Source organism: Carcharodon carcharias, chromosome 23 (genome assembly GCF_017639515.1).
Source record: "Carcharodon carcharias isolate sCarCar2 chromosome 23, sCarCar2.pri, whole genome shotgun sequence".
Lineage (NCBI taxonomy): Eukaryota > Metazoa > Chordata > Chondrichthyes > Lamniformes > Lamnidae > Carcharodon > Carcharodon carcharias.
Window position 1 is genome coordinate 21,723,639 of NC_054489.1, and position 123,684 is coordinate 21,847,322.

The 123,684-nt window shown below is 41.5% G+C and overlaps 1 protein-coding gene across 1 annotated transcript; it reads left to right on the plus strand.

Moving 5' to 3' along the window:
- Nucleotides 1–18,061: 18,061 nt before the first annotated feature.
- On the plus strand, nt 18,062–103,265 carry LOC121269218 (protein HEG-like). The gene is made up of 12 exons (XM_041173760.1): nt 18,062–18,599; nt 64,186–64,914; nt 66,819–66,932; nt 69,555–69,664; nt 70,596–70,654; nt 76,817–76,959; nt 83,694–83,822; nt 85,734–85,776; nt 87,668–87,705; nt 91,873–91,960; nt 93,379–93,556; nt 99,471–103,265. Exons 1-12 carry the CDS (start codon nt 18,506–18,508, stop codon nt 99,591–99,593), a joined length of 1,848 nt encoding a protein of 615 aa, XP_041029694.1. The 5' UTR covers nt 18,062–18,505; the 3' UTR covers nt 99,594–103,265.
- The last annotated feature ends 20,419 nt before the right edge of the window (nt 103,266–123,684 follow it).

Here is a 123,684-nt window from a genome sequence, read left to right on the forward strand (position 1 = left end):
AGTGTTAGAATGCACATACTATGAAAGCAGCAAAGGACATTCAGTATACAAATGTTGTAGTAAAGATAGAAAACAATAAGAATTATTGAAATCCCAGTGAAGATATGGGACAAATAAAGAGGCCTATTATTTCTGCTGTTTTACTAAGTCTAACGAAAAAGTTCCTGCGTAAACAGTTGTCATGACGAGTTCAATTTAAATGCCAACAGAATAGACTGATTTTGTACTTTTCTTGGTTCCCTACCCTTCCAAATATTGTAAAGGAATGTTAGTGAAAGGTTTGTAAAACAAAAAGTCAATTTGTGCCTGTTTAAAACACTGGAAAATAATGACAGATTTTGCTGCCAAATTAACAGCAAGTTTAATGGTGCTCATCCATGTGTAAATCAGTCAGCAATGTGTGGTGAGGAAGAGCTACCTGGTGAATTGAGATTCGCTACAAGTTGCAGGATTGATTTGAATTTGGCCTGTCCAAATGTAGGAAAAGAAAAGCTTGCATTTATTTTTTTTTATTCTTTCATGAGACATAGACATTCCTGACTGCCATTGAACTGAGGACAGTTAAGAGTCAACCACATCGCTGTGGATCTGGAGTCACATGTAGGCCAGACTGGGGTAAGGATGGCAGATTTCCTCTGCTAAAGGACATTAGAGAACTGGATGTGTTTTTACTGAGACTAGCTTTATATTCCAGATTTATTAGATGAATTCAAATTCCACCAGCTGCTGTAGGTCGGACTTGAACCCACATCCCCAGGGAATTAGACTGGGCCTCTGGATTGCTAGTAATATTACCACAATGCCACCATCTCCCCCTAATGTAGCATCTTTCACAACATCTGGATATTCCAAAAAGCTTCACAGCCAATGAAGTAGGAAAACATAAGAGACAATTTCACAAAAGCAAGAGTCCACAATATCAAACAAAATTTGCAATTTTGTTTCCAATAATATTTGAAACTTCCTAGCATGAAAATTCACATAAAATCATTTGGAAGTTCTTTAACAGATAAGTGACCTTAAAAATAATTCCTTTAATTTTTTTTTACTTGAATGCAAAACATTTAAACTTTCATGGCCTGTGGCGATGGAATCTTCAACACCAGAGTTGTAGCTTGAGAAAATGATGACCTTTTTGTGATCTTCAAAATAATGGATTACTCTTCAGGAAACAGAACATGAGTTACTTTCAGGTGAAGCATAGCGTCAGCTAAATAAAGGACTCTTTACATTTTCCTATCAGTGTATTTCAACCTCAACCTCCAACTGCACAAATGTGACCTATTAATTTCCAGTCTTGTCCGTCACTGTGGTCTTCGGGTAACATTGCAGAATGAGTATTAATTGAAGTGAATTCAAGGGCAATTTTGTGGTGTGGAGAATTGTTCATTAGGGACCACACAGACTGCCCAAATACAATAAATTACGAGCCTTAATAGTTCCTTTAGACACCCCCTTAATCACTCTGCATTTTTATGAAGGTTGCAAATGAATTCTAAGGTCTGAATAAAGGTCGGCCGTGAAAGGCTGGTTCCATAAGTAGAAATATGCCTCATTCATTGAAAGAAACCTTCTTTGCATTGCTTCTAAAGTGGTTGTAACTTGTGTTTAGAATATGCACACTAAGAAACACATTTTGGTTGTGCATGTTGGTCAGTCTGAATTGCTTCATGACTCTGATCAGCAATCTCAGATTGTCATAAGACAAGTTTAGTTGCATGTATATGTCACTTGGCATGTGGAGTTTTAAAAACGCTCACTTATATCTGGATGTTATTCAAGCAATGTTGCCAGAAAGATAAATCTGATGCAGCTTTGCCTCACAAACGTATTAATGCCCTGTACTCCCTAATCTTGAGATTTCTTATTGTGGCTGAAGAGAAATAGCCAGCCCAAGGTTTCATTCTTACATTGCATTGAGGAAATTAGCAATAAGTATTAGAAGCCTTCCTTGTGAACACATCCTGGCCAAATTATTTGAAATCCACATCCAGTGTTCTGCCCTTTTAATCATGGACAGTGTATTTCCGGTTGGAAATACTTGAAACTTTTGATTGTAAATAGCCCTCTACTTCCAAAACACGTACCAGATTTACAATAGTAACTACAGATAAAAGGCACTTAATTGGTTGTGTAGAATGCGCTTTCATTCTATTTCTTTCTCATTAGCAACAAAGTTTTTAAAATTTTAACTCATAAAAAGATTTTACTAGTGAAAAAAACATTGTCTCAGAATTGGTGGACTGGTTTCATTCCCAACTATGAGCTTTTTTTCAGTTCAGAATTATGTTGTTTTATTCTTTTTGTTACATTTAATTTCAAATATTTGAGGAGATGCTTCAGAGCCTAGTATCAGTATCTCAGGTTCATTATCTCCAACCCAGAACGTATAAATCATAACACATCACCATACATCATTCCTGCCAACAGAAAACATCAAAACTGAGTTGAAGTAAATAGCTGGAAACTAAATCAAATTGAATCACGTTCCTTTCTTTGATCCTTAATAGGTGTTCTCGTCATATGCAAAGCTCTGCCAAGAGACCTTAAGTATCAAAGCAGTCATCTGCAAGTACCAGGTAATCAATGTGTTCAATGGCTCCAGGAAATACATACCTCTGTGTAAACACTTGAAAATGCAAAAAAAAGAAAATGGCTTGATTTTGGAGATGTTGAGTAACACTGTGTTTGAATGCCCAAGGCCTCATGCAAGAGACATGAGATCACTTTGCAAGGCTCAACTGTTTTTATGAATATAGCTTAAAAGATAATTAAAACTATAAAAAAAAATAAATGATATGACCTAATGTAGTGAAACATGTCAATAAATGGCTATCTTTAGTGTCATCCATGGCTTAGTTGGTAGCGCTCTGATGACGGGATGCTGTGGGTTCAAGTCCCACTCCAAAACCTTGAACACTGGCTGGCTCTCCAATGTAGCCTGAGGGAACATTGTAGTGTTGTAGGTGCCATCTTTCAGATGAGACAATAAACCAAGGCCCTGTCTGCTCTTTCAGGTGGATGTAAAAGATCCTACGGCACTATTTAAAAGTAGAGCAGGGGAGTTGTTCTGCTTATTATTGCAGGGTCTTAACCAATAATTTTCCCTCAATCAATATCACTAGAACAGGTTATCTGATCTTTATCATATTGCTCTCTGTGACAATTTGCTGTGAACATATTGGCTGCTTTTATTCCTACTTTACAACAGTGACAATGTTTCAAAAATACTTAATTGAGTGCAATGTGTTTTGGGATGTCCGGAGGATGTGAAAGATGCTAGATAAATGCAAGCTCTTTAAGGATTATCTTCAAATAGCCTTAAGGCAATTGACCTCTAACAATATTCCTAAAGTGAACTGTGAGTTTATTTTGAGGCTAACAACAGGCTGTTACTAACAAACAGATTGTGAATAATGCAGTCTTCACTGTAGGGATTTGATTCAATCGGACCCTGGAATAAACCTCACTTGTTAATACCTTGACCTATAGGTTTGGTATTTAATCAGTTCACAATAGGCACTAGTTCTGTCGAAGGGTCATGAGGACTCGAAACGTCAACTCTTTTCTTCTCCGCCGATGCTGCCAGACCTGCTGAGTTTTTCCAGGTAATTCTGTTTTTGTTTTCAATGTCACATAGTCAATGCAGGCTAATATTATAAAATTCATGCTATAATTTGGACTAAGATGAATTTTTTATGATATCTAAATATGCATCAACTGTAGACCGAACACTCTAATTAGTTGTAATATCACACTCGGCATACTAAAATCTCCAACCTTGGCAATGTTAAAATTCACCCATCATCTTATCAATTAAATAATGGCGCACTAATTGGTAGCATTCTCCCCTTTGAGTAGGACGATTCAAAGCAAAATCTAGGCTGATATTCCAGTGCATTACTGAGGGGATGCTGCACTGTCACGGGTGCTAGCTTTCAGATGGAGCATTAAACTGAGGCCCTGCCTGCCCCCTCAGATGGATGTAAAAGATTCCATGGGACTCCTTTGAAGAAGAGCAATGTCTTGACCAATATTTATCTCTCAGTCAACATCACTTAAAAAGGGATTATTATTATCACTTTGCTATTTGTGGGATCTTGCTGTGTGCAAATTGGCTGTTGCATTTCCTTCATTACAACATTGATTCAAAAGGGTTTCATTGTCTATAAAGGGCTGTGGGACTTCCTGAGGTCGGGAAGGTGCTTTTTGAATGCAAATCCAGTTTGCTTCACATACGTTTTAATATTCCTATTTTTCAAGTAACTATTTAATACCACTTATGAACTCTACTTCAACAGCAGTTTATAGCAGAGAATTCCACAATCTAACCATTCGCTGTGTAAAGATATTTTAACCTCTTTAATTCTTTTTGTGGTAAACATTTTTGCTTTCATTAGTGTCTCACCAACCATCCTTCTCTTCCAAAAATATTATCCAAACCAAATGTTCATCCAGTTCTATTTTAAAGTTATTAGTTAACTCAGCATTTTCAAAAATCCTAATCTTAAACCTTGCTTCAGGATTGTCAATTTTACATTTATTTGAAATAGTTCTCTAGAGTCAGCCGAGCTAAACAGCCTGCTTCCATGATAGTGCAGACAGAACTTAGAACTATTCTGTTAAGTTGATAAAAGCCCATTATGATCTAGGAACTGGATTTTGTTTTTAATTTTATGAACTATAAATCCTTAGAACTATATCTGGACAGGACGAGCAGAACGGCTTCTGTGGTGTTTAGCTCTGTTCCCTCTCCGGAGCAACGCGGTGTCATAAACATTCTGCCGTTAGTCATTTAGTTAATTATTAGCAATTAAGTGAATTATCTTTGGGAGGGAGCATATTTAGTTATAGTGGACTAATGTTGATCTAGACCACAATTTAAGCGTTGCAACTCCCGTAAGTTAGCCAAATGAATGGCATTTACAAGCAGGTTATAATCATAGCTGATGGGGTACCGTCATGCTTGTTAGATCTGAGGAAACTTTGTGCTTCTTGCAAAACAACAGCACCTAGGTGAGACTAACAAGACGACATGAATTTCAGCATGGGCTGAGTAGATTGGGGTAACTTTCCAGGTAAACATTGAAGGCTGGACTGCTCGCCTGAGTCAGTATTTGAAAAACTGAGGTCTATCAGTGGCAAGATGCACTCGTGGAATGGTTCCCTTAATATTGGGCCAGATCTTGCTGCCAAAGTAACCACAAATTTAATGTGCATGCCATTATTAGTGGGTAAATAACTCAGGAATTTGAGGTGAGGAAGAGATACCCTGTGAATTGCAAGTCACCACAAGTTATTGGATGATTTGCGCAGCTTCCCTCTGAGCTTTGCAAAAATGGAGAGCACCCCATGAATTTACAAAAATTGTTGCCAATTAAACTCGACACAGAAATTTAGGGCTGGTACTTAACAGTAGAAGGATCCTTTCAATGATGAGTTATGTGCACACACTGCCATTCAACCCCTGCAGCCCAGTTGAAGTGAAAGCAAAAAAATGCTGGAAATACTCAGCAGGTCAGGCAGCATTCTGGGGAGAGGGAAACAGAGTCAAAGTTTCAGGTCAATATTACCTTTCATCAGACGAAAAGTCATCACGATCTGAAATGTTTACTTACTTTCTCCCTCCACAGATGCTGCCTGACCTGCCGAGCATTCCCAACATTTTCCTTTGTTTTTATTTCAGATTTCCAGCATCTGCAGTATTGCACATTTGTATTAGAGATCAATTGAAACAATGGAATCTCAACCCTGGCAGTTGTTAGAGATTTTTAAAATTTTAAGATTTTATTTTTTCTTACCTGACTTTTCTGTACTTCTGTCACCCTACCTTACTTTCCCCTCTATTTCTCTATCTATACCTGATTTGGCTCAGATTCATATATTTTCTTCTCTGTCATTCCTCTGTCTCTTTCTTGATTCTCAAATCTCAAGGTTTCTCAAGAGATGGATCATTGGTTCTTGTTATTCAACTAAATGCCATGCTGGCCTTGCACATCCAGCAATTTGTGGCACAAAAAATGTTTAGAGCTGAATGGTAAGTGAAGATGTCTAATTTATGGGGTATACCGCAAGACCTCCTCCTCCAGAAAATTCTGGGCCATTGACCCACCATTTTTGGAATGCATGACAGCATAATTTGAGACTGCATTGATGAACCAAGAAAAGTGGATTCCATTTTGCTATGCAATAGTATGTGTAATATATGGAAGAGCAGGCAAGAGGTTCCTATATTGATTGAATAGGTAAATCAATCCTAGAAGGTGATATTGACCCATTCAAAACAGGGGCGTATAAAGTTTGATACTTGAGATGGGATTTTCTGCACCCACCCCCCACCGCAATCTTCCAGTCCCGCCGCAAGTCAGTGGGGTCCCACCCACAACGAGGCCAGAAAATCCCAGCCTTTGCCTGCGAGCAATTTAGTTCGTATGCTGAAGGAGCAGCAAAGTTTTATTTGTTTCATATCTTCACACACACTGTTTTCTCTTTGGGAAACAGTGGGGAAGTGTTGGAAGGATCAGTCGGCTGATGAACAACTTTTATGAAATGGGTCATGATCACTCCTCCTGTGACCAACGAGCCCTGGAGTGGGCCATGAACCTGGAGTTCCTGACTCTTAGGCAGGGGCACTACCAACTGAGCCACCAGATTTCCCAGGGCAGCAATGGATGGAGCACTCAAACTGATTTAGGTGTCACCAGGTTAGAGATGGATACAATTAGGTGGGAATCCTGCTCCTAATCAATATGTATTGACACGTCATATTGACGTGGACAGGATTAGATTCAGTTACAGTGCACTATGGGGGTTAATAACCCACTGATACCCATCATCCAGGCTCAAGTGTAAAGAATGTCTTTTATGAGGGAGATAGTGAGGGTCACCAGTGTCATCTTCAATATTGTATAATTATACATGTGTCCAGCAGAGGGAGTCAAGACCTGGAGATAATGGTGAACTTGGTTGAGATTAAGTCAGAAGATGCTGCCAAAACAACCTTAACAAGAATAGAGATAGGTTCAGAGAAAGGTATAGTTTCTCTTCAACTCCATTCACGCCGAAATCCATGTACACAATAGGTGGTGCTTCATACCTCAAGGGAGGTATATTCTGCCTTCAGGAGAAAAGAGAGAAAACCAAAAGGAATATTTGCAAGAAAGAAAAGAATGTTGGATTGAGAACAGATCTAAAATTGTTGTCTTAAGATCTGCAAGAAGTCGGCATGATACCATCATCACGGCTGTAAGACATTAATCATTCAGTGGAGGGTGTAAAGGAATTACTTGGAGCTGAAAAGCACAATGATTGCGTAATGGAGGCAATATTATAAACTAATTACAACATGAAGCAGAACAAGAGTAAACAGGTTATAGTATAACCTGTTAGGAGCTTTGTTATAAATTTAAGAGCGGTCACAAACTACCAGACCGAAGAGAATTGGACACAGCAGCTCTAACACTTTGTAGCAGTCATCAGGAAATGCTACTTGTATCCATGACAACCGGCCTGCTCAATGACCCTTTCAGCCAGGTAGATTTGAACTGTCGGGCGAGTGGCCACTGTCTTCTGAACTACGTTTTCTTTGTGTTACAGTGACATTACTGTATCACAAGATACAAAAGAATTAATTTATGCAATCTCCAACGGAGACTGTTTGCAGCAGTAACAATTATAGCCAGAGAGAGACCTGACTTGCTTGACAGTGAATATATAAAGGAGCATTTCATTTTCTGGAGAATCAACAGGTTTAGGAACAGTAAAATCTTATTTTCCCCCATTTATTACTTGATTAAGGTTCCTACTTAATAACAAATTCTAAGAATGAGCTTTTATGATTTCATTATATTCCTGTCAGAAACATATGTTTGCTTAAGTCTCCATGCCTACAAACCTTTTTATTAAATGGTAAAAAACCAATTTAATACTCCAACTTGATTGTGGAAACTATTATCTGATGGGGTACCACTGTCATCCTAATGAGATTATATGACTCCATGTTATCAGTTGTTATAAACCAAACTATACAAACATAGATCCTCTGTTTTGATTATATGATGTGTCCAATCTTACAGCAGTCGCATATAAACTAGTGAGCTTCCCCACCCCCTGTTTCCTGCACTAGTCATCTTAACATTCTTTATATTTGCCAAACGATAGGCAATTTTATGATGCACCCCTAAACCCATCAGGAACATGATGGGGGAGTGGTCAAAACCACTTACATATGACTTTTACAGGAATCGTTCTAAAGACAAGGGGGTTGGGGGGTGTGGGGGTTGTGTGGGAATTCTTTTGGGTCAGTATTCTGGTGTGCTGGCTAAATTGGGCACTGCAAACATCAGAAAGTAAGTGGTTCAGAGCCTGCTTGATTTTCCTTTCGTTTAGATTATGCATGCTCTCCAACCCACTGGAGTTTTTTTTTCCGATATTCATTACACCCAGTGGGCCTGGGACCAGATCCAGGGAACTCTTCTCCTAGAAGATTTTTGTTGCAGCTGTCTGGAGCAGATTCAAGCTTCAGCTTTAGAGATGCAAAGACACTTTGTTCGAACTCATTGTGCCACTTAGTCAAGGCTGAATTGGCTTCTCCCTGAATTGGTGTCAGAAGGTAAATGCATTTGTTCTAGAGTGCAAACAAAAATATAGGCTTACAAACCTGTGATGAGATGTTCCCTTCATAATAGATGAGAATCCACTCGTTGTTTGTGAATCAACTGTGATGTTTTGCAAATGGATTTAGAATTGAAAGCAGAGTTGTGTTTTTCAGAAGGAGGCAATTCAAAATTTAAGGGCCATTTTAAAATGAATATTTCCTCAACCAGAGAAGTGAAAATACATAAGATGTGATAGTCTTTTAAAACTCCTATGCTGTTGTCATAATTAAATTACCTGTCCACTAAAATGTTACTAGGGTTCAAACATTTCTTCAGAGAAAGTAGCATAGGGAGTGTCTCTAGGCTTCTAGATTAAGCGGATATTGTAAAGGGTTTGGTAGCACTGGGATACAATGTGGGACTTTGGTCAATGGATCTGGCGGAAGGTGGAACATGGGGAAGATGGGTCAAAATCCTGGAACTCTCACCCTAACAGTGCTGTGAATGTAACTACAGCACCGGGACTGCAGCGGTTCAAGAAGACAGCTCACCACCACCTTCTCATGGGCAATTAGGGATGAGCAATAAATGCTGGTCTAATCAGTGACACCCACATCCCATAAACGAATACAACAGAAACGTACTGAGATTACCAGTACTGGGGACAGAGGTTTCTGGGGTGTGGTGACACAGTGATTTGGGTGATGAAATCTCAAAGCAATGGTGAGCATTCCAGAACCTGGCAGCCCTGGAAAGGATAAGTTCCAGGGTCCAGAAGTTTTGGAAGTGGTAGGGTTTGGCTGGATGGAAGGGGGCTGGGTGTAGTTGGACGAAGTGGAGGTGGCTGGGTTGGGGGTGTGGCAAAACCCTGGTATATTTAATAACTCTGATTTTAATCACACCGTCATTCACAGTCGTGCCTTCAGCTGCCAAGGCTGCCATGCTCTGGAAATCTCTCCAAAATCCTTTCTGTCTCTCTTCTTTCCTCATTTAAGATGCTCCTTAAAACTTATCTTTTTGACCAACATTTCGGTCATCTGCTCTATCTCTTTATGTGGCTCAGTGTCGAATTTTGTTTGATATTGGTCTTGGGACATTTTACGTGTCCAAGATGCTATAAAAATACAATTTGTTTCAGTCGTAGTAGTAGAAATGTATTGCAATAGTGGGAGAAGGCAGATCCCAATTCATAATCACAACAGAAAATGCCGGAAAAACTCAGCATGTCTGGCAGCATCTGCAGAGAGAGAAACAGAGTTAACATTTTAAGTTGAAGAGTTAACTCTGTTTCTCTCTCTGCAGATGCTGCCAGACCCATTGAGGTTTTCCAGCACTTCGTTATTATTTCCAATTTCCAGCATCCACAGTTTTTTGCTTTTATATTAGCTGCCAATCCATTCCAAGCATATTTTTGCCTTGAGAGCCTATTCTAAGCTTGAAGCCAGTTTTCAGCACTACATGCATTCTTGGTTTCAGTTTTTTTCTTTGTAAACTGCTTAATTTGGAGCCCTGAGGACCACATATGATACCGTCTTTGCACTTGTTACTGTGATTTAGAATTTATCCGCTAAAGAGGTAATTAGAAGGGTCCCTTTCCAAACCTCCTTGACCACAGGGTAAGTGATTTAAAAAAAGTGGAAAGAGCACTGAGTTACCTGGGCTTTGAGAGTCAACTTGCCAGGGTTCAGGGAACCATGTGTAGTCAGCAAATAGGGCACATTTAGCAAGGAAACACAGATTTAAACTGACCATATAGACTAATCTGCTGGGAAAATGTTGTCTGGGATAGCGGTTACAGGACCACAACACTGGAATAGGCCTAACAGGCAAAGAGTACATGAGGGACAAATGCATCAGGCCAACAGAGGCCTGGAACTTGACAAGCTATAGACACTGCCACACAGTTCGAGGTGGGAAACAAACTCGAGTTCTAGGCTTCAGGAAATAAAGTTAGGCCTCAGGATAACGGTTAATAGACACATTTCCAACATAAAAACAAAAAAACTGCGGATGCTGGAAATCCAAAACAAAAACAGAATTACCTGGAAAAACTCAGCAGGTCTGGCAGCATCGGCGGAGAAGAAAAGAGTTGACGTTTCGAGTCCTCATGACCCTTCGACAGAACTGTTCTGTCGAAGGGTCATGAGGACTCGAAACGTCAACTCTTTTCTTCTCCGCCGATGCTGCCAGACCTGCTGAGTTTTTCCAGACATTTCCAACATAAGTTGGGCAATCTCACAGGTAAGTTAAAATATTTTCCACTTACTCCTATAGTACATTATAAGTTCTGGGTAGTCGGCAGGCAAAGGAGGTAAAAATTGCAGATGGACAATATTTTAAAATTGCCCAGAGCTAGTTCAACATCCCCTTTCCAAGAATTATAAATATATTTATCTATATTATTATGACACAGCCAATGGTAAAGGCTGAGTTGCTCAAATCCCAGAGGGAAACTTGAAGCAACTGTCATAACCCATTTTTGCAATTTGTATGTTTTGAAATGCAGGCTTTGAATTCAGTAGTAATAAGACCACTGAGTCTCGAGGTTTTTTGTATAAAACTAAATTAAGCATTTATTAATTTAACAACAAGTTAAACACATACACATGGCTACAAATTCCTACTATAATAACTTTTAAATAAATCCACAAATTAACCACTCCCGGTTAAACCTCTGCTAAGGCAACAATAACCCATAGGGCTGAATTTTTTGCCTGCCGGGCGGGAGGGCCCAACCCAATCTCCGGTGGGTGGGGAGCCAATCCCCACTGGAGAAGTGGGCCCAGCCACCATTTTAAGTGGACAGGCCAATTAAGGTCCACCCAGCATGACGCCCGCTGGGAAGTGCTATGCACTTCCTGTGTGGGCGTGGGGAGGGGGGGGGGGGGAGGGGGTATTCCCCAAATATGAGAGTGCGCTTTTTCACGCATGTGCATGAAAGAATGCACATCTCCCTGAGGCTAAGTGCTGCCTCAGGGAGATCGCTGAAAGGTTTTCAAACTTTAAAAATAGAAAAAGAAAAAAATCATTAACATGTCCCCCTCATGTGAAAATGTCATACGAGATGGGACATGTTAATAAATTGGACAAAAACTTTTTTTAAACTGACATGAAAGCTCATCCTGCCGGTGGATGAGGTTTCATGTTTTTTCAAAAGCCCGCCGGGGCTCCTGGCCTGCGCTAACCTTAGATTTAAATGGAGTGGGATAACATCGGAATTCCCCCAACATCATCCCGCATTATTTTTGCGTCAGTGAGCGGGCCCCATCCTGTTCTCGCCAATGGAAAAATTCAGCCCATAGATTTTAACAGACCCCAGGCAAAGCACATTGATCTTGCAAGAAACCTCATTTTGAATTTGTAAATTGGTTCCTTACAGACACAGTTGGAGGCGTACAGGCTAGTTAGATCTTAAATGCCCCTGCCTTAAACACACAGACTCCTTTCTGTTTATACCTAGCTTTTCCTTTGATTGTAAATTTTCCATTGGATCACTAGGCTTTAAACATTACATCTTCTAACAATAATATCCTTTCTTTCCACCAATTTCATTAGTAAGCTGAAAAAAAAAACACATTGCTTGGCATCTTATAGCTAGGTGCAAGATTCCACCTGTTCTTTGAATGGTTTATTCAACAAATGCAAATGTACACTTTACCTTTTAACTTCCTTACTGTTTCCATCAAAGCATCAATACAAGCTGGCTTTAATCCAATTAAGACACACACACATAAATACACACATAGACAGACACCAGTAAACTCTATTTTTTTAAAAATTTCCAACAGCATTATGGACAATCTCTTCATGACATATATATATGTCATTTAATCAGGCAGAAGAAACTGACATTGAGATGAAATATACTTGGTAAATGTGACACAGAAATTTGCCTTTATCAGGTGGTTCCATTTGAAGAGTAATAAAGGGGCATGGCAGATAGAAAATATGGACATTCGAACAGTTTTGTATTCCCCTTCGGCATCCTGTGGCGTAATCCGCGCCAAGTTGGAGGACATGGTGTTTTGTAAGAAAGCGGCTCTTCTATGGCATTTCTTGCAATAAGTAAACTGGCGTATTGTTTGGGAGGGTTCCTCTTCCTCCTCTCTTCTACCTTCCTTCCCTTCTCAATTCTCCTCCTCTCACTCTCTCCCCCCTCTCTTCTCCCCCCCCCCCCCTCTCTTTAGCTCAGCTCTTAGTTGATAAATATTAGTTATAATATTTCTATTTTCTATCAATAAAATGCATGATGATTGCTCAAAAATGAATGAATTATTGATTTGGAAAAATTAAATGGCCCTCATTTGAAAAATCTTTACACAATTCCACCTACCTTAGGCTGTTTCACTACATTGCAATGAGTGGGGCTTACCAACAGCAGGTGCTGACGTGCTGCCTTGCTGATGTAAAACGAAAGATTTCTGAATTGCTTAAATGTGGAGCTTTACTTGAGTGAAGTCATTCATGCTCATTATCCAGCTTTGCAATTAAACTTAGGAACTCTAGTACGACACCCAAACAACAGACCTTCTTCTCTGTTGTAAGTTCTGCGGCCCTGTTATTATGAAATACGTGGTGTTTTTTATTAAGTTAGAAACCTTAGTTTGAGACTGAAGTCAGGAATTTGTTGGAATTCTACAATTGGCCTCCACGAAGGGGAAAAATGAGTTTGAAGTTCCGTGCTTGATCTCCGCTCACTAAATTCGGTGTGCGCATGAACACCAGGCAAGAAAAAGCAGAGCCTACAGCACTCTGGGTGTATCTACACCACATGGACTGCAGGAGTTCAAGAAGGCAGCTCACGACTACTTTCTTGAGGGCGATTAGAGATGAGCAATAAATGCTGACCTTGCCAGCAATGCATGCATTCTGCGAGTACATTTTTAAAAATGATTGTACTGGTAAGGCTGCATTGCCCTCAGCCATCGACTATCTTGTCAACACTCAGGACTTTGATTTATAGATAAAGAGTAGCCACTTGGACAAGATACCAAGTCACAGGTCGCACCCATTTGCAGGCTAGGCATTATCATTTTTGGCGATGGTATGAAGTGGACGATATCAGATCAATAAATGCCTCGGCCAATTTTCCTCTCCATTGAAGAAAATGTCAAGGAATATCAGGCAAGATTTATTACTTACTACAGCCCATCCAATATCGCAAAAGTTAAAATTACCCCATGGAATCCTGCCTCAGCAAGAGTCAGTGACGTCAGCAGAGAAAGGGAGAAAGAAGTAATGGTCAAAACGTTTTTGAAGTACCTGCATTAGGAACAAAAAAAACAGTTTGAAATTTACATGAGGTAATTGAAAATGTGTATAGCGCTATTGTGAGTTCACAATTCTTTAACAAAATTGCTCAGTAATATAATCTTACACCATTATTTAGAACTTGAGCTCATAGTCCTCTTAATGGCTAGTTTAACTAGAACCTTTAACAAGTTGTAACCACTCGAAAGAGTGACCACCTTCCTTTCCAGTGATTTCTGAATTTAATGGTTCATGGTGGAGACGTCCCTGGGGAAAGGGAACCTCATGTTGGAGTGAAAACCTGTCACTGTCACTCGCTTCTTCCTGCCGTTTGTCTGGCTGGAAACAATACGTAACAATGAAGTAAAGCTCCCATGCGATAGACTTTAGAGATGTCTTTTTCTGTAAGGAACTCATGGGCAGGAATTCTGTACATTCTGTGCCAAGCCTGGATGGCAGATATTGCAGCTTAACTTGATCTTGGCATCGGTTCTAGTCAAGTGAGCACATGACTGTTAAAGCTGCAGAAATTCACTGTGAGACTGCAATCTTTATAAAGAAGATGCCTGGAAAGCCAAGCTGCAGTTTTTTGGAATGTCATTGGGTGTCTGCTGTAAAGGTTGTGAAAAGAGCAGGGATCTAGTTATGTTGAACCTTGGCTGTAAGGCAGTATTTCCTGCATAGTTGTGTGTGGGTGGAGTAAGAGGGTGAGAGAAGGGCCAGTGACGCTAAGTCCAGAGTCCAAGCTTTTCAGTCAGGATCTGGCACAGATACACCCAACCTGAGGTTGAGATCTGAATCCTTCGAGGCCAAAATATATATGTTTCTGTGGTGATTTGAAACAGCCCCCCTCATCTGAAACTGTAGCTGTAGTGCAGCATTCCCTCAGCGCTGCACTGGAGTCTCAGTCTCCCTCAAGTCCTAAGCCAAAAATCTTTTGATTCAGAGGTGAGAGTGTTAGAACTGAACATAGCTAGTACAAATTAATTCAAACGAGAAGGAGACAATTCTCTAATCCATTAAATGCTTAGGTCCTGAAATTCAGTGATGACGTGTCCAGCCTCTTGCTTACATCCATCTCTTACAAATAGATATAGAGAATGTGCTCTGCCATTCACTCACTCAGTCTTATCCCCACTCACATTCACATGCACCAATGCACGGCACAAGCCATTAAAATTTGATCAGGAGAATGGGCCATTTATGGTATGGTGCTGTCAGATTAAGGTTGCAATGGACTCAGTCAGCAGAACCCAAAGGTTTTACTTAGAGGCATACATGGTTTTGACAAGTACAGAACTTTCATTAAATATATTGTGGTCCTATTAAAACTTCTAATCATATTTTGTGGAAAATACTAAATAATCAGAAGTGACAGACTACAGATATTGATAGGTTAAGCTTTGAGGAGAATTGTGTACAAACTTATGCCTCTTAATGTTAAATGTGCTCAGACTGATGAGCAGAAATGACCCATTCAAATTATACTGATCCTGTGAGTTATCAATTTGCTGCGAGATTTTTACTAATCCACCTATTATAAAATTCCTTGAATAATAGGGGAACTGGAACAATTCAGTAGAGTATCACTAAAAAACCTCAACTGCCTTGGGTGGAGAGGCAAGGATAGTTAGTAATATAGATATCATTAGTTTCACACTAGATCACATATTTCTCCTATTATGGAGTTATGGTATGTCATGAAACTAACATTTGTTCATTATATTATTGTGGCTTGTTGTAAAGTAGGTTTATGGGTGTGAGTGTAGATGGTTCTGCCTGTGTGACTTAATTGAATTAGAGTCAGATAGACTGCAAGCTTGAAATTATCAAAAGAAGTTGGGGTAAAAGGTATTTGAAATGCTAATGAGTAAACATGGATGGTGTGAAGGAAATTTGAATTTTTAGATAAGTTAAGGTGTTGTTTGGGTTTCAAAGGGATGATAGGATGTTTACAACTAACAAGATAACCAAGGCGAAACAGTATGTTTATTTTTCCCAAAGGTACTGACCATATCAGCAACATAAAAGATTTTTATATTATGGGAAGCATACATTTCCAAAGACATATAGAACAATGGAATTTACAAATTAAGGAAAGAGAAACATATATAAAGAAGGATGGAAAGAGATGGTGTGGGGCATGTAAGATCTAAAAGGACCATGTAAAACAGCCTTGCGGAAGCCTCCAGCCACTTTAGCAGAAGTCTGCTGTGTCCAGTGACCAAAGTTGGAGGAAAGCCTTTGGAATTCCACTGTCAAATGGGTGCTGTGATAAACTTGCTGGCTTGCCTATTTAAATTTAAAATCTATTTGGGACTGTTGCCTTAAAAGGGGTGCGTAGTTGGGAGTCAGGTTAATTAGGGATTTTGGGATTTGTTATAGTTTTAAGTAACTGTAATTTATATGTGTGCTTGAAATCTTTTCTTTTGTTAATAAATGGTTTAATTTCGTTTTAGGTGGTAGTGGACTCATTACTTCTGAATTCAGTTCACAAATCTCGTAATAAATACAAACTGCAAAACTATTGTGATGGCGTGGCCAAATTTCTCTGGTGGATTTGATCCAACTGGAATACATCGCTGGGATGTCTTAACAGGTGGCATAATAGTAAAGTCACTGGACTAGTAATCCGAGGCCTAGTCTAATGCTCTGGGGACATGGGTTTGAATCCCACCATGGCAGCTGGTGGAATTTGAATTTAATTAATGAATAAAAAAACTCAATTGATTAATAAAGAAAACCTGGAATACAAAGCTAATGGTAACCATGAAACTGTCATTGATTGTTGTAAAAACCCCATCTTCTTCACTAATGGAAGGAAAATCTGCCATCCTGACCCAGCCAAAAAGTATTCCCCTCCTCCTCCCCACACCCAGATTCACCCCTCTGTCCTGAAGGAGTTGCCTCCTACTGTGACAAGTGTCAGTGGTGCTCTAGTGCCTCACCCTGACTTTTAATAAGTTTGTTTTAACCTTGCACACATCACAAATGAGTCAATCCTTCCTCATTCAGTATCATCCATGATCCGGTGGCTAGCCTTCTTGCCTTTGCATCAGAAGGTTCTAGTTTTTTTTATTTGTTCATGAGATGTGGGTGTCGCTTGCTGGACCAGCATTTATTGCCCATCCCTAATTGCTCTAGTTCATGGGGCATTTGAGAGTCAACCAAATTGCTGTGGGTCTGGAGTCACATGTAGGTGCTTGTGGGGGTTTGGAGTCACATGTAGGCCAGACCAGTTAAGGACAGCAGACTTCCTTTTCTCCATAAAGGACATTAGTGAATCAGATGGGTTTTTACAAAACAGTTGACAATGATTTCATGATCATCATTAGACTTTTAATTTCAGATTTTTTATTGAATTCAAATTCCACCATGGTGGGATTCAAACTCAGATCTCCAGAGTATTATCCTGGGTTTCTAGAATACCAGTGACGATACCACTTGGCCACCATCTCGCCATCCCAGAGACTTGAACAGAAGGTGTAAACTGACACTTCAGTGCAGTACTGAGGGAGTGCCGCACTATCAGAGGTGCTGGCTTTTGGATGAATCATTTAGCTCAGCAACAGCACCCCCCCCACCGCCCCACCCCCCCATCTCCACAACTGCTTCCCTCTTATATGAATGGGCACCGTTTGAAGAAGAACAGGGGGGTTATCCCCTGTGTCCCTGTCAATATTTACCCTTCAAACAAACCGATTGTGTAATCACCATCACATTGCTGTTTGTGGGGGGCTTGCTGTGTGTAAAATGGCTGTCATGTTTCCTAAGGGACTTCATAGGCTGTTTGGGAGACCGTGAAAGTCCTTATTTCTTTCACCCTATCTTCACCTACGTGCACTTTCCAGCGGGAAACTGGATAGTGATCGGTGAGCAAGAATTTGCCACCTCCCCCTCCCCCTCCCCCTGCCCCTCCCCCAAACTGAGATCACAAAACAGCCTTGTCAAATACAAATTAAATTGTTGTTGACACTGAGGCCTGAATTTTACACATCTAAATTCTCAGTGCAGTACAAGCAGCTCTAAGCAGCTGGAGATTATTTTAATATAATATGGTTTTATACAAAGATAAAATTCATGCGTTAGGAATAATAGATGATGGCAGCAAAGGCAGCATGTTAACGCAGAGGTTCTCATAGCATCATTGGATTGCAATGTTGTAAATCCTGTACTGAATTTTTTGCTGATAGTTATATCATATCTGACATTCTATGTGTATACACGCACGTCTGGGATGATGGCTGTAATTCCCTCTGTGTAGAAAGATGCTGCGGAGCGAAGTTTGTAAATAAGGTGAGCGATAGGATACCCGCGCAAGGAAGAGTGCTGGCTAATATATTGTCATTTCTTCTGTCAAACACGAGCCACGCATCCAGAGGAGCAGCAGCATTTGCAGGCGGTGCGCCTTTAAGGCCGGCGAGAGGGTGGAGTCTGATGCGCTGCAACCGCTACATCTGTTGAAAGTGACCAGAGCCGGAGTTTGTTCAACACCTGTACAGTACCCAGTGACTGCGGCTCCCTGAGAGGCCCATTCAGCTTCGTGCAGATCTCGTTGAAGACGAGAAGAAGCAGCAGCAACAGCAGCAGCAGTATCGACTGGATAAGGAGTCTGCTACATTTTTATTTGCTCTCCCTTAGGCTGAATTGTAGCCAGGATGGCGATGACACACGGCGTCACATTGACTTTCCTTCTCTCTCTTATCTGCTACATTGCAGTTCAAGCCGAGAACGGCAGCATTACAACCACGGGTAAGTCATGTCAAATTGTCACACATGCTCATTGGGATTTATGATGGTGGGGTGGCGGTGGGTGGTATAGAGAGAGGGGGAAGCTGTGCAGAAAATCAAGAGTTAAAGCAAACTTTATTTAAGAAAGTTTTTATTTGGGAAAAAAAAGTTTTAATTTATATTCCTTCCTGAGAAACCTGGGTTCTGAAACCAGAATCCTTCAGGCGTAAAGTTTTACTAATCTTCTTACAATGATTCGCTGCGGTTCGCATAGCAACTGTGCAGTGACTCAAATAACCTAGGGCACTCCAAAGATGTATCCTCCTCCTCTTGTTTGTCCAAACTCCAGTCCTAACATGTTGAAATTTCTGCTAACGCTGTTCGTCGTGCGGGGTTTTTTTGTGTCTTTTTTTTATATACATTGTCTCAGTGACATTGTAACACAAACGGGGGAAAAATGCGCAAATGAGGTGGGAGTTGACGCCTAATAAATCATTGCCTTTGGATTTCAGCATTTTTCTTGTTGAAATGGTGGAGCCCCGACAGCCCTCTGGTTTTCATTTCCCTACCGACCCGATTTCCCCCATTATTGTAGTTCTTCAGCCACCAGCCTGTGACTTCAACTGCCCTTGATGTTGGGGATCTGGTTCGAGGCTGTTTTGTCAATAAATCGGCTGTTGATCGGTCTGCGCAGTGGGGGCACTGTTGAATGTTTAAATTGCCCTGGCACTTTTCTCTTCTAGGGCTCCTTGCTGCGGATCTCCTAACTCAAGCGGATAATGGTGTAAAAATAACTTGAACTGTTAAATGCTAACAAGCTGTGCCCAGCAGTTGTCACTGCTGGCTGGGTACCAATCTCCAGTTCAGGAGCTAAGGAAGTCTACCTACTTAGTGCTTTGTTCATAGCCGTTTCTTTTATGGAGGGAATAATGAAGTTCGCTTCATGAGCATAAATATTTTTTCTAGAATTGATGTAACTGTCAGTGGCATAAATGTGCAACCCATGTGTCCCTAGAATTGGTTTGATGTACGAGAACACAAGAAATAGGAGCAGGAGTAGACCATATGGGCCCGTCGAGCCTGCTCTGCCATACAATACGATCATGACTGATCTTGGGCATTCAACATGCAAGTGTTGGACTCAACAGATTCATACACAGTACTGCAAGCTTCACCCCTCATGGAGGTTTCTGAGGGGGGAAGAATCCCCATTACACATGCACGGGATGTTTTAAACTCGGCCCCAATTTTGACCTTTCTTTAACTAGCTAAATGGGAGGAGTGCAGTCCTGTTATGATTCACTGTTGGATAACTACTGCTGGTTGATCAGTGATACTAACAGTCGACCAAAATTGATTTGAGACTATGAAGATTGCAACATTATGTACAAATGCCAACAGTTGATTTGCATTTGACTCACTTTATGACTGGACCAGAACAATTGGACAATTCTAGTGTATGCAGGAGTGCATTCAAATAATATAAAATAATATGAACTTGAATGTAAAGCTTCTATATTTCTAAAGCTTGTATTTTGAAGCTAGACTTTAATTGTATGGGAAATGAATTGACCATAGAGGAATAGGTTTCCAAGGTGTTGCCCTACTTGGTGTCAGCCTGCATTCCACTGTTGCATGGAACAAGCTGACAATGTTAGCTGGCAGTTCAGGTTGTTTGGATCTGAGGTTGTTTGCAGCAACTAGTCAAGAGGTTTTGGAGTGAGTCAGGAAGCAAGGTTGATGTGTTGTTTTTATTCAGGGTAATTTCCCCCAAGTGAATCAATTTTTTTATTGCAGCAAGTGGGTTAAGATTCCGGGGTTGTGTTTTGAATCTTGTACTTTTTTAAACCCCGTTATCTTGATGACTGATGGTCCAATGGTTGTAATCACCGACGAGCGTTGAGCATGGCTGTGCAGTTTATTGTCCAAGTTACAGCTCACAGGCTTGGATCAGTACAGCTGACTCTGGTTTGATCACAGGCAAAGTGCTGCTGCTAATTGTTATTAAATGATCCTGCTGGGAAATATGCATGTCAGGTGAGAACAGTATGTGATAAGCTGCTGACGCATACACTACACCCTTGTGCAGAATGCTCACTTATGTACAAAATAAAGTTCAAGTAAAAATATTGGTACTTTATAAATTATGATCTTAAATGTGGACTACTCAGTAGTTGAGAGACTGCATGTTTTTTTATTTCTCATTGAAGATTATGCAAGTGACTCGCTGTGCACTCATTTTAAACCTAGTTTGACATCGCACTGAAGTTATATAATCTCTTCCAGAGTGTAGGGAATCTTTCACCACTTCTTTCCAGGGTCTGTTGGGTTAGGTTCTGGATTTACATTACAATGTTAGTGATACTGACATTAAATGCATCCAACAACCTAGCCTTACAGTGCCAGTATAAAGCAATATTTGCAAGTCCCAGTGCATCCAAGTAGCCTAAACATAAGGTAACCCATAAATAATGCCTCAGCTTACTAATTGGTAACTTTTTACTCACTTTCATTCCCAATGGCATCCTTCCTTGGTTATAGTTATGGGTGAATTATAGCAATTTGCTTCATCAATCATGTATTGTTTATCAGTTCTCTTCCTCAGGATGTCAAGGTTTGTGCCATGCCTTGACAAAATGGGGAAGGTTAATTTTAATTCCTATTTTAAACAGTGGTACTATATTAATATGGAGCTCACTAAATTTTATTCATTCAGGAAGGTGGCAATCACTGGCAAGGCCAGCAATCACTCCACATTCCTAATATCATGTAAATTGTCACACACATTTTCTATCTTTGATCTGAATCAAATAGTTACGTGGGGTGCAATTCCCCTCATCTGTTCTGTTGAATTGGGGATTAAATAGAAGGATTTCCTTTGAAGACAAATTTCGTTTGGAATTCCAGATAGTCCAATTTAGAGAACTGCCCACCAGGGCTGACTTCAGGAGCTTGATCTTGTCAATAAGGGGAGGTAGATCATCTTTCATGGCTAGCGGTTTCCCAGTCAAAACAGTTATCCTCTTTGCTTGAATACCTCAACAGTTTAGGTTTCAATGTTTAAAGCCTAACAGAGCAGCCAAGTGATGCATTTACACAAAGTGAAGCTCCGCCCTGCATATTGTAATTCCTTCCAGGTGAGTATCTTTTAAAACCGCTCAGAAATCAAAGCAACTGCTTTTTTTTTTAGCTTTAGAAAATTGATTCTTTGATTCAAGATAATTGAGTTGGAGACTGCCTCAATGGAGAGAGTTTGACATAGGCGGTACCTCCTGTACTAAGGCTTCCACTGGGGAAAGATTGCAAACCAGTAACAGCACACCAAATATTACTTTCAGAAAGTTGTACCGAGGGATAGGAGGATGTTTCCAAGAATGCTGACATTGGCTGCTTACCAGTCTCAAGTCTAAGCTCTCTCCCAACCCACTTAGGTGCTTTCCCTTTTTTCTTTCTCCTTCATCAAGAATATTGGCACCATCCTAGCTATGAAACGATGAGCTTGAATCTGAAGGATGCGTGGTAGTGATCAGTTTTGAATTTGTGCATTTTTTGATTAAGGGCTGATTGGGCTCTTGAAGGGGAAGTGTGCAAGGATAAGGGCAAACTCTACTTGCTCTGCTGTTAGCAGGATCATACACTCACCAATGTAATGGCAGTTAAAAGGCCTTTTAAAAGGGGGCTTTTAAATCCACATAAAATGCTGTTGGTCTTGGGATTATAAAGTTTTAAAAGACTGAGCAATTTGTTCCGGAGAAGATAGCTCCATGTAACGATAAATCTCATAAAAGGGAGGTTAGCCTCCAAATCATAAACTGTTGACAGAAGGTTTGGTTGCAGGGCACCTCAGCTGGCAACAACTAACTAGCAACTTGCTGGGAGCAATTGTTGGAGAAGCTATCTGCTCCCAGGAGGTAATTTTTGTTAAAGAATGCATGCTTAACAACATTACTACTTCGCAATTGAGAGTACTTAAACTCGTGGGCTCACCTTCAAGTTTTAATGATGCAATTGAATGAATTACCCCCAATGCCCTCCTTGTTTGTGTTTTTACACAGTGTGACTCTTGCTTGGCTGTGCTTCAAGGTCTTGGCAAATGAAGGTCAGATTTGAGCTAAGTTTAGACAGGTGTAGCTCCTAATATAACCTGATAATGGGTCTTGCAACATCTGACAAAGGAAAATAAAGAGTTGCATCTAGCACTTTTCATGACCTCGGGATGCAGCAAAGTACTTTCGAAGTGTAATCACTGTTGTAATGTAGGGAATTTGGTGTGCACAGCAAGGTCTCCCAAACAGCAGTGTGATAATCAACACATTACTAAAAACAATGTTGGGAGAAATCCTCCCAGTTGTTCTTTGAAATAGTGTCATGGAATCTTTTAAGTCATCCTGAAAGGTACTGGTGGGGTCTCAGTTTAACCTCTCCTCTCATTTGACACTTCTGATATGCAGCACTCCCTCAGTACTGCACTGAAATGTCAGGCTATATTTTATAGTCCAGTCTCTGGAGTGGGACTTGAACCCACAACCTTCTGACTCAGGGAATTTTCTACTAAGGCATGTGAATTCTGTACTGCTGTCCCCTTCCTTAAAATGTGTATCTGCATGCAATTGCTGCATTTTTAACCTTTTTCTTTGCTTCCCTGGGCGGCTACTGTGATTCACACTGCTTGGCTGGCAGGTGATCTAGTCTTGTCCCTCCGTATTGCAGTTTTAATTTTTTAAAATTCTTGCCATGTCGCCGTCAAGGCTGTCATTTATTGCCCTTCTCTAGATGCCCTGAGAAGGTGGTGGTGGGCTGTCTCCTTGAAAGAGAGCTAAGTCCATGTGGATACTTGATAGAAGTTAAATATAACTGAGCGGCTTGCTAGGCCATTTCAAAGTGGGGAAGGGTTAAGAGTCAACCACATAGGTATGGAGTCGCATATAGGTCAGATCAAATATTAACGATGGGCTTCCTTTCTTAAAAGACATCAGTGAACCAATTGGCTTTATACAGCCAACCTATGGTTTTATAATCAATTTTACTGATATCAACTTTATATTTCCAGATGAAAAAAAAATCTAAGTTCAAATTCTAAAACTGTCATTTCAGCTCCATTTATTAGTCCAATAACATAATCACTGTACTGCAGTACTCAAGCTGAGCTATTGGATTAGTCATAGGGAGTTATGATATTCCAGCAGTTCACCAAGATTAACTAGAACATCATAATTGTGCCTTCCCAGATTTCAGATGCTGGTTGCCAATTATGTTCCTCTGCTCACTTTTGAGTTGATGTGAGCACATTGAAATTGCCCCAGGCCAGTTTTCTGCCTTCCCCCTTCTCTCTGAAGGTGGTTTGGGGGAATAGTACCTAATTGATGTGAGAGCTTTGAAGTTGCATATTAGTCAGCTATCAGATTACAGTGGGGAATCAAATCTATTCCCTTCTCCGCCGATGCTGCCAGACCTGCTGAGTTTTTCCAGGTAATTCTGTTTTTGTTCTACATAGCTGTGGTCATTGAGCAGTAATGAGGAATGGAAATGTTGACCAATTTTCCAAACAGAAGCTGCTTCCATATTATCAGTGGGCTGAGTTGCTATGTATTCACAAAGTGTAGACCTCATACAATTGTAAATTTGCCAGAATTGCTAAAACCAATGCCCAGATGACATGCTAATTTTAAACTGGGGTTTCCTGAACATTGGCACTTGAGACTATCACAGAGTTGCGATGGGGTTGTCACTTGCTATGAGACCTACACTTCGAGAACTCTTTGTGGAAGATCCTACTTTTCTTAATGATTGCCAGTAGGTCAAGGGACAGGGCTCATTTTGGCAACTCTACCACTAAGCTTCTGAAAGCAGCTAACTTTTCATAAACTGGCAATTGAGCCCAGGACTTTCCTAATCTCCCTGATTTATCTTTGGATAAAGTTACTGAGCTGCTGGTAGAGCCTCCAAGGCGATTCTTTTCATCCATACAGCCATGCTTTAGAAAGGTGATGAGATTGGCAGAGTTGGTTTTGGTCAGGACAACGTTTAGTGGCCTCTATTCAACTTGTGTTGGGATCAATGCAGTGCATATGTCAGTTTAAGCCCTGATGCGAATGTTGTTTATGCAACAAACAATTTGCAAGTCTCAGCACTGATTATTTTTTAAAAATTACTGTTTATTCTTGTAATCTAAACAGGAAAAACAAGTTTCAGTTGAGAATTTTCCACTTGGCAGATTTTGTGATTTGTAGTTGAATGTCTCCACTTGCTGGGGCTGCCTAAGATGTACGTACATGGGAAGAGGTTATAGATGAAGATCTCTCCTCTGACTAAGTCAGCAAATTCAGCAGGGATTGGGAATGAAACCTGGGGGCTTTTCTCATGAATGTAGCTCAGTTTACTAATTTAGATAAATTTGCTGCAGCACCATGGGAGTCATTCATGTGGTTTAAATCAGTAACAGGCATTGTAATCCACATAATTCTTCAAATGGTTACTCAGTGGCTGCTCTTAATTGGGGAAGCATTTACTTTGTTTTTACTGAACAATTGAATTTGAGCCATTTGACTGAACTATTTGGAACCTGGAGGTTCTCTTTAATGGGATGCCTTTAAAACCTACCGGTGTGAAATATGTAATGATAGCATCATTCAACTTTAATACCTATTTGTTTTCTGGCTGCATAACACTTGCAGCTTAAAATCATAGAAAAGCTATGGGACAGAAAGAGGCCATTCAGCCCATCGTGTATGTGCTGGCCTAAAAAAGAGGTTTAAAAAAATCAGGCACTCATTTAATCCCACTTTCCAGCACTTGGTCTATAGCCTTGCAGGTTACTACGCTCCAGGTACCTTTTAAATAAATTGAGCATTTCAGCCTCAACCACCAATTCAGGCAGTAAATTCCAGATGCTCACCACCCTCTGAGTGAAAAAACTTTTCCTCCTGTCCCCTCTAATCCTTCTACCAATCACCTTAAATCTATGCCCCCCCACCCCAGTAATTGACCCCTCAGCTAGGAGAAGCAAGTCTTTCCTGTCTACCCTATCTAGGTTCCTCATAACTTTGTGCACCTCATTTAGGTCACCCTTCAGCCTCGTTCCAAGCTTACTCACTAAACACAAACCAAAGGTGCTAGATTTGTGCGAACATCAGCAGCGAGTTTTGCCATTGGGCAGGGAGGGCAAGTGAATGATCATAACCTCACCAGCCAAGGCATTCAAATTAACAGTTGTCATATTGATGTTGCCCTCCATTAGGTGGCTCGGTTAGCTTCTGTCTTATAGTTTCCAAGCATTGTACGTATTGCCAAGGTCATGCTAGGAGTGGTAACTGCAGCTTCAGAAAGTAACTTTATTTTAAGCAGAGGGAAACAATCTGTCACAATGTCAGGATCCATTTTACATGCATAATCTGGGATGTATGAATATAGTCTATTTATAAACGTTGAACTTAAACGCCTTACTTCCTGTAATATATTTCTCTCTCTTTCATGTGGATGTAGTGTGGACAAATGAGGCAGCACTGCGAAACCTGAAATAAAGGTAGAAAATGCTGGAAATGTGCAGGTGGATCATTATCTGAAAGAGAACCCTAATACTAAATCAAACTGTTGTTAAAAGTTGGGAAGTCAGTTGTGGCTCAGAAGGCAACATGTTTGCCTCTGAGTCACAAGGTTTTGGATTCAAGTCCCACCCTAAGCCCTGAGCACAAAAACCTAGACTGACACTCAAGCGCAGTAATGAGGGAGTGCTACACCGTCGCAGGTGCTGTCTTTTGGATGAGGCATTAAACCAAGGCCTATATGCCCCCTCAGGTAGGTACATAAGATCCCATGGCATTATTTTGATAAAGAGTAGGTGAGGTTACTACACTCCAGGTACCTTTTAAATAAATTGAGCATTTCAGCCTCAACCACCAATTCAGGCAGTGCTCACCACCCTCTGAGTGAAAAAACTTTTCCTGGTGTCCTGGCCAATATTTATTGCTCAATCTACATCACCAAAACAGACTATCTGGTTTTTATCACTTCGCTATTTTTAGGACCTTGCTGTGCGCAAATTGGCTGTCATGTTTCCTACAGTACAACAGTGACTACACTTAGTGGCTGTGAAAGGTGCTATATAAATGAAAGTCTTCCTTTTTAGAAGCAGAAAACGCTGGAACTACTCAGTAGATCTGGCAGCATTTCTGGAGAGAGAGAGACAGAGTTAATGTTACAGGTTAATGACCTTTCTTCAGAGGTTAACTCTAATTTTCTCTCCAGAGATGCTGTCAGAGCTGCTGAGTATTTCTAACATTTAATGTTTTTTGGATGTCTGAAAAAGAATAGTCAGTTCGCACTCCATTAATAATTTGGATGTGGTCAAATTTTGCAGGGCTGCTGTGCACTTTAGAAGCATTATGGATGTGATACACTTTCAACAGTAAGTGTATTAGAATTTGCTTTGCTATTTGTGTAACTACCCCATCTCCTATAGTTTCCGTTCCTTTTTTAAGAGAAACAAATCCCATTTTCTCTTGAACTTTCTGAAGCTGGACTAAGAATCGCAGAACTAAACCAGTGGGAATGGGTGCTGCAAATTGGTGGGTGATGGGGTAGGGCCGTTGGGGGGGGGGTGGGGGGTTTGGGGGCGTGGGGGGTGGGTTTGGGGGGGTGGGGGGTGGGTGAGTGGTGGGGGTTGGGGGTGAGTGGGGGGGGGGGGGTGGGGGTGTCAGGGGGGTTTGGGGGGGGCGGTGAAGAATCCCCTGAAAAGGATTTTAATCAATATCAAATTAAAAAGGAAGAATGTATTTCTTGTGACCTGATCCCTTTTGTAGCGCAGTTTGTTTTTTTTTGCCCTACTCGTTCCCACACACATCTTTGACTCACCTAAGGTTGTACAAGGCTTTCCTTGTCTTCGATTTGAATTATTGTTCAGTTGCTCAAGCAGCAACTTTGGTGTAAATATGATGTAGTTTTAAAATAACTTTAGGCGTTACCAGGCTGAAAATTTGCAAGCGGGCCAAGAAGTTGAAGAACAAAAGATGTCATGATGCCAGTATGGGCAGGGTGGGGGGGAAAGTAGTAGCTATTTTTTTTATGTCCAGTAATTGTACAGTACACAATCTAATCTTCTCCCCTTTTCTTCTGGAAGTGCTGATGTGCTGGGATCTTGAGCTGTATAACATCGCGGAAATGGGCATTCTTCATATGTGATCCTTGACTGAGGTCTGCCAACTCTGTAAAGCCCAGAAATTACACAAGAATGTTTCCTCACAAATCCATGAGGCTTTGTGCATCACTGAGCAGTATTTATACACTAGGTTGTGAGGACGTGGGTGGTGAATGTGGATTATCCTTTGAACATTTTGTCCTAATAGTGGCCCCTTTTAAGAACTGATTTGTGATGCGAAAGATATAATGAAGTTTGAGGTGGTGTTCCCAATGGCTAAAAGCATATTGGCTAAAAGCATAATTGTCCAAATTGGGGCCATAAGAGGCCAGGCCAACATTCTTTGAGTTTATATTTCATACATGCCTTTTGAGAGTTTGAAAGGAGCTGTGCTTGATGTTGTTGTTTCACTGGGGCTGCCACTGCACGTGATCTACTCTTTGAAATACTTCATGGAATGCAGCACTGACAACAGGTAAAAAAAAACAGGTCGAGAGGAGATGAGGCAAGTTTTAGTAATTGTGCTGCTAAACTGCTGAGAGCAGCTAACTCAGCGCAAGCTGATGATTGAGTCTGGGATTTTCCTGATGTATGTGGCTCAGCAACTCCCTGGGTAAAGTGGCTGAACTGTTGGTTTAGCCCTGAGGAGATTTTCTTTTTCTGTATCTGTGCACACATGCAGAATTTTGACCAGATTACCAGAACTGGTTTTGGGCAAAACAAAGTTTTTAGTGTTGGAATCGATGCCGTGCATACATCAGTTGAAACCAATTGTGATAATTCAGTAGGAGAAGAGGGAAATTTATTCTGGCAACAGAGGTTTTTGTCCAGTTGTTGTTGGTACACTAATGTTTAATTTTCTGGATATACCTAAGTTTATTAGTGTTATGGTAACTTGAGATGTATTCAAAATAATGGGAAGATAGATATGTGTCCCCTTTCTCTCTCTTTCCTTCTCCAATGCCAAGAGCTTCATGCCTGTGCAGCCTACAAAGACACACAACCTTGAACACACTTCTGGCCTAGAGGTTAAATACAGTTTAGCACCCATCCACACAGGTCAGAAAAATATCAGGTTTTGTAATAGTTTTCTGTTAACCAAAGTTGGTGTTGGTTGTTGCAATTGGCCTCTGTAATCCTAAACTGAGAGGCTGAGATCAAAATCAGCCAAAATTTTGGTTGTTGTCCAAGGAAACCCTATTGAAAAGAAAGATGTGTGAGGGGTGTGTTGAGTTGGTCTGTGCCTATTGAGCTGACCCCAAGGCTCAATACATTCATAAGGTGATGAGGGTGGCGAGCAGGGATTGGCCAAAAAAAAATCTTGTGCAGACTTTGTTTTGTAATTATGAAATAAATATGATCATTTCTGGTTTACTGAAACATGTTTTGAATTGGCAGCTGAGGAAGTTAAAAAATAGAACCCAGCACTCTTGAATTTCTATTGATTCAATCCAATGCATTTTGAGAAGCAGCTGTTGAAATATTACATCAATACAAAAATCATGATTTTACAGGTAGTATAATTGGCCAGTTCCTATAACAACTTCTGTTTATTAACAAAAAAGGGAATTTCTCTAAACATGTTCCAATTATCTTCTCATGTTAATGTTAAAGAGTCACGAATGTCCCTAAGTATACTGTTGAGAGTTCATTAAACAAATATGTGCAACCAGAATACAGCCTTGCTCACCAGCCATGAATATTGGGAGAGCAAATGCTCTCTGACTATAATTTATTGATGTTGGGCCTGTGGGTAAGGCTCCACATTGGTAGTGAGCATGCTTAAGATTAAAGTTTGCCTATCTTATCTGTCTTTATACTCCAACTATACAAGTTAGACCACACCTGGAGTACTGTAAGTAGTTATGGACACTACATTTTAGGAAGGATTTTTTGGCCTTGGAAGGAATGTAGTGTAGATTAACCAAAATAATACTTTGATGCTGAGGGTTACGTTATGAAGAGAGACTGCTCAAACTAGCATCATATTTCCTGGGATTTAGTTCAGGGGTGATTTGCTCAAAGCTTAAGATACGAAGTGGAACAACCAAAGGGGAACTATTTTTGGTGGGTGGGAAATCTAGGGCTATGGAACGTAGATTAACAATTAAAGCCAGATCTTTTGGGAGGAAAGTTATGAAATGTTTCTAACCACAAAGGTGGTAGAAAGTTTGAAACTGTCGCGAATGCCAGACGATGGTTGGTCAATTGTCCATTTTAAATCTGAGACCGATACATGTTTGGGTTATCCAAAGGTATTAAGAGATATGAAGCAAAGACTACCCCCTTGTTTTTTGAGGCTTGAGCCAATATTCTTTCTTTTGCTGTTTGAAAGCATTTGTACTTCACTTTGTGGCACATAATTTAAGCCGTATGTTTGGTCAATGATTTTTCTGTTTTTGCTGCTTTTATTATTCTTACCACTGCATTCCCAATATCCACAGCTTCCTTTGTCCACATGTCCATGGCAATTTCTGAAAATCAAACCTAGTAAGACTAATTCATCTCTTCACTACTTGTCAATTGTAGTTATTGCTACAGTGCTAAAGGTAAATAGGTTCCAAGACAGTACAGCATAGAAACTTTCCATTGTCAACTTGGTTCAATAGTACCACGTGATCTTCTGAGTCAGAAGATCATGAGTTCAAGCTCCACTATAAGATTTAAGGTGATGCAGTAGAGTACAGGAAGTACTGCATTATCAGATGTGCTGCCATGAAGAAGAGATATTAAACTGAAGCCTGACTGGCCTATTGAGATGGACATAAATGATCCCACAATACTATTGGAAGAATACCAGGTTCTCCCCATCAGCCTGGCTGAATTTTATCTCTCAAGCACCACCACCAGAACAGATTAACTAGTCCTTTGTGTCATTCTGGAATTGGCTGCTGTGTTTCCTACATTATCAAAATGACTACGTTTTATAAGTACTTATTGACTGTAAAGTGCTATGAAACCACCTGAAGTTGCAAAAGGCACGACATAAATGCAAGTCTTTTTTCCCTCCTGTGCATAAATTGATAGCCCTCTTCATCAATGTGACTACACTTCAAAAGGTAATCCATTGGCTGTGAAGCGCTTTCGAATGGCCTAAGGACGTGAATCCACTATTATGCTGCTTATCCTCCTGAGTTTAATTGAACACAGGTATTGAAACTTCCCTTTTCCTTGGAATTAACTTTAAGCTTTGAAGAACCACAAGCTTTCAAAGAACTGCGATAATTCTGGCGTGAGAAATTGTAATAGCTTAGATTTTTATAGATTCTTTACTTTTTTTTTCAAAAAGAGTCCAATAATGCACAGCTGGTGCTTTTAACGTTTTCATACCATTGACAAAATGCAACAATCAATGATTTCAGAGTTCACCAACACCATACAAAATATTTCAAACCATCAAGGATTTCACATCCTTAGGAGCCTTTAATTTGTAGTTCATAGATTCTGTATTTTTTTTTGTGCAAAGTTATACTGTACGGGGAAACATCATGAAAGTTGAAAAACAAATTTCAAGGTGCAATATTTCATAAAGATTCCTGGTGTTGACATGACAAATGCAGTGCTGATGACAATGACTGTAAACACTTCTGGGATTCTCCTGGAAAAATGCTCATCATGGTTCTGCTGATGCCATGAGCTATGCTTTTTTTAAAAAAAACCTACCTTTTGCAAGTCAATTAACAGCTACAACAACAACTTGCATTTTATAATGCAGTTAACGTTGTAAAATGCCCCAAGGTTTTTTACAGGAGGGCCAAGCAAAATGCCACAAAATTCCAGTCTTATTTTGTGAATTGGATGAGATCCAATAATAATTCTGACTGAGAAACTGTGTGTGTGTGTGGTACTGTGTGTGTGGTGTGTGTGTGTGTGTGTGTGATCACAGATCTTATTTTGGCCCCAGGTATGTGTTTAATGGACCAATAGCTGACAATATGCATGCCTGCTACTTCACTGTTATGCTAGTTCTGAAGAAAATGATTTATTTTTTGAAAAACTGCATAAGATGTTGGTGTAATGTGTTCAATACTTATTTACTAAGTACTTTCTATTTTAAGGCAACAGATCAGGTCCATATTTTTCTTCTGTTCCATTTGCACTGTCTGAACCATCAGCTAGGTGTATAAGTACCCACGAGGAAGAATAGGGAAGTTCTCCCTGGTGTCCTGGCCAACATTTACTCCTTAACCAGCATCACTTTTTTTTAAAAAGAAAAACTAGATAATATAGTAACGATTTCATTGCGCTTTATGGGTTCTTGTACTGTGTAAATTGGGCCATGTTTCCCTTCAATACATCAGTGACTATACTTTAAAAGAATGTCATTGGCTGTAGAGCATTTTGGGACATCCAGAAGTCTTGAAGAATGCTACATAAGAATATCTTTGTTCCTTCTTTGCATTTGTGTAATTTAGAATGCCTCATTTCCAAGGCCAACTCAAAAGGCTAGTGTATAAAATGGCAAGTAGCCCAGTGTGAAAATGAAAGATAATCCCCATTGTACAATTCAGTTAATAACAGCATAAGACGTAGGAGCAGAAATAGGCCATTTGGCCCATCGAGTCTGCTCCGCCATTCAGTGAGATCATGGCTGACCTGATGATCCTCAACTCCACTTTCCTGCCTTTTCCCCATAACCCTTGATTCCCTTACTGATTAAAAATCCACCTATCTCCACATTGAATATACTTAACGACACAGCTTCTACAGCCCTCTGTGGTAAAGAATTCCACAGATTCACTATCCTCTGAGAGAAGAAATTCCTCCTCATCTCTGTTTTAAATGGGTGCTCTCTTACTCTGAGATTATGCCCTCTGGTCCTAGACTCTCCCACAAGGAGAAACAACCTCTCAGTATCTACTGTGTCAAGCCCCCTAAGAATCTTATGTTTCAATAAGGTCGCCTCTCATTCTTCTAAACTCCAATGAGTACAGGCCCAGCTTACTCAACCTCTCCTCATAAGAAAAACTCTCCATGCCCAGAATCAGCCAAGTGAACCTTCTCTGGGCTGCGTCCAATGCCAGTATATCCTTCCTTTAGATAAGGGAACTTCATTTATATGTATGTTTCTTTTGTGCAACATAACCTTGCACCATTTTCCAGGTGAGTAATGAGGTCACTGTGCAATTACTATATTGGAAACTCCAAAGATGCATGAAATGAGGTTAAAAAAGGTGCCTTCTCTGGGATTCAGCTAATGTAAATACCCCACCTCTTAATTCCTTGGGTATTTATCTCTATCAGTTCTTTATCTTTCTTTTGTGGCTTCCCATTTGGGTGGTGACCTTGGTATATAAGCAATTTGAGCTATTAACTTTTATCTATTTACATAAACAGCACTTGGCAGTGAAGCATATTTACACTATTATATGTTGGGCCCACATTTACCACATTTAGAATTTCTATTCCTTGAGAGGGATTTTGTGGTTCTCTTTCTGTTGGTTCAGTTTAGTAAAAGCGTTCTCATCTCTTTTGCTCTCTTATTTGTTCCCCCTTTCTTCCCCACCCCGCAACAATCTGTGAGATGAAATCCTGAGCCACACGGATCATGAAAGATCCTAAGTTCAATCTATGGCTTTAACGTGGCCAACTAACAAGGTAAAATTGTCCTACTCCAGTCCCTTGTCCAGAAAGCTGAAGGTCTCAGTGGAACATTGAGAGGACAAAATTTGGAAGAGAGAATGGAAACTGAATTTGGTGCTAAACTCCAGCTCGGAGCCACAACAAGCACAACTTTCCATGGGTTTGCAATAATTATATTTAATGGCTTCTATGCACTGTACTTAAGCACAAAACAAAAATGGGCATTGACAGTTGAGTGTATCATGGGCCTGTGTAACCATTAAGTGGAAGATGATTAATGAAACCACATTATTATTTCCTTTCGGAGTCAGTGCAGTAGTATTTAACTTGAGAATAAGCATTCCATTCTGGAACCTATTTTGCCACAAAAACAGCTTGATTAAACTGAGAATTTTTCCAGGTATTTTTGTTTTTGTTTCAAATTTCCAGCATCTGCAGTATTTTGCTTTTATTTTAATTCTCTTAAACTGAAGGTTGTCATTGCTTTTTAACTGTTTGAAGGCTGATTAAAAATGACTTGCCTCTGCGAGCTTCCTTCTCGTAACGCATTTACTTTCAAACTTTGCCATCATTTTCATTCCACACTTCCTCATATGGCTGGCCCAATGTAAATGGGTAAGCCTTGAGGGTTCAGAGCATGAATGACTAAACTTTCGAGGCTCAAATTGGAAAAAGCAAACTTTGACTAGCATGTGTATTGGCCCTTATTGCAGCTCATGCGCTGAGAGAGCGACGTCAAAAGATCTGCAGAGATCAGGTCATTTATTTCTGAAAGCTGACACTCAAGAACCAGTTCACCAGTTTTTTTTTTAAAATGCTTATGTGGCACATTGCGTGAATCGTGTACTCAGTAACTAAAGTGCTCCCTGCATGTTTATCTTTCTCCCTTGTCTATTCTAATAAGGAGTCACTTATCATTCACACTGAAACAGGGAGGATAGCAGTTCATGTTTTGAAGAAGAGCTAATAAAAATCATAAATTATATCCAAAGTGTCATTTCACTCCTAAAACTAATCTCAAATAGCAATACAAAAGCAAAAAAAACTCTGGATGCTGGAAATTTGAAATAAAAAAAATGCTGGAAATATTCAGCAGGTCAGGCAGCATTTGTGGAGAGAAACAGAATTAATGTTTCATATGAAATGTCATCTGGACCTGCAATGTTAACTCTGTTTCTCTCCACAGATGCTGCACAACATGCTAAATAAACATCACTTGACATCTCAAGTTTCAGTCTTTAGATTGTTAAGCGTCAAACCTACAATTCTTTATCAGGTTCAAGGTCATGCTTTTTAAAGCTAAAATCATATGATGTTGATCCATCATGAGGTCACCGAGGCTTGCTGCTATGTTTGTTTAATGTCACCTGTTACTTCCTGCTCTTCAGAAAGGAGAAGTTCTATATTTGAAGCCCTGAGGGCTGATTGTAACCTTGTCCTGCTAGCAGCAACCAGGCAAGCAGTTGAAACAGCCCATGGCACATAATTGGTCTCACTGCTTTCCCACAGGCTCTGACGTTAATCTGTTACTGTGGGCAGGTAAGAGAGATGCCCATCTGAAGGCCCGCAGAGTCCTTTTAATTATTCTGACTGGGTTCCAATAACTCAATCAGGGTCTGTTGCCAATTTAATTGGACGGCTATTTGGGGAAGTCATTGTGGTCTGTTGCTAGACCAACCTGGCAGCAGGTGGAACTAGGGCCAGAAGACTATGTGTCCTCTTGAATAATCACCCAGCCAGTTAACAGAAATGCTGGAGGCCATTCTTTCAGCTTCCAGTTGTGGTCTCCTGTCACCTGATTCCACCCACCACCCAGTTAACAGTTTCTGCCGGGTTCAGGCGAGGTTCTGGTAGGAGGATTGTCGAGATTGGGAGTTAAAATTTCTGGCCCTTGCAAGGAAGCTTTAGGTGGTTTGCTGCCTTCTTCTGCCTGCACAAATGCCACTTTTTTTTAAAAAAAAATCCCTCAGATCTTGCTCGAGTGATGCTTGGAAACTTCTGATTCCACACTCCACTTAACATTTTCCAAAAATTGGGATTGACATTGTCTTTAGTGTCGTATGTATAACTGATGTGGCCACCTGGTTAAACAGCTACATTACTACCATCTCCAAATGTCAAAGAGCTGCATTTGGAAAATGGAAGAGTTATGTGTGCTTTTGAAGCAAGTCCAAGGGACCAATTATGCCATCACTGTGCATGTGAAAGGAAAGTTGATTACCTGAGTACCCAGGAAATGAGACAAAATGTGTACTAGAAATGACAACTGACCAAAATCATTACTCTTAAAATCATTTAGAACTCTGGGTGCCATTTTAAAAATTCTGCATTGCCAGTCACTTATTTAAATGTCAAAGTGGTGCTTCTAAATCTCTAGAATGAACTATAAATGGGACAGCAGACTTTACCATGAAGGCCCATTAGAAGGGAACTGGACAAACTGTCTCAAATCATAACCTGATAGAACAAAAAGGGAATAGTTGGGGATGACTTCAGAAGTGTTGCCAACTAAATGAGATTCGAGCAGAGATTCTGTGGCGATACTGCCTTACAAAACACACCTGTTTAGTTAAAACTTGCCCTATCTGCCAATACTCTCACCTGCTGCATGTCAGGTCATGCAGTCTTTTTTTAAAATTCAATTTGGAAGAAGACACTTCCATTGTCAGCTTTACTGTGATTATTTTCATTACAGTTTGTACTGCATGCTTAAGCCTTAAGTCACCAACTTTTGAAGCTATTTGCTTTTTTTTCTGTCAGACTTGTTTTCCTTGATGTTTATAGTAGCAAATTGAGATGAATCATGTTTGCTGCTATAAGCAATTTGCAAAATCACTTGAATGTCTCAAGTGATATCTCGGGGACCCGCTGTCATGCAATGACCTCTAGGACTCAATTCAAGGTGGTTCGATAGTTATGGGAATCTGTCTCATTTGAGGTAAGTTTGGGGGGGTTCCACAATTGCAGTTGCCTGGATGGCGGCAGTACCCAAGGGGCAGGAGTTTTATTGTAGAGCTGAGTTAGACGTCAAAAATAAAGAGCTTGTTTGAAAGCACTGATGCCCTTAACCTTGAACTTTAAAAAAAATTACCTGAAAAAAGGCCTTCTATAGAAATCATCTATTTAATTAAATATAGCTGGCCAAATTAATTTATTACGGCAATATAGTGACTAAAATTACACTTATGCTATTGCCCAGATCTCCAGAAAGTGACTTAAGTGCACCCCCAACCATATTAATTTCTGGGGAACCCAGAATGACCCATGAATTTAGGGTGGAGTATGTGAAGTAGTGGTACTCTGCCCAAACATGGCTGAGAGCTACATTGTGCCATCATATTTATTGCACTTCTGCAACTAACTAGGCTAGAAGCAGCAGAAAGACCCTGTAAGCTTTAGTAATCCAGTAAATTTCCAACATAAAGTCTGTGTTGGAGTAAACATATATTTATGATAAAGTCAGGGATGAACAAGAACCTAAAGATCTTTTTGAGGCTTGGCGCTTTTGAAATGATCATTCAGTGCATTAAACTGACAGAAGGTCTTAGCTTAAGCAGTTACAGCAGACGGCATCTTTTGGATCTAGTGAGCAAACTCTTAATATATGGCCACCAAAGTCGTGGCCTAACGTGCACAATTGTATAAAGTTTAAAGTACTTGTATTGAATTAGGGTGTGTGACTGTTTTGCCACTTGCTTACAAATGTTTTTGGCAGGCATCCAGCTTTTTCTAAATGGATACCTGATTTACTCAATACCAATGGAAAGCGAGAATGGCGTCAGACATTCTAGACATAAAGTATGTAGTAGATTTGTGTACAAGTTACCTTGGAAACAAAAATGTTTTATAGAGACTAGGCAAGTCGAGAGAAAGAATAGTTCAATTTAGAAACTGAATCCAGGCAATACAGCTTGTAACATGGAAAGGGACTTGTGCATATGCGTGTGGTGTGCATCTGTAAAATGACCTGAGATTTTGTGTTCTGACAGCCTAAAGGCATTACTACAGTTTTTTCAAGTTCTACAGTGTATGAGGCAATAGTTTTTACTTTGCTGATTCTAATCCATAACTGTATTCTGTCTATATTTTATTTTTGGTGTGATGAGCAAAGACTTGTTTCTGTTTTATTGAGATAAGCAGTCCTCTGATGATTAATAGAAATGAGGAAAACCTATCTCTATGGGTGAGTTAGGCTCTACTTCTGTTTTTTCTTAACTTTCTTTCTCTTTGAATCTCTGGTCCTTTATTGCTGTTGATTAAAAGGATAAAATAAGTTGTGGATTTCTCAACTGCACAGCCATTGCTTTGCAACCTGGTGGCTAGCATACTTACACCTTGCAAGTATCATTCTTCATGTGACAGGAAAATAACGCCAAACTAAGTTCTCGCAGCTCATGGCAAACCACAGAAACTAACTTCTATATCACTTGTGTGTCCACACCTAAAGGAGTGACACAGTTTCATTAAGTAGCCAATGCTGTCTCCAACCTTGCTTGTTGCATTGGCATTGAAAAAGATTGCACTTGACCAAATACATTTTAATGTAGGTGTCTGTAGCTTTGTAGAATAAATCATCACCCTGTATTGTAATCACATACAGAGCTGAAAATACACCCCAGACATGGCCCCCATTTTGAAGGCCAACATTGGTAGTTAATAGAAGCCGCTGAGTGTTAGTTAATCTTGGCCTTGGATCAGTAGCTCTTCTGCCTTGGAGTCAGCAGAATGTGGGTTCAGGTCCTGCTCTAGAGACTTGAGCACCTGTACATAATCCACAATTACAAGACTTTCTCTCTGGGCAGCATGTCCAGTAGACGGTAAATATCTCTGGTAAAGGTGGTGCTAAACGGCACCAGAAAGCTCTCCGGGATGATACGTAATCCAGGCTGATGTAATGCAGTACTGAATGAGGGCTGCACTGGTGGAGTTGTCCTCTCTTGGATGAGATATTAAGCAGAGGCCATGTAGTCCTTGGATGTATAAAAAAAAAAGTCTGAGGCTGCTATTAGAGGAGCAGAGAAATTCTTCCTGGTATCCTGGCCAATATTATCTCTCAACCAACATCACTAAAACATATATTAGCTGCAGGTAATTATCACATTGCTGTTTGTGTGACTGTGCTGTGTGTTTCCTACGTATTAATGACCGTGTCTCAAAAAGTACTAATTGACTTCAAGGTTTCAGGGATATCCTGAAGTTGTGAAAATCACTATATTCAGCTCTTTCGTTGTGGAAATGTTTTTCTATGATTTTTATTTTATTTTAAAAGCTATTAGCTGAACGTAGGTGAACCTTGTGCAGTTTTTCGGTTCAGTGCATCAAGTCTGCTGGGTATGAACTGTGTGTAAAATTCGTGCAGAGTACAGAATCGTACCTGAGACTTCCTGTCTCTTCAGTGCAACATTCTGAACTATGGTCCATAAGGATTCATAAATATTTTAGAGGGATGCTGCTGCTTTAGGGAATACCTTACAAGATTTTTTTTTTTGCCTCCTGCAGATACCTGGTAATGTCATTATACTGTATTTCAATTTGGTCTGTTTCTATGTAACATCAAATGGATTGATAGTCCTCTAGTTGCTGCACAAGGTCAGAAATGCTGCTTTCCAAAGCTCACTTGTTTTATATTCACCGTTTTGCACTGTACCTCTGCACAAAGGATTGGGAGAGACAGGTAACACTTGAGTAAGAAATCTGAAAGAATTGTGGGGTCAGAGTAAGTGGAAATGCGATAAGTTCTAAATTAGGTTTAGGTGTGTGTGACTACACAGTGCGATTTAAAAAGAGTTGGTGAGCTGCAGCCGCAAATTGACATGGAGGAATATGTTGCAGCGATAATGGAGACCTGGCTCAGAAAAGGGCAGGACTTAGTACTAAACATTCCAGGGAATAAGATGTTCAGGAAGGGTAGGGAAGGAAAGAAAGGGGAAGGGATGTCAGTATTAATTAAGGAGAATATTACAGTGCGGGAGAGAGAGAGGATGTCCTAGACAGGGCAAGGACGGAATGTATTATTGGAACTAAGAAACAATAATGGTCCCTCTTATACTAAGTGTGTATACTATAGGCCATTGTTAGCAAAAAATTATATCGAGGAACAAATTTATAAGGAAATTAGAGAGGTGCAGGAACTAGACTATTTATAACTGGGAGTTTATTATTCCAGGCTATATTAGGATAATTAGTGCAATGGTGCAAAAGGCAAAGAAGGAGAGGAATTTCTGAAGTATATTCAGGAGAATTTTCTAGATCAGTATGTTAGTAGCCCAATAAGGAGACATTGCTGGATCTGGTTTTGGGGCATGAAATGGATCAAGTGTCAGTAGGGGAACATTTGGGGGACCGTGATCATAGTATTGTAAGATTTAAGCTAGATGTAGAAAAGGTCAAGGAGCAATCCAGTGTAAAATGATTACAGTAATTGGGGAAGGGCCAATTTAAATGAAGTGAGAACAGATCCAGCCCAGATAAATTGGAGTCAAGGCAGACAAAACTGTAATGGAGTAATGGGCTGTCTTCGAACCATTTCCTCTTCTGGTACAGTCGAGGTACATTCCCACAAGGGGGAAAGGCAGGACAAACAAAGCCACAGCTCTCTGGATCATGCAAGAGATGAACAGTAAGATGAAGCAGAAAAATGTTGCATATGACAGATGTCAGGTTGGTAATGCAAGTGAGAAGCAGGCTGAATATAGAAAGTTCAAAGAGTAATGAGAAGTAAAGAAAGAGTATGAGAAGTGACTGGCAGCCAATAAAGGAGGGAATCCAAAGATCTTATATTGGTATATAAATAGTAGAAGGAAAGGGTGGGGTCGCTTTAAGGATGAGAAGGGAGATTTAAGCATGGAGGCAGAAGACATGATTGAGGTATTAAATGTGTCTTTACCAATGAAAAAGATGCTGCCAAAGCCATAGTGAAAGAGAAAGTAGTTGAGACACTGGGGCAAAAAATTGATAGAGGAGGTATTAGAAAGGTTTTAAAATCTGAAACCAAAAGAACTCTGCTGACCAAGATCAGGAGACAGTTGGAATTTCTTGGGCACATAATAAGAACTCATGATTTAGAAAATTTGATGCTGATGGGGAAGATTGATGGTAAAAGAGATCACGGTATACAAAGAATGATCTCTTTAAAGAGACTTGCAAACTGGATGAATATACCACCAGCGAAGATGATTCACACCTCTAGAGCAAGGTTAACATGGAGGTCCATGGTCTCCAATGCCCTTTTAGGGCATGGTACCTGAAAAGAGAGAGAGACCATACTTAAAAGTTGATAAGTCACCAGACCAGGATGAGATGCTTCAGAGCCTACCGAGGAAAGTAAGGGTGGAAATTGCATAGATACTGGCCATAATTTTCCAATCCTCCTTAGATACAGGGGTGTGGTACCAGAGGATTGGGAATTGCAACTGTTAACACAAAAACATAATACTGTGGATGCTAGAAATCTGAAAATTTTGTACATACTCAGCAGGTCAGACAAAACCTGTAGAGAGAAAAAGAGCTGTTTCAGGCTGGTGATCTGAGTGTTTCAGCGTTTTCTGCAAATGTTAACACCTTTGTTCAATGCAAGGGTAAGCCTAGCAACTACAGGCCAGTCAGTTTAACCTCAATGTCAGGAAATCATTTAGAAACAATACTCCAGGACAAAATTAATAGTCACTTGGACAAATGAAGATTAATTGAGGAAAGCTTACATAGATTTGTTAGAGGCAGATCATGTTTAACTAACTTGATTGAGTTTATTTGATGAGAGTAATGCTGTTCATGCGGTTTACGTGGACTTTCGAAATGTGTTGATAAGGAGCCACATAACAGGCTCGTCATCAAATTAAAGGCCATAGAATAAGAGAGTTGCAACATGAATATGAAGTTAGCTGAGTGACAGCAAATGGAGAGTGGTGGTGAACAGTTTCTTGGACTGGAGGCAGATATACAGTGGGATTCCCTAGAGGTCAGTACTAGGACTACTACTTTTCTTGATATATATTAATGACCTAGTATTGGGTGTGCAAAGGAGCACAAGGTATAGATTTTTGTAGGAAAAACAAGGAGTGGCAATATAAATTAAAAGATACAATTCTAAAAGGGGTGTAGGAGCAGAGGGATCTGGGGTCTATGTGCACCAATTGTTGAAGGTGGCAGGGCAGATAGAGAAAATGGTTAACTGGATCCTGGGCTTTGTAAATCAAGATATAAAGCAAGGAAGTTATGATGAACCTTTTATAAAACACTGGTTTGGCTTCAACTGCAATATTCTGAACAATTCTGGGCATCGCTTTAGGAAGGATGTGAAGACATTCGAGAGCATGCAGAAAGATTTACGAGAATGGTTCCAGGGATGAGGGAATTACCTGGATGCATTGAAGAAACTGGGGTTGCTCTTCTTGAAGAAGAGAAGGTTGAGAGGAGATTGGTTAGAGGTGTTCAAAATCATGAGCGGTCTGGACAGAGTAGATCCCATTGGTGGAAGGATCGTGAACCAGAGGACACCAATTTAAGGTGAATGGGAAAAAAAAAGTGACAGAGGAAAAACTTTATGCAGCATGTAGTTAGGATCTAGAATGCACTGCCTTCAGTGTGCAGTGGAGGCAGATTCAATTATGGATTTCAAAAGGGAATTGGATAACTAGCTGAAGGTAATGGAGTGGGACTAGCTGAGTTGCTATTGTAGAGAACTGGCAAGGGCATGATGGGCTGAATGGCTGCCTCCTGTGTTTTTAACCATTCTGTCGTTCTTCCTATTCCAGCTTATATCAGCTCAATGACTGTTACAAGAGAGAACAACAAGCCAAATGAATGGCAACCTAAATAGAAATGTTTTGAATCAGTGTTACAGCCATAATCTCTAATCATCGTGAACTGTTACATGCTGTAATAGTACCAGTTTGCTGAAAAGGTTTAGTCACTGAAAACCTTGTGTTAGCTCCAAGATAGCTGCAGTACTCCGTGTACTTTCATGTTCCACAAAGATGGACACAATGACAGTGGCATTTTTCTGCGGATATGTAGGGCTTCAATCCAGCTGGGTAAACCTGTCCATTCATAATATCCAGTGTTATGTAGTAAAAATGCATTAATAATTGAATAGTCTTCAAAATTGATTTGTCAGTTTTCATCTCCAGCTTTAATTAGTTCCCTTTCCTTTTGTGCCCTCATTTTAAATTGATCACTGGTGCTGTGGTTTCACAAGTGTCAGTTGCCAATAGTGCACATGAACCTGGACCGTATCAGTTGCTCTTGAATTTCTGAGTTCGCCTCCTATTTTAAGGGTGAATGAAACCATGGAATTCATTATAACTGCAGTTGCAGAAGCAAGTACATTAGGCTTTGATTTTTCGGATGGCAATACTTTAAAATCGGGCCTCTCTTGTGATCGTTTCCCTGAAATGAGAGAAGTAACTGCAATGAGGGCTTTCTATTCATTGAATTAGATATTGCAGGGTATAAATTTCGGTTGAGATGACTATTTCTCTTTGATTCTTTTCACAGTAAATTGATTTTATTTTCAATACAGTTCTAGCTCATGCCTTTCAAGAGCAGGCTCAAATCACTTCTGAAAGGAGAGCCTTTTATTTGGTGCTGCGGGAGGGGTCGTTGCACAAAGTGGCAACTTTTCCAAGATTGAGGCAAGAGGCTTATTTTAATGTGTTTACTGTGTTAAGCAGAAAAATGTAAGTTGTCAGTTCATTAAGCACTGGATATGATTCATTAATTAATCTGAGTTTCAGATTTTACACATTGGAAATGACTGACTCTTGATGGCCATTGATAGTACACTTTTTTTTAAAAGAGAACTTCTGAGGGTTGGGTGGGTATCTCCATTGTCCTGAAAAACACAACTGGTGCAGCACCACTGAGGCAGGGCTGTACACTCAAACAGAGAGCGTTTACGTCTCAGAAGGGTCAAGGAGGTGACTTCAGCATCAAATGAACACCTGTTTTACTCCCTTAAGGCCCTTCTGGCGACTCCTGGAAGTAGGGTTGCCAACTCTAGTTGGACCTATGGGCGGAATTTTCCTATCCTAGGGTTGCAGGTGGAAGCAGAGAACCCACGGGAGCCAAAAAATCAGAATCCCACTGGCGTGAAAACAGTTTGCAATTCTCCCGATGGAAGGTTAACGGTGGGTCGGATATCCCACTGCCTAGTGGCATGAACGCTGTTTGCATGCGTTACCATCTCATGAATGTTTGTTAAATATGCTGCTTGCCGGAATCATGTGCCACCTTCCAATCTTGCGTCACGCCAGCAGGAAATCCCGCCGGTCTGAATCACTTTTGAGAAAGAATGCCATGCAACAGTCGGACCTCCTTTCGCTTGTGACTTTGAGGTGAGTGCAATATTCATAGCCTACCTGGCACCGTACTGTGCCGGTCTTGTTACAATGCCAGTAGAAGGCCACCCTGCTGGGGGCATAGGGTTGGTCTGTTAGCGGTGAGTGTCTCCATAGTCCAGAAGGTCACCACTGTGCAGTGGTACTCCGACAAGTCTGAACATTCAGGCACCAGACGAGTATTGCAACTGGGAGGAGGATACGGGGAATGTTGGGTGGGTGGGTGCTTCTGTTGTCTTGAAAGACAGCACTGTAGCGGTACTCAGGCAGGGCTGTACACTCAGACCAGCATTCCGAATGGAGTTGGGAGTGGGGGGAAAAGAATAACGGACAACCGGCGGGGGGGGGTGGCGGTGAAGGGTAGCAAAGCATTGCAAGGTGGTGGAGGGGGGAGGGGGGGAACGATGGAAGGCAGAGGGGCAGGGAGGTTTGGCAAGTCAGTGGAGGAGGAGGGGAATTTTGGCAAGCAGAGACGAGACCGAGGGGTGGGAGGCTGGAGCCCGACAAGGGAAACTAAAACACTGACAAACAAGGAGGTGGATGGGATACCACATATATGAATGGGAGGGGATGCATGCAGACTCTGGATTAGGAGATGTGGGGGGTGTATTTGTGTGCCGCATGAAGGATGGGTCGCACTGTGACTCACGAAGGGCAGGGGGGGGAGTTGGGGGTGGGAAGGGAGACATTAGTGTTCAGTCATGAGGGCAACATTGAAAGTCAAAGACTTTGGTCTGGGGCCAGCAAGTTGAAGTGAGAGAGTTGAGACAGTCCTCAGGTACAGCAGCCTGTGCTACAGGGTTATGAATGGCATGCACATTGTACTGCCGCTCCAGGAAGAGGCAAGGATTGCTTGGTGTGCAGGTGTTTCACAGTCTGTGTCCATTGACTTTTCTGGCTCTGTACTGGTCTGCAGATGGAATGGTAATGGATATGGGAGGCATCTGCAGCCTGTATTTGAGGAAACGTAATAAAGTGGGGTTCGGGGTGGTACGTGAAGCTATTGTTAGGGGGTCGGGGGTTTCCTCTCTAGGTGACCATGCACACAGCCTCTAAATGGAGAGGGGTGAGGTCCACATGGGGCATGGACACATCAACAGTGATGGGCTGAAGGGGGAGGCTAGGAATGTTGACCATAACAGCTGTGGGATCGAGTATGACTTGGGGAGGCTGGAGATAACAGGAGGGAGCTTGACCTTCAACATCGTGAGGTTCCAGGTAAATTTCTGGGCACGGACAGTGAGAGAGAGAGAGAGAGAGTGTTGAAGCTGGTCTCTAAGTAATAACGGAGAACCATCATCTTGCACTCTCTAACTAATGCTGCAGTTTTAATCAGCAGTAGAAGCAAATCTGAATGGGAGGGTTCTGAGAGAGTGGAAGGAGTGCACTGCTGGACTAAGGGGCCCTTTCTGGGGGCATCCCCTAGCTTGTTGGTGCCACAAGATTAAAACTGAGCCAGAGCTGAGAGAAAGGGGGGAAGACCTCCTTGAGAAGCTAGCCATTGGAACCCATGCCTTTTTGCCACTCTAAGAGGAGTCACAGTGACTGTGTTAAGCCAATATTTTAACGTTAATATGGGAAGTGTGAAATTTGGAAATGCAGGCAGCTGTTAAGGAGGCACAGATGCTGCATATATGGCATCCCATCAGTGGAGGACTTGCACATGCTTTCCAGAATTGGCATTCATAATGGGCCAAAGGGCACCAAGTCATTCATCATGAGCAACTTATTGTTAATCAGTGTGTCAGATCAGAGATTGGAGCACTGAGCTAGGTCAGGTCCCAGGTGTCAGTCAAACCTTCTCCAACCATCGAAGGACTAAGATGTTAAACCTCCAGGATGACAACTTGGTCACCTTGATGTGTCTGTTAGTGCCTCAGATACAAGGCTCCTTCAGTGACGAGGCTTCTTAGGCAGCACCTTCCAAACAAGTGACAGCTACCATCTAAAAGGACAAGGGCAGCAAATAAATGGGAACACCACCACCTGGAAGTTCCCCTCCAAGCCACTCACCATCCTGACTTGGAAATATATCACCGTTCCTTTACTGATGCTGGATTAAAATCCTGGAACTCCCTCCCTAACAGCACTGTGGGTCTACCTACACCACAGGGATTGCAACTGTTCAAGAAGGCAGCTCACCACCACCTTCTCATGGCCAAGAAATGCTGGTCTAGCTGGCGACACCTACACCCCATAAAAAAGGGTGAAGCTACTATAGACCATTATAGTTTGTGAGTTTCACTATTTTAAGCTGCTATTCATTAATCTATTCAATCTATCATTTCAGAGAGAAGGACAAAACAATTATGGATCAAGGGCACAATGCTGCCTTTCTAATAGAATGGAGGAGATGGTGAAGGGACAGGTGATGCTGAGCGCAGCTTCAGGAGGAGGCCCTGCCTGAGGCCCAGGGTGCAGGGGAGCTACAGCAAGAACATGAGACCCAGACTGTGGCAGCGACTCGCTAGACTGAGGGTCTACCAAAGAAGACACTCCTATTTGCAGATGAGTGAGAGTTACGCCATGTCTGCACTTGTCCTGAGCTCTGGTGGATCACATCTGCCACTTCTTCATGAGGAACTAACGCCCCATGGAGTGGGAAGCCATCCCCTGCTGAAAATGACTGCCATGCTCAACTTCTTAGACTGCGAATCATTCCAGGGACCCACAGGGGACCTGTGCAGCATCTCACAGTCCGCCACACACACATACATCAAGAAGGTCAGAGATGCCCTCTACAGCAAGGCACATCACTGTGTGAGGTTTGGACTCATTGAAGATAGTGAGACTGTGAGATTCAATGGGTCTGCAGCTGTCTCAGGTTTCCCAAGAGTGCAGGGTGCAATCGACTGCACCCATGTGGCTTTAAGGGCTCCATGGCAGCAGCCCCTAACGCTTATCAGCCATAACGGCTTTCATTCCATCAACATTCAACTGTCTGAAATCATCGGAAGCACATAATGCACGATTGTGCCAAGTACCCTGGGAGTTGCCATTGACTCTCTCATTGAGGCATCTGGGACTGACTCAGATATTCGAAGGGCCAGAGCGTCTACAGGGATGGCTGCCTGGGGATAAATGCTGGCTCATGATGCCTGTGCATCAGCCTCAGAGTGATTCGGAGGAGAGGTACGACACAGCTCACAGCTCTACATGTTCCCTAATCGAGCAGACCATTGACATTCTGAAGATGTGCTCCGGACGTTTGGACTGCTCATGTGAGGTGGTATCCCACATCATGGTTGTGTGTTGCGCCCTTCACAACCGGGTGCTACATAGGGGAGGTCCCTCGCCAGAGGGAGAAATGGAGAGGGATGAGAGCTCCTCCGAGGGTGAAGAACAGGAGGGCCAGGAACCTGAAAAGAGTGATGAGGGTCAATTTCCACGTGGCGAAGCCATGCAGAGGAAGCACAGTGTGGAAGTGTGCCCGTGCCACTTCAATTGCTACCAGATTCCAGGAGGAGTAAAGTGAAGGCAAGAGGAGATGGCCATATTCCTCCTGCCCCTTAATGCCATCCCATTGAGTTGAAAAGGATGCCCAACCAGTCACGTCAAAAGCAAGCTCAGCAATCAGACTTGCACCTTCCAGCCTCATGATTGACCAGGCTATGATCTCTAAGAAGGTCAGCAGTGGACCCTGTTTGCACTCACTCTGGGAAGTGAAAGTTGACAACAGCAAAAATGCTGTGGAAACTTACTTGATGCAGTCGCCGCCACATTAATGAGAAACCACAGTGGTCAGTGAGATGAGGACATGGCTGGGGATATCATCCTCCCGTCCATGACTTGTCCTTTGGCACTACCTGAGGAGACACAACTGCCACACTCATCCCTCTAGGCTGCTGAGCTGCCCTCACACAATGGTGTTTTTTGAAGTTTATTTGTTCATGGGATGTGGTCGTCATTGGCCAGCATGTATTGCTCATCCCTAGTTGCCCTTGAGAACTGAGTGGCTTGCTAGGCCATTTCAGAGGGCATTTAAGAGTTTGGGTTTTCAAGCAGCCTACTTCATACAAGAAACTCAAAATAGTGGATCTATTTAGATTTCTGCGCACATATATTTAGTTTAAAAAGGATTCCGCGTAGCCGATAACTACAATGAGGGGACAAGAGAAGCAAAAATGCAGGTTCGATAATAGTCACATTACCCATAATGATCAGAACTCAGAAAAGCTGGGAAAAATCAAAGGCAACAGTAACAGCTCCAGTTTTGTGCCTATACTTAGTGCACTACATTACAACAGTGACAAAACTTCAGAAAAGAATTTCATTAGCTGTAGAGCACTTTGAGATGCGGTAGTCATGAACAGCGCGATATAAATGCAAGTATTTTTTACTAATCTCTTTTACAAGCTTATTTCAATTGGTGGCATTTTGTTTTGTAATGGACCATCAGCCCTAAGTGCTTTTATTTCTACCAGTTTTTCTCCAGCTTTTGTGAAGTGGCTGATCCAGAGTAGCACACGGTTATGGAGAAAACAGTCACCCTCCTGACACCTCACGTAAGTGGCTGGGGCCAAGGTGGTCTATATCAGCCAGTACAGTGAGACAAGGACCTTCACAGCCCATTTACAGTATTACCTCACTACATACATTTATCTAGTCATTAAGAATTTAATCATCGCAGTGTTTTACTCTGAAGATTCCCCGTTATTTTGATATAGAAAAGCAATTAAGGCCTTGGTTGTAATTGTCCCTGGTGGCTGACAACTTGCAATTCTAGTCATTTGACAGTGACTCACATTCCTTCCTGTCTGAACAGGAACAGTTTGGAGTCTGTACTAGTCGTGTTCCCTGTCAAAATTCTGCAAAACTATGTGAACTGGTAAACCCTGCTGAGGCTGGACAACAGGCAAATACAACTGCACCTGGAGTTTCAAATGGCTGAAAACATGATTCTTTGATTCTTTTTTCAGCATGCAATGCTTGGCAATTTTCGAATCCAAAACTCCTATAAATTTTATTGATTTTAAAGCTGAAAAGGATAACTGCACTTGTATCTTAGATAATCCTGAAGTTTCGCTGTTGAATAGGGAAGAACCCTGTTGTAGCACTCCACATCACAGCTTTTGTTTGTCCTAGTGAACATGACAGAATAGGAGTGTCCCAGTTCATTGCCTGTGGCCACTTGCCCAGTATGAATGGGCAGACACATGGGCTTGAGTTGGTTGTTCCATTTGATTTAGTGGGTGCTGAAGTGCAATGTGGATTGGTTACAATGAATACTTCATTTTGTTCATGGGATGTGGGTACCGCTGGCTAGGTTTATTGCCCTTGTCCAGAGGGCATTCTTAAGAGTCAACCACATTGCTGTGGGTCTGGAGTCACATGTGGACCAAACCAGGTAAGGACAGCAGATTTCCTTCTCTAAAGGGCATTTGTGAACCAGATAGGTTCTTATGACAATCGGCAATTCATTAGACTGTTAATTCCAGATATTTCTTAAATTCAAACTACATGTGCCATGGTGGGATTTGAACCCGGGTCCCCAGAGCATTACCCTGGGTTGGGGTCGCTAGACTACCACTCCAGTGACAATACCACTATACCACCGCCTCCACTTTAAACCAGTGAAATGGCAGCCACACAGCTCCAGAGCTTGCTGGTGGTGCAATTGGCTCCGATGTTCCAGTCAGCAGCAATGCTGAAGCAGAAATGGGCCAGTGCAACCTCTCCAGGGTAAGACCTGTGAAAGCAGGAAGGAGAGGACACACTCCCTTTTTAATGCACTAGCTGCCATATTCAATTAAGTTTAGAAAAGTCCCAAGTCTTTTAATGAATGAGTGGGTGGTTAGGTCAGGAGGTGGTGGTGAATGAGAGCATTGGGTCAGGCCATGGGGGTGGGGGGGGGAGTGGGGGTTCAGTCCTGGAGCTATGCTGGCTAACCTGAGTTAAACCAGGTATTAATCAGAATAACATTTCCTGGGTGAGTGTCCTGGTAAGTCCTACATATCTGGTCCAAGTCTCTGAGACATATGCGGAGGGCCGAGGGCAGTGAAAATAAGCCCATCAGACATTTAAACTTCTTGGGAAATTACAGTGCAAGTGTGAGTGCCAGGACTTCCACACCTGAAGCACAACACAGATTTAAATCCAGATTTTGCTGCTCTGGACATCGGAAGATTTGGGCCATTATCTTGGGTTCTCTGTTGTAGCATTGTCCTTGCTGCACTGGTGTCTATGATTGAACTAATAAAAGTTAGAAAAGGAGTAAAGAAAGCTCCTGATATCAGGAAACATTTCTGTTTTGGAGGGGGAGGTGGCTGAGTTCATCTGGCTGGTATGCAGCAGGATACCAGCTATGAAATATTTCAAGAATGCTGGATAATCCTTGGATGTTTCTGAGAGGTTGGGTTGTGTGTGTGTTCTCGGGCTGATTACAGGCACATGTTGCGATCATTGTACTCATTTAATTTACCTGAGCTGCTTGATTTCAGGGAGGAAAGATGTCATACTAAATATAGACCTTTTGTGCTAGAGGCAGAATTGTAATTACCACTACAAAAAAAAAGGCTGGACATAAAAAATGGTCTTTGAGTATGGGAATTTCATTTCCTTTATGTATATTGTGGGAAAAAAATTACAGCATTAGGCTAACTGTTGTTTTCGGGAATGTCTGCTGATAAAATCATTGTTGCAAAATAAATGCCAGTCTTGTCTGTTTTAACCATTAATATAACTGTAATAGGGGAAGGCAAATGTATTCTGTTTGTGTTTTGCATCTCCTGCAATACCACCCAACCTTGAACATGCACATTGAAATTTTCTGCTTTACATTTCCTCTCTAATTTAATCTATATTCTGTTTCACTAATGTCCAGAAGGCCCAGGATGTCAGGGGCAGCCATATTTCCATGTATGTTCAAACATCTCTAATTCTGTGTGTGATTTTTGACTGTATATAGGGCTTGGAATTCCAGGATCAGTGCTGCCTGACAGACTGAGACCAGATAGGCCTGTGCTGTGTCCGATAACCTGTAATATAATAAATGCTTGAAGGGCATTCGTGACATGAAGAGAAAATAAGGCCCAGCTTGGTTGCAGTTGCATTTAATTCTTTTAATGGCTGAATAATGTTGAATCCCTTAAATTACTGTGGGGTTCAAGGTGGTTCAAAGAGGAATCTATGTTGACTTTGCACCATTTTCCACTGCCGAAGAAACGGCCTTTAGACTTGCAGGTGTGACATTGGGGAATGCAAGGAATTTATATTGAAGCATTTATTTGAAACCATCCATTTGTGTGGCTAAGAACCAGATGTGTTATATTTTGCAAAACAAACATATCCTTTCAGTAAAGTTATTCAAGTGAAAATAGTGGACTTTATGACAGAAGTCTGTCACTCTCACTAATTTATGGCTCTAGGTTTGCAGCATTATCTAGAAGCTGGAGCGCTTTGTCAGTGAATCTGGAAGTTGGCTCTGAACTAAAAGAGCATGAATCTGCTGGCTGTCTGCTTTTAAAACGTGAAAAAAAAATCACATTCTGAGTTGATTAACTGACTTGCAAAATTTGAAAAACACATTGGGCAGGGTCAGAGTTGACACACTCCTACCTGCCGCTTGCTGGAAAATTAATAATAGACTGTTGATAAACAAGGCTCTTCATGGTCACTTTGACGTAGCTTTCAATGGCTGATTGACAACAAATAAAACCAATTTTACATAACTTTTTTTTGTAAGCTACATTTCCTAACAAGTTTTTGGTGTAGATCTGAGAGTTTCTCTTTAATCCTTGTGTTAACCATAGAATTGCATAGAACATACAGTGTATAAAAGGTCAATTCTAGCCAACTGGTCCATATCTGATTTTTATGCTTCACGTGAGCCTCCTCCCACCTTACTTTATCTAACCCTCTCCAGATATCCTATTCCTTTCTGCTTCATTTTTAAACTAGCTTCTCCTCAAATGTATCCATGCTGTTAGCCTTAACAACTCTTTGTGATAGCAAGTTCCATAAGTCTCCTTTGACAGCACAATCCAAACCCATGACCTCTACTACCTAAGGGCAGCAGATTCATGGGAACACCATCGCATGCAAATTCTCCCCCAAGCTGCACACCACCTCAACTTAGAGCTATGTCACTGGGATACAAGAACTCTCTGCTCTGGGCATTCCTATATCATATGGAGTTGTGGTTCAAGAAGCCAGCACACCACCACCTTAAGGGCAGCATCTTGCGTCACATGAATGAATAAAAAAAATTTTAACCTCTCTTTCCAGTTTCTCCTGCATTCCCTATTGGATTAATCAGCAATGATCTTGTATTTACGGCCCCTAGTTTTGGTCTTTACTCCCCTCTACCTCCCCTAACTCTCAAGTGGAAACGTCTTTATGCCTACCCTATTGGATCTTTCATAATCTTATGCACTTGGGTTTCATAGAGAGCAGCATGGGTTAAGATGCCCTCTCTTATTCTACTTCACTGTGTAGGGGCTAAAGTATGATTTGCAAAGTGTGGATCTAATGCAATGAAAATACTACAATTTAACCACTACAAGATTATTTTTGAATATATTTATTCACTTTGTTTCCTCCTGTTCAGGAGCTGGTGACTTGATATACAGTTGCAAAGTTGACACCAGCGTGCCAGTGTCTTGCTCGAAGCATCTATTCCTTGTGCGTGCGTCCAGACCCTAATTGCTGGGATTGCTCTGATATCCTGTGTTTCCTACATTACAACAGTGACCACACTTTATCACTTATAAAACACTTTGGAAAGAAGTAAGGGTGTGAAAGCAGCTGCTGCTAATAAATGGAAGTCTTTTTTTCTAAAAGAACATTGCAGTTTGTCTTAATTTGGTCTGCTTTGGTCCCCTGTTGTCACGATGCACAGCTTTGTTGATGTAGAGATTACTGCACAAGCTACCATTGTCCTCTGAAAAATTGCTTATATTTCAGGCACCTGTGGGCATATATGACATAATCCCTTAAAATTGGTACTATCTGTTCCAATTTTCCATCTGGCAAATAGGTGACAAAGAACAATTTTTAACCCTATACTTTGAGACTGCTTTCTGTTTGTAAATCCCATTCATAACTACTAAATTAATTCCATAGTTACAGCTAGAGATGGAAGAGTGTCTTGCTGAACAGTTAATGCTATCAGAAAGCAGTATGAATAAGGGAAGTTGGCTGTGCTCATTATAGACCGAGGGAAAAATAAATTAATAAACTTGCAATGGAAATACCTTGTAATCTTGATTGTGAAGTGAGAATTATGTTTCTTTGATCCCAGTGTAATTGACCAAAACGATATAAGAGGCCTGTCTGACCTGTGTTTCTTAAGGGGCATTATCTTCAAAGAATTTAATGCAGCCTTTATTTTCCCCAAATATAGTGATATAAATCACATGAAAATGCACTGTGCTGTGCATTTGTATGATGCCATAACAAAATGATTCTTCTTCCCTACTGCAACAGAGGATTTGACCACCACTCATCTGTAGCTAAAGCTGGATGCTGGCAAGGTGAAATTCTAATCCTTTTACTCATAGCTGTTGCTCGGGCCTGGAATTGTGCATGTTGTAGTATAAGAAATTCCTTAGTTGAGAAACGTGACGATAAAAGTGTGTGCCTATAACCGTTAGAAGCTGTCCAGAGTTTGTTGAGAAGCAGAGGAGGGAATTACCTTATCTCCTTTTTCTAATTATATTCATGTGGGCGACTTGAGCTGAACTGTATGTTGTGCGTAAGTGAGCATGGAAAATGTAGTTAATATTAATTAAAACTATTAATCTGCTTAATGTAATAATGCATGCTCACTCCTTCAGAAAATAACCAATGTCCTTGCCTTGAAGGGTTAGTTAGTTAGTTAGGCATCCGTCCATCACTTCACTTCTATTTTGAAAATCATCTGTTGTGGCTGTAAAGTCTGATTCATGAATGACAGTCCCCAATGCAGCTGGCATAGATGAATAGTATTGGCCCCAGGTCGACTGGTGGTTTCTTTTCCTTCCTGTGGGCTCTTTCTGCCATCTGGTCATTTTATTTTTGTTTTTTTTTTGCCCTCTGCTTTTTTTCCATGACCTTCCTGACTCCATGGGGGAGGATTTTCTCCCCATCAGGCGGGGCGGTCGGGAGTGGGCGCGGAGCCGATCACCACCTGCGATCGGCTGTGCCATTTTACATGGGCGGGCCAATTAAGGCTTGCGCAACGTGATGCACACTCGGAAACACTTAGTGCTACCTGTGCAGGCGGGGGGAGGAGGGAGAGTCGGGGCCTGCACTCTTCCGCATGCATTAATGTCCCTGAGGCACGGAGCTGCCTCCGGTAGATTAAGTTCACTACGAAACATGAAAAAAACATGATTCAGACATGTCCCCTCATGTGCTAGTGTCAAATGAGCTGGGATGTTTATGAATTTTGATGAAATGTTTTATTTCATTAATAAATCCTTCATGAAACCTCATCCAGCCCGTGGTGTGTAGGGGTGCTGAACAGAAGATTCTGGTCCATGTCTCCTGCCTTGAGGGGCAACACCACATTAACGTCACAAGAGCATATAAAAGAAGGAAAGATGAGAAAATAAGGGATCGAAAAAGGGCATGTTAGCTCATTCAGGTTGGAATGGAGAAGAAATATAAGTGAGGAATTAAAAGATGCGTTACAAAGCATTTTGCCATTTGGTAAACTGGTTTGTGTGGGTTAACAACAACTAATTCTACATGACTGGACTTGATTATGCAACGCAATCGGAAGCCCTTTTTTTCTTAATAAACCAATTCAGTGTCATTCTTAAGAGGCTAAGTAATGTATGCTTACCTACCCTGTAGCTGTTGGAAGTTCAATTACTTTATTAAAGGGAGCTATGCTAATGGAGTTTTCAAAATCATTTTCCAGCACCATCTTTGCATGTTGGCGCAAAACCTATAAAGCATTAAGTGTTTCCTTTCACATACCACACCTCAATTAAACCCAGAGGAAAAGGTAATCTGGTTATTCATCCCTAACTGCTAGTGAGTGGTCACTTAAAAGTTTGTGGGCACATCATTATGTTGCAATTAAAATGAAAGACTTTGTATTCATACATCTCCTTTCATGACCTCAGGACGTCCCAAAGCACTTCACTGAAGTGTTGTCAATGTTGTAATGCATGAAACATGACAGCCAATTTGTGGACAGCAAGCTCCCACAAACAATAATGACATAATCTGTGTTTGTGGTGTAGATTGAAGACAAATATTGGCCAGGACACCAAGAATAACTCCCTTGCTCTTCTTCAAAATACTACCATGGGATCTTTTATGCCCAAGCGAGGGGGACCTCAGTTTAACTTCTCATCTGAAAGTAGGCACCTCTGACAATGTAGCACCCTCTCTGTGTACAGTATTGCACTGGGGTGTCTGTTTTGATTCTTCTGTTCAAGCCCTAGAGTGGAACTGTGAGGAGGATGCTGTGGCACTTCAAGAAGACATGGACTAGTTGGTGGAGTGGGCAGATAGGTGGCAGATGAAGTTCAATACAGAGAAGTGAGAGGTGATGCATTTTGGTAGGAAGAACATGGATAGACAATATAAAATAAGGGGTGAAATTTTGAAGGGGATACAGGAGCAGAAAGACTTGGGTGTATATGTGCATAGATCATTCGAGGTGGCAGGACAGGTGGAGAGAGCAGTTAATAAAGCATATATTATCCTCGGCTTTATTAATAGGGGCATTGAGTACAAGAGCAGGGAGGTAATGCTGAATTTATATGAGACACTCATTAGACCTCAGCTGGAATATTGTGTACAGTTCTGGGCACCATATTATAGGAAGGATGTGAACACATTGGAGAGAGTGCCGAAGAGGTTTACAAGAATGGCTCCAGGGATGAGAAACTTCAGCTATGTGGATAGATTGGAGAGGTTGGAACTGATCTCCTTGGAGAGAAGAGGGCTGAGAGGAGATTTGAAAGAGATGTTCAAAGTCACGAGGTTGGACAGAGTAGATAGGGAGAAGCTGTTCCCACTCGTAAAAGGATCAAGAACGAGAGGGCACAGATTTAGTGATTTGCAAAGGAAGCAAGTGTGACGGGAGAAAAAACTTTTTCTCTCATTGAGAGGTTTGGGCCTGGAATGCTCTGCCTGGAAGTGTGGTGGAGGCAGGTTCAATCAAGGCATTCAAGAGGGCATTAGATGTGCAAGGGTAAGGGGAAAAGGCAGGGCAATGGTATTAGGTGATAATCCTCATTCGGGGAGCTAGTGCAGACTTGATGAGCCGAATGGCCTCCTTCTGTGCTGTTAAGATGATGTGAACTTGAACCCACAACCATCTGACTCACAGGTGGGAGTGCGACCCACTCAGCAACAGCTGCAAGAATTCATTCCAAAATTTGGCATCAGCGAAACCAACAAAAATAGAATTGGGGAGGGTACAAATGTCTGTGTATTTAGGCCTGAATCTTCCGGTTGGCATGTGGGTGCAGGCCCTGCATGCCGACGCGTAAAATGACGTGCGGTTATGTCGGGCGCCCGTGCTGAAGTCACCGCGCGTCATTACAATCTTTAGTTCGGCGGGCGCGCACCGGAGTCGGCTACGCGCCCGCCGAACTGTCAAAGGCCATTAATCAACTAATTGAGGCACTTGTAAGTGTTGCCCGTCCCAACCTTAAGGTTGCCGGGCAGGCGAAGAGTCCAGGTGGACTTCGCATTTTTCATGGAACCTCATCCACGGGCGGGATGAGGTTTCATGAAGGCTTTATTAATTTAATAAAGTGGTTCATGCAAATTGATAAACATGTCCCACCTCATTTGACAATGTCTGAATAATTTTTTAATTTTTTTTCCAATTTTTCACACTTTAATTAACCTCCCTGAAGCAGCTCTGTGCCTCGGGAAGACTTCTGTGCTCTTTCGTGTGTGTCCACGTGAAAGAGCACAGGTCCTGACTCTCCCTCCTGCCCCCACCCACACAGGTAGCGCTGAGCGCTTCCGGGTGCGCGTCACTCTGCTCGGGCCTTAACTGACCCGCCCAGGTAAAATGGCGGCGTAGCCAATCACCGGCGCTCCCACCCAGCCCCCAACGGGGAGAAAATTCTCCCCTTAGTGTTGCTCACCTGAATTGCAGTTTGTTGATTTTGATTTAAAATGTTCTGTTTTGATTTATGGCCTCCTTAAACGCAGCTCCTTATAATTAAATACGCTTGCTTGTTCCTTCTGCTGAGCGTTCACTCCTACCCATTCTGATATTCAGAGTTATGGAAGTGTCATCATTTATCAAAGCTTGTGTCCTGGCTAGAGGCAACATTGGGCTCCCAAAGAGGAAAGAGGATACCTGTCAGCAGCGTCTTCTTTAAAAGCAGAAGGGTTTTGTTTACGTAGTGTTGTTATTGTTCCGGTTGTCTGGAGCTCTAAGTTCCACGTACTCAGCACCAATGAAACTGCGCGTTTGCATCAGTTCAAACCATTACAACAAATGTATCTACTCCGGCATGGTTGCCTTTTTTTTTTGTCATGTTCCTTTTATAAAATGTGGTCATTTTCTGTTTAGACTTTTATGCTTGTGAATGAGGCAATCGCTGTGATAAAATATGACAGCCAAAGCTTTCTCTGCTATGAACCCTGCCCCCCCAAAAAAGACTTGAATGATGTTAGCCTCTACGTAGATATTTCAAAGAGGTTAATCCTTTGTTATCCCCAGCTGAGGTTACTCCTGGACAAGCCTGATCCCCAGAGTGGAATCCATCTTGATAGATCCTAACTTTTATTTGTTTGTTTAGATACGTGGAGAGTGACTACTGAACAGAGTCACCGGAATCAGCTGATGAACTTTTAACAAAAGATTAAAGCATTTATTTGACAGGAAAAGATGAACTGCATTACTGTGCTTCTTCACCCACAACTATACCTTTACTGATATATATAGATTTATAAGAATAACGCAAGTTACAGAAGCTGTCTTATACTTTGGTGTTCACTATAGGTACACAATCCATGTAAATTTATGGTGACCTGTGGTCAGACACACCACACTTTGAAACAAAGTGGCAGATGCCACATCAACCAGATGCTATGGATCTTTCCTCAACTCCCCCGGGATGATTGTCACACCGTGAACCAACCGGTCTCACCGAACTCCGTCTTTCACGTGAGGGTTTCTAATCTCCACTCTCCAAGAACTCACTTTGGTATCTTCTCCCACACGAAATCTTTTCTCTCAGACACCTTCACCCCCAGGGTTTCAAATTCTCCTTCTGATGTTCCTCTCCCCCTGGGTCATCACATGCATTCAAGCTGTCTTCCATGCAGGCTCTCTCACCAACTCAGCCATCAACAGTACATCACTGCTTCACATGCCCATAGCAGAGAGTTACAGATATTCAACTATCTCTTTGGACCTTCTTGCCTCTTGCAAGCTGTTCTTGCTTTAAATCTGCTTTCTGCAACTTTTGTCTCTTTAAATCTGAGCTTGGAGGCTTTCTCTCTGCCCTTCACTCTTAATTTCACTTAACAGGACCTTTTTCAGATTCCTGTCCTTCCTTTGACTAGAAGGTCTATTTGGGACTTTCTCCTGTTCCATGCCATTGGATTTTGAGGTATTTTCTTTAGTTTGGGACTGACTTTCTGTCCGCTTTCCTCCAGTTTCTCCTGGCAGCTGTCTTCAAAACCAACTGAGCTCAAACAGTTTCCAAATCAAACTGCCGTTTCTAGTTTCTTCTGTGTGTGTCTGTAGGAGGGACCTGCCTCTCTGGAGCCCTGTTGCTAGGCAGTAGCCCAGTTTCTTAACTCTAGTTTGTTTAAATTAGCTACAACAGTTGTAAAACACTCATTAGAAATGCAGGCATCTTTTAAAGCAAAACTAAAACTCAATTTGACCTTTTTCTTAACACACCAGATACAGAACTACAAATCAAACTTGAAACATTAAAGCTAAAACTCATTCCTAACACCCACAAATACCAATATAACTTATTTAAACGATCTCTCTTTCCTAATGCCTGGTAATACAACTTTAAAAAGGAGGTAGTACTGTGAGAAAAATTTTCTTGTCAAGTGTCATTATGGTGGCTGCTGTATCTTTAAGCCCAAGCCCAATCAAAATGCATTTGGAATTTAAACAAATAGTCTAGAGCCAGAACTTGCGTTCCCAAGTCTATCTAGTACAATATTGCAAAGTGTTATCAGTTGCAAATTTGAGAGGAGTGTAACTCAAGCTTAAAACTATGATGTATCATTTGTTTTGATTTGTATCTACCATTGTTTTTTGAATTTTAGACCTTGGGTATATAAAATCCAAGGTGTCCAGATAATGGCTTTCTGGATATGAGAGAGAAATGGAGCATGTATGAATCAAGCAATTAGGTGGTTAGAAAACGTCCTCATTTTAATAATTAAAAAGAAGGATGTTTCCAAATCTTCAGAAGGTGAGTTAACTGAAGGAAGGGAAAAATATGTATTTATGAATCATTTACAAAGATGTAACTTCACCATAGAGTTGCAATCTTTGTCAGCTGGGTTGGATAGAAGAATTTCAACTATACATATTTAACTATTTGATTGTTTGCTCCATTATTTGTGCAATGAGTTCTACTTATTTCATATTACGTTTATAGCACATCCCCACGTCTTTAAAGACAGGAGTAAGAGAGGATTTGTGGAGGCATTAGATAATCCCCATGCCTATAGACAATTACCAAACTGTTAATCCAGGTGCACTGTCAAAAATATTCCCAGATTTTGAAACAAGGGCAATTCCTGAAACTATGGTGATTTGGGACTCACCCTTTAGACTTCCTTCATGAGAGCCAAAACAATGCATGGTAAGAGTAAGATCCAAAACTCTCACAACTAAACTGTAATGACTTTAACTGGCAAATCCTGGCATTCCAAGATGGATTTTCAGGCTGTTTTAAGTAGAACAGCCATAGAATTTTCAAAGCTGAAACACATTTCTGAAAATGTAAATCACATAGTGTTATGTTACACAACCTGTATGTTTGCTCTGCATAAAGAAATTATGTATCTTGGAACAGTGGAGTTGGACTTGGAGATTTTTGCTTTTTTAGATTGTAGATTCTTGTTTTTTGGCTTTTTAATGCATTCACTCTTCAGACAAAACACTACTCCATATTTTTAAATGTTTCCAATCTAGCTCTGATCATAAATCTCACTCCTTTGACGTATCTGTGAAATGAATACTTCTTAAAATTGTGTAACTCTCACCCTTGTCATTGTGTCTGTCTGAATTTCGTGCACACCAGTTAATCAGCATGCTTTTATTGGAATCCTGTAATTTGGTAGATTGAATGGTGAATTGCAATATACAATATAAAACCTTTGCTTGTTTTTAAGAGCTGTTATGATTCATTTCATTTAGAATTGCAAATGTGACTTTAAATTCATTTCAGAAAGCAATTTTCTTTTGCTAATGATCTTCAACTTTCCCCCGTAAAAATGTTCAACCTTTTGATACAATCTACAAGTAGATGTAAATAACAAGAGACTCTAAGGTTATCGGGGCTCAGCTGAAGGTGGAGTGGATGTCTCAGTCAGATCAGCCATGATCAGATTGAATGACAGAGCAGGCTCGAGGAGCTGAATAGCCTAATCCTTCTAATTCATATGTTTGTATCTTGAGATTTTAAACAGTCGCTATGGTCTCTGATCAAAGTCACAAAGTTTTCTCTCACTTCAAGCTGTTGCGCTCCAAAGAGCAACAAGTATAATCAGCAGAAACCAAAGCCCATCCGATCTCTGTTCTATTTGTAAGCATGCAAGTAACCATTAAATTAACCAGTTAAATACATCAAATAATTTCTTCTTCCTGTGTGCCATTTTTTTTCTCCACTCAGTTTAACAAGATAAGTGCAGAAAAAGTAACAATCCTTGGGTAGAATAAAATGAGAGTTTATCCCAAAAAAATGGTCTTTTAAGTGTTAGTGATACCTGCAGGAGGGTATCCTGTGCCAAGACCGGTTTACTGCTCAAGGCTCGAGTTGAAAATGTTTTTACCTGGGTCTTCAATGCTGCAGATTTCAAGATATCATTGGAGTTGTTTATTTGTTCCCATGAAACTGCATTACCTAGAGTCTGCCATGGTGACCTATATCAACTGATGATGTAATAAAATATAGAGAGGATATGGCTTTGGAAGCTGTGTAGGCTTGAATAACACCAAAGCTGCAAACACTGGTTCAACCCAAGATGGTCACTAGGCAAGGAAAATGTTTTTTTTGTGGCAAAGGCTGAAGCCAATGTCTTGTCAATGTTCGTTCTGATCGGTTTGCCAGAAGATGCAATGGGAGGGGTTGATAGAGGTGTGATAGAGATATGGTCTTGAGAGTTATCCATGTACATGTAGCAACCATCCATATATGTGTGGATGGATACTGCCAAGTGCTTGGGTGAAGAGGAGGCATCCAAGGGTAAATCCCTGTGGGACCCTGAATGTAATGAGGTGGAAAGAGAAACCATTGCTGGAAATCTTCCGAGTATGATTTGATGGCAAGTTTGGAACCAAGCAAATACGGTCCCACTGAGCTGGACAATGGAGGCAGCCATTGATGGAGCTAGTTAACTGTCTCAAAAGCTGCACAAAGGTGGAAGAGGACTAAAATGATATACTATGTCAACAGTCACAAAGGATATAATTCGTGACTTTGAATAGGACCATTTCACTGCTAAAGCAGGGGATCTAATTGGACAGATAGTGGGCTCAGATTTGGGAGGCAACAACACATTAAAGGAATGGGTGTTGACACAGTGATACCAAGTACTTCAGACAGCAAGTTTAAAATAATAGAGATGTGCAGTGAGAAAAAACTCAAAAGGATTTTAATTTTGTCAATACTCTTATACTGTTTAACCACTAAATAAGAATTAAACCGATGCTATTTGGGATGTAAGTTTTTGCTATTATACTGAATACAAGGAAGTTTAATGTATTTACTGGTCTTTGGGCCAGACTTGCTGAATTACTGTGTCAAAGTAAATGGAAACAAACCTGTTTGGAGACGGGGTGGTGGGGGGGTGGTGGGGGTGGGTGGGATGGAGAATGGGTGGGGCCAGCATTGTAATACAATGGAGAGTGCCAGTTTACCTCTTCAAGAATTACAGATCCAACATGTGATAGGGGAGAAAATAACACACGTAGATACCTGAGGACAGAAAAGAGTTTTTGAGGAGAGATCTGAGAAAAATTAATGCAAAAATTGCTGAAAAGTGAATAACTGGACATAAAATATTTGTGAAAGGAAGAATAAATAAATGTGCATTTTAAAAAAAAATTTGTGAAATCATAACTAGCATTTTGCAAATATAAGGGCTCTGCCTCCAAGTATTGATATGTAATTTTCTTAGCCACATGTCAGTTTTGGAATATGTTGCTTCAGTAAATTTGCTGTGTTCAAGGAGTTGGCTATGTGAGACTATGGTGAACAAAAATAGTTTCATAGTATCCATGAACTATTTTTCTTTCCAATTCAAATTTTATACTTGATTAGAGTTAAATATGGTAAACCTGGTAATTGACCTCTCTGCTAGGGGAAACAAATCTTTCCCATCTACTTTGTCCAGGCTCCTCAATTTTGTACACCTCAATTAAGTCACCCCCTCAGCCTCCTCTCCTCTTCTAAGGAAAACAAACCCTACCCTACCTAATCTTTCCTGATAGCTGCAATTTTCCAGCCCTGGCAACATTCTTGTAAATCTCCTCTGTACTCTCTCCAGCAGTTATGTCCTTTCTGTAATGTGGTGACCAGAACTATATGCAAAGGTCCAGCTGTGGCCTAACCAGCATTTTATACAGTTCCAGCATTACATCCCTGCTTTTGTATTCTATACCTCGTACAATAAAGGAAAGCATTTACCACCTTATCCACTTGTCCTGCCACCTTCAGGGACCTGAAGACGTGCACCCTAAGGTCTCTCACTTTATCCTCTCAATATCCTCCTGTTTATTGAGTATCCTCTTTCTTTGTTTGCCCTCCCAAAATGCATAACCTCACACTTCTCTGGATTGAATTCCACTTGCCACGTTTCTGCCCACTCAACCAAACCATTTGAGAATTCTGGAGACAACAGTTATTCTCTTCACTATCAACTACATGGCTGATTTTTGTGTCATTTGCAAATTTCCTAATGATGCTTCCCACATTTAAGTCCAAATCATTAATACGACCCAACACTCAGCCCTGTGGAATGCCATTAGAAACCGCTTTCTGTTCACTAAAACATCTGTCAATCATTACCCGTTGTTTCCTATCACTGAGCCAATTTTGGATCCAACTTGCCACATTCCCGTGTCCATGTGCTTTTACTTTTCTGACCAGTCTGCCATGTGGGACTTTGTCAAATGCCTTACTAAAATTCATGTAGACCACATCCACTGCACTGTCCTCATCAATCCTCCTTGTTACTTTCTCAAAAAATTTAACTAAGCTGGTAAGATGCAGTTTTCCCTTAACAAAACCATGCCAACTATCCCTGATTAACCTGCACCATTCTAAGAGACAGTTTATCCTGACTCTCAAGATTGATTCTAATAATTTGCTCACCACCAAAGTCAGACTGACCGGCTTATAATTATTTGGCCTATTCCTTGCACCCTTTTAAAACAATGGTACAACATTCGAAGACCTCCAGTCCTCTGGTACCTCACCTGTATTTAGTGAGGATTGAAAAATGATCCTCACAGCATCCTCTAAATCTTTAACAAAAACAGAATTACCTGGAAAAACTCAGCAGGTCTGGCAGCATCGGCGGAGAAGAAAAGAGTTGACGTTTCGAGTCCTCATGACCCTTCGACAGAACTTGAGTTCGAGTCCAGGAAAGAGCTGAAATATAAGCTGGTTTAAGGTGTGTGTGTGGGGGGCGGAGAGATAGAGAGACAGAGAGGTGGAGGGGGTTGGTGTGGTTGTAGGTTTGTCGCTACAACCACACCAACCCCCTCCACCTCTCTGTCTCTCTATCTCTCCGCCCCCCACACACACACCTTAAACCAGCTTATATTTCAGCTCTTTCCTGGACTCGAACTCAAGTTCTGTCGAAGGGTCATGAGGACTCGAAACGTCAACTCTTTTCTTCTCCGCCGATGCTGCCAGACCTGCTGAGTTTTTCCAGGTAATTCTGTTTTTGTTTTGGATTTCCAGCATCCGCAGTTTTTTTGTTTTTATCCTCTAAATCTTTCCCTGGCTTCCTTTTAATAGCCTGGGATACAATTCATCCGGCCCTGGTGACTTATCCACCTTCAAGGATGTCAGTCCCTCCAGAATTTCCTCACTCTTTTTTTTGTTATTCGCTCATTATGCTTATTGTATCTAATATTTCACACCTCCTCATTAACTAGAATGCCTGCATCATCCCTCTTCTTAGTGAAGACAGCGACAAAGTACTCAATGGGAACCCTGCCCACTTCTTCAGTATCAACAATGACTTCACTTCAAAAAGTACTTCAAAAAGTACTTCAATGGCTGCAAAGTGGTTTGAAATGTCCAGTGATCATGAAAAGTGCTTTATAAATGCAAGCCATTTGCCCTTTCACCTCAGAAATGACTGTTTTTCTGCAGGAGTTGTACGGCTTTTAAATTATAAAATATTTTCCAATGATATGAGTGACTATTTCTTTCAGAAGGAACAAATACCACAGAACTGACTCCTGTGACGCCCATGTCATCAAATTCCACCACAGCATTGGGATTATCGACACTTCAGACAACTGCGCTAATATCTACTTCAAAACAAAATGTGCCCAATGAAAGCACTACTTCAACATCCACTTCTGGCCCTGAGGGAGCTTCGGTGCCATCCACTGTTATGGTATCCAATACAAGCCTTTCAACAAGCACCCTACATATTTCAATGCCCAATGTAACATCCTCTTCCACTGATGAATATGTGAGTACAACTGAAATGCAAACCACTCTTTCAAATGTAACATTTATTACCACAAGTTCACCTGTAAATATGACAAATACAATATCAGAGGCTCCAACTATTCAAACGGCAGCCACATCTGAGATGCCAACAAACACTACAGCTAATGTCACCCAAACCTCAACACTGGAACACACAACCATCGCTCCGACACATTATAATTCATCAGCCAGTATATCGGCTACAGGTGGACATATGAATTTTACAGTGTCAACAGTAGATTCCGCAAATGGAACATCTATAGCGGTTACACCAAACATTACATCAACCAGCATACCTGCAACCATTGAAACCAGTGTAAATGCTACAGTGCCAGTGACTACTACAGTGCCAATGAATGCTACAAGTGAGGCGATGACTCAGGGTACAGAAGTTTCGAATTCTACTTGGTCCACAGCACAGACCTCGGCAACACAATCTGCAGGTAAAGTGCAAACATTTTTCTCAGTGTAATAAAGAGCTTTGCTGCATCTTGTTAGGAAGCTGGCTAGTTAATTTAGAGTTAGTGTTTAATTACCCTTCATTAGTCTTAGCAATGATTAGCTATTTGGATGAGGCAGATTACACATTCTTTTCATGGTAAGAACAGCAGTGTTGAGGGCCCAAGTATCTGCCAAATGCATTTAGGTAAGATGGACTAAATTTTTTTACGGGCGTAGCTAGTTGTTGATATAACTTCCTCCTGCCAGGTGCTGGTGCTCTCAAAGTTACCATTTATTCTGACTTGACCTTGAATCTTGTCAGCCATAATGACCTTAATTTCCACTCCGTGTATAGTAAATACCTTAAATTGTAATGAAAACTTTACTGGTAACATGTTTGAACAATCATCAACTTTTTGCCAGATAAAACCTCAATATAGAACCTTTTCTCGAGAAGGAACACCCCTAGTATTCTGACTTAAATTTAAATCTGGGAAAAGTAAACTCTATGGGAAGAGGTGAATTTTTTGTTATTCATTCATGGGATGTGGGTGACGCTGGCTAGACCAATGTTATTGCCCATCCCTAATTGCCCTTGAGAGGGTGATGGTGAGCTGCCTTTTTGAACCACTGCAGTCCATGTGAATAGTGGATAATCTCTCTTATTTTGAGAGAGAAAAGTGGTTAAAAATTAATGTTAACTTGTAAATCATGGATTGCCCTTGTGAATATTAAGAACATCAGAGGTCAATGAAGAATGAAGGAGACATTGCTGGCATTTTTTTTGATAAACTCGTCTTGCTTGGGATCTAACGGGAAGTGGAATTTTCCATTAGTGCTTGTGATGGTTATTGTTGTGAAATAGATTCTGTTGTATAAATAAGCATCTGATTTATTTACAGATTTGAACACCTCAGTTTTCCATCTTGTTCAGTAAAGCTATTTAATTTTATGCTACAGTGTTGTTTCTTTCACCAGGTGATACATTAGAAACACTATCAGTAAGTTCTTCAAACAGAATGATCAGCTAGAGTAGCGGAGGCAATATTCTGGAACCATTGAAGAAACAATTGGAATACTACTGTGGGGGAACATTGAAATCTCTAGATAAGCAAGTTTAAGATGGATATCTTGTGATCTTGGAAAGATTTGCTTTCCCAGTTATTCTCCTATGTAATTAATTACCTGACCTGCATCTTGTGTATGACCAGAGATTCCCAATTGTACTTTACACTATAAGTTGACCAGGTAAAATCTATCTTACACAGTACTGCACAAAGGAGCCATGTCCTTGAGTTATGTATGTGTGGCCAAAAAGTTAGCCCAGGTCTTGGATAAAGGCTTGGGTTCAAAATTTATTCAGTTCAAGCTTCAGCTAGTTCAGGATGCAGAAGATAGTGTGTGTGGTTCAAAATATTGCATAGGAACCAGAATCTCCTCCTTGTACAATTAGCAGTGAAGAGTCTGAACTGGAGTTGGTGTATTGGTTGTCAGACTGTCCCATCATCTTGCATTGGTGATAGTGTAGCTTTTTTTCAAATTTCTAGATTAAGAGCATGACAGAGCTGTTCCTTAAGTGATTGCTGAAGCATGAGGGAGAGATTCCTTGCAGCACTCATTATCCATTTAGCAATCAGCTCTCGTAACTACAGTTGACAATGGGTCACTCAGGGTTTGAGTCAAATAAAGTCCCATAATTAAAACCCACTGAAGATTATGAACAGCCTTATAATTACATTTGATAAGTCCTGTAATAAATTATTGTAAGCTGTTTTGCTTCTAATCCAAAGCTTTTGACTATTTGTGTTCAGTAAATTTCGAACATTATATGGGTGTGACTTTGTTTCATTATGGATTTATTCTGCAAATAATACATGTTGACATTGCGATTTATTTTGACTTCCAGATCACTGCGCAATCGTAACCTGTCCTCCAAGCAGTAAATGTGTGAATCTTTTTGTGTCGTATAAGTGTCAATGTCTCCCTGGGCTCTTCGAAGAAGCAAATAACTGTGTAACAGGTAAAAAGGAATTGTCAATGCTATAGTTTTATGATAATATCTACACCAAACTCTTGATGCATATAAGCTATTTTTATATTACATGAGACCCAAGCCAGTGTGCCAGCTCCTGTTATGCTGGTCTCTTACAGCCGAGAGGAAACTTGGCAAGATTTCCCTATCACAGAATCACAGTGCAGAAGAGGCCCTTCAGCCCATCCAGTCTGCACTGACATGTGAGAAACACCTGACCTACCTACCTAATCCCATTTACCAGCACCTGGCCCATAGCCTTGAATGTTATGACATGCCAAGTGCTCATCCAGGTACTTTTTAAAGGATATGAGGCAACCCACCTCCACCACCCTTCCAGTGCATTCCAGACCATCACCACCCTCTGGGTAAAAAAGTTTCTCCTCACATTCCCCCCTAAACCTCCTGCCCCTCACCTTGAACTTATCCCCCCTTGTGACTGACCCTTCAACTAAGGGGAACAACTGCTCCCTATCCACCCTGTCCATGCCCTTCATAATTTTGTACACCTTGATCAGATCGCCCCTCAGTCTTTCCTGCTTCAATGAAAACAACCCAAGTCTATCCAACCTGTCTTCATAACTTAACCGTTTCATCCCAGGCAACATCCTGGTGAATCTCCTCTGCACCCCCTCCAATGCAATCACATCCTTCCTATAATGTGACAACCGGAACTGCACACACTACTCCAGCTGTGGCCTCACTAAGGTTCTATACAACTCCAACGTGACCTCCCTACTTTGTAATCTATGCCTCGATTGATAAAGGCAAGTGTCCCATATGCCTTTTTCACCACCCCACTAACATGCCCCTCTGCCTTCAGAGATCTATGGACACTCACACCAAGGTCCCTTTGTTCCTCAGAACTTCCTAGTGTCATGCTGTTCATTGAATACTTCCTTGTCAAATTACTCCTTCCAAAGTGTAGCACCTCACAATTTTCAGGGTTAAATTCCATCTGCCACATATCTGCCCATTTGACTATCCCATCTATATCTTCCTAATGACCCAGTGGAGGCTAACACAAAACAGTTTAAGAGTTCACTCACTGGGAGTAGATTAAATGTTTTATTTATATTGTGGAAATGCTGGTTTGAGTTTTTGTGCAGTTAAGTATCTACCATACTCATTGCTGTCCTGCATGTAGCCTGGATGTACTTTCAAAACAAACTGAGTGTAAAGCTTGTTTCCTGCATGTTATAGGACAGCTACTACTTTGAATTATTCTATGATACTCTGCATGGTGGATATTAAATCACTGATGCTAACTAAGAAACAATTACCCATACCCTCATTTTCTGGCCACTAACTGCCCTCAATATATAGGCCAGCAAGAGCAAAAGATTTTTGCTGAGGTGACTCCTTTAAGCCACTTTGTGCTTTTGCTGGTCTGTCCATGGTTTTGTGCGTGTCCATGCATCTTGTCATTCCTGCGCTAATAGAAACAGATTAAAGGTGGGGGTGGGTGAATGAAATCATTGGTTGGAACCCTTCCCCCACCCTTTCTCTGCCCTTTGACTTGGAGTAGAGTAACTAGTGTTAGGAGAATGTGGATCAAATAAAGAAAATGTTCCTGCAAAGATTTCTTTTATTTATATATATATATATATAGTTCATAATCTGTTATAATTTTTCTTTCTTGTGTGTTAATATTTTCTTTTATCCGCTTGTCAGACTAAGTTGACAACTTTTGAGAAATGCTGCCTTACACTGATCTTGATTGCATTGTAATTAATATTGGAAATTGAACTTGTTACAATTCATATCTTCAGCATGAGTTTGGCTCAGTAGTAGAATTCTCTCACCTTTTCTGAGTCAGACATTTGAGGGTTCAAAGCCCACTGCACACCGGAGTACACAATATAGGATGATACTTTTGTGCAATACTTCCTGATGGACTGCTGCATTGTCAAAGATGCTGTCCTTCAACTTAGATCTTTCTCCCACCTGAATAGAGTCTGTCTCCCAGTTCTTCTAGCACTACTCAAAAAAAAATGCAGCGAAACTCTGGTGTGCGGCCTAACTTTCATCCTCAACTAATGTCACCAAAATAGATTGGCTGCTGTTTGCCTACATTTCAAAAGGAATTAATTGGCTGTAATGTCTTTGGGGTAACATGAGGCGATGAAAGGTGCTATATCGATATTTATATATATATATATATATATAAACAACAAATACTTGTTAGAATTTTCCATTAATGTACTGTCTCCTATTATTTCCATCATACCTCATTTTGTCCATGCCCTTAAGGGCCTGTAGCAGATGTCCCTCCCTTCCTTGTGCAGTCACTTTCACTGATGTTAAATTTGACATCTATTTTCTGTTGCATATAATGACTATATATTTTTTAATCTATTTGTAGAACATTTTCCTACTCCATTCTGTTTGTGGATTATGTTGGCTGGCAAACTGAAAATGACAGTAACAGGAATTCAGTAACAGGAATTCACAGCCCATAATCTCTCTCTCTTCCTCATGGATTCAAACCAGAGGACAGGAAAGGCAATCTGTTTGTGGCTTTTTATTGGTACGATTGAATCCTTATACTAACTGTCCAGGCTAGATGGCCATTATGCCAATGTTTTACTTCTGTATCTCTCATTCTAGCGAGGATCTTCCCTGGAATCTTGCACTTAAAAAATATCACTTTTACGGATGACATGAAAGAAATAAACTCGAAGGCGTTTTATGACATTGCAACAGGCATAGAGAAAGAGGTCAGTTAACCATCCAGAAAACTTAACACTTTTTAAAACCATTCATATTTGGTCATACCAGCTAACGTATCAGGTGCTTGCACAACAACACAGCAATTCAGGTTTATTTGCCCAATGTCCATGGAAATCTCTGATTACGGAGAATTGATCCCCTCATGAGATGAAACTTCAAAGTTTATTAACCAGTTACAATTCTCTTCTACGGTTGTGGTAGAGACCCCAAATTGTCAGTCTGATCACAGTCCTCCAGTGTGAGTTGCAGGACTACTTGTAATGATTGAAAACTTAAGGTTTGCCCAATAGGGAATCATCAAAGGAAGTAAATCACATCTGGCACTATGTGTTTAAATGCTGCTGCTAGCTAGCCTTTCCCTAGGTTAATTAAGCTCCATTAAGGGGGACATCCTGCTGGATTTGTCATAGATCCACTGACCAAGTGTTTAATGGACAATTGGAACCTTTGTTTTCATGACTGGAGGAAGAAAAACTGGAAAATTAGTTCTTTCAATCTGCACCTTTTTTGAAGTGCTGTTTCCTGCAATGTATGAAAAGCTGAAAAATGCACATCATGATTGTATATGATTTTATTTTGGCAGTAGGGTGTTTTACTACGTTCAAATTGATTTTATTGCTTTTCTCAAGGATTTTTATTTTGAACCATTCAGCTGACCACAACTCGCTATACAGTGCTTATTTCTTGTGTTCTTATAGGGTGTGTTTTCAGTCTCGCCTTCTACCACAGCCACTAAATGTAGTAATAATTTAACAATATGCAGCATTGTAACATCAGAATCTCTTGCTTTTGAACAATTACTTTAAAAACTATTTTATTAGGGTGTGAAAGTGCTACAGCATACAGTCAAAGATGGAAACGCTGACATGATTCCTCAAACTTCTTTTTGTTTTCTCCCCTTTCCCCCATTGTAATTAGATGAAGAGTTTCTTCAAAGATGACAATTCCTACTACAAATCTATTGTTCGGAAGCTTGGGTAAGAATCCACTTTTATTCTAGAACCTCAGAATGCTGGCTAATTCCGAACATGTGCTACATCCTGTCTTCAGCTTGAAAATGCATGTAAGCCTATTTAGCAACTAGCGGTTACCCCAAGATCACCACAGACTTTGCACAAGTGTCTCTTTTAGGGCAGCACTAATATAAAAAAGAAACCCGTAGTCCAATCAAACTAAAAGAAGCTCAACATAAGCAAATATTGTTCCAACAAAAGCTATGTCTATCTACAGGTATAAGATATTCTATATCCTGCGGTATCCATCGATTGTGGAAGATAGGGGTTAAGAGCCTTGAAAGATGATGCATCCTTGTATTTTCATGGCTTCTTCACTTTTTTTTCCATTGTTCAGGTTATTCACTTCAAATTCTTGTTCTCTGTTCCATTTCTCAAGGCAAACTGCTATTGCCCTTTAGAAATGTTACGAATAATAGTCGTGGGTTGTGTTTCGATTCTTTTAAAAATGTGAAACAGAAAAGATTTGGTTGAACAATGAAGAGATTCAGTACTTCTCTTGGGATCGAGAATGACTTGCTTCTCTGGATCGATGGATTCTGAGATTGCTGTTAAATTCAATGTGCGATCTAAAGACTCTGCCGCATGTGGGGCAAGTTGTGTATGAAGGATGGGGTCGCCCCTACCTGTTTCCAACAAAGTCTCTCTGTGTTTGATGCCTTCCCATTTTGGTCAGTCACAAACCAGGGACTTCTGTGAGTCAGTGGGGATATTTAACCTCTTCAGAGATGCTTTGAGAACATCTCCAAAGCGTTTCTGATCTCCTCTTGGAAGTCCCTTGCATGATAGAGTTCAGAGTAGAGCAGTTGCTTCGGGAATCTGGTGTCAGGCATACGAACAACATGTCCAGCCCATCGGAGCTGGTTTTAAGTGATTAGCACCTTGATGCTGGGTATGTTGACTTGGGAGAGGACACTGCTGTTGGACCGCCTTTCTTGCCACCAAACCTGGAGGATCTTGCAAAGGCACCACTGGTGATACTTCTCCAATACTTTTAAGATGCCTGCTGTAGGACTCCAAAGCACAAAGGAGTGTGGTGACCACTGCTGCCCAGAAAACTGTGGCCACTCAGACTTGAGATCCTGGTCCTTAAATAATCTCTTCCTCAGTCAGCCTAAGGCACATTGGAGGCAATGATAAATGTTGTCATCTATGTCTGCCTTCATTGAAAGGAGGTTCCCAAGATATGGAAAATGGCCCGCACAGGACCTCATCATCTTCATCAATTTGTTTGGGGGGGGGGGCGGGGGTGGGAGGGAGGGGGTGTAATTTTTGAATGCTATGAAGTTGCACATGTAACTAGACTATAATAATGGGATGAGCTGTAAAACAATGGTGGGGGGTGGGATGATGTTGGCCTTTAACTGTATGTTTGAGTGAGGTCTGTGTTCAACTGCTGTACACAATCCAAGAGTGCTTCAATTTTTGTTGGCTTGGATATGACTCATTTACAGCTTGGCATGTTCATACAAATCAACTCATCTTAGCCAGTGTGTGAATTTGCATGTTTGCAGGGTGTTTTTGTATTGTCTTAACATGAAGGCCTCCACACTACTGCACATAACTACATCTTGCCCGCAGCCTGCCAAGTGGCAAATTGAGCATAGCTCATTGCCAGTGTTTTTAAATTGAGTATGTGGAGAATTCTGGAAGGTATACAGAAGGTTAAGCAGCTCACCTCCATTTGTAAATGGAAGAATTGTACACTTGACATTGTATGTAGGTGTAAAAGGTCAATCTACCAGCTCCTTTGTGCGTTAGGATGGATCAGAAATCCAGGCTCTTAAATCAAAGTGCCTTTTTTGAACATTTAACAGAATGGAGTAAATTGTTAAAGCTACTTGGTACAGGCAAGCCTACTTGTGCGTGGAAATATTACGGTCCACTTTTTTCAGCTGAGTGGCCTTTTGGGTTTAACGTAAACTCGATAGCAACACCTGGTTTTCGGTGGATTTTTTTTTCTTTTGGTACGGTGGGGTTGCAATTAAATCTAAACTGAACCACAGCTATGTTGCCTCAGAAGGAAGTTCATTACCATTTCCAAAGAAGGCTGGAGCTGGTCCCAGAAGTTGAGTGAAACCTGTGAAGCTACAGAATGAATGACTTCTGAGATTTTTAATAACTTAGAATACTGCTCGAGGGAGAATGAAGATAAAACTGGCTCAAACCAAGGATGTGTTCTTTGGTGCAAAAAGATCTAGTGTATATGGCCAGTGTAGTTTGGCCCAAGAGTCTGCAGTTGGAGCTTGGTCTAAAAGGCACAGGAATTCACCCAAGTTTCAATCATCAGCATCAGACTTGAGAGACCTCATCATAAATATAAAACCTTGCTTTCAAATAATAACTAATAAGAAATAAAAGCTGTAATGCAATGTAACGGTAGAGTTGGCAGCAAGTTAGAAACTGAGGGAAAGCATCTTCAAATCTGCAACTAGCAATTAAAAGACCACTTCCAATCTGTAATACTGGGCAGAGCTTCAATTGCTGAGCTCAGATCCATTGCATCTGAACAAAGAATGAGTAAAAAGGCAGATACTGGAAAATTTAAGTGTGAATGGTTATTGAAATGTTCACTCTGTCTTGTACCCGTGTTCTGGCTTACTGTCTCTTCTGATTTCCCTCCCAACACAATGAACAAGTCTAATGTTAATGTTGTGATTTGAAGCAATTTGCCTTCTTACAATTCTCAACCTAATTTTTGCCTTAACAAAAGTTACATGCAAGTCATGGGTTTGGGTTGGGGGGGGGGGGGGGGGGGGGGGCGCGGGGGGGTGCGGGGGGGGGGGTGGTGTTGTGGAAGGTTGCATTCACGTTGTAAATGTTGTTCTTTTTTTTCCTATCTTTCCTTCTGTACCTCCTGAGATATTTTCCAAGCTTCTCTATTGCTGACTCTTGCAGTGACTTAAGAGCAAAGCTTGTATTTACATTCAGGTTACGAAAGTCCACTTTCCAGAAGGGCTTCAAGTAGGGATATTCTGAGGTTATAAATATGTAAATTCTATAAAATTTGGTTGATGTTGGAAGAAGAATTGGCTTCATTAACAAGCTGAAGACTTTGTTACAAATATCATAGAGACTGTTAACATTTAAAGAGAAGTTTGAAATCCCCATTATTTACTGAACAAATTAATAGTCGCTTGGTAGTATAGAACTTGAGTATTGCTGAAAGAAAGAGACATACTGTTGAAGCCTTTTGTCTTGCACTCAGCAGGTCACACACAAGAATACCAAATTTCAAACAAGCAACGATTTATACTGCATGAGAAAAGGGATTCTGATTGGTTGGCAAATCAGTTCTGATTGGTGCCATGGCAAACGCACCAGGAAGCTATCAACCCCCATGCTTTTGTTTATTCAAAAAAAATGCAATGTCAGGACATGTTACTTTGCCCTGCAGAGTATAGGTCCCTGAATATGGAATAAATGTTGCTTCTAGCAAACATAAGTGAGTAACATTGCGGAGCCCAACTGACAGTCTTAAATTGGTTGTTAGTGTAATTCTTAGCAAACTCGGGATTGCTCAGCAAGTGCTGCCCAATCATGGAATCACATCTAACATTAGACACTATGGGCAGAATATTACACTCGGCGAGGGTAAAATGACGCACGATGACATTGGGCGAGTGTCCTGATGTCATTGCGCAGTCTCGCGATAATTCATTCAGTGGGTATACGCTGGAGTCAGCTGCGCGCCCGCCGACAATTGAAAGGCCTATTAAGGCCATTAAGAAGCTAATTAATTTGAAATTTGCACTGCCTGTCCGACCTAATGGTTGGCAGGCAGGTGAAAAGGCCAAGCAGCCTTTACATTTTTTTAGGAAACCTCATCCACGGGCGAGATGAGGTTTCCTAAAGCAAATAAACATCAAATAAAAGTTTTATTTTTGAATTAAAAACACGTCCCAGCTCATGTGACAAAGTCACATGAGGGGACATGTTTTATGACAATTTGATTTCCTTTTTTTTTAAACAGCGCTTCATCTCCCTGAGGCACGGAGCTGCCTCAGGGAGTTTGAAGCGCTCTTTCACACACATGCGTGAAGATCGCACTAGGTCTGCTCACCCTCCTCCCCCCACCCCCACAGGCCTTAATTGGCCTACCAGTGTGAAATCGGGGTGCGGAGCTGATTGCAGGTAGCAGTCGACTTCTTGACCACCCCCTACTGCCCCCACCAAGCACCCCCACGAAGGATAAAATCCTGCCCTATGTTTTGCAAGCACAGGTTGGGTGAGTATGATTAGTGCTCTTGCCTTTTGCAAACAGCTAGAGGGACATGTTGTTTGATACAATCCACCAGTCGCTTGCCTATGTATTTGGCATCACACCAGCACTGAAATTCATATATCACATTACTCTTTTATGTGCTGGGCAGAATGTCTTTTTGACTTGACAGCAGCATGCTGTTATTGGAAAACACCACACTAGCAGCATGAAACGGTTAGCTTCACCTGTTGCTCAAACCTTTGAGATACTTTACCCTACCAGCGTAATTTGATGTAGGTAGAGCACTTTTCTGGTCCAAAGATGGCAACCTTAGGCCCACTCGTGAGAATGGGCAATACCCAGCGATCAGGGTAGCCGTTGTACTGCAGGGTAGCTTAGATGCATTCTATTTCAACATCAAGCTTGCATGGTGAGCAAATGGCTTGGGCCTTATTTACGAGCTTGCGATTAGGTCAATCTTCTAGCAAGTGGAGCTGTAGGAATCCCAAAGCGTACATTGACCAGTGAAGGTAGTCTTGTGGTAGACAGTAATAGAGAACCCATGAGTGGATTTCTCAATGAGCACCTCGAGGAAAGGAAGCTCGTTAGATTGCTCTATTGGTGAATTTGAGCCAGGGGTGGAGCGCATTAAGATGTATAAGGAAATTTTTGCAAGAAATTGTGGTATTTACGTATTGGAAATATGCAAGGAGTACGAGATTAGGAGTCATTCTATCAAACGCATTTCTCATGGAAGCTGGCAAAAATGTTAGTGAGAGCTGGCACTAGACAGGGAACCCAGGGCAACACCATCTATTTGGGTGCACACACTGTCATTAAAGCTGAATTCAACTGCGTGAGAGGATGTGCAAAAAGAATAAAACCACAAAACTTCATGGTTTAAAGCCAATGAATTTTACTAGACAAGAATCAAGTAAAGCAAACACTACTAAATAAATACTGACTTAGGTGATTCCTTTATACTTTACCTTGGAAATCACAACCACGCAGACCCTGGACTAAAATCCTCAACTGAACTTTCCCTTTTCCACTATGACACCCCCAGAAAGTCTTTGGCTACTTATCAGGTTCTTGAATATTACCAACTTTCTTGGGACCAACTTCAAACTTTTTCATAGCCGTCTTGCAAGGTCTGGGACTTTTCAGCTCAAGCCTTATCTTCCCTTGCAATTTCTGTGCAGTGAATTTAACAAAAAAAAATTAAAACATCTCTGGTTTCTATTAGCAGTATTCTCCTGGTTCCCAGCTGTTCCACAGCTTTTGAGAATTCTTTTCATTGCCTTCTGAGCTCCAGACTTACACACAAACTTGTTTGCTTCCAGCTCCAAGTCCAAAATCTTCTGGCTTCTCCAAGCTGAACAGCTTGGCTCTGTGAGCAAAATGCACAGCTAAACCCCGCAGAAAAGGGCAGTTCCCTGCAACCTATCTCCCTGGTAATGTGGCATAACCAGGGTGTTCCAAACAGAAATTAACACCAATTAACTCTTATCTTCAAAACCAAATCTTTGATTCTGAGATCCACATGAATAGTTCAAATGTCTAATGAAGTCAGGGCAATTCTCACTAGACTTGATGTCTGCAGATCACCAGCCAAGTGAAGGCCATCTGCCATTTTTATGGCTTTCATCTTCCTACCTCTGACCTCATAAGAACACGGAAGACTTTGGGTGGCCTGGCATCTTCTGACATTTGGAGGTTCAGTTACCCCTCATTTAAGTATTTAATACCTTGAAACTAACAGTTACTGCTCTAAAATATTAATACAAGCCAGGAAACTGGATGATTGCCATCTTTAGCCCGTGGCCCAGTAGATGCTTAGCAAGCAATGATGCTAACTGTCTAATGAGCCTTTTTCATGCATTAACACTTTTATTCTCATTTGCTGTACTTTGTCTTTTCAGAAAAGGGAGTGTCAAAGCCTTTGTTGACAACATTTTTGCACATTCTTCCAAAGCAACACTGGAATCTGTCGACGCAAGTGTCAAAAATGGCATCAAAAATTGTTCATCCTGTACTCTAGTATCACGTTCAGACTCTTATGGTGGTAAGTTCTGTGTTCTGTGGCCTGGAGTTGCAGTTTAATAAACTAACAGTATTCATTCTTTCACTTTTTTTCAATTGCCCAGACATTTGAAAGAGAGCTGATCTGTCAGTTGCCATCATGACCAAGAGTACCTGTTTGTGAACAATGAATTTGGGCATTACTTTTGGTGGCTAGATTTTGTGTTCTGAAACGCGAGTCTGATTGTTCTCTTTCTTCACTCACCCCTGCCCCCCTGCACGCACACTTTCCAAGAACTGGAAAGAAAAACTGTGTGCACCGTTTTGCTTTCTTTTTCCCTCCGTTTTCAAGATTTTAAATTGCCTTTGCAATATTCAATGCCACAAGTTGTGTCTGCATGACAAAATTACACTGAGTTGTCAAAAACAGGTTGCAAAACTGGTGCCTGGTTATGACTATGCCTAAAGTTGCCTGTTTTGCCTCAGGTAAAATGCATCCCTGTTACTCATGACGTGTGTGTGTGTGTGTGTGTGTGTGTGTGTGTGTGTGTGTGTGTGTGTGTGTGTGTGTGTGTGTGTGTGTGTGTGTGTGTGTGTGTGTGTGTGTGTGTGTGTGTGTGTGTGTGTGTGTGGGTGTGTGTGTGTGTGTGTGTGTGTGTGTGTGTGTGTGTGTGTGTGTGTGTGTGTGTGTGTGTGTGTGTGTGTGTGTGTGTGTGTGTGTGTGTGTGTGTGTGTGTGTGTGTGTGTGTGTGTGTGTGTGTGTGTGTGTGTGTGTGTGTGTGTGTGTGTGTGTGTGTGTGTGTGTGTGTGTGTGTGTGTGTGTGTGTGTGTGTGTGTGTGTGTGTGTGTGTGTGTGTGTGTGTGTGTGTGTGTGTGTGTGTGTGTGTGTGTGTGTGTGTGTGTGTGTGTGTGTGTGTGTGTGTGTGTGTGTGTGTGTGTGTGTGTGTGTGTGTGTGACAAAATGTGCATTTTATCATGGACTGTGTTCATGAATTCAGTCCATGAGATCCATGTACCCTTTTTGAAAGCTTAGAACATCAGTTACTGAAGCAACTGTGTGGCAGCTGTCTTATTCTGTCTAATTTGTGAGCTGCAGGGTGGAAGAAAATCAATATAAACAGTGAAACATTTTGGAATATTTACAAAGACAACCACGTTTGTAATGCAACAACAGCTTGTATTTATACAGCACCTTTAATGTAGTAAAATGATGCAAGGTGCTTCACAGGAGGGTTATCAAATGAAATTTGACACCCAGCGCCATGGAGATAATGGGACAGATGATTAAAAGCTTTGTCAAAGAGGTAGGTTTTAAGGGGCCTTTTCAAGGAGGCAGAGAAGTTTAAGGGAAGGAATTCAAGTTTTTTTGCTTTGGCTGCCGAAAGCACAGCTGCCAATGATGGAGCAATTCAAATCGGCAATGCGCAAGAGGCCAGAATTGGCGTGTTGCGGAGATCTCGGAGAGACGGAGAGAAGGACAAGGTTATAGAGGGCAAGGTCAGGGTGGAATTTGAAAACAAGGGTGAGGATTTTTAACAAAAACAAAAACACCTGGAAAAGCTCAGCAGGTCTGACAGCATCTGCGGAGAGGAACACAGTTAACGTTTCAAGTCAGTATCACTCTTCACCAGAACTAAGGGAAAATAGAAAAGAGGTGAAATATAAGCTGGTTTAAGGGGGGGGTGGGACAGGTACAGCTGGATAGAAGGCCAGTGGAGATTGCCAAAAGATGTCACAGACAAAAGGACAAAGAGGTATCGACGGTGGTGATATTAACTAAGAAATATGCTAATGGTGACATGAAGGGTAGAAAGCAGGACGAGCAAGATACAGATAACCCTAGTGGGGGTGGGGTGGGGGAAGGATCGAAATAGGCTAAAAGGAAGAGATAAACTTATTTACATCCATTGTTTTAAAAATAAAGGAAATAAGTGGGAAAAGAAAAATATATATTAATTATTGGAAAAAGGATCGGAAAGGGGATGGGGATGGAGGAGAGAGTTCATGATCTAAAGTTGTTGAACTCAATATTCAGTCCGGAAGGCTGTAAAGTGCATAGTCGGAAGATGAGGTGCTGTTATTCCAGTTTGCATTGAGCTTCACTGGAACAATGCATCAGGCCAAGGACAGACATGTGGGCATGAGAGCGGGGTGTTGAAATGGCAAGCGACAGGGAGGTCATGGTCATGCTTGCGGACAGACTGAAGGTGTTCCGCAAAGCGGTCACCCAGTCTGCATTTGGTCTCTCCAATGTAGAGAAAACTGCATTGGGAGCAGCGAATGCAGTAGATTAAATTGAGGGAAATGCAAGTGAAATGCTGCTTCACTTGAAAGGAGTGATTGGGCTCTTGAATGGTGATGAAGTAAAGGGGCAAGTGTTGCACCTTCTGCGGTTGCTCCCTGTCGCTTGGCATTTCAACACACCACCCTGCTCTCATGGCCACATGTCCATCCTTGGCCTTCTGCAATGTTCCAGTGAAGCTCAACGCAAACTCACCTTCCGACTAGGCACTTTACAGCCTTCCTGGCTGAATGTTGAATTCAACAACTTTAGATAATGAACTCTCTCCTCCATTCCCACCCCCTTTCCGATCCCCCTTTTTCCAATAATTTATATCTATATATTTCTTTTCCCTTATTTCTTTAACATTATTTTTAAATGTATTTCCATCCATCTCTACCTTTTAGCCTATTTCGATCCTTTCCCCCCACCCCACCCCCACTAAGGCTATCTGCTCATCCTGCTTTCTACCCTTAATGTCACCATTAGCACATTTCTTAGCTAATATGACCACTGTCAACACCTCTTTGTCCTTTTGTCTATGACATCTTTTGGCTATCTCCACCTATCACTGGCCCTCTATCCAGCTCTACCTGTCCCACCCCGCCCCCACCCCCACCTAAACCAGCTTATATTTCCCCTCTTTTCTATTTTCCCTTAGTTCTGGTGAAGAGTCATACAGACTCAAAACGTTAACTGTATTCCTCTCCGCAGACGCTGTCAGACCTGCTGAGTTTTTCCAGGTATTTTTGTGTTTGTTTTGGATTTCCAGCATCCGCAGTTTTTTGCTTTTATCTTAGTGAGAATTTTTAAATTGAGCTTTCCTGGAATGGGAGCCGATTATAGATAAGTGAGCACGGAGGTGATGGGTGAATAGGTGTTTGCTGCCTATATTCTAACTCAGTTTTGGACAAGCTCAAATTTATGTAAGGTGGGAGGCTGGCCAGTGGAGTGCTATGCTTTTTGGCTTGTTTCATTCCACTTGGTTTGGAAATGTTTGAAATTTTGAGTGGCGTGTCTATGATGTCCATTCACAAAACAGCTTATATTTATATTGCACATTCTAACGGACAAAGTATTTGCAGACCTGAGAGGCTTGAGTTGTGTGTCATTACAGGATTTGGGGAGAAGGAGTGGCCAGAGTACATTTAAATCTGTATGGTGCATTGTTGTCCTGTGCTCACATTTGAACTTATTTGATATTGGCCATTACTATTCAACTGCTAGGAATTTACATTACACTTGATTCACAGGCAAAAGGATAGGGCTTTGTGAGTAGAATAAAGGTGAATCATGGATAAATTGCAATTTGCTAGCCATAGTTTGTGGCATTCATTGAAACTCTTTTGAGTATTTTGGAGTGGTCAGCATTTTGGGCATAGAAGATAGAAAAAACTAAAATATCTATGAAAGAGTACAACCTGCAGTAAGAGGTTTGGAATGTGTTCAAATTCATGAAGTGTTTTTTTTAACAATGGGAGCTGAAAGACAAACTGATTAGCACAAAGCAGGGAGACAAAGAGTGACAAATGGTCTGAGACATACAGAAACAGGCTCCTGAAACAAAGAATGCTGGAAACAAAGATCGACAGATGCACAGGTGCAGAAAGAGGGATAAGAGCACTCTATTACCGCTTGGTGGTGTCAAATTACAGTGAGCGAGTAGAGATACTGCCCTGGAATTCCTGTGGCTTTTGTGTGCATATTACATTTCTCATGGGTGACTGTCTGATTGCAGTTCCGAAATCAATCCCAGCCATCGTTTTGATGGTGGCTGCCTCACTGGTGGCATTATTCACAATGTTCCTAGTACACAAGATTAGAACAATTTAAAAAAAAAAGCTTTTAATTACATATCATTCCTTGGAACCTGCAAAAGATAATAAAAGTTGAAGTATATTCCATAAATATGTAAATTCACAAGCCTATAGCTCCATTTTAGTAAATTTGTATTTTAAGGGTCTGATATTTGCTGCGCACAGACTTTGGAGGTCAAATTTTGCTCAATTAAGCGTGGTTAATAATTAGTGCACTCCACTTAACTGCACTTGCATTAGTGGCCTGCATAGTACGGAGGTCTTACAATGGACAACAATGTTCAACATTTTTTTTATTCATTCATGGGATGGAGGCATCATTGGCTAGGCCAGCATTTACTGCCTATCCCTAACTGAGTGGCTTGCTCAGCCATTTCAGAGAATTTTTTTTCTCTTAGGGTTGTGAGTCGGGTGGAATTCTCTTCCACAGCGAGCAGTGGAAGCAGGGTCATTGAATATTCTTAAGGCTGAATTAGATTGTTAATTGACAAGGGAGTCAAAGGGATAGGGGATAGGAAGGAAAATGGAGTCATAACCATAATCATATCAGCCATGATCTTTTTGAATAGTGGAGCAGGCTCAAGGGGCTGAATGGCCTACCCAATTCATGTATTTGTATAACAGAAATTTGTGATAAAATATATACCAAAAGGTATATTCCAAGTGATTTGAGATATTCTGTATTCGTTAAGTTACCTAAGAAAACTAAAGCAGTGGAATGCAATCAATTCAGAACCATTAATTTTATGAATCGTCTTATTAAAATGATCTTGAAAATCATAATAGGAAGAAATAATACATTTGAAGCACAAATTGGTGAAACAGAGTCTGGAGTCAGAACAAAAGAGAGGGGATATTTAACCTAAGAACAATCTTTGATAAATATCTAGAAGTAAACAAGAACATAGTCTACAAAGCATATATATATGAAAAAATGTTTGATCATGTTTATCACCAAAAGCTAATAGATGTGCAGTTGAAATGTGACATTGACAGTAAAGATCTGAGATTTATCCAGAGCCTATATTGGAGCCAAATAGTGGGCATCAGGCTAGAAGATGGACAATCAGGCATGCTTCAAATGAAGAGAGGAATATGACATGGTTGTGCACTGTCACCAAAATTATTCATTCTGTACACAGAGGAAATATTCAGAGAATTAAATGTACTTCCAGGGGTTAAAATTGGAGGCAAGAACATAACAAACTTGTAGAAGTTGACAACACAACGCTACTTGCAGAATAGAAGAGGGCCTACAAGATATCAGAGATCAAGTAAATGTAGAAGCTTTGCATGTGGATTGAGTGTGAATACCAAAAGGAGAAAAACAATGGTAGTCAAAAGGGTTACATCGGAAGAAACCAGAGTGAAGATTGAAGTGGATGGTGTCACACTGGAACAAGGAGATGAATTTGTCTAGGGAAAATGAATACAGAAGGTTGCAGATGTGATGCAGAAGTTAGAAGAAAGAAATTTTGTGAAGATGAAGGATGTGTGAACAACAGGAACACTCAAAATTGTAACAAGGAAAAAACTCATAAGATGCTACACTCTATCCACCTTTCTGTATGCCTTAGAAACCTGGTCAATAAATAAAGATCTGTGGAAGAAAATAGAGGCCTTTATGTGGAAGTTATGACGTGTGCCAAAATTCCGTATATCGACCTTAAGACAAATGAAGAGGTACTTGAAATTGCAAGAGTAAAAAGAACTCAAAAGTGACATCCAGAAAAAGTAAATGTCAGTATTTTGGCCAGTTGATCAGAAATGAAAAGTGACAGAGATCTCTTCCAGAGGGCAAAGTGGAGGGCAGCAGAAAGAGGGGTTGACCTCTGTGTTGCATGACAGACATCGCCGCCTGGTTGCAGATGAGCTATAGTGGATGTGTGAGGATAGCGCAGGGCAAAGAGGCATGATAGCACATCTCCTGGTAGGAGTATCAACAAGCAGCAGATCTAAACTTTTGAGGGCAGTGGTGGATGGAAAGTAAACATAACAGCTTTAAGATCTTTCTGTTCCAAAGATGGTATTTATAACACATGTTTTAGATTTGTTTCTTGTGCTGTATGCAGTTGTACTGGGCTTGGGGTTGTGGCTGGGGCCATTGAACGATCTCAGCCAATTAAATAATTCTCAAAAGGTCATCCAAACCAATAGATATCTACTGCATGCTGCAGTGTGGCCTCTGTACAAAACCAGTGAAGTGATATTGGCACCAAAGCAACTGTAAAACTTACATGCTAATGTTTTCCACTTCAATTCTGTGGCTGAACAGGCCAAGATTTGAAGAGTGCCTGTTGGCAATTTGATCAGCCATCATGTTGCTTTTGAGGTGGAAATGCCTTTTTATTTTAAAAATGAATTTCTGTATTTAGTTAGGGGAATTTTGCCTTTGGTGATGTGATACGTTATGTTAACCACAATTTACTAGTGGGTTGGAAATAAATTGGAAAAGCTTTGTGTGAATATACTCCAGTGGGATGTGTTGATTTATCACTGCTTTTGAGGGCCATGTTCTCCTGAGGTTTTTGCTTTTCCCTGAGGGAACAAAGTGGGGAAAACTCTACAGCTACCAAATATTGAAACAAAGTGGAAGCAAACATGCCGTAGCTGATTTTTCTTTTTTTCTCTGGTTTCTCTCCTCGCTTCTCCCATCCCTGCCTTTTACAAAAAAAAAAGGTGAAAACATATGCAGTCTGAATCCTTGTGATGACAGCACCTCTCGATGTGAAGCAAACAATGGCATTGCTATCTGCAACTGCCTGCCTGGCTACTTCAAGTTCCTTTCTTCTGATCGAAGCTGCAAAGGTAGGTAACAACTGTGCAGTGAATGGGCTTTTGGGTACATTTACAACAACTTGCATTTACATAGTGCCTGGAGTAAAACATTCTAAGACGCTTCATAGACATATTGGAAATCATAATTTGACACTTAGCTACATAAGGATCCTGGAATAAATGACCAAAAGTTTGGTCAATGAGATTTTAAGAAATATCTTAACAGAGGAAAGAGAGGGACCATATGGTTTAGATGGGATACCCAGTGCTTTCGGCTCTAAGGACACCTGAGAGTACATTCGGCAATGGTGGAACGATTGAAATTACTGATGCACGAGAAGCCAGAATTGGAGGAGCATAAAGATTTCCAAGAGTTCTAGGATGGTGACGGCTGGAGAGATAGGGGGGCTGAGACTATCCCATTAAAATGATGAGTGCAGCCTAAATTTAAACTATCATGCTCTCCTTCCTAATTGTTTGTGACACTTTACGTAAAGTGGTCTGTCAACTTTTGAGGCCAAACCTCCACAGTTGAGAGTTCTAACTTCTTGTTTTGTGTGTAAAGTGGTGTCACGTGTTTTTTAAGTTACTGGTGAAAATATAATCATAAATTCCAAATTCTGTCAGCCAGTGGGGAAGAGCCATTCTAGGCTTTATTCTTTGTTTCAGTAAATAATCCACTCCAGTGGGGCCTTGAAATGGATTAAGAGCTGAAAGGCGGATGTCCATGTGAGAAATTCTCATATTCCCCCACTGTATGAGCCTAATGATTTGATTGTCATACTCCATGAACTTCATGGTGTGGGATTACATACTGCTGCAAGATTTTGTTGCTTCAGACTAATCGGTGTAGTGCTCTTCGCTTTTGTAATGACATGCACAACTCTGGTGGTCTGTTAGTTAATTTGGATTACAGTGATAACCTGTATCTGCCAGAGCCACTCTGAAACCAGCCCTAATCTGTGTATTGCAATTGATGCATCTACATACTCCTCCACTAAAACTATTTATAGTTAAAATCTTAATTTCAGAAAAATTAAAATGTATGCGTTTAAACAGGACATGTGCAATGCAGGCCAAAGGATTCATTTATCCTCCACATAAGCAAATAGTCTGAATCACACTTAACCTGCTGTTAACCACTTTTCCTCATCTACTTACCCAATCTAATTCTAAATGTTGAATTTGTTTCTGCTACAATTACTAAGCCCGAAAATGATTTCCACAGCTCCAGTTTTCTCTGTAAAGAAGTGTATTTATCTCTTTTTCCAAATCACTTGCATTTAACCTAGTGTCTGTGGCCCCTTGTTCTTGACCCTTCACCTTTTGGAAATGGTTTCTTTCTAGCCAATCTATCCCACCCTTTCCTTTTATAATTTTAAACGGTTCTCCCATATCATCCCATAAAATGCCATACTAACAAAAAGCCCCCCAGTTTTTTAAAGTCTTTGCATTTGGATTCTGCAGTAGTGATTAGCCTTGTGGAATTTTGAGATAGTGAAGGTGATTTGTGTTTCAGTCAGTTTACTAGTAGTTACACCTACATTACTCCTATTAAAAAGGTTTGAATGCTTTAAATAAACTGAGAACTGTGATGCCTAATCTCCAGAAGCTCATCGGGACAATTCCAACTAGCCTCAGTTTCCTAATGTTTGTTTTGCCTTGGCTAACAGTTCTCTGATTTACAGTGTGGAACAGGGAATCTGCCAAGTCGTGATCCAAATGCACACTTTTCCACAATATTAACATGAATGTACCCTTTTGAGCCAGTCCTTCTCGATTGTTATTTATACAATGGTGGTTTTAAAAAATACACATGGTTTACACTGGTGTCTTTATAGATTTAACACTGCTATTGTACTGGCATAAAAGGGGCACCAGTTGAAATGTATAAGTATTAGTATGACAAAATCAACTTATTTACTTTTCTTTTTATAACAGCTTGTCTAAGTGGATTTAAGCTTGAAAATGGAAGTTGTGTGAAGTAAGTTGGTCAATTACAAAGTGCTCCTGTAGACCCCCTGCCCCCTGGGAAAAACTTTCCCCCTGTTGGGCGGGAAATGTGGAAGTGGGCTCAGGTGGGCGCACCTCCGGCGCCCCCAATTGGGGGAGCACCGCCATTTTACGTGGGCAAGCCAATTAAGGCCCGCCCAGCGTAACGTCCACTCGGAAGCGCTATACACTTCTGTGTGGGCGGGGGGGGGGGGGGGGGGGGGGGGGGGTGGGGGGGGGGAAGGTTCCCCTCAGCCGGGAGTGCGCTCTTTCGTGCTTGCGTGTGGAAGAGTGCACAGATCTTCCTGAGGCTAAGTGCTGCCTCAGGGAGATCGTCTCTGAATTAAAATTTGTAATACTAACGATAAAAAAAATTTCCCGGCCATGTCCCCTCATGTGACACTGTCACGTGAGTTGGGACAGGTCCGTAACTTTTAAGGAAACCTTTTAATAAAAATTTAAATATCCTCATGAAACCTCATCCCGCCTATGAATGAGGTCTCATGCTTTTTCTGAAACCCGCCAGGGTTCCCGGCCTGCCCCCCAACCTTAAGGTTGGACGGGCAGGTCCATTTTAATGACTTTAATTTTTCAATGGCCTCAATAAGCCATTGACAGGTCGGCGGGTGCGCAGCTGAGTCGGCTGTGCCCCCGCCAACCTGAAAATGGAAATGACGTGGGGTGATGTCGGGAGTTCCACCGATGTCATCTTGCATCATTTTACGCGTCGGTGAGCGGGCCCCGCCCCGGCTCATCAACCGGAAAATCCTGCCCCGTGTCTATTGCATCTTTATTTCCCAGGCACATAATTCCTGTTATGATTTCAAGAAAAATGATTGTACACAGTAAAATATTGACGCTCCAAGATGCCATACCGATCATGGGGATGAGGTGATCCAATTGATGCTATTGTTGGGCAGTTTTGTGGGCTTGAAATATTTGTGATGTAAAGACACTTTTACATTATGTTTTTAACTGTCAGTTTTGGTAAGCAGCCTCTCTGCACTATGCTGCTTTCCCATTCATGAGTCGGGAGCTAGCCTCCTTGTACTGGTCTCTACTTTTAACGTGTAGACCCAAAAAACAAGACTGTGGGGTCAGCTCCCCAAGTTCACTTAACTAAATCTAACCATCTGTTCTGATGGGTGGAACCCGAGTTCCACTGATGTACTAGCAAGAAGCTGTCGACTCCAGTAAAGGACTGGTGGCATCATAGTCAAAGAAGTCACCTGCATTGCTTCAGACGATGTGTCTTTTAAATGGGTAAAGTTCTATATCTACTTTGATCCTTTTGAAGAGGTGAATTTGTCTGAAATCAAACTGCAGGTATGGGAAAGCGTGGTTGTGAATCTAGAATGTCCCCCTCCCTTGGCTGTTTTTCAAATGAGTAGCTACTTCAGCCATGGAATTTGATTAATATGGAGATATATCACCAAAAACTATTAATTTCCAATGGACTTTACCAATCTGAAGTAGGAGATTTTCCATCCATCAGTATTGGCTGGAATTGAATCCAGAAAGACCACAGTTTGACTCCATCATACAACACATTGTTGTCAATAATTTGACATATTTTCCATTTTGCAACTTTAAAGCCTGTTTTGCAGTTTGTTTAAAATTACATGTGCCATCTAATGTAAAAAATTCTCACTGTTATTTGAAATTTAAGGCTGAATTATTGCTAGAACTCCGTATTGTTCCTAACTTCATAGTGGCTTACTAGCAGAAATACTTGGGACACAAACACCAAAGATCTTTGACTGGGTATAATGAGCCTGTTAAGCCAGTCATGTACTTTTTGGAGGGGGTGAGGCTGATTTTCAGTCTTGTTCTGCAACATATTTCTGAGATAACTAAAACATTTAGATCCTTGTTATTTCTAGGTGTCCATTTGGTTATGGAGGATTTAACTGTGATAATTGTAAGTACCTGTTGTTATATTCTTTGCAAAATATTACGCTTACAAATTACTGAGATTCAAACACTCTATTTGTATACAAGTAATGCTAGTGATAGGCTGAAGATAGCTATTTGGTAAAATGATTAAATATCATACTGATGGAGCGAGATTTGTACCTTGAGGGTTGCAGGCTGTGAGCAGGCCACTTGTACTGTTAGAAACCGGACTGTAAGCTTCAGTGAAGAACCACGTGAAACTTGACTAGCATGGTGACAGAAAGCACGCGGTGATTTCTGTAGTCATCACTCTCAGATTTCATGTAACAGTGCTATTGTTATTTTAAGTAAAGCTAACTTAAGGTGCCAGTGCTTTTCTGGCACTGAAAGATGATGTGGTTAAGTCTCAAAACTGTTTGAATCCTAATTTTATATGATTTGCTTTTAGCTCTTTTGTCTAGAAGAGACTGTTGTAGGTGTGAAGTTTGGGTTTGAATCGTCAATCTGTTGCAACCCAGTGCCCTGCTCCTTTTATGATGGGGGAGGGTGGTCAAGCAGTCAAATTGAGCAAAACAAAACAAACAACATGCCGACAAACTGTTAAGTGTTAACTTTGGCATACGCAGCAATCTCCTTGCAGACAACAATCAACACAGGCATGCCTAATCTGGAATCCTGATGTTGACCTAGCAACATGATGCCAGGTGTACTTGACACAAGTGGCCTTCCTGGAATGTGGACAGCATTTTCCACTCCCCTTCTGCCAATCCCTCCCACCCACTAGTGGAGTGCACTTCCACCTGCTCCTCTTCCATTCTTTTTCCTTTCCCCTGCCCCCATGGGCATTTTCCATCTCACAAACCCAAAAGATTGGGGGCATTAGAGCCGTCTCTTTGCTGCAGAGGGCAGCAGTTTCCCGAAGACCTCTTATTTTTAAAGGAAATTATCTGGGAGCTTTTAACCCCTCTCAAATATTTTCACTGACAGTCAGTAGGACAACAGCGATGTTTTTAGTATGCTGTATCTAGGTCTGTACACTGTTAAGGCTGCCTATGTGGACCAAACCCCTTTTCCCGATGTGGAAGTCAAACCAAGCAGCCTAAATTCTGACTAAAGCCAGTCATTTAGTTACACCAGAATGGAAGAAAAGTTGCATGTCCAGGTTCATAGTGCCCTTCTTGATTTATGACCAAGACCCTGGGAATCTTATAGAGTTGCATCCCAGCAACTGAAATTTTGGCTGGGATTCAGACAGAGAACCAATGGGGAACACCCGCCAGTTCCTTGGGGGAGGCCCGATGGAATAAATTGGCCACCGTCAGGCCTTCTCCTCGAATGAGGCCCTCAGTGGCAGACGTCCTGCTCACCAAGAGCTGCTGGCCAATCACAGGCTGGAAGCTCCTCGTGCCATAGGCACCAGCAGAAGCAGTAGCTGCTGGTGGAACTGTACCCACCCAAGGCCCAGGATCAGGGGGGGACCTCCAGGCACAGGTGGGCGAAAGCAGGATGGGGGTGGATGAAGAGAGGGGTGGCTTTCAGCGGCCACCCCTCTGCCCTACGCTGGATCCCTCAGTCGAGCACAGAGTGCATGCTAAGAAGGGAGCATCCCGGGATTCCGCTAGCAAAACCAACAAGTTTTTTCGTGCGATCTTCTGAGGGTGCAGCCTCCAGTTAATCCCTCCGCCACCATTTAAATTATGGTAGGCACAGAGATAATGGGCGTCAGGTAGGTTCATGAGCTACTGGCCAGGGATCCTGAGACAGTGCCTTCCGCTCTGACATAATCGGCAAGGTTTTCCTGCTGCCAGGAGACTGATGGAGGGTCTCGTCCATGATTAATTGGGCCACACAACCGTGGTTCCTGCTGTATCCAGCCCACTGTGTGCAATTTATACTATGTTGAAACTGAAAACGCTCCAGAGGTCAGGCAGTATTTATGGATAGAAAAACAGTGTTAACATTTCAGTCTATGAACTTTCATCAGAAATGGAAGATGTTTGAGTCGAAAAACTTTTAAGCAAATGCCGAGTCAGGGAGGAATCATATGATGTTGGTTGACCACCCTCATTTATAATGTAAAATAGTTAGACTAGACAAGCATGAAAGTTTGTTTTTTTTTTAAAAAAAGCAGATTTATTTTATAATGGGCTATTGATAACTCTTCTTCAAATTTAAAGGAGAAAATATAGTTCTTATCAGAGTTTAGCTTATTGTGGATTAATCTATATCATGGTTTAGAATGGAACCTCTTGCTCTTTAAAAAAATTTGCAGTAAAAATCCAAGTAGATTTTATCTAAACTAAGAGATTTGGAGACCATGTTAATGGCCCAGATTTTGGGGTCAGTGGCAAAAGAATATTGCTTAACATTCATTGTATTTATACTTGCCCACAAACAATCTGTAGGCTTTTACACTGTGATTTGCGGTGATTAATGCCTCTTCCAATCAGAGCCCACTTACCAACCAATCAGCTCTGTCTCCTCATGCAGTATAAATTGTTCTTCCTTTCACAATTGGTATTCTTGCAAGTCCTGATGAGTGCAAGATGAAAAGCTTTGACGGTGTGTGTCTCTTTCTTTGCAATACTCAAGCTGAAACAAGTGTGGTATCCTCCACAGGAGATCTCTGGGACCTGGAACAGGCCAAACAACAGTGTGACTTCTCACCCAGTCAGATTGAATAGTCCTTGCTGAGACACAATCTAAACTAGGAATTGCAAGTTAGAATACTTAATTCAATGTAAAATCATGTGCAGTAAGTAAGATTGAACAAAATAAAAGACGAAGATAAAGTTAAAAAAATTCAGTTTCCAACAATAATTAAAATCTGAAGGAATGGGATTCCACACTTGTCAAGGTAAATTTTCAGTGTCAAAGGTATTGATTGGCAATAATTAACACATCATGCCATTAAAAATTCTCTTATACTTGATTGACTAAACAGTAATTTTTCTGTCATGTCTAGAGGGTGAGTAATACAACTTCACATAATTGTATGTGCATGATTGCTGAGCCTCTCGATGAGACATGAGTGTAGTGAAGCTTCTGAGGAGCAGTGCAATTTGAACAGAAAATTCCTGATTTTGGTGTTTAACTGTTCATGAGCGGATGCCAAAAGATGGTTAATTTAATCTTTAATAACAGTAGGTGCTGATGGCCTTGCTATTTGGTCTGGATTTTGCAGTAAGAATGTGTGTTGAAATTCAAATCCCAGAACTGAAAAAAAACTTAAATGTCTGCAATTGATGTTAGTGACCTTGATTTTTCACAGAATATTTTCTGCATCCAGTAGTGCTGAGTAATTTGTGCACTGTGCTAATGTGTCCTATTGTAATGCATAGCCTACAAGTGGTTAAAAAATGGAGTTCTGTAGCATTTATCCTGACAGCATCACCTTGGCTACATCTGGAGAAGGGGTTAGTGGCTCACAGTCCTGACTGTTTTCTTCTCTTAAGAGAATTGGTGGGATAATTGGGAAGGGAGAAATGGTAAACTCTGAAATATGTTGTGTAGATTTGACTAAAGCATTGTTTCTGTGTGAGGAAACCTCTGAAGATATTGAAACACTCTCAGGAACTCTGGTCTTAAATTACAAGGACCATGATGGCCACCTTAAAGAAAATGAGTGCTTTTTACTCCTTCATATAAAGCTACAGAAATCGGGTGCTGATAAGGAAGTAAATACAGATTACTTCTGGAACATGAACCCCTAGGACCAAGGTCCCCTGTCTAAAAACCTATGGATTAATATAGACAAGACACAGTGGATGTTGACTAAGCTGTCCAGAAGTTTTAAAGTAGTGATAAAATGGAGACAGAAGTAGGGAAATGAGGGAGAAAATACATGCCCCTCAGAGGTGTGCATCAGTTAATCACAGTATTGATATTGCTGAGATATCAGAACAAAGTATTCTGTTGGGGATGAGAATAAGATAACCAACATTTCAGAACAAATCCTTCCTTCCAACCAGTCATCTTTAAATTAATTATAATTATGTATTTAAATGAGTCAAAGAAGCAATAACTCACCTTTTCTGTGAATTTAGCATAATTTTTATTTTAATTGCATTGTTTAATGCTTTGCCATTCATTTAAAAATCTGATAATTCTTAACCCATCCCTAAAGGATGGGCACGGGACCCATTTTCAATATATCCAACAGTAATATTCATGTGGCTTCTGTTTTCCACAGCATATTTACTGGCAGTCGTGGTGATCTCCTGTGTACTGGGTGGTGTCCTCATCATTCTGTTGTTGGCCTTAATCACAACATGTCTCAGGTAAGGATGTGACACACATTTCTATCCAATGCTGCTCAATCAATGGTAGGGTTCAGGAGAAAAGATGATTTTCCACTCATCAAAAGCAAAATTGACTACTCATCCAAATTGGTAGCTTCATGACATGGAACGCTGTTGGAAATAGATGTATATACTTTTTTAGGTTTCTCTATTTGTTGCTTCAGTGGTTTATCAACCAAGTTATTACATTCCAAAGGAATAAGCCTTTGTAGCTAGTTTCTTTTAATTTTTGGAATGTACAACAATCAAGCACAAAGACATCAAGCAGACAATCCATTAAAAGTACTCTATCTCACCTGCCAACTTCTACCCAATGTATCGAAAAGCCCTCCAGATACCTATGCTCCTTCTACAGTAGGAAGCAGTTGCAATGATTGGCAATGGTCTGTCAAAGAAATGCTATCGTACACTGATGCCTCCTTTCACATTCGACCATGACTGCTAAGCAGCAACCTCCAGCTTTAGCCAAAGTAACTAAGTATGAGTGAACCCATGGCACTACACTGGAGAAGCAGCAAGGTGCCTTAGCGGTTGGTTTCCCAAGACTCAAGGCAACAATATGGTGACAAATGTTAGCCAATAATTATTTTCTCTGACTACCAGGTTAACAAGTTAAAACTTGAATTTGCGGTTCACAAAGGATGCCCATAAATACAAAGCTGCATTGCATGGAGTGCACATGGTAAATTTCCTCACCATGTTGGGAAATTTGCATGGCCCTCGACCCTGCCCCCATCCAAAATACTTTGCATTCTGTACCATTGTAGGGCACTGAGGGAATCGAGAGGCACGGAGATCAGGCGGGAAAGTCAAGTTGAGGTCAATGAATAGATATGATTTTATTGAATGACAGATTAGGCGATTACATTGTGAAGGAATAAGCTAGTTTCTTTACTGACTGTGTTCTTTAGTTGTGGCAACGCAGACATGAATCTTGTTGGTATTTATCTTTTTGCCTGTTACCAAAGGTGACTTTACAAGATGATGTAATTGTTGCTATACTACTGGCATCCTCACTGCACTAATAGAAGTGATATTTTAGTCAGCCCTACCTCAGTACAAACACTTGACCTTTGTCCAGCCAGTAGCTGATATTTTGAAGCAATATGCTCAATTTGGTTTGAACTAACTCTATCGCGAAGGGGAAAACAAACACTGTGCAGCCATTTATATTGTCTGTTTTGCAGCAGTAGAATCAAAGCATCTTGGAGGGAGGCAGGAAATAGTGTAAATGGATAAATCAATGGATAAATGCTACATTCTAATGGGTTTTAAATAGGATTTGAGTACTGTGGGATCAGCACACAGTTTAATTGCAAAATGTAATCACATTGTAAGTTTATATCGTCTGTTGAAATTGAAGGTGCAACTAGAGCAAAAATGATTTTCATTTACAGGTCCAGGAATGGTTCGTGTAGTTCCTCATCCGGGTCTCACGATTATGTAATGTGGCCCAAATCTGAGATGCCGAAGATTCCTCGTGCCACCATGCACTGGGATGGCAATCAGCTTGAAATGCAGGAGAACGGAAGCACCAGCAGTTTAAACGATATTCATCGGGATGGTGGGAGAACGGTGAGTACGTTTAAAGGTGGGGGTGGCGGGTGGGGGAATGAAAAATGGATGCTGATTGGGCTGTCAGTTTAATCCAGTTATTGGGCGGATTTTTGCCCTTGATGGGCGGGTGGGCAGCCAATCGCCACCACCGAAACAGGGCCCGCCGCCATTTTGAGTGGGTGGGCCAATTGAGGCCCGCCCAGCAGCCTGCCCGACAGGAAGCGCTATGAGCTTCCTGTGCGGGGTGGGGGAGGGGGGGGGGCGGATTCCCCAACTGTCAAAGTGTGCTCTTTCACGAATGCAAGCAAAAGAGCGCACATCTCCCTGAGACTAAGTGCTGGCTCAGGGACAGCACTCAAAGTTTTATAAACTTAATTTTTTTTTTTATTTTTCTATTTTTTAACATGTCCCCTTTACGTGACAATGTCACATGAGATGGGACATATTAGTAAATATCACATAAGGTTTATTAGTTTTTTAAAAAAGACATGAAACCTCATCCCTCCAGTGGATGAGGTTTCATGTATTTATCAGAAGCCCGCTGGGGCTCCTGGCCTGCCTCAATTGGCCATTGACAGGTCAGCGGGTGGACAGCTGATTTCGCTGTCCGCCCACCTTCCTGAATATTTAAATGGGGCGGGATGATGTCGGGGGTTCCTCCCCATGTCATCCCGCGTCATTTTCGCATCAGTGAGCCCCCAACTCACCGACGGAAAAATTCTGGCCATTATCCTTGTTGGTTCTCCAAAGCTATAGCTGTCTGGAATTTGATACCTACCACGAGAATTAGCCCAGGTCTTTCCCCACCAGCACCCCCCGCACCCCCCCAGCCCCCCACTTACAGAGAACTGATACCTTCTGACAATTTTGGTGTTTGGTGTTGTCTCTATGATTTTGCTTTCCCCTGCCCATTCTATATCTGTAAGGTGCCTCCAATGACTGCCTGTGATCTTCCCAAAAGCACATCTGTACTCCCAGGTAGCAGTTTTAGACTTTTTTTAAAATGGAAAACAACCTTCCAGTTCCTTTTGGCTCAGCTAGAAATTTTGCAAAACTTGCTAGCCGAACAGGCGTTATTAGCCTGACACAAAAATAAAATGGTTTCTCAAGTTCTTCCTCGATAGCCTTTTGAATTTTACCTTTACCACAAAGTTGCTGCCCAATTTTTCTCTCACGTTCTTGTGCTTTTGAACTGGAATGGTGATTTCAGCATAGGAATGCTTCCTTGATATAATTATAGATAAGGAAGGCTATTTAGCCCATGTAGCTTCATCCATCTAGAAAGATTCTAATGTTTCCTCCACCCTATTGCAGCATTCAATTGCTTTTTAAAGTTTCTATGCTTTTTGCCTCCGGGATGCTGTGCCTGGAAGTTCATTCCATCATAAACCACACTTTATGTGGAAGAATTTTCCTAATATCATAAATTTACCCGTTATTAGTTTGAACCTGTGTGCCTTAGGAACAAAGCTGATTCAAAACATTGTAGAGCTAGTAAATAACCAGAACTAGGTGTTCCATTTTCTGACAGAACTTACTGTTTTGTGGAATGTATTTTATGCTGCTACTATTTGGCTGGAAGATAGCCATTGCAAAAGGTGTGAACGGTCATTTGGTGTGATACATGCCCGTGCCCTTGGCAAGCATCAGATATAAATTTAGACAGAATTTGCAAAGTTTCAGTTTGAACAACGCTCATTTCTAAATGGTATTTACTCTTTGGAAGGTGCTGAAGTGGGTATCCTATCTGACTGAAAATGTCTCTTTGATTTCGCTATTCACTGGCCCTAATTCTGAAGGTACATTCATAGAGATCACCAAGGTGGCAAATGTCTTGTCTCTCATTCCCCACCCTCAGAAGTTAACTTAGTCAGGAAAAAAAAGGTAGTATTTAGCTTCTTAACAAAAGCAAAAGTTCAATTCAAAGACCAACTGGTCCATCTAGCTTGTCTCTCATGTTCTTAACAGATCATAGGAGCATCAGTGGAACTATGACAGTTGGCTTCAAACTATCCAATATCAATCATTCAGTCGTAGCTCAGATGGCAGTACTGTCACCTCTGTCAGAAGGATGTGGGTCCATGTCCCACTCCTGATGCTTGAGCACAAAATATCTAAGCCAAAACTCCACTGCGGTACCAAGGGAATGCTGCACTATCAGAGTCTTTCAGATGAGACTTTAAATCGAGGCCCTGCATGCACTCTCGAGTGAACATGAAAGATCGCATGGCACTATCTTGAAGAAGAGGAAAGGGAGTTTTCCCAGATGTTCCGGCTAATATTTATCCCTCAATCAACATCTCAAAAACAGATTATTTTGTCATTACTGTATTGTTGTTTGTGCTGTGCACAAATTGGCTGAGAATTTTGGATGTTATAAGTGACTATACTTTAAAATTACTTTAATGGCTGAGGTCAGGAAAGGTGCAACATAAAAGCTAGTCTTTTTTTCTTTTCAAGATGTTAACTACTGATGATGCTTTGGTTGGCGGTGTTTATTGTGGTTTCTATGGTTAGAATAACCTACACTACTACCCTGACTCCCAGATGAAAACCAACAACATGCACACGATATGAAAAGCTAATCAGATGATTCCATTTATCTTACATTTAGCAATTTAATCCCTAAAGCTAAATCTTACCTCTAAAACCCATGAGTTATGGAATCCAACATTTGCAGCAACATATAGACTATGAATTTTAAAAGATAATATAATGTTCATTTTTTTCTGCTTTTCCTGGATTTTTCCTCTTGCTGCTCAATTGCTTTGTGAACTTCAGGAAGTACAGCTCCATGAGTTATAAGTTATTCAGCCCACCTGGCTAGTCCCAGAATTCATGCCCTAATATAGTTATCCACAGGGTAGCGGGTAGAAGCAGTCAGTATTGTGCCAGTGCAGCTTTCAGCCAGCTAAGGAAAAGGGTTTTGAGGACCAGGATCACAAACCCAAAACTAAGGTCATGGTTTACCAGGCAGCAGTGTTTCCTGCCCTCCTGTATGCTTTGGAGCCATCTGGTTAAAAAACTGATAAGCAACCCAAATGCATATCAAACAACCCCTGGGTTAATTGTAACCTGTGTTTATCTTGTGTGTCAAGATTGGTAGTGAGAGAATTTGAATAATAAATAACCCATTTCTAAGCTTTCAATGGAGCCAGAAGGTCTGCCCTTGTCTCAATTAAGCATTTAAGTTGTTTATGTAGTTCCCAGATGAAAATCTAGGGCAATTAGTAAACACAGGAGTTCCTTATGGGACTAGCAATTCTGGGAAAGAGGGCCATAAACAGCCATCTCAAAGCACTGGAGAAGTACCACCAGCAGTGCCTTTGCAAGATCCTCTAAATTCAATGGTGAGAAAAATGGTTCAAAAATAGCAACCCTCCCAAGCTGACATGCCCAGCGCTAAACGCAAAATGCAACTCTTTTCTTCTCCGCCGATGCTGCCAGACCTGCTGAGTTTTTCCAGGTAATTCTGTTCTTGTTTTGCAAAATGAGATCAGCTGGGCAGGACATGCCAAACACATCCCTGACACGAGACTTCATTCTGTTGCGGTAGAACGCTCCCAGGAGGTCAGCAGGAATCCTTTGGGGATGTCCTCAAAGCATCCCTGAAGCGGTCAGACACCCCCATTGATTCATGGGAGTCCCTGGCTTGTGAGCGTCCAAAACCTCCAACCCACCCTCAATGCACCACCTGCCCCACATGTGGCAGTCTGCAGAGTGTGGATTGGACTTACCAGCAATCTCAAAACGAATGGAATGGAAGCAAGTCGCTCTCGATCCCGAGGCACAGCCTAATAAGAAGAGTAGTACTTGGATTCATTGCCGCATTTTGTCATATATAGTTCCACAGATGTAGCCATTTCAATGATGAGGGCTTTCTGTAGGCGAGATACTTTCATGATGGGGAGAAGAAAGAGTGATCAGAGCTTATTGAGACCTGTGCTGCTGCTGTGAACCTCCAAATGTAAGGGAGAAAATGTAAGGGAAACTAAAAGCTAAAATTTGAAAAATCTCTAAATGCAATCAGAAAATTCCCTTGGGTGGCAGGGGCTAGAAGTGAAAGTTACTGAGTTGGTGAAATGCAGCATTTTAGTCTAATGGCTGCCTTTTCTTTAATACTTATACAATGAAAACCATTTCCATAAGATCATAAGACATAGGAGCAGGAATTAGGCCATTCAGCCCATCGAGTCTGCTCCGCCATTCAACCATGGCGGATAACTTTTTCAACCCCATTCTCCTGCCTTCTCTCCGTAACCTTTGATCCCCTTACCAATCAAGAACCTATCTATCTCGGTCTTAAATACACTCAATGACCTGGCCTCCACAGCCTTCTGTGGCAATGAATTTCATAGATTCACCACTCTCTGCCTAAAGAAGTTTCTCCTCATCTCTGTTCTAAAAGATCTTCCCTTTACTCTGAGGCTGTGCCCTCGGGTCCTGGTCTCTCCTACTAATGGAAACATCTTCCCCACGTCCACTCTATCCAGGCTTTTCAGTATTCTGTAAGTTTCAATCAGATCCCCCCTCATCCTTCTAAACTCCATCGAGTATAGACCCAGAGTCCTCAAACATTCCTCATATGTTAAGCCTTTCATTCCTGGGATCGTTCTCGTGAACCTCCTCTGGACCCTCTCCAGGGCCAGCACTTTCTTCCATAAGTTCCCCCTCATCAGCACTGGCTGCTTAATTTTCAAGTATTTATTTCAAAGTCAAAATTTAGTCAAGGCTTTTAGGGCTAAGAGAAATTAACTCTTCCACAACCACAGTTAAAATCTACTTATACTTTAAATAGTACATTATTAATAGTGGAATGTCTGTGTCACACAATGACTATCTTGGGTGATAATGACTTGTGTAGCCAGTAGCCAAGTTTTTTAAAAATTCTAACGCAGCTTCAAACTTTTTCTGTCAGAACACTCTGAAACATGTAACTTTGTTATGCAGTTGTGCATTAGGCATTGGTACTACATGTCAGAAATTGTTGAGTAGAAAATTTGTTTCAACATCAGATGATGTCAGTGCTTCTCTTTCATGTATCCAATGACCAGAATGACCTCACTGTGGCTGGCTTGTGCTCAGCAGCTATGTTCAACACTGTACAAAATGTTTTTCCTTGCTGGTACCTTTTTAATAATGGCATGAGTAAGATTTAGTATGAGTAAGATTTAGGTCATCAATATCCCCTTTCAACTCCTTGCATCACAAAGCCATCTGCCTGCACAATTTTGGAGGGGTCAGTACAGAACCTATTCCCAGGTCTTCAATTCCTCTACACTTGCATTGTATGTGGTAACCAGCCAACTTCACCACAAAAATGAAGAACAGTGAGCTTTAACAAAAGCTGATTAGATGACCGTGTTCTTTTAAAGCACTCGTGATATCAGACTATATCCTGGAAGAGGAGGAAACATTAGCAGAAACCATTTTAGTTTCATCAGAAATTTAAATCTCAATACAATGAGAAAACATTGTGGAGTTCAGAACAAGTGGACATAGCTTCAAAATTAAGAGCTAGACCATTCAGAGGTGATGTGGAAAAGTGCTACACACGAAGAGTATTGGAAATCTGAAGCTCTCCCTCCAAAAAGCTGTTAAGGTCAATTGAAAATGTGAGGTAGGCTTTGAGTCGTATATGGAACCAAGGTGGGTAAATGGAACTAAGATACAGATCAGCCATTATCTAGTGGAATGACAGAACAGCCTCCAGGGACTCAGTGACTATGTTCCTAAAGCATGCTCCTTTAGAAGATCCTATCTTTAAAAGTGTCACTTGTTGCCCATACAACAGTCTGAGCATCTGCATTTAAGACAAAAAGGTTTTGAGATATATGATAAATGTTATGTTTTTCAAATGCAAGTACAAATTCTGTCTGTGTTCCTAATTAAGATATTCTTAATGCTTGGTGCGTGTTCTTTTTTATTCTAGCCTGAGAAGAATGATGACCTGAAGACCTTTAAAGGGAAGCAGCAGTCCCGTTATACCTATCTCTGCCAGGGTCAAGAGAATCCATATTATGTCAGTGACGAAAAGAAGCCTGAATACTTGTAAAATGAGCAGAATTGATTTTGGAGGGAGGAGCAGATGCTTCTGGAGCAATTGAAAACAGCCTGACATTCTTTGTGCCTGTGTGCATGTTGCATAGCAAGCATAAAGGGAAAAAGGGGGAAAAAATTGAATTTTGTAAATTTTTAAGCCAAATCCTTGGGAAATATTTCTATAGTGAGACAAATATGAAACAAAACATTCAGTTTATTATCTCCTAAGCCAAGAATGGAATTCTTATCTCCTGGCCACTAAAATATCAGATGGGAGACTCTGATTTCCAGTGTTGGCCTATTGGGACATCATCTTTGCCTCTTCTCCCACCACCGTAACAAAATAGACAGATTAGTATTCTAAATATAACCACATGAAGCAGGGAAGGGTACAAGAACCTAGTAAAATTCTGTGGCTCATCACAATTATTTTGATACCAACTTGGAGAGGGCAGGGAATGGTGGCAGGTGTAAGGGCTGGTTGGTGGTTGGATGGTGGAGACTTACTATGCTTGGTACCAAGAATTTCCTTTTTTTGGGTGTTGAATATTCATTTTGCAATTGTTTTTGTCTTAACTTACTGATTCAATACATTATTTCCAAACAATAATATCAAAACACGAAGGTTGCTCCTTCATCAGGCAACAAATACATTCAGTGTTGAGCACAATACTGCAGATGGTTGCAGTAGGGGGCAATGTTCTTTCGTAGTGCTGTAAACAGCATCAGGGATCTGCACCTGACCACTCCATTACAAGGATTCCTTATAAATAAAATGTTAAATTAGCAATTTATTTTAAGTTTCAAGTTATCTTTTAAAATGTCAACATCCCTTGTAGTGACAGCAAAATTATAGCATTTTAACCTTTGTTTGAATGTATTTAAACCGGTGGAGAGTTATGTTTGCCCAGCCACATCGCTGTGTGTTTCTTCTTTAGTATGGCATAGGTGTATATTTCTCTTGTTGTGTTTTAATGGATGTTTATTACCAGCTCTTTTTATATTGCGCTGCTGTCTTTGGATGGGCTGGGATGAGCAAAGCAATGTGACGTGGCTTTCCTTTTTTAAAAAAAATCCTTTTTAACCTAGCAAAGTAAAGGAAAATTGAAGAAAATCTTATCCTTTATGACTAAAAGGCTGGTTAGTAGATAATAGGAAATGACTAATATGCGACTTAAAATGGCAGAAGGAAACAGCCTGTGGAATGCCAATTTTAATGCAGTCTGGTCACCAGCCAGCTAAGGAGAACATGTTTCCACCAAAAAAAATTAAATCTTTTAAAAAAAAAAAAATTTTGCACATTTTAATGATTATGTGGATGTAAATTGTAAATACACTGGGAGATACCTAGACTCCAAGATGTATATTTAGTTTTTTTCATTTGAATCTGCAATTTGTTTAAAGTCCTCAGTTTCTTGATTTTTAGATTCTTAATTTTTTTTCTTCAGTGAAGACTTTCAACGTTTGGCAATTTAAACATAAATAATTTTTTCAAGCGAAAGGTTGTGGAATGTTTTGCAAATAAACCAACTCTCTGATTTATTTTTTTCCTAAATTAAACTTCTGTTAATGGTTATATTGATTTCTAACTCGCTGAAAATTTAATGTAAACTCAATGGCTTGCACTGCAAGAAATGCCAACTATTAACTGTTCTCCAGTAAAATTTAGTTTGTCCTGTTCTTGGAAGCTGCTTTAATATTGCACTCTGTGTCTTGGCTGATCAGCCTAACTGCTGCTCTGCCTTATTGACATTTGTAATGTGTGGCTGTTCTTCCTGTAAACTGGCTGCACTGTGGAAGCATTTGCAGACTGGCCATGACATTTTTGCTAGCGCGCATGGTATGGATTAAGTGACCTCATGACCAAGAATAGTGATGCGCGCGCACGATGTTGACACCATGGTGCACAGTTACCACTGGGACAGCATTTTTACTGGCCCAGAGAGACTGGCTGCAGCCAAGCAGACCCTTTTTTTTAAGAAGAGGTCTTTCAGGCTGCCAGCCTTAAATCGGTAGATTTAGTTTATTATAGTAGCCAACTGCACAAGGCTTGAGTTACAGCTCCTGGTAGCTCAAGACCGATATGAAATGTATCTCTGGATAGTTGTTTGGTGGGATTTTGGGTTTTGTGCACCGTTTCTATCTCTGACCTGAAAGAATAGTTACAAAATGATGAGCACTAGTAGCACTTAACTGTTCAGTGGTAGGAGGTGTTGTGTCAAAGCATTATTGAACAGTGAAGCTCAATAACCTCTCCAGTTTGCAGCTTATAGGAAGTAACTCCAAAGATTAGAGTATAAGTAAAGCACACAAATGTTGGTTTGTCCTTGGGGACTTTATATTCTAAATCCAAATGTTGGCATCTCCTATTTTTGCTGAATAGATGTAGACCAAGTTTCCTTAGAGCCGTTCTCAAAATGGTTAGTCTCTCCGTACAATATTCGAGTGTCTTATTTAATTGTATAGCTTAAACTTCAAAGCATGTTTATGGAAACACTTACAGCTTGTGCATGTAAAAACTTTTGTTTCTAGATCAAAATGGAACAGTCTATAAATAGCGAAGATGTGACTATTTTTCCCCTATACAAATGATATATTTTTGCAACGCACAGAATGAATATCAGAAATGCAAATTAAGTTTACTGAACAGAAATGTTCTCCAGCTTTCAATACACAAGTAGATTAAGTGCTTTCTTTCGTTTGTCGTTTTCTGCTTCGTTTCATTCCTTGTCGTTTTCTGCTTCGTTTCATTCTGTTATGCACTTTGCCTTGTGTTCTGCCAATAAATACAGTCAAGCTTTCATTTTTTGCCAACATGGTAAGAGTTGATGCCATGTGGAATGAGAGTGTATGTTTGAGGGAGGGGATAAAGTGGGGGAAATTGGAAGTAGCTCATAGACTGGTGCATAAAGCAGTTACCATAGGCTCATGAAATGTATATTTAATCATATGTTATAGGTTTTTGTGGATATTGATATTTTATGGTACATGGTTCTGAATGCTGTAGAGATATTTTTTGACCTTTAGCACCCTGCTGAAAGACCTACAATGAATTAGGTTGCAATTTTTTTTTTGGAGTATTTTTTGGGGGAGAACTGTGTAAAGGGAAAGGAGGGGACTCCAATTAAGTTGTGATTAACATAGAATATTTGTAAATAAGAGACTGGATTTAGTTTCGCAATGTGGTTTCCAACTTAGATATCACTTGTGCACAAAATGGAACCAAAACTCAAACGAAAGAACCCTTCAGAGATGGCATAGTTTCTATACTAGTTCCAAAAAACATACATAAGAGAGACACTTCCATTTTCCCAATGAACCTGCTTTGTAGATATCATTTGTGTCTGTGTTCTGTTAAGTTTCAGCAAATGTGTAATGGAAAGTGTACTTCTAGGAGCTTCCATTGCTCAAAGGATTTAATTTGCTGCTCTTGCATGTAATAAAATTGGCCAAAGTTGCGTTCTCCATCTGGATTGACGGTTTTGCTTGTACCTTTTTGTACATTGTAGTTTGTGATACTTGTAAAACAATTTAATGCCAAATAGGAGTAAAATCATGAGAATTTCAAGTAACTTTGTTAAAATCACTGGTATTGTAATTTGGATATGTTTTTCTATTGATCACCATTGTATAATTTAAAAATGTTTAAATTGAAATAAAGAAATTCTTTCCAGTTTCTCTCTTATAAAGCTACTTTGATCTTTTGACTCCTAGATGGGGAATGAAAATGAGCTTTTCTTCTGTCCAAACATATACATTATGGGCAGAATTTTGCCATTGGCGAGCAGGGGGCGGGGCCCACTCACTGATGCGTAAAATGACGCGGGATGACGTTGGGAGGAACCCCCGACATCACCCCGCCCCATTTAAATTTTCAGGAAGGCAGAGGCGCAGCAAAATCAGCTGTGGGCCCGCCGACCTGTCATTGGCCAACACAAATGAGGCCATTGACAGGATCATTTAAACAATTAAACAGGTCGGCCAGGAGCCCCGGTGGCAAATAGAAAAAAACATGAAACCTCATCCAGCGGCGGGATGAGGTTTCCTGCAGGGTTCTAAAAAGTTTAATAAAATTTTACTGTAATTTATGAACATGTCCCATCTCATGTGACATTGTCACATGAGAGGCACATGTTAGGGATTTTTTTTCTCTTTTTAATCTCTTTAAAAGTGTCAGCGATCTCCCTGAGGCAGCACTTAGCCTCAGGGAGACGGGCACTCTTTCGTGCGCATGCGTGAAAGAGCACTCTCGCTTTTAGGGATTGCCCCTGCCCACACAGGAAGTGCTTGGCACTTCCCGCCGGATGTCACGCTGGGCGGGCCTTAATTGGCCCACCCACGTAAAATTGCGGGGCCCACTTCTCCGAAAATCCTGCTCTATGAGTGTATAACATTGAGTGATGGACCTGCTATTGGAGGACCATAATAGAACATGTTCAAGTTCTTCAATGCTCTGCCAGTGGAGTATTCCATTAGGATACAGCTGGAAACTCTCCAGCCAAACTATACCCACAGCCCACAACTAATTTTCAGTTACCTAATTAGAGAACCAGTATAAGGTTGGCTTGGCAATTCAACTTCCCTGGAGATGCTTTGGCCTTCATTTTTTTTTTTGCTGCTAAAGGACCAATTTGTTTTTACATTATTCTAAGCCTCAGGTATGTTAACTTTCAAAAGTGGCCCTCAATGTCAGATGTACATGTGCTTAAAGGAATCAAAACTTGCCATCTGCAAGTGTTTGTGCATCCAGAAGTGACCCAATTCCTCAAGATTATTGGACAGGAGCATATTAATAAAGATGGTGATGATGAAATAACCTGACTTTTTTGTACCACCCAGTTGCTGGCTGGCTTTCTCTAATGGTACTTTAAGGACATTGCTATTTTTGGAAAACTCTCTAATTGCCTCTAGTGAATGAAATTACAGTTTTGGCTCCTTTATATAACCCTGCTCTTTGGGCAGTGGGTGGTGGTAGGTAGGCTTTGATTCTCCAGCTGTGACTAACGTGCCATGAACTAATATCACAGTACAAGGACTCCACTGTATAATTTATACTCCAGTTAACTCATTCGATTACTGATCAGGAGATGACAAAATCTAAAAGGTATTTTATTCTTCTTGTGAACTTTCTACCATGTATATGAACACTTACTCGGCATTCAGTTAAACTGGGAATTCACAGTGGCCTCAATATCTGAAAGGGAAAAATAGCTTAGCTTTCAGATGAAACTGAAAATAGTGACTTCTAACAGTTCATTAGTGCCATCAGGAGGGACCTTCTGGTACTACATCAATTTACCTCCTAAAGCAAGGTCAAAATGTATTGGATGTGGATGTTGAATTGGTTATAGTATTATAAAGTGAATTAGTGTTCTGGGTTTCAGAATTAGAGGTATTGGGTACAAAACCAGGGAAGTTACACTGAACTTTAGGCTGTGCCCTAACCAGAGCTTTGTAGAGTATTATGTCCAGTTCTGGTCACCTCAATTAAGGAAGAATGTGGGGACCCTTGAGAGGGTGCACAGGATGTTCCAGGAATCGGGGATTTTTGCTACATGGTTAGATTGGAGAAGCTTGCGTTATTCTCCTTGGAGCAAAAGGAGGTTGAGGGGAGATTTGATAGAGGTATACAAGATTATCACAGGTTTAGATATGGTAAAAGCTGATGGAACAAGGACTAGGGGCCACAGATTTAAGGTTTTAGGCACAAGATGCGGTGGAGTGGGTGTAAGAAAGAACGTTTTTATGCAGTGAAGGGTAATGACCAGGAATTTGTTGTCTATGAAGGTGGTGGAAGCAGAGATGGTTAATGATTCAAAAGGAAGTTTGATGGGGGCTTGAAGAAAATAAACTTGGGATCACACGAGGGCATGGGATTGACTGGATTGCCTTACAGACTGCCAGCATCGACATCACCTGTACCATAATGGCTCTGACTCATATTTGGACATTAGCACTCATGCTGAAATTATAGCTTTCCATATATATTTAAGTCTGTTACTAACACTATAGGCACTTTTATCTCCTGTTTTTTGTGCCTAATGCAAAGCCCTTCTATCGAGGAGAGGTATTTTTCAGATGATTGACCTCTGTGAAGACTGATCGATCACTATGCTAGTCTCCAAACCATGTTATTGAGTGATCCAACCAGTAAACTCTCCCTGATGTGGAGTGTCCATCCTCTTTCTGCTTACAATTCACCTCATTTTAGTCTAGGCTTGGGAATCCTTAGTTTCCAGAGAGTAGTGATGAAAATAGGCAACATTCCAAAAAGGAACACTTAACGTTTTACAGCATTATCTATAATTGAGTGGGAAGAAGTTCAGTGATGGGTCAAGCCCTCTAGCTTGCTTATTGTCATAGCAACCAGCAGGATTACTCCATTCCTGTCCAGCTCACTCTTCAGGTTGTGGAGTTTACTGTGAGCTGCTAACTCTTCCAATCATCCATTGCCAGGTGTGTCATCTGGAACAGAGAGAGACCATGGCTCACCTTTTAATTACTTTCTCTTGTTCCCCTCTCTTTTGCACCCCCACACCCCCAGTCACCTCCTACCTGAAAAAAGGATATAGACGCTAGTTGATCATACAATCAAGGAAAAGCAGATTGAACCAGCTGACTCGACAGTAGATACCAGGTCCTTATGAGTGGCACAGTGAGTTCAAGCCTCTTTAAAACCTGCATCCCCACCATTGTGACCCCACATATAAACAAAGGGCAGAATTGTCCCCCCGTCGGGGTGTGGGGGGAGTTCAGGAGCAGCTGCGCCTCTGATCAGCGCCCCCGATAGGGGGTCTGCTGCCATTTTACATGGGCGGGCCAATTAAGGCCCGCCCAGCGTGACGTCCGCAATCATCTCCCTGAGGCTAAGTGTGGCCTCGGAGATCGGCTCCACATTAAAAAATGTTAAAAAATTTCCCTGACATGTCACCTCATGTGACATTGTCACATGAATTGGGACATATCCATCGCTTTTAGTTACGCTTTTATTAAATTTTTAAAAACCTACATGACACCTCATCCCGCCTGTGGATGAGGTTTCATGCTTTTTACAATGCTCGCCAGGGCTCCGGCCTGCCCGCCAACCTTAAGATTGGACGGGCAGGTCCACTAATTACTTTAATTACTTTGCCAATGGCCTCAATTGGTTATTGACAGGTCGGTGGGTACACAGCTGATTTGGCTGCGCCCCCACTGACCTGACAATTGAAATGAGGCGGGGTGATGTCAGGAGTTCCGCGCGTCATTTTATGCATCGGCAAGCGGCCCTGCCCCCAACCCCCCCCCCAACCCTGCTCACCGACTGGGAAATCCTGACCAAAGGTTTCCAACATGCCATTCTTGTGAGGTGTCGACAGTCAACAACAAGTACTGGCCTAGTCACAACACCAAGTCCTGAACATGTGAATTAAAGCAAAATACTGCAGATACTGGAAACCCGAAGCAAAAAGCGCTGGAACCACCCAGCAAGCCCGTGGCAACATCCACAGAGAGAGAGTCAGAGGCGATGCCCTGAGTCAAATATGACTTCTTCAGAACTGGAGGAGGGTCATTTATATATGAACATATGACTATGTCATAGCTGGAATCAAAATAACTTTCAGCAGTTTGTTTCCAAGCCTGAATTCCTTCCTCAGCTACATGACAAACAATGTGTTTTCAACATGTTGGAAGACCCAATGCAGGACAGTCTGTGATATACCAGCCACCTTGATATTCAAAATATTCATCACCAATATCCTGTATTGAGTATACATTACTTGACTGCTTAACCCAACTCCTGCTGATGGACCTCGGTAACAGCGGCACTTGTCAAGTGCGGGTCTTAATAAGTCTTGTTGTGGCTTACTAACAGTTCTTGAAACCTTTTTGAAATACCGTCTTGCAGCTTGACTTTTCAAAGACAAGACTATTTCAAACCATCTTATGGATACGAGAGTCCAACACCTTTTGATGCAGGAACATAGGAACATTCCGCCCTCGAACCTGTTTCACCATTTCACCAAGCACCCCCTTCAAAGGCAAAATCCTGCCCATAGAGTTTGATGCACACATGTAGCTGCTACTGCAGTCTTGTAAATGAAGTTCAACGTTTCCACCAAGAAAAGTTGACTGGAAAATCAACTCGATAACAAGTTGGCCATGAGAATGAGATCAGATCCAATACTATGCCTTGCCCAATGATTGTGGGTGTCTAAGATAATTAAAAAGAAAGGAAGATATACCCGTCTGAGATGCCACAGTTTGGCAGAATCGATCTCTTTGAACTACCCACAGATGACTGGTCTCAATATATAGAATGTCTTGCGTTCTACTTTCAAGTCAATGAAATCACAGGGGAGGAAAAGAAGAGAGCGATTCTCCTGAGTATTTGTGGGAGCAAAACCTACAGTTTAATTCGAAGCTTGGTCGCCCCCGGATTCAAAGACCTTCAGTGAATTAGTAGAACTCGTTAAGGGACGTTTCCAACACAAGCCCTCAGTCACAGAGGTTCAGGTTCAAATTCACGGAATTGAGACCCGGGGGAGACCATTGCTGCCTAACGGAATATTGTGATTTCAATGAAACCCTGAATGATATGCTCAGGGATCATTTGGTCTGTGGTGTGCAAGAGGATGCTATTCAATGAAGATTGCTGCTGAATTGGACCTTGATTTTAAGAAAGTTTTAGAAAAAGCGCTTGCAATGGAAAGCACTGTAAGGGATTCACAAGAATTTCAAGTTGCAAAAACTGGCACCATTTTCCTAGTTGGGTGGGAACGACCATCCAAAAGTGGCGCAAAAATCCAGGACTCCGCTGCGAAGCAGGAAGCAGCCCCCGCTAATCGAAAATTTAGAGGAAACAGCTTAGCAGCTGGTTTTTATCAACATGGAAACAATCATACTCCTAACAATTGGCAATTTAAAAAGGTGGAGTGTTATTTTTGTCACAAAAGTGGACACATATTGAAACATTGCAAAGCGAGATTAAAGCAGGCTTCCAGGCAACAAACAAATTCCAATGAAGTCTATAGTGTGGAAGAGCCAGAAACAACCAATTCTGACATTTATTCCTTATTCAGCATGAAAGTTGGGAAGACAGAGCCAATTACTGTCACATTGCAAGTGAATGGTAAACCCTTAAAAATGGTGCTTCTACCACTGTAGTAGGAGAGCACACATTCAAATATTTAAATAAATTAATTTTGTAACAAACCTCTGCCAAGTTGAAAACATACACAAGCGAAGAAACCCAGGTAAAAGGTATCACCAGAGTACATGTTTATTATAGATCCCAAACAGCACAACTACCAGTGATGGTTGTAGAAGCCTTCGAGGTCAAAATTGTTTGAGGGAAATTAACCTTGATTAGTCAGTGAGATTTCAAAAGGAAAGATTTCCTGAGTTGGAAAAGGAACAAGGCAAGGTACTTCAGAAAGAGCCTGGAGAGTCCAAGGACTGCAACAGGATGAAAAAGGAGTGTGTAGCCATTCAGCAACCTGAAACAACAACATGGAAGAACAGCAAAAGAAACTTAAGTAGACTTTGCTGAATGACAGAATTCAAGATGAAGTGAGTGAGCTTCGCAAATAAAAGGAAAACCTGTTGAAAGACCTGCACACACTACAAGGACCCCTCAGGAAAATTACGAAGAGAAACAGGAAGAATTTAACATCACTCTGAACAAACTGAAGAACCAATTGGCAGAGAAGACGCAGCAATGTTCAAGGTTCCAGGAGGAAGCCAACAGATACAAGAAGGAGACAGAAACGTTGAAGAATCAGCTGAATGAAGCTAAAGAGGCTTTGAAAGGAAAAGTCGTAGAACTTTCCAAGATGCGAGTAGATAATGAAATCATGGATAGCTCAACTACTGAACTAAGACAAGTTGAGATTTCACCTGAGAGAAGCCTGACTGACAGTGAAGTCAAAAAGAAGGTCAAAACTAAACTCTGTGGTAGAAAGAAGAAGACAAAAAGGAAGAAGAAGGTTCTGAAAAGACAATAAAAGGTGGGAATGAAAAAGTTAACAGGTGAATCGTTGGAAACTTAACTTGCTCATTTCCTATTTCACTACAGAATAAACCTCCATACTCCAACAGGTGCAACACCTGCAGAGTTATTGGTGAGGTGCCATCTTCAAACAAGACAAAGCCTAATCTTTCCTAATTTAGAGGGGAAGGTGGACAAAAGTCAAGAGAACCAAAAAGCGACTCATGATTTGCATAGTCTTGAGCAACAATTTACTGTCGGAGAAGCAGTATATGTTAGGAATTTTGGTGGAGGACCAAAGTGGTTACCTGGTAAAGTAAGCTTTGTGACCAGACCATTGTCGTATCACATGGAAGTGGAGGGCCGGATCACCCCTAAGCATGTGGATCATTTAAGAAGGTAGGAGATACCCCAACAAAATGATGTTACACCTGTAACCACTTGCTGAACCTGTGGTTCCCGTTGAAGTTATTCAACCAAGGATAGACGTGCCCGGTGTCTCTGTTGAAGTGAATGACACTGAACTGCCTGTGCCTAATGAGGTACCTGATGTTAATACGGTTCCAGGGAATGTGGTTCCTGTCAATTAATCTGAATTGGTGGAGCTGCTACATTCCACATGGATCAGGAAACCACCTGAAAGACTGAACTTGTAACTTCATGACCTGTGTAAATATTGTAATGTCATGAGATAAATATCCTTGTAAATACAAAATGTACAGAAAAATTAAAGGGGGAGGAATGTAGTGATTATAGTTTTGGTAAATGTAGGACTGTAGCTTTATGAATAATCTTGTGTTGTAAGATCACATGATCTTTGTAAACCAATGACTTAGCGTGGGGAACCTCTAGGAGGGAGCTGTTTAGTTATAGAGTTTGATGTACACATGTAGCTCTGCTGCTGCTATTTTGTAAATAAAGTTCAATGTTTCCACCAAGAAAAGTTGCCTGGAAAATCAACTCCAAAAAACTAATCATATTTCAAAGAGGCAGGGTGAAGCCTTGGGCATGGAAAGAGAATCCATCCTGAGTGGTTGAGAAGTGGGAAATTGGAAAACGCCTTCCCTACAGGAAAATCAGTGAGAGTCATTTCCTAACTGGTATCAGATAAGACAATTAGGTCAAATTTTTGCCACATACACTTCAGTACTGAATTCTGATCTTCCTTGATGCAAATGCATTAGCATTGGAAAGTAGTTAGTATTGTTGGAATGGTAAGCAAACGGTGTTAGCAAAACATCGCTCAAAGTTATCCTTTATGTTTTCATAAAGTGTCTCAAAAAAGCTCTTATACAAGAAATAACACATCAGCTGCAACATTTTACGGCAGTAACATGTTGAATGGGTTGCAGGGAGGTCACAAGTTTTCAGTGAAACTCAAGCAATGTATGTCATCTCTAACTGGAAAGGTGCTATAGACTTTGTGTATTCCCCAGAGTGTTATGCTGTAAAATGAAATGACCAGGTTTTGGGGGTTTTTTCTTGCCTGTGTCCTGGCCAACATCAACTGACATGATTGAAGAGAAGTGCAATTGTACCTTATGGTTTGAACAGCAGCGATAGCACATTTTAATTTACAGCATACGGAATATCATGGTTTGTATATCTGAAGATCTATTCATATTTAAATTTGGTTTAACATACAAGACCTAAGGAGCTGAAAGGTTGCACTGTCTTGATGAATTTTGGCTGCTGATAGGCAGCATCTATTCAATGTTGATATGATTCTAGGCTGAATCTCTCTGATTGCTCATGAATTATTTAGCCAGTTTCAATGAGATCATTACAAGTGAAAATGAAAATAGTAATTTGCAGGAGGTATCTGGTTTTCTGTTTACCAGGTCTACCAGGTATTTTGTATTTTCCTAAGGGCCTTTACTTTGCTCAAGTCACCACAGACTAATAAACCATGGCAATGAGAAATCACTGTGGGCACATGAAAGACATTTGCATAACTGCCAGGCTATGTGAACCTGGTTACATTTAAATGGCAGTTCTCCTGACTTCATTAAGCACAATTATGTGCTGTATGCCAGTTTAGAATATTACCGCTCAGTTTGAGGCCATTCAGCTCATCGTGTCTGTGTGAGCTATTCATTTCAGTCCCACATCCCAGATTTATTCCATTGACTCTGCACGTTTCTCCTCTTCAAGTGCACGTCCTTTTGAAAGTTCCCACGGAACTTGCTTCTATCACCCTTTTAGGTAATGAATTCCAGATTTTAAAAGATGAATGTGTGAAAAATAAATTCTTCTCATTTTCCTCCTAGTTCTTTTGCCAATTATTTTAAAGGTTAGTTTGGTTGGTTAGATTGTGATACAGAATCATGCCAATGGTGCAGGTTCAATCCATGTACCAGCTGTAGTAGTTCACGGAGGCCTGCCTCCTTGCCTTGCCCCTCGCTTGCGGAGCGGTGTCCCTCAAGTTATATAACCAATAGTCCCTCTCTCTAATGGAGAGAGATGCCTATGGTTCTTTGTGGACTATGGCTAATTCCACTTAATTACCTATGCCCTTTGGCTGCCAATCCCTTTGCCAGGGGAAAATGTTTGTCCTTATTTACTTCATCAAAATCCCTCATAATTTTAACTATCCCTATTAACCTTCTCTGCTCTAAGGAGAACAATCACAGCTTCTCCACTCTCTCCATGGAACTGAAAGCCCATATCTCTGGTATCAACCAGATGGAGCTCCTCTGTACCCTCTCCAAACCCTTGACATCGTTCCGAAAGTGTGTTGCCCAGAATAGTACATAAAACTTCAGGTGAGGCCTAACCAATGTTTTATAATGGTTTAGCATGGCTTCCTTTTTTTTGTATTCAATGCCTCCATTTACAAAACCACACATATCTCATATGTTTCCTTAATTGTCTTATCAACTTGTCCTACCACCTTCAAAGGGTTGTGATTATGTAATCTGCTCTTTCACACCTTCAAAACTGTACCATTTACATATGACCATATGAATTAGGAGCAGGATTTGGCCCCTCAAGCATGCCCTGCCTTTCAATAAGATCATTGCTGATCTAATTGTGGCCTCAACTCCATATTCCGCTGAGCCCTGTTAATCTCTGGCTCCCTTTTAGTTAGGAAGCTAACTATCTTTGCCTTAAAAATATTAATTGACCCTGCCTCCACCGCTCTCTGGGGAAGAGAGTTCCAAAGATTCACGACACTCTGAGAGAAAAAAATTTCTTCTCATCTCTGTCTTAAATGGGAGACCCCTTATTTTTAAACTGTGTCCCCTACTTCTAGATTCTCCCATAAGGGGAAACATCCCTTCAGCATCCACCCTGTCAAGTCCACTCAGGATCTTACGTGTTTCAATAAGATCACCTCTCAATCACTTAAATTCCAATGGATACAGGCCCAGCCTGTCCAACCTTTCCTCGTAACGTAACCCCATCCCAGGTATCAATCGAGTGAATCTTCTCTGAACTGCTTCTAACACATTTATATTTAGATGCACTATTCCTGCCTTGCCATGTTGTTCCTCCCAAAGTGCCTCACTTCACACATATCCACATTAAATTGCATCTCCAACTTCACCAGCCGATGTATGTCCTTCTGAAATCTGCCACTATCGGTCTCACTATTTAATACTTTGCCAAGTTTGTATCATTCGCAAATTTTGAAATTGTATCCCCTATACCCAATTTCAGGTCATTTATATATAAGAAGAAAAGCAGTGGTCCTAATAACAACCCCGGGGAACTTCACTGAATACATCTCTCCAGTCAGGAAAAAAATCCTTTTGTACTGCAAAAATAATTAAGAATAAACTGCAGTCATTTTGTCAATTTGCTTCATAACACCTATTATAGTGATCCTGAGTGAAAAAAAAATGCTAAGTAGAAAAGCGACAGGAAGCAGACATTTATAATTTTTTTAAAATCTCAGCATGCTTGGCAGATTGGTTATAGGAATGAATAATAACTTTTACTGAATGGAGAGGACTCCTCCTTCTTGTCAACCCCTCCATCCCCCACCTCCCCTAGCAACAATCAGCAGGTCAGCTCATTCAACTGGCAGGGGATAGAGCTCTCATTTGGTTCCGATCACAAATTACATGCTAATTATGTGCTAAATTGTTGCTTCCATCACACAGCAGGGGGTTTGGGTAAGAAAAAGAACATTTCTGTAACATTAGTGAACATTTGCTTACACACAGAGTGGCAGAGGATTAGAAATGAGCTTGAAATCTGTAAGGTTCACCTAGAGTTTTTCTAAAGTAATATGTAATTTGAACCTTTTTTCCATGCCACTGCACTTTTCCAGCCAAGCCTAGAGACAAAACTTTTGCATTTATCACAGCTTTTTAAAAGAATATGCTTTTTTTTCTTTTTTTAAACCCAGTTGTCAGGTTCCTGTACATTCACTGTTGAGGAACTACATAAAAACACAAAAATGAAGGCAGAAAAAGACTAAATGGTCCACAAGCTTACCCTAAGGTAAGCAACATTTTCTTAAGCTCCTATCTTTTTTACTCTTAAATAAACTATCAGATGCATGTGATGGGTTTTTTCCCTGTCTCGTCAGACAAGTTGATAATCAAATTTATGGTTTGCAATTCAATCCTTTTTTGCATTCAACAAGTCTTTGGCACACACAATGTCACAAATCAGAGGAATAAATGACGCTACTCCATTATTGCCCTGGATAGTGATATAATTTAGTAGTCAATCCTTTCAATCCTTCAAATGCTGATCTCTACAAATTGTTAACAGAAACTGAAGATATTTATAGACTTTTAGCCACACACACTGTCCTTACTGATTCATTATGACAGGAAAAGTGTTATTGTGAATAAGAGTTCCTACAAACTTATAGATGATTAACCCGTTTACTCAGCATCCTGAGATTATTGCCCCATCTCCTTACCTCAATATTATTTTGACTATCTTGTTTCACAATGTGGCAACAAAAGGAAGTCAACTGGTATGAATCATGCATCCCGTACCCAACATCCTGTACCTCCACAGAAGCTAATAAGCACATTTACCTAAATTGTGCCCTGACATGTTAAACTGTAAAGCATCCTTGAGAACGAATAGTTTTAATCTTTTAATTCTGTCCAGTAACAGCACAAATCTACAACTATTTATAATTAAGAAGAAAGCGAGAACTTTATTCATATGAGGTTAAACCAAGTCCCAATCTTGCACATAAACACACGACTAGGGTGTATACACCCTAGACACCCAGTCTGTTCTGAGGGCTTCATCTCCCACATCACTGACCAACATTTGAACTCTCTGTGTGAAGAATCACATAAAGCTCTATCCTATGTCTCAGTATCAATGCTCTGTAATTCTAAATAAAGTTTTCAAAAGTTTTAATTAAAAATGGTTATATTCCGTATATCTCTCTCATTCACCAGGAGAAAAATTGTATCATTTCACACTAACCATAGGGTGGATTCGCCCCAGATTTGCACTAAGTGCGGTAGCGGGCAGGTAAAATGACACTTTACCTGCCAGCCACAATGGTGGCTTTCCACACCCTATCGTCTCAACCCAATACATTAATTATGCATTTCTGGGAAACAAGCCGTTTCCATAGCGGGCAGACTCTCAATCGCCCGCCACACCATCAACTCGCTGCTTCATCATGCCGAGCGCCATATTTAAAGTCCAGCCGCACGCACACCTCTCAGTGCTTCCAGCTCACAACTGCAGCAAAGAAGACATGACCCTGAAAAGCAAAAAGACCACAGCCCACAGGTTCAATAACACGTCTCTCAAGCACCTTTTGGACGCAGTGGAGGCTCGCCATGATGTCCTCTGCCCCCACTCTGGCCATAGGATAGGCAGCAACATCACCAATCTGGCTTGGGAGGCGGTGGTTAGTGCCAACGCCCTTTAAAAGAGGACAGCCACCCAGTGCCGCAAGAGGATGAATGATCTCCTCTGTTCCGCCAGGGTAAGTCACTCTTCTCATCATTCTCAACTCACACACTCACAAACCCATCACAGATCCACAGGGCCCTCACTCAAGGGACATCACCATTCACTCTCTCATACACACATTCATTGTCCTTATCCTGTCCATGGGACTACTCACCACCCACACATATTTATCATATGGCCTGGTAGGCATCCTGCTTACACTCTCTCCATCTCTATTCATGCAGGACAAGTTAGCACACAACAACAGGGAGAGGTCACTTACTGGTAGAGGAATGCCTGAAATTCATGTCCTCATGGACTTTGAAAATAAAGCCTTCCAGCTGGCTGGCAAGGATCTGGAATGGCCCTGTGCTAACGGAGAGGTCGACGATGCTGTACCAAGTGAGGGTCCAGCAGTGCAACATCCATCAGACAACCATGCTGTGAGTGATGTCTCCTGTTTCACAGGCCTCTGCCATGCCTTAATTATCTCCCCTTGCTTTCACAGGCACATTTGCCAAACAGCTGATGGAGTCCATGACCCCCGAAGAAACCTCTGAAGGGGAATCTGAAGGCACCCTCCTTGAAGACCAGTCACAGTGCTCACCGACACACTACACCAGTCAGAGACATACACCTCAGTGGGACCTAACATTAGGATAGCCTCGGGATCACAATCTGGTGAGCATATCACACTGTCTGATCTACAGCAGGTGGCAGCAGGGACTTCACAGGTGTCCGGCACTCGGAGGACTGCTGGAGGCCAGAAATTTGCTGAGTCCGAGTCAGATGACGAGCCTCTGGACTCGATCATGTCTTCATTGCTGGAGCTGCAAAGGCAAACTCGGGAACATCAGGAAGGGATGTCTGCTACATTCCTCAGATTGCAAGGCACGATGGAGGAGTCCATCTGCCTTCAGGCTGAGGTGATGGCACAGGCATGCCAACGCACTGAGGTCGACACTGGTAGGATGGCAGCCGCCATGTAGACCTTGGTCCACGATATCACTACTGTGCAGACTGAGCTCCATCCATCGCTGACACCATAGTTGGCCTCCAACAGGGTGTACACAAGAGGGATGCAGGGCAGCTCGATCTCACTCCAGCTACCCCTTCTTCTCAAAGAGTCAGCCAGGGGCCCTTGGGCACCCATAGGGAGGAGGATCAGCAGGTGCACACCCCGGGGCCATCCACCCAGGTGACTCTGAGAGTGACCGGCTCATCCGAATTCCCTCTTCTTGTGACCTCAGCAGCTCCAGCTCCACAAGCCGAGGAGGGTGCTGCTGTCACACAGCAGGAACCTGAAAGCAGGCTGGAGCCCTCCAAGTCTCAGCCCTCCAGAGGATGCCCATCAAGGACATCATAGACAGGGCGTAGCAGTCAGCAGGCTGCCTCTACCTCCACTGTGGATGTCCAGGGAGCATCAAGACGTAGCGGTAGGGTAAGGAAGGTTAAGAAGATATAGTTGCACAGCCTGGGCATGGGTATTAATCACTTGTACATAATGTTCACTATTGTCAATAAACTCCAAAGACTATCTCCCTGCCTATGGCTTTCTGCACAAGATAAAGGCAGGTGTCTCAGTCCAGGGCCTCTTCCCTGTGCTTTGTGCAGCCTTCAGACCAAAGTGATAGTCAGGCCTCACACTCCCTGGAAACATCACTGATGCCTGCACCTCGACAGTGCTTGTCATTGCTGCCAGAAAGATGTGGGCAGGAGTCACAGAGTTCCATCATTCTATCTGTGTGCTCTCAGCACCTTTAAGGTGGGGCTGGCTCCCATCTCTTCAGCATCTGTGACCAGTGACAATGTGCTCCGGAAGGGGTCAGGTGCAACTCTATGTTGTGACCCTGATCACTGAGCACAAGTGAGCTGCCCTCAGCCAGACAGGAGTCAGACATTCTCAGAGACTATGTGAAGATCTATGGAGTGTCCTCACTGCATGTTGTCCTCATCCTCCTGCAATCAAGCAACTTTTAGGACCTCCAATGCATCTACATGACAGGAGCATTATCACAGAGCGTATGTGCGCTGCCATAAGCCAGACTGGAGCCAAATGTTCATAGGTGAAATGTAAGGATCTATGGTGTCTCCCCACTGCATGTCATCATCATCATCCTCAAATCTGGCAGCTATGAGGGCCTCCCACATGTGCCTGCTTTGTCTGACCAGTGCAAGGGCCTCATCACCATCATCATCACCTTTGAGGACCTCCTCACCCTCATCAACGTCGACATCCTCCTCATTGGAGAAGATCTCTAACTCCTGCACCTGCTCCTCAGCCAGCTCCTCTCCCCATTGCAGTGCCAGGTTGTAAAGGGTACAGCAGGTGACGATGATAAGTGACACCCTCTGTGGAATATATTGCAGGGCTCCAACAGACCGGTCCAGGCACTGGAACCTCATTTGCAGCATCCCAATGGTTTGCTCCACCAAGTTGCGAGTTGCAGCTTGAGCCTCATTATACCTTCGCTCTGCTTCAGTCTGAGGCCACCGCATGGGTGTCATCAGCCTTGTTCTCTGTGGGTAGCCCTTGTCCTTGAGGAGGCAATCCTGCAGCCTCTGTGGACCCTGGAAGATGTCAGGGAACTGTGACCGACTGAGAATGTGGTACTCACTCCCTGGAATCTGTGCGCAGACCTGCATGTCTAAGGAACTGGTCGGTCTGCATTCAACCCCAGAGCAGCTGTTGTACCCCCCACTGATCCACAAAGTGCCTCAACCTTGAAGTCCAACAGGCGTCTGTCGCGAGTGCTCCACAACCTTACTGTGCGTTTCTGGTGGTCGCACACCAGCTGCACATTCAGTGAATGGAATCCCTCGCGGTTGACACAATTGGCTGCATGTTACGATGGGGATCTGAGCACTCCATGAATACAGTCGATGGCGTTCTGCACCTGTGGGAACCCCGAGATCCAGACAAATCCAATCGCTCCTTCATCCTGGCTCTCCTGGTCCCGGGCGAAATGCACAAAGTTGTGTGCCCTCGCAAAGATGGCATCCATGACCTCATGGGTACATTTGTGGGTGGAGGCTTATGGTATCCCACAGAGGTCACCTGTGGAGCCCTGAAAGGAGCCACCGGTGTAGAAATTGAGCACCATGGTCACTTTCACGGCCACTGGCAGTGGATGCCCTCCATGTCCACGTGGCGCCAAATCCTGCAGTAGCTGGCAGATGTGACCGACCAGTTCCCCAGACATGCACAGTCTTTGGCAGCACTGGTTCTCGGTCATCTGCAGGAATGAAGGGCAGCGTCTATAGACCTTGGGTCTAGCTAGGTGCTGACCAGCGATGGCTCAATGTGGCTCTTCAGCAGCATGTGCTGGTGCCCCAGCGCCCCTTCTTCCAGAGGTGCTGCTCCTCCCTCTGTGCAGCCAGGCACCTCAGTCGCTCTCTTCTCTGTTGTCTTCACTCTCTGTATGCCATGGGGTGTACAACTAGTTCACCAGACTCCATACTTCTATTGTACTCCTCCTGCAGCATGAAAGTGAAAGAGAGAGACATGTGGGTTAGTTTGGGTATACTAAGAACCTCTCTTGGTTAAGTCTAAAGACTCCTTAACGCATCCCAGAGAGTGCTGGCCACCACTTCGATGGCCAGAGATTAGTGCGCTGCATGGCTGCCCGAAACCCCGCCCACCTCCGCCCCACTCCACCTGAACAATTGGCGACAGCTTTGCCCATTGGTCTGCATGCTGTGCCCTCAGCTCAGGTACAGGCATTCTCCTAACCCGCACTGCAAGGCTGCACTGTTAGCTTGAACCACAGGGGAGGTTGGTCCAAACTGACATTGCAAGGGGCTATGAGCACCTTCACCAGTGGTTGCTCCATGGCCAGCTTTAGCAAGGAGATGGTACAAGGTGCCCAGCCATCCAACAGTTCTACAGTCCACTGAAACACTCATTAGTTTGCAGTCTGTGCCTGAGGGGTGTAAAGCTCTGGAACACTTGGTGACACTTTTATGCCTCTGCATTGCTTGAGTGGGCAGATAAGCTAGAGGCCTGACTACAGTCATATCATTGTGGCTGCACCTGAACTGTCTCAACTGCAGAGGAATGGTCACTTTATATATGTCCCTAATGCATGGCTGTTTCCCTTGCACAATGCCCCCCACCCCCTCAGCCCCTGTGTGCTGCCTTTAACCCCAGGGCAGCCTTTGCACCCCACCACCCCCCCCCATCCACAATGCGCCTCAACCTTGAAGTCCAACAGGCATCCCTCGCGAGCGTTCCACAACATTACTGTGCACTCATCTCCTAGTTCCCCTGCCAAGTGCATGCCTTTTATATACTGTTGTGAAACACGTCAGTGTGCAATCACGCCAATGTGGGCGGGCAATCCAGTGGGGGGAGGGATGTATGAGTCCAGCGTGCTAATGATACGCTGGTGTATTACAGTGAGGTTCCCAACATCCGATGGCAGGAAACATGGCCCGCTATCGACAGGCTAAGCGGGTGATTGCAACCTGGTTTCACAATGTCGTGAGACTGATTTTTGGCCTTCTCGCCATATTGTCCACTCACGCCACCGAACATTCCCGATGTCAGTGGGTGAGACAATTCCGCCCATAATGTTTGCAAACTTAACCTTGTTTCAAATATTCAAAATATTAACTGAATAGAATGCAAGTGTAACACGGACTGAAATAATTGTTTTATTGCCCTTGTTCGAATGGTAGGGTACAATTGCCATACAGGGAAATCATTCCTGTCCATGTTATCTGACAGGTAACATTTTTAACAAATCTGTCAGAATGAACAAAAAGACCAAATCTAATTGATGAAAATGAAAACTGTTCATTACTTGCACTCTTCAGATAGAATCAGGAGACATTTCTCTGCCTCCTCCACATAAGCAGTTTTTAAAAAATTTCCATCTGCCGACTTTCCTAAATTAGTCATCATAAAAAATGTCCATTTTTTTCTCTGTACTCTGAGAACAAGATATACACCAATACACTTATATAATTTTCACTGGGACGATCCTGTATTACACTGAACACAGTACCTACATTATGACATTCAGTGTAAAGCATTTTCTGATTAGAATACAAACATGCACCAGAAACAAATATTCTAGGTTTCATGGTTCTACAGACAATGGAGGTGCGCGGTACGTTGTCCACATGGCTCTTTTTCACGTGTTCTCTTAACATTGGGAGCGTCAGCAGAGCCTGATCTCATTTTTACCTTTATCAGCCTTTGTTTTTTTAACAATATTGTCAGGATAACAATTAGCTTTAGTGGAACTCCTCTCTCACTTAAGACCACTTGTAACACCTCTACATGTGCAACACCTGAGATCAGTTAACTCCGCATAGCCAAGATCTGAAATTTGCAACTTACCTGTTCTATATAGCTCAACACCATGCCAGGCCAGGAAATTACACATTTAATTATTTGGCTGCCAATATATGAATGTTGTCAATGATTATTACTTCTCAATTAAATGGTTTTCTGTCAATGATTGAACTTGGTATTTAAATATTAGCAAACACTGGTTACGTAATTAACTAATTTGCCAACAGCTGAAACATTTCCTTGTTTTTTACGCCAATGTTATACTTGAATGAATATTCAACAAAAAAAGTTCAATATATTGTGAAATAGCTGCCAAGTAATACTGCATCATTCAAAAGAAATTGAGGTTGGGTGTTATTTTTCTGATTATGTGATCATTCATTCATCCCATTATCTCACTTGAGGGTGTAGACCTGTTGTTCATACAAAGTTTCTTCAATTAACAGACAGCAATGCATCATGAATAGTTACCGATGTGATAGAGTTGGAGATGGGTGAAAGCAGTTAGATGAAATTGGAACAAAAAACATAAAAGGCTGGAAAAACTCAGCAGGCCGAGAAGCATCTGTGGAGAGAGAAACAGAGCCAACGGGTTTGTATGACCCTTCTGGGACTCAAAACACTTGCCGACGCGTAAAATGACGCGCAGTGACATCAGGAGTGCGTCCCGATATCACCGCACGTCATTCCGATCTTCAGTTCGGCGGGTGCGCACCGGAGTTGGCTGTGCGCCTGCCAAACTGTCAAGGGCCTATTAAGGCCATTTAAAAATGAATTAAAAGGATTTTAGCAGAGCTGCCCATCCAACCTTAAGGTTGGTGGGCAGGCGAAGAGCCCAGGCGGCCTTCTCATTTATCATGAAACCTCATCCACTGGTGGAATGAGGTTTCATGAAGGATTTATAAATCAAATAAATCTTTAAATTAAAATTCATTGACATGTCCCAGCTCATGTGGCATGGTCACATGATGGGACATGTCGGAAAATTTTTATTTTCTTTATTTAAATTTTTCATAATGAAATTAAACTCTGGGCTCTTTCACATGCATGCATAAAAAGCGTAGGCCCCAACTCAGACTCCTCCCCCCGCCCGCAAAGGGAGTGCTGAGCGCTTCCGGGTGCGCGTCACGCTGGGTGGGCCTTAATTGGCCTACCCACGTATAATGGCGGCGCACAGCCCATCGCAGGCAGGCGAGCAGATGTGCGCCCACCCTCGCCCACTCCCGCTCAGGCCCCCCGACAGGGAGAAAATTCTCCCTATAAAGAGAGCAGTTCATGCAGAAATGCAGCAGCAGTAATCAAAGAGGAAAAAGATAGAAAATTGAATTTGAAAGGAAACGGAATCCCCCACCTGAAAGCTAGGGGCTAATTTCCCATCTGCAAAAAAATGTTTCTATCCAATTTCAACTGGGACAAATGATTTGGACTATAGAATGAACTTAGAGAATTCTGCAGCACAGAAGCAAGCCATGTGGCCCATTGTGTCAACTCTCTAAAGGAGCTAGCCACTTTGTCTCATTCCTTTGCCATCTTTGCCACCCTAACTAGCCCACCCAGTTTGTGCTCCAATATTTATACACATCTATTTTATATGCTTTTGGCTTACATTTTGCTCTACTAATAATGGTGTGACTGTCAGTGCTCAATGTTCATTACAGGTTGAAACTGATGGCAACTTTTGGCATATGCACACGTGCAGTCAAACCCTGAAGTGCTGTCAGTGATACCCAGCTCCTGCACAGGTGGTCCTGTTACAGACTTCACCAGTGGAATCTGTGCAGCAATCACTGTGATGTCATCACCTTAGTTTAATTACTCTCTCGTCTCATATTAATGACTGCTGAAAAAGTCAGGGGCCAGAAGTAAATGAGTTATTACTGAGTGATAATTACTGTTGAACAACCACTTGGGCCCCCAAAAAACTAATTTTATAAGTGTGGATTCTCATTCTCTCAGAAGAAAATTAATGTAGTGGATTTTAAAGAACTAATTTAAAAAAATTAATGTTTTTAGCTTTTCTGTTTTATGCCTCACCTTTAACCTATGTTTCTATTCATTTCTTGCACAATAATTTAAATTGTTTTTTTTTTTATCTGCTGCTTTACAGTATGTCTCAGTGAGGATTCTCCATTCTGATTGGTTAGACCCCCTGCCGAGTAACTGCCAAGTAATTCTGCAATATTTAAAAAGGAATTGAGGTTGCCTGTTATTTTTCTGACTGTACGATCATTCATTCTTCCCATTGTCTCACTTGAGAGTGTAGGCCTGTTGTTCATACAAACTTTCTTCCACTAACAGACAGCAATGCATCATGAATAGTTACCGATGTGACAGAGTTGATGGGTGAAAGTAGTTAGACGCAATTGGCTTCTTGGCATCCTCACAGACTACCACAGATCCCTCTGCAGAAAGCGCTGCACCGATCAGATAGCCAATGACTGGAAATCTCCAATTATAAATCCACAAAAAGTCTCTGGACATTTCTGCTTCTCTTTCCTCCCTTAAGACGCTCCTTAAAACCTACCTTTTTGACCAAGCCCTATTTGTGGCTCGGGGTCAAATTTTACTTTATAATACTCCTGTGAAGGGCAGAGGGACCTTGTATCACGTCAAAGATGTCATATAAATGCAAGGTGTTGTTCTTGTCGGACATCTGAGGTGAATGAAGAAAGTTTTACCACGCTTCCCTCCACCCCCAAACAGCAAAATCCTGACCATATGTGGATTCTGTTTCTGTCACCTTTTATTCACTGTCCTGACCAGCAAAACTCATATTTCTGCCAAAAAATGCATCAGATAAAAGATATATAATTTTAATTTAAATCATTGTGCATGAAGTGAATAGAAACATAGGTTAAAGGGGAGGCAAAAAACATAAAAGTTAGCGTCTGAATAATTCTCTCCTTAGATCCAAATCTTAATGCAAAAACCAAATGATGTAGT

What these genes read in the sequence shown, in the direction of transcription:
- LOC121269218 (XM_041173760.1), top strand. Translation starts at nt 18,506, where the DNA reads ATGGCGATGACACACGGCGTCACATTGACTTTCCTTCTCTCTCTTATC. An exon ending in AGCAAATAACTGTGTAACAG is followed by an intron (nt 66,933 to 69,554) that starts GTAAAAAGGAAT and finishes CTCTCATTCTAG; the next exon opens with CGAGGATCTTCCCTGGAATC. An exon ending in TTAATCACAACATGTCTCAG is followed by an intron (nt 91,961 to 93,378) that starts GTAAGGATGTGA and finishes TTTCATTTACAG; the next exon opens with GTCCAGGAATGGTTCGTGTA.